Below are 129,993 nucleotides of genomic sequence, written 5' to 3'. Positions count from 1 at the left end.
CCAACCTCGCTGGCCGCCCCAGGGCCTGGCATTTGCCCCTGCGCTTGCTGCAGCAGCAGCCGCCCTGACTCTGTGGCAACGGAGGGCTCGGGACCTGCCTTGGACCCTCGGCTGCTGAGGGGCTGCCTCACAGTGGGTGGTGGGGGGCTGAGGCCAACCCCGCCCATATTCCAGGTGCACGTGGCTTATGTCTCAGTGGCCAATGTGACCTGTGGGGCCAAGGGTACAAAGGCAACTCTGGGTTCAGGCCACCTGACAACGGGAGGAGAAGGAAGAGGAGGATAGAGCTGCCCAGGGAGAGCCTCACAGTTTCAGGCTCTCAGCCTGTGCTGCAACCTCACCCACGTCACACCTCTCAGAATCAGCAAAGGAGCATCTCAAGGTGACTGTGGTGTTCCTTGACTGGACAAGAGAAGGGGGAGAGGGGAAAAGCCTCTCTCCTATTTCAGAGCCAGCAGAGAAGAGTCTGGAGCAGACCTCAGTGTTCCAGTGTCAGGGTCTGACCGCTGAGACGCACCATGTCAGACAGGACAGAGGAAGCCCCCGGAGTGAGTGACCCAGATGAGACCAAAGTGCCCTTCCCACAGCCGGGCAGAGGGGCTGTCAAGGATGGCCAGTGCAGGGCTGGAAGTGGTGGCAGGGGAGGCAGGAGCCATCCAGCCATCTGGGTGCTGGGGCCCTCCTTTGCTCAGCAAGCCGGGCCCAGCTGGGACAGGAGGCACCTGCTGGGACACCTGTGCCCACAATGGCCCATCCTCTCCAAGGCCTCCAGCCCTGTCCTTCATCCAGGCAGGCACAGAGCAGCCCTTGGGGTCAGTCCCACAGGGATGCTGTCCCCAGCCCTGCAGAGGTGCCATTCCTGGTGCCATTGACTCTCTCCCTTCCAGCATGCCTGCTGTGTAAACGATCAGAGGCTGATCCGGACATCTGTGGGGAAAAACTTGAGAGATGTGGGCTCTGTGCCCACATGTTCTGCCTGGTGAGTTGCTCTCTGGGTTCCCTCCAGCTTTCCAACACGCAGTCCCTGCCACTCTGTCCTTACGAGCGCATCGTCTTTCCTGCAGTTTTTTGCCACTCTCCTTCATCAGCAAGGGAATGAGCGGGTAGGATTCCTGGGCTTTCTCCCAAAGGATATCCTACTGGCTGTCCACCGGCTGGCACAGAAGGTGAGAGCCTGACATGAGCGGGGAGATTTGTACCAGGCGAGGTTTGCTGGAGCTTAGCCCAGACCCCAAGAAAGGAAGACCTGCCCTTGCCAACAGCTCTGGGACCAGGAGGAGACCCCAGGGCTGCTGCTGATGGGGCTGCTGTGCTCTTTCCAGCGCTGCTTCATCTGTGGCCAGAGCGGGGCCACCATCACCTGCTGTGAAATGGAGTGTGACCTGAGCTTCCACCTGCCCTGTGCCAAGGAGGCTGGCTGTGTCACCCAGTACATTGCACCGTACAGGTACCTCCTTTCCCCTCCTCTCCACCACCAGGGAGGAGCCCAGCACTTCTCACCCCACCCATCTCTTGTGTCCCCAGCTCCTACTGCCCTGCACACAGACCACAGCAGGCAGTGGAGGCGACTCCTGAGCCAGGCACCCTGATAAGTGAAAATGCTGGAAAAAGTGACTGCTAAGAGAAAGTTTTGTATTCTAATAGCAGCAAAGTATTTATTGATAATGTTGGAGGCAAAGCCAGTTCGTACTGGGCAAAAACTTGTTCAAGTAAAATAAGCCTAAGTTCATGGTTAACACCTTGTAATTTCCATATTAATGACTGGGCAAAAACGTGGGCAGAGCTTTCCTTTTGGCTTGGAATTTGGGTAGTGGTCTCCTGACTTCATCCCTCGGGTGGTCTCAAAGCGTCTTCTTCACCGTTGGATTTCTGCCTTTTCTTTGTTCAGTGACATGACCTGTCAACCTTGTAAAACCTTGGCTTCAACTCTCCAAAATCTTGATTTTTACCATTTCATCCTATTGAAGTGTCTAGCTTAGTTTAATTTATGACTTCTAACCCATAGTACACTAGTTCCTATAACCACTGGACAATTTGTACCAGAACAAAGTGACTCTAGCACTTTATGCTGTTCAGAGACTTTGCTGTGCAAACAACATTTTGAAAAGCAGAATTAGAAATTTCACAAAACTAGGGATTTTCAGTCCCAGCTGTGTTTCAAAGTATATGAAGTCTTTCATTCAGTTTTAATCCTATTGGGGTTTGATACACATGTACCATTGCTAATATCACTGCTGTTGTTCTGGCTTTAGTGCTTAATTTGTATTATAGCTACACATTGTGCAGTGCCAGAAAGATTATTGCTGCCGCTATGATTGAGTGTACCAGGGAGTTTAAAGACTTGTGAGACGGTGGGCAAATAACTTATAAAAATGTCTCACCAGTGGTAGGTCTTTACTTGTTTAACTTTGGTTAAGACAGTTTTAATACTTTTAATATCATGTTTAATTTGCCATAGCATGTGCTGAGTCATTTTGTTTAGGTGTCTTAGCATTTCTTTAAACAGGTTAAAATTTATGCTAGTTTTGCAATTCAGGTACATTGTAATATGTTGGAAGAAATTTGAACTTGAAAGTTTTTGTGCACAGCCCAGGCCATGGAGAGGGAAACGGGGCCTCTGTATCCTTGAGCCTGCTTCAAGAAGAGCAGTAAACAATAGAAAGAATGCGGCAGCTGCCAGGAGAAGCAGGTAAACACATTGATACAGAAAGGCATAGTTTTGAGAAAAGCACCAATCCAGCTGGTAGCACGCCCTAGCCATAGGCCAATGATACTCCTGTACTATTCGTAGACTGAGAGAATATGCGATATGTGCGTGTGTAATGTAAAGAATAAATCAGAACACTGATCATACTCCCGTGGAGGTTACATCGTGATTCTCACGCCGGAACCCGGGGAGCTCGAAACCGACATTTCTTACTTTAGTAATACAACATATAATTAAACCAAATTCTAACATGTACACAGCTACTGCTTACATAAAATATTTACACTGCTATTTCACACTACTAAAATACTTAATAAAGGTTTAAGACTGCGGCTATTTTAAAATAAAAGCTTGTGTTAATGTCATTATACTTATGAAAAGTTCAACAACTTGTGTCAAGTGAATTTGAGGATAGTGGGTTTCACAGGTTCTGAAGTCTATTTTTTTCTCTCAGGAGCTTTCTAGGTAGGCTTTTCTTTTACCCAGACTGCTGGGAGGGGGGTTAGCAACACTTTAAACAGTCCATTTCATATTTCTTGAAGAGGGTCTCCTGAGAAATTCTTAACATACACAATCACTAAAGGTACATAAATATAGTTTGCAATCAGGTAATATTTTATTTAACAGAATTTTAATAATTTCTCTTGATTTGTTAGTTTTGCACAGGAATGTTTCTGGTCACTCAGGAAAGGTATCTGTGAAAACTGAAAGATAACAGAAACTGCCCCTCCTCCTCCCCCCTTTCTTAAGAGCTTAAAAGTCAATTTGCTAAATTTCACTTAAAAGGTGTTTTTTGTTTATTGCTCTTTGTTGTATTTCGGTTCTAGTATTTGGGTTTCTCAGACATGTTTTACATTGAAATGTAACTTGTTTTATTGTTGTGAAGAGATTTGGCTTTGCTACTCAGGTTTTTAAATATTGGCATGATAAATCTAATTTTTAGTGTGTTATGCTCAGCTTTCACAAAATGCTAAACTAATTTTTTTAGGTAGCACTGACTTATTCATTATTATTATTATTATTATTATTATTTCATATATTTTTTGTAATCTGATTTTGATGCACTATTTGACTGTTAGATTTTATTTCTTCTGGTACTAGGGCTGCTATTTGTTCTTGACAGTTTCAGCACCTTGTTTTGCCTTAGCATCAGTTTTTATGTTACTTACTTTTTGAACACTGTTACCTCTTTGGTGTTTTTTTACAGTACATAATGGCCACTTCTGATGGGAGTTGTAGTGCTTCTAGCAATTGCAGAATTTTTTCAACATATTTCCTTTGTGCAGTTAAAAGTCCTCTTTCTAAAATGCTCTATGAGCATGGACGATGCCAAAGACAGATTTAAAGTCAGTCCAGATGTTGATTTTGCCAGTTCTAGAGCTCAGGTGAGTGCTATCAGTCTTTCTGGGCTGAAGTTCCTGTAGGCAGAGGATTTCATTTGCTTACCTTTTTTCACAAAGCTGCTACTGGCAGAAACCAATTTTCTGCTTCCAGGAGTGGTTCTTCTTTAAGGTCTGGATGGCTGGAATAAACTGCTTTAGTGGTCTCCAGGCAGTCAGGTACAACAGGTTCAGCTGTGCATGCACTTTCTAGGAACGCAGCTGGTTGACAATGTTAGTCATTTGAATATTTATGAAATTTCCTGGCTTCTTCTATGTTTATGATCACTGCTGCTCTTTGCTTTCAGGCAGCTGGGCCAGCTTTTGCTCACTTCATCTAATTGCTTAGAGAAGTGGCTGCTGGCTTTTTGTCTGGCCCCAGCTGCTCTGTCAGGACCCCCAGGACTTTCTTTGCTGCTCGTGCAAAAACAGCCAGAAGGGCTTCCTCACATCAGGTAATCCCAACGCCGGAACCCTCAGGAGTTCTTGCTTTAGCTGCTCAAAGGCCTTATTTGCTGCAGGGGTCCAGGCTATGTTGTCTTTAGCAGCTTTTAACAGGTTATAGAATAGTTTTGCAGTTAGTCTATCAGCCAGGATAGCTTGGCATTTCAGGAACTGAGAGAGTGGCAGTCAATGGTTACCTTTCTGCTCCAGCACTGCTGACACACCAACCTGTCATGTCCAGAAACGCTCAAAGATCTCTCACTGTCTGTGCTTCAGGTGTTTGGCAGTTGCTTCTTTTCTTGCTGTTCTTGGGGAGCATTATCTTCTAGAAACTGCTTATCTCAGGGGTAACTATTGCTTCTGTATCAGTTGCTTTTTCCTGTTGAGAGACTCAGTACTCATTTAGCAAATTTGGAGTCTACAGAAGAAAATCTTGGTTTTCAGTGGTTATTAATAAGTTACTTATAAATTGCAGAAACATACTTTCTCCCAGTGGCAACTGCTATTGTTTCAGATGTTAAAATCTTTGAGGTAACATTGTCCAAGGTAGCTGTTGTGAGTGGTGTGGTTTTTGGTTGTTTTTTTTTTTTTCTTTTTAGCAAATATATTAAAGCTTTCCTACTTAAATGCAAATATTTTCTGACTTTTTGCTAAGGAAAGACAGAAAAGAACATTTTTAAAATCTAATACTTGCTTTTTGTTCTCAGTTATTGGTTTTGCTTCTGGTTGTACTTCTACTTAGATGGGGCTTGCCCATTTTGACTTACTTGGTGTGTTAGTAGCTCAGACTCAGGATACACTTAATCTAAATTTGATTAATATTTTGATTATTCTGTTTTGGTTTCACACAGTTCATAGCTAAACTCAAAGCTGTTATCAATTGTTTTTCTTTTTTCTTGAATTCAATTTTACAGCTTCCAGATTTTCTAACAAATTTTTGCCCATAAGGGTTTGTACAAATTTGGTAAACATAAAAACTGATGTACTTCATTTGTTTTCTCATTTTAAACTTAAGGGGTTTCAAAAGAAAGCTTTCTCTGTTTGACCAGTTGCACACCTGTGACTTGAACAAATTTATGACTTTTAAGTATCAATTTTTGATTTAAAACAAAAGCTGTAGTTCCAGTGTCAAGCAGCAACAGTTTTTTTCTAATGTTTATATTTTTATATTGGAGCTGCTACTACAATTTTAAGTACCACCACATCTATTGTATAAAATACTTACATGTAATAAACAATTGCAAAACAAACAAATCCTAATTTTAGGTCTTGTCCAGTGTGGCATGCTTACAGTTAATTTTTCAACACTGCCACATTTTGGCAGGGTAATACTTTCAACAATATGATCTTAGATGTTTTAGGTATTGAGTAACTTTTCTGAAAACAAATAAAACAACTCAGAAAACAGTAACTTCACACAAAACTCTTAACTCTTTTTTTTTTTACAATAAGGCATACACACAAAACTCTCAACTTGTCTAAAAACAAGACAACCACACAGAAGACAGTAACCACACACACAAATCTTAATTTTAGGCTTTATCCAGTGGGCTATTTTTATAGGCAATCTATCAGAGGTACCACTCATTTACAACACAATAGCCCACATTGTCAGTGGGATTATAAACAAAAACTTATTTCAAACATATAGTAATTTCTCTAAATCCAAAATCACACACACAACTCTTAAAATGCACAACACTGCTTAATTCTAAAACAAACATAAAGTACATACACAGACTTCACACTCAGCTCGTGGCTGATCATATCTTATTCATTCACTAATCACATGTATACTACAAATTAACACCTCAACTTACTTTTTCACAGTATACAAGACAGCTCAGACACCCAATAACTTTTACCTGTGTCTCATTTACTAATCACACATAAATTATTCAAAACTAAAATGCACACGAGAACTGGTACACACAAAGGCTTGGCTCAGACACACTTAAAACCTGGGCAAACAGCTCAGACACAGACAAAAACTTAGATAATAGCAAACAATTTGCACAGAGAAAAGCAATGCTGTAAGAGCCCACAGAAAAAAAACAAACACTGCGAGCTGCGTCTGTAGGATTTTAACACTTAAAGCACAGAGTAGTTTCTCTAATACAGAAAACACAGAGAAACACAGGATTCTGGAATTACAGGTACAGATAGAGGTACAGAGAGTTAGCTCCGTGCAGGGAAGAATTCCCTTTTTAAAGGGGACATTGCCTACTGCTTCTGGAGGAATTTAATACCAGGACACAGATACAGGTACAAGCAGGAAGATGAACTCTGGGGAGGATATCTCACAACCCCCATTCACTTCTGCAACAAGATGTCTCTTGTTATCCTTTAGGTTACAGGACAGGAAAACAGAAATACCTTTTGGCAAAATGCAGCGAGTTCTTTTCCACCCCTGTAAAAGGCACTGAAGAAGGGGGAGCCCCTCTAGGTAAAACTCACCTAGGGGTGCCCAGGGGGTCCCCAATCACCTACGGATTATGCAGCCAGATGGAAATGTCCCGCTGGGGTGCCAAATCTGATAAGCGAAAACGCTGCAAAAAGTGACTGCTAAGAGAAAGTTTTGTATTCTAATAGCAGCAAGGTACTTATTGATAATGTTGGAGGCAAAGCCAGTTCGTGCTGGGCAAAAACTTGCCTAACTTGTTCAAGTAAAATAAGCCATTTATAGTCTTAAGTTCATGGTTAACACCTTGTAATTTCCATATTAATGACTAGGCAAAACCGTGGGCAGAGCTTTCCTTTTGGCTTGGAATTTGGGTAGTGGTCTCCTGACTTCATCCCTCGGGTGGTCTCAAAGCGTCTTCTTCACCGTTGGATTTCTGCCTTTTCTTTGTTCAGTGACATGACCTGTCAACCTTGTAAAACCTTGGCTTCAACTCTCCAAAATCTTGATTTTTACCATTTCATCCTATTGAAGTGTCTAGCTTAGTTTAATTTATGACTTCTAACCCATAGTACACTAGTTCCTATAACTACTGGACAATTTGTACCAGAACAAAGTGACTCTAGCACTTTATGCTGTTCAGAGACTTTGCTATGCAAACAACATTTTGAAAAGCAGAATTAGAAATTTCACAAAATTAGGTTTTTTTGGTCTCTTTTTCCTCCACACCCAATGCCTCATCTGCATGGAGCCTGTGGAGGACAGAAAGACTTTCAAGACCATGGTGTGCCCAGAGTGCAAAAGCATCTGGTTCCACAGGGACTGCATCCAAGTAGGAGCAGTTTCCTCACCCCCAGGGGCACAGCAGGGGCTCAGCAGCACCAGGGCCTCACTCAGTGCTGCTTGTTTCTCCTGCAGGGACAGGCTCTGTCTGCAGGTATTTTAGCCTTCCAGTGCCCCCTCTGCAGAGGCCATCGGGAATTTCTCGTGGATATGTTCACTGTGGGGATCTGAATCCCCTTGACGTTGGTGTCCTTCTGCTGGGCTCACAACACAGGAGGGTGCAAGTGCTGTGCCTTGCCAGGGCATGCCCCAGCACTCTTGGCCCTACACTGCTTTGGGAGGGCCACGTTCAGCTTCTCACAGGAGTTGGAAATGGCACAGTGGAAAGGGCAGGGACTCACCTGCCAGATGCCAGGGCAGGCAGAGCTCATCAGTTTTCCTTTTCCCTGTCAGAGAGCCATTATGGGAGGAAGACGATGCATTCAGGGACCTGGGAGTGAGGCACCACCAGTGCAATGCCAGAGAGTGTCTTTATCCAGGAGGCAGAGAGGAGGCAGAGGAAGAGGGGTAAGTTGCCAGAGGGGGGCCGTGGGGGGCTCTGCAGAGGATCTGTGCCTTGGCAAGGGCTGAAAGCAGAAGGAGCCTGAAGGAGAGCTTGGCCAGATATCCCATGCTTTTGACACTTTGTCCTCACGGCCATCAACCTTTTTGCTTCCCCAGGCCCTGGGAAATGCTCCTGTGCAGCTCCTGTGCTGCCGAGGGTACCCACAAACGCTGCTCCAGCCTGACAGCGCAACCAGCTGGGAATGTGGCAGTTGTGCTCCTCTGGACACAGGTAAGAGACAAAGCACACAGGTGCCCCTGGGCTGGGGCCATGCAGGGCCTGGCATCAGGTGGCCAGGATGGCTTGGCAGAGCCTGTCTGCTCCAGGAGGGCTGGGGGCACTGCTCTGGCCCAGCCTGCCTTGGGCCTGGGGAGCCCTTGACCTTCCCACTTCCCCTTACAACCCCCGGGAATGAGTCAGAGCTGGACATCCCTGACCTGGGCACACAGGACAGCAGCTCCTCCACCAGTCCTGGGCCTGACCTCACACAAAATGGCTCCTGCCAGCAAGGTCAGGCCCCAGATCCACAGGGCCAGCGCAGAACTCTGCGTGACAGAACCCATGTGCCAACACCAAGTGCTGGGCAGCGCCAGCCCAGGCAGAGACAATCGGGGACATCCCGCAGGCAAAACTGCTCCCGCCTGCAACGTCAGACCCCAGATCCACCTATCGGGTCCACAAGTCCCCATGACAGGAGCTGCGTGAGACCATCAGGTATTGCGAGTCGCACATCAGGGACATCGCGCAGGCAAAACTGCTCTCGCCAACGTCAAAACTCAAATTCATCCAGCCTGTCCAGAAGGCCCCACGACAGGAGCTGCCCGCCTGCACCGAGTGCTGGGAGGCGAAACCGAAGGGAGAACGCATCGGGAACATCCCGCAAGGGAAACCACTCCTGCCTGCAATGGCACAACCCAGATCCACCTGGCAGGTCCACAAGTCCCCATGACAGGAGCCATGTGAGACCATCAAAAAAATTGTTTACTCCAAAACAGGTAACAATCTCAGGGGAAAAAAGATTTGTTTTCTTGCACTGGTTCCTTAAGAGTTAATTAAATTAAATCCAATTAAAGTAAAAATAATTTTAAGACACAGATCACTGCACAGCCTCCAAAGACAGAAGTTAAATCAGGAATCTAATGAGGGCAAAGGCTTTAAAGACCTTCTAAGGATCCTGATTGCATTAGAAGCAGATCCAGCTGTTTTAAATTTGCTGTAAGAGAACAACAAACTGCTCTACAGGTGAAAACCATTCCTAATCAGATATAAAAATGGAATCCAGCTCTGACCAATTAACCTAACGACTCCCCTGGTTAATGAGGCACAGCTGTCCCAACACAGCAGCAAAATCTGCCTTCTGGTTAAACACCAGGAGAGAGGCACAAACTGCAACCGTGTTTCACAAACAGTTCAAAACACCTCAAATTCCAGGGAAAACGGTAATCTGACATTCAGCCTAGGCCTGACACATTCAAGGGACTGTGCAGGAGATGATGCAGCTCAACACTGATGTATTAATATTTTCAACCAGGAAAAAACATAAGTTGATTTTATGTGTTTTAAACCATCCCTACTCTACCTGCAAGATCCACACTAACATTGTTCAATAGAAAGGGATGAGGAGGGAATAGGATTTTGTTGGTTTATTTCATAGGAAACGGCATCGGAATAAGAGGCACAAGAAAGCAACATTTGAAAATATGGTTTGCATTAAAGACTTATTTAGTGAATAAAGTACATGGAATTAAAGAATCCCCATGGCTGTGCAATTCATGAAGTGAATGACAACAAGCAACAACTAGAAGTTCTCCAACTTTTAAAGCATCCTATTAGTTTGGAGGTGGGAATTTAACTGGATACAGGGGAGAAAGTTATGGTCATTACAAAGAGTATGGTGGGAAAAAGAAAAACACTACAGCAGCAGAACTTCATCCCACCTTAGCCAATCCCTCTTTTAAACAACAATAACAGGACACACAAACTGCTTACAGCTACTTGAACCCAAGGCTTTCACTAGACTGCAGAAGACTCAAAGACTATTTGTGACTTCAGAGAGCTTTAACTCCAGAAAAAAAACCCCACCTCGTACATATTTTTAATTATAAAGCAACAAGTAAACTCTTCTCACTCTAAACATACATACCTAAGCACATCACACATGTGTATTTATGCGTGTATTTATATACTTTTGTGCATCAACAGCGCTCATTCCACACTTCTACGCACCTGCCCGTCCACACCCCCGAGCCGCGGATTTTACGCCGCCACAAGCGGAGCCGGGAAGCGCCTCGGAGGGTCTGGGAGCAACGAGCGGGGGTTCGGCCCCGCAGGGACCGCGCCCGCCGGAGCCGGTGCCGCCCGCCGAGACTCGGGCTGGGAGCACAGACGTGCCCCGGGGGCGCGGCCGGGAACGGGGAGCCGCGGGCAGCGGGACCGGGGGACGGCACCGGGGAGCCGCGAGCGGCGGCACCGGGGGTTGGAGCGGAGCTGCCGGGAACGGGGAGCCGCGGGCGGCGGGACCGGGGGACGAGATGAGCTGTAAGAGTGTGAAAGATTTTCAAAGAGAGAAAGGAGGGCTATTTTAGGAACAAATATAATGAGAGGTGGCACGTATTCTCTGCATAACAAGAAACCCCTGATATGGACAAAAAGTAAGAAATTGTGAGTAAGTCTCAAAGTTATTCAGAGTCACAAAAATGCACAGGTAAAAGTTCAGTTAAGTGTTCAGTGGAGTTGTACACCTTCACTTTCTTCTCAGAATGCTTATTCTTCCCCAAGTTTCTGGTTTCGAAAAGAAATTAAAAAAATTCCTAGCCCATCCTGAAGAATGTAGATAGAAAATTGACAAAGCCTGTATTGTAATTCCCTTTCCCAGATTAATTTCATAGGCCTTGCAAAAAATGAGTAAGCATTTTCAGTTGGATCGGAACATTTACTTTGCCCAAATTCCATCCCTCTGAGCAGCCTTTGTTGCAGATTCTGGTTTCACAAGTTCTCTCTTTTATAGAGAAAGGAAAGGAAAAGTTCATAGGGAAGGCAGGAAAGCTGTGTAATCCTACAATATTACATGTTTTTATCATTGCACTCTTTGCTAGAATTTTGACATATAGAAACTGCTTTTTAAAGAAGAGAGAATGGAGTTCTACAGAACCGAACAGTATATTGCAAAATGTCGTATATTTGCATCTCATGAGGGGTTGGTACAGGTGGAATAAATGTTGGAAGTGAGTCATCTTACTGCTTAGTCTTCTTTATTGTTCTTTACTGTTCCTTATTGTTAATTCATGTTCAGTATTTGTGTTTGAATAAAGTGCTTTTTCACAATCCAGAATTTCTAGTGCTTTGCTCCTGTTTCTATTAGTACTTAAATTTATGTCCAAAATTCCATCTATTATTTTGTACTGCAGATGTGAGCTACACTCACAACAGGCCATCTCCATTAAAGCATCCCTGAGTTGTATAACACTTTTAATAAAATTGCTCTTACTTTCAATAAAGAAATAATCAGTTGTTCAACCAAATTCCATGGGAAGACAGCTGCTTTCTCATTGAATGGTCTCCAGCAGTAACACAGGAACTGAAGGGCTGGCTTGGTGTTGGATGGAATGCAGTAGCAGCTGTGAGGTGAAAGAAGAATGACCCATAGGTAATGCAGCTTTCTCTGAAGAATCAAAGGAGCACAGAAAATTCTTTCCATGCTCCATCCTTCTCCCTATTCAAGTGCATGGTGCAGATTCTCTCACGAATGGGCATCTGCAAAAGGCGCTGTCAAGGGACATGGTTATTGCCGGCAAGAAACCTGCATAATGAGCATCTTCCTGCACATGGATTAGTACAGCATTAGAACCTTTGTGTTCAATGACCAAAAAGATAAGCAACCAGATGAAAAGTCTGCTCTAGTCAATGCAAATCTGAAAAATTTCAGTATATATCAAAGGAACTATTTCATTTATTTCTGTTTTATTCAAATATTGAAAACTCTGCAACACAGTGTTCTGTACTAAGGCTTTGTAAATTAGTGTTTATTAATAAAAATTGAGTGTATGTCTTAGTCATCCAAAATAGAACAATGCAGAAATCTGGGTTTTATGTTAGATACCTTTCCATTATTAGTTTTTCCAGATGTATAAAGGAACCTCCCAAATCAAGGGTAAGTAGAAATTCAAAATCCTCATTTTTTTATCAAAAGGGTAATCTGAAAATGGCATTTGTGCAAAATGTTTTCTCTCCCCAAAACCATAGCAATGCATAGCTCTTGACTACATTTTTAATCCAGTGCAATGAAAGCAATCGTGGCCAGCCAGAGCAGCAAAGCTATAAAGTCACAGATGAGTATTTACAAAAGGGCATCTTCAATCCATGTGACACTGTAACTGCCATCATCAGTGATGAGCAACAGCAAAATCTTGTACTTACATTAAAAACATCTAGTATTTGTAGAATAAAGTTTAAATGTTCACATAAATTTTTAAAAAAAAATGTACTGTTTACATTGTTGCTTGAAATTAACCGTTGTTTCTGATAAAACTGTAATTAAAAGTTGTGCTCGCAGAAAACAGCAAACGTAGTAGGCATTTTTAATAATTTGTGATAAATGTTAGGAAAATAATTACTGTTGTTTGAAAGTAAACCAAAACCACATACATTTCTTTGGCCTTTGTAAGAAACAGTGGGAGAAGGGAAGTAGCATTGCTTTATTCTGTAATGCCTCAACACCAAGCACACAACCCTGAGCAGTCCTGAAATACCTTCTGCACTAGCTATAAGAAATTTATTCCTCCTGTGTGCTAATCTCGCTTTGTTCATGTGCCTGCGTTAGGGACGTCTCTTGTGCATGCAGAGAGGGATGCACAAGCAAAACCTGAAGGCTGAACTTACAGGTTTCAGTAGCAATGAAAAAATCTGGATATAATGTCCCAGTATCTTTGCCAGCCTGCCTTACCAACCTCCTTAAAACCAATGCTTTATTTAGTATGAAGTTACATAAGAGAATGTCATGTTGGTAAAATTACAAAGGAAAGTCAGAGTTTGCTTGCTGGCTCACCTAGAGCACTGTTCTGCCTTTGACATTTTGACCATTACTAGTATCTTTAGAAGCAGGTGAAAAGTACGTGAAGCAAATGAAAAAAATACTGCAAATTATTTCCAGTCACTACAGACCGGAATTATTTTTAAAGTGGTGATTGACTGATGGAAGTTTCTGTACTCTCCTGAGTGATCCAGAAATAAATCCACTGAACAACCCCATTTTGTCTCTTTCTTCCTTTTTTTTTTTTTTTTTTTATTCTAGGCCACGATATCAAAAGGTGCATTTCGGTACAATGGAGGCATTGGAGACATTGGTGTTCAGATACTGATCATTCAGTAGTTTGTTTCAGTTCATAGAAGTGTGAGTTATAGGGAGTTTCCTCAGCAGATTTCCCCCCCCCATATATCCTCTGACCAAGCCTGAATGTTTTCCAGAATGGCAATATGAATTTTGGGGTTCTCAGCTTTCACAAATTTCACAAAACCTGTGACAAACTGCCTTTGGTCTGTCCCATTTAAAGTCTCCCTCTAAGGCTTGCTGACATTTATGTGGAGGTTGGCAGCTTGGAAGTGGTGTGCCTGGAGGAGCAGCATCCCTGTAACATGAGTGGTCAATTCAGTCAAGGCAAGAGTCCAGCCTGACTTCCAAAGGTTGCTCTGTGATCTGAAGGCTGATTTGGGTGGGATTCAAAGCAGGATACAGACAGCTACTCTTATCCAGGCAGTTCCCTGTGGGGAAGTGGCAATTCAGGTGGGCATCCAGCCAGTTCCCCCACAACTATCAAGACACTCTTCCAAGGAACATGCTGGTTCTGCCTCCCAGGTGTGCACACTCAGAAGGGACTTTGTCCAGATGGCCAAGGAAGGGGTTTCCCCCAAGCTGTTGCAGTGGCCCCATAGCACAGTGCCCCTGTTTATTTGAACAAAGGTGCAGATGTTGTTGTGGCAGCCTCCTGCCTCACCAGCCTGTCATCCTGGATCAAGGCAGACACATCCTGGACAAGGAGGCTGAGCTCCCCAGGAGGGCACTGGTTGTCTGCAAACGAGAAACAGCTCCTTGGTGGGTACAGCTCCTGCCTGGAGCACATCCCAGGGCTGTGGACCATCTAAAGTGTGGGAGATGGCAGGCGAGGGCAGGGCATGTGAGCCACTTTGTGCCGGAAGGAAAAGGCACAAGAGAGTGGTGGGGGTGGAGGAACAGTTGTTGGAAGGGAACTTTGCTGGGTCCCTCAGTTTGTGACATCACCAGAGTGGCAACCAGGACAATACCAAGCAAACATTCTGTGCAGTTCCAAATGAGGTTCTGACAACACCACCACACTGAAGGGACTGCAGAAGGAGATGCACAGCCACCATGGATGAAGACAGATATCCTTTTCCTGCCCTACCTCCTCTCCCCCTTCCCTGCCCTGTAACAGCTACTGTTGGGATCCCTCTCATACCTGTCTCCCCCGAGGCCTGGATCAAGCCTGGGCACACATGGGACCCCGAGGTTTAACAAAACTAAACTTCTTCCCTCTTTCCCCAGTTAAAAGGCAATGTCATGGGCCAGAAGTTTCCTTAACCTCATCTTTCATACATGGTTTTGGTCTGTCATCCAGGATGATTTTAAGAATGGCAAGGTTGATTTGGAAGGTTGCATTAAGGTTCTTCGAAAAATGCAAGTATATTTTGATCAGACTCATTTAAAACATCTTGTCAAGGTACGTATATGTAGATTAAACATTAAATACATTCAGAAGTTCAGTTACGTGTTGTACATTTGCTGACGTTTTAAAATTAATTTTTTGAGAAGTGGATTTCTTACTAATACGGTGTGCAAAATCAGCACATAATTTTTGTTTCTGTGTAAAATAGATAGCAAATGTCTTGCTTTAGGATTCAAATAATTTAGGTTGGAAAATATAACAAATGTCTTGCTTTAGAATTCAAATAATTTAGTTTGGAAAATACCTTTCAGATCACTGAACCCAGCCATTAATCCAACACTGCAAAGTCCACCACTGAACCATGTCACTAAACACATCTACATGTCTTTTAAATACCTTCAAGGAATGCTGACTCAGACACTTCCCTGGACAGCCTTTTCCAATTCTTGAAAACCCTTTTGGTGTAGAAACTTTTCCTAATATCTAATCTAAACCATTCCTGGCACAGCTTGAGGCCATTACCTTTGTCATATTGCTTGTTTCTTTGGAGAAAAGACCACCACCCACGTAACACCACCTCTTCAATACAACATAATGGTGTAAAATGGATAATATATAAGTTTTAAACCCCCTTTTTTTGTAACATGTCCGCATTTGAGAAAATGTAAAACATTCTGGTTCCATCTGATCCTGCTTCTTCTGTGATCAAGCTAAGGAGCCCAGACATGCTTGTCTGATTCTAGACTGTGCCATTAGAGCAACTTCCTAAAAATCCTTTTGCCAGGAGGACAGCATTGACTTTTCTGAGTTGCTCAGGCTTCAGACCAACATAGATCCAGGGCACATTTGTTCAATACTTCACTATACCTCTTCTCTACTATTTAAAAGGTGTGCCTGAATGGATAGGAATGACACTTCCAATGCCCAGGGAAAGGATTGGGCCTTGAGATATAGCAGAGTTTAAGAGATTTCTATAAAGTAGGTACAGCTAGAAATTGAACTTACAAATAAGTTAATTTAGGGTAGGTAAGCAAACTACGAACAAGTGGCTGTTGTCCCAGTGAGCAAATACTACAAAGTTGAGTGCTTTGGATCAATTTGGGTTTACATGTTCTTCAGGTCTCTTCTAGTGATGACTCAAAAGTTGTACGATTTTTCGTTTTACCTCAATTTTTCCCCCCAAAATAGCTGTCTGTTAAAGTTATTTTTCTAAGGGAATTAAACCAAGTGGCTATATATATATATATATATATATATATATATATATATGTGTGTGTGTGTGTGTGTGTGTGTGAGTGTGTGTCCCTGTGAGTGTGTGATTCTTTAGAGAATCTTGTAACCAGCTGGCTGATTCCGTCCCAGTTTGGCAGAAGAGTATTAATGATGGCAAGTCAGAAACCTTTAGGTCACATCATGCCAACAGGCAGACAGGCAGAGGGAAGGCATTAAGATCTCCTCACTCTGTCGTGTTCCTCTCTCATTGTTCTCTGCCTTGTCAAGCCAAGGTAAAAACGGCAGCATGAGCTCAGCACTTGCTAAAGAGGCCTCCTGTGGTTTTGGAACTTGCACTGCATTGAGAGAATTGCCAACCTTGAGAATCTCATGAGATCTTAAAAGTATTTCCCAGTTTCCTCTATTTCCACCCACTTTGCTTTCTGACAGAAAGTTGAGAGAGATGGTCTGTTGTGGGTAGAAAAGAGAGTAATTATTCGAGGATGTCACCTGCAAAGAACAAGTCTGATCTAGCTGTATTTAACATATTATTCTCAATAGCATGATCCAGTTATTTGTAGCAGTACTGTTAGGTATTCCATGCTATTTAAGAGAGATTTAAGTGTATTCAGGGTTTGGGGGTTCAAATATTTGATCAGTATAATAACATGTAAAAATGCAAAGAAATCTGGAAGGGAATCTTACTGACATCATTGTCAGTAACTGCACATCAACAGTTAATCAAATACACATAAATACATTTTATAGAAAACATAGTTTATAAAGAATAATCTGCTTTTTTCCTTGTCTGTTCTTTTTGAGTTTATTTTACAGTAATGCTCCTTTGAGCAATATCAGAATTATGAACATTAAGATTTTTAAGGAATAATACATTTTCATATAATTACTCTCTAGACTCTTTGTCTAGATACTTCTTTTTCTGAATAGCTATAATTTGATGTGCATTAATAAAAAGAAGAATAATAAAAATCTACCAAGAAGAAATTTATAACTCTCTTTTTATAGCAACATGATTTTTACCACTTTACTTTGCAAAACTCTCCAGTGGAGTATTATAACCTGTCTTTCATCAAGAGGTAACTGAGATAGAAGCTTTAATTATTTGCCCAGCTTCTCTTAAAGGCAATGCCTAAGTGAACATCTCTCAAGTCCTGATAGACTGTGCATTTCCAAAAGAAGTTGGTTTTCTTTTCCTATTCAAGGATTATGAGAAAATTTGCTGTTTTCTTAAAGATGGTAAAATTAGATTGAGGATATCAGTCCTAGATGGGGGAATTTATCAGCAATAGTGAAATTGTGTGTAATTAGCATTTGTGTTGGAATACTTTCCTCCTAGTGATTTCTGTTAATAATAATAATTATAGTTCTCTTTCATAAACTCCAAGCAAATGCTGCAGCACTGGTTTATAAGATTTCTCTCTAGAACTCATGAAATTTACTTTTGTACTTGTTTCAGTCATTTAATATATCCTTACTCTATTGTACTTATCCAGAAGTACAGTAGGATCTGTACTGCATAGGAAGGAGCTGGTAATATATCTTTGAACTTTTAGATTTTATGGTATGGCTTCAGAATTAATCTAACTTAGCAATAATCAAAAGTCTTGACTAAAGTCTTGATCAAAGCCAGAGCTCAAGTAAGTAATTTCCTACTTATGGACATTTTTGGGAAAGTAAGTACTGTGTTTTAGATGCTGAAATTTACCCTTTTTGGTAGTCTCAGTTTAAGGAGTCAGCAATTTGGAATTTTGATCTTACAGTGATAATCATTGAGGCAATAAATTGCCATTTATTTGTGATTTTTTCTCAGCAATTTTGTCAGAAAATTTCTCATAATTAGGCAACTTGTAAGAAAAATGCAATCTAAAATGTTAGAAACATTTATATTTTGTATGCACAGATACTTATTTTGAGTAGAAGATTTTAAAGGAAAAATAGAATTGTTAAATCTGAGAAAAGTATTTAAGGCAGAAATGGTAAAAACGTATTCTACTCAAATTCTTTTGCCCTTTTAATTTTTCTAGTGGCTTTTATACTGAAACACTGAAATTAATTACTATACTAACATTTTGTAAGCTCTGTAAAAATAAGCTTACAATTTAAGAATTCTGCAAGTGTGAATAATTAATCTAAGTTAAACAGTCTGGCTTGTCAAGGATAGAACATGATGTCATAGGTTATTATAAAATAGCTTGTCTTCAAACTTCAATAGCATTTCTTATTTGATGTGTTGAAAGACTTGGATTTCATGATAATTTGGTCATCTTTATTTCATTTTTAAGATTACTTATGAAAATTTAATGGACAGTATTTCCAATATGGTCTAAATTGATGTTGGAGAGGTATTATGGTAAATACATTTTCCACTTGATAATTTTGGTGTTGCAAATTTATTTTAATGCACAGTGTTTTAGAGATTTTGCATGTGTTTTAATATTGCCTATTCGTTAAATATAAATTTCTTGTAATTATTTAGATGCCATCATACGATCCATTTTAATTTATATATTTTTAGCCCATGAAGTCAAATGTAAAATTTGAAGAATATGATCTGATAACACACCGTTGCCCATGGGTTCCTCTTTGGTTCTCGCTCTTATGATCATTTATAACAGAGTAGTTTGTGTCTCTTTGTATCATCGCATAACTTTGTATTCATTGCTTTTTGTGCGGATTTTTTGGTTGCTTTTTTTTCAGGAAAGACTTCACAGACAAGTGGGACTGTTTATTAATGTGGACGACTTCAAGGCAATTTACAGAGCTCTTGTGCACAGAACTGAGTTTCATGATATCTTCCTGTCATACTCAACAGACGGCAAAGTCATACCAGACACCCAGCTCGCTAAATTTCTTATAAAAGAGCAGTTTCTTAGAAATTCTAATGAAACAACGGCCTTTGAAATTATTGCAAAGTATGAGCCAATCAATGAAGGTATGCATGGTTCAAGCATTTGGTATCTCTTATTTAGAGTGCTTCTGTCAGTGACTGGGGTTTGCAAGAACCTCATAAGTTTATTATTTTAAAAGCAAAGTATTTTTGTGCATTTATTTTTTCTTTCTGTGTTTTAATTTATTTTCATGTCCTTTTTCTACTCTCTCCTTTTCTTTTTCTTTCTGTCATTTATTTATTTTTTTTCATTGTCATTCCATGTATTCTGTGCTTCAGCTCACTGATGGTCATTACAAACCATTCTTAATTTGTTTTTCTTAGGATTCTTATCTTCCATTGTGTTTGTCTGCCCTTTATTCTGTCTTGCCTCCCTTCAGTCATTTAGTGACAATGCACAGCTGCAGACAGGGCTTGTCCCCTTAACTTACCTACAGAATAAGCCCTATGTAAGATCTTCGTGGGTGCCCGATCACCCTTTCTGGATCATGGGAACTCTGAGAGGAGGAGAGGTCTATGAATCTGTAACATGTGCATTCTTCAGCTATTGAAAGCTGCCTCAAATTGTGGTGTAACATTTCTGCCGTGTTTCACTGAACTTAACTTGAGGCAAAATTTGCAACTAAGCTATGAAAAGTACCTAATTTAACTGCATTTTAGTGCAAACTGTTACTTTATTCAGTGGAATATGAATCTCAGATGTTTCTTTGGTTCCCAGTCTCTGAAAATAGGTGGATTTGATAACTGGTTAAGTAAAATAAACCCAAGGAGAAAGTATTTATTTTGGGATAATAACCCTGAAATAGCTGTGCTGATCCTGTGGTGGAAGAAGAAAATGGATCACTCTTTCAATAAGAAACAGAAGACATTTGGTGTTTCATTAAGAGACACTTACTGTCCAGTAACACTTACAAAACATGTGACCCCTTATGCCTTTACTCTCTAAGGTTGCCTTTCAAATTAGACTCTATTTTGTTGAATACATTCTCCTCTTTCTGAAGACTGCTACATTTACTAATTAATTATATAAGTTACCAGGTTAAAATGTTCCTTTTGTCGTGTGTGTTTTCTCTTTTGATTGGAAAAAGCTATAACGCAGTGAAACAATGAAAAATCTTTAGTACGTTAGAAAATAGATTATTAAATATCAACTGAAGTTTCTGTAGTTTAATTTAATGTCTGGTTTAAGTTTCAGATTCTCGGCCAAATTCTTGCTTGTTTCTTCATCTGTGACATAATTGTTTTATAATTGGAAATAATCTTGCTGAACAAAATAATAGCTGTATTGTTCATGCTCCTTTGAGTGAACTAAAACTCCCACTCAAACATATATATTGGAAAGTTCCAGTTATGATTGACATGATAGATGATTCATATAGTGTTGATAGACCATTTTGTGTAGCTGTTGTTCTGAATTTGGTATAGAATATTCCCCATCAGGATGATCTGTTGGACTTATCTGCCAACCTTGTCCTGTGTATTGCAGAAAGGCAAAAGGTCAGATTTTGACACTTGATTGACTAGTCTGCTAATGGTAATAACCATTATCTGATGAACATGATAGCACCAGTATGTCAAGATTAAGATGAAAACAGTGACTAGATTTTATATGCAACTTTGATAAGTTCATCTATAACATTTAGTGGATTGCCAGCATTTGTGCAGAGAGAGAAGACTTTTCAATGCTATTGAGCCAAGTAACTCTGGATTAAGTTTCTGACGATATTGTAGCTGGTTCAGGAACAGTATGGAATATATTACTCTTCCTTTTTTATTGTACAATTTACATGTACAAATGCTGCATTAACAGACTTGGGTTTTTTGGTTGGTTGGTTGTGGGGTTTTTTTGACTAAAAGCTTGCATTTTGGCAGAAAGAACCATTTTTAAGAAATTGATCACAAAATATGAAGATGTGATTCACACTTGACAATTGTGTCTTATTAATATCCAAATGTCAGTTTTATTCTGCACAAACATTCCATCATCTCTCCATTTTATTATTGATTTTGAATAGAAGTCCTGAGTCATTAAATGAGATTAAAGAAAACATGCCAGCTAAATGCACCTTTTTTTAAAGCTTGGTATGCATTTCTTTTACAAAAAATTATTGCTCATTATTCAGTATTTACATGGATAGGATTAGAGGATAAGAAGGTGCATCCCACTATTATTTCCAGTGTAGTGCCATTCAAAGACTCTGCTTCTGTCTCTCTATTTTCCTGTTAGGCAATACAAAATGAGGGCAAACCACAATCCTGTCTTGGAAAACTTGCTTACTTTGTAAATAACAATAAAAGCCCGGTGCATTTGTCAGATAAAGAGATTAAGTAACCCAGAACGTATTTGTGAATAATAATAAAAAAATCAGTTTATTCCTAGGATATACAGTCTTTTAAACTTTGTTGGGTTTGTTTGAGGGGTTTTTGTGTGTGTGTGTGTGAGAGACAGAGCAAGGTGGAGAACATTAATTTGCAGGAGAGAACATTTGATCTCATTGGCCAATGTAAACCAAATTTAACAAAGTAGAGATCTCAGCCAAATTCCTACAGATTTCACAAAAAAATTTATGGAATAAGAAAGATGATGGCTGGCTCTGGGTTTATGAGACACAAGAATTCAGATGTGTGAAAGGGTGTGTAAATGTTCAGCCTCTGGAAAAGTTTTCAACAGAAGAAGATGATTATGAGATATAAGTCCTTAGAAAACTAAACTGCAGCTCAGATACTTTATTCCAGTATGCACCAGTTGTGAGTCAGCAGGAAAATAGTCTCCCTAGAATATAAACTCAGAGTAAGAAAGAAATAACTGTAGTCTTACTTTAGTCAAGGAAACATTTCTCTCTTTGCTGTTCACTTAGATTGTTTTAGTCTGCCCTTAAGTAGTAAAATTTTGTAGTATAGAATTCCATCTGATATTTCTCTCTGACTTTTAACAATTACTGAAAGCTTCCTTCTTCCAATATAGCAGAGTAACAGCCCTGTCTCTGATTGCAAGTGTTTGTCATGAGTTCACCCCTAAAAATTCCCAGCAGACGTGTTTGTATATATTTCAATATCTCTGGTGGCCAGCTAATATATAAATTTAATTACTAATTTAGCTATTGGGAAACAAAGAACATACACATCCATTAAAAACATGGCAAAGACACTTCTTCCCATTTCCTAGTCTCAAATTCAGTTCAGGCTCTTCTCACCCTCTTTTCCTAGTCTCTACTTTGGTCCAGACACCTCTGCTTCCAGCTGCTCATGGCTGCAGGTTGTACTCAGTCCCTTCAGTGAGGACAAGGCATTGCAGGAGGCTTTGGGCAACACGTAGTGACTTCTTACTTGTTTTGTCTGCTTCAGTGTGGATCCTCAAAAGGCCTCAGTCTCTTCAAGGCAACAAACATCTTCTAAAAGTTTTCATTTTTTTCTTTCCATAAAGAAAGCAAAATACTTTCGAAGAAGTTCTGAGATAGATAAGAAAGCAGAGTGTAGTAAACCCTAAAATTAATGTATAATGTAATCCAAGTCTTTCAAGTACTCAGGTTATGTATGACATGTATATAGCACGACTGATATGACACTATTTGTATATAGGGCAGAGCTGGAGTTTACCTTAACAGGAGGAATGGCTAAAACCATAAAAAAAATAGATTTGGAAAAAAATTATTAATAAAATATATTTCAGACTATTCAAAAGAGGAAGACAAGAAAAAAAACATTGAACTTTGTAAGCAGAAAGAGGTGACAAGAAGACAGAAATATTTTCTAGCCTTCTCTTTTTCTTTCTGCACCAAATGGATATGTGTGGACACTAACTATTGCTAAAGGATCCTAATGGATACTGATGTTCCTCTCGGGACAAAATGTGAGGCCTTGATGAAAGTATCTTTTCACTGCAGAATAGTTATGGAAATTTCCATTTTCTTTAATGTAGAAGGAGAAAATGTCTGTAAATGGTCAGAAAATAGTATGACTGTGCTATCCTCAGAACTTAAAAGCTCACCCTTCCATTTCTAACTAGTTTTGGTATCTTTGTCAGACAAAGATAAAACGTTGCTCTGAAGAAATGCAGTAGTTTTTTTCCCTTGGTATGAGAGGGGTGAATGAATAGCATACCTCAGTTCACAGGACTGCCCATGCTTAAAATTTTGGAAAAACTTTGGAAAGTTAATATTTTTCATTAATTAAAAAGATAATTTCAGGAAAAAAGAATTGTTAGTAAATAACCCCTCCCCTGTTGCCCAAGTTACCAGCTTGATGTTTAATTACACAGATAAATACACAGAGCATGAAAAATAAATTATTCAGAAATAAATACTAGATCTAATTGATGAAAAGCCTTCACTTCAAAAGAATTAAGTCTACAATTAATGTAATTCATTATAGACAAAGCATCGAGGATGAATGTATTCTGTTATGAGCAACATGTAAAAAAAATAAAACTGTGTTTTAAAGATCCAGAAAGCAGAAACTTACTCCAGTTGCTACAAGTATTGAACAGCATAGTGTGCACTTGTGGATAAGTCAAAGTCAAGATATCAAATAAGATACAATTATCAAGAGTCATCAGGGTAGCAATGTCTGTCTGCAAATATGTTAGTTAAAAGAAGACCAAAAAATTCTTGATGCACTACCTAAGTATAAGCTGATGCCTAATATTATTAATTAGACCAGAGTAAGACCTCAGTCAAAAATATAGATGAAACAGGGTAGGACATGCTTAAATGACTTACTCAGATCAGAGAAGAAAGGCTGACAAATCGGAGTTCTTAGCAAATGGACTGTAACGAGTTTGACTAATACAGGTTACCTTTGAAGATAAGTGGAAAATGGATGATGAATTGAAAGACTGGGAAAGATCAAATGCAATATCTGCTTTAGAGAGGGACCATCCAGGGAAGTAGACACAGTTGGTTATAAGTAAAAAAATGGAACAAATAATAAATATGTATGACCAGTAAGATGGTAAGGAAGAGGAGCAGTTTGTCAGGACATCCCATGAAGAAGTAGCATCCAGTTTTCTTCTATGAGAGAGTAACATATAATAAAAGTTAATATTATCAGAAGTGTAAGAAAACCTGACCTAAACAGTAAGATACCCTGAACTGGATTTGTTTCTACTGGAAAAGAGGGGAAGTGCAATAGCAGTCTTTGTATGTCAGAGTGAAGAAAGAGGAGGGGAATAGCAGGAAACAGAACAAATATTTTGGACAGCAAAGAATTTTCAGGGTAAACTTCTCTTATGGAAAACTTTCTAACAATAGGGTTACTTCAGGGTTGAAATGGGTTTACTGGGTTGTCTTTAGATTCTTCACCAATGGGTGTCTGTGAGAATAGCTTCAAACAGACTTATGGGAGGAATAACATTTGCTTGGTTTAAAAGAAAGCTGAAGGTCGGTATAATGTCTGCAGAAGCTTCATCTTTATTTTCTAATTCTATTTTTCATTTTAAAACATTGCAAGTTTTCTAGTTCAAAAACCTGTGTAACTTAGAAATTTTCTATGGATTCTCATTCATGTGTAAAACTTTCAGTTTGTGCACATACTGAATATCAATAACTGCAATTCTAACTTGGAAATTCTGATTCTTATAGCTGTATTAAGAATTACACAGGTCAGAAAAGGGGGTTTTGTGCAGGTTTTTTTGGGGTATTTTTTTGCATTCCCAACCTCTCCCCAGGTTTGTTTTTGTTAGCATAAAGTAATCTTGGATTACTTATTGCTTTTATATCACTAGCCTACTATGATGACAAAAAGGTTATTTTTCAGTCAGAACTGGGCAAAATCCCTCACTAATTCAAACTATGTTTTGAATCAAAGCTGACTTTTGAGATTATATCATTTACAAAATGATTGCATTCAAAACATGGCATTGTGAGCAGCAGTTGGCAGTGTAATGGCTCTACTTGTCATTAAATCAGTTCAAAATAAAACAAATGGGATGACTATGACTGGTATGGAGGCAATTAGCTCACTTTGTTATAAATGCAGTAATGTAATAAGCTTGATTTGCAATGCTGTCTGGGCAGTCATTTCTTTTGTTAAGATGCTATTTTTATTTCAAATATTTCTAAACATTGTCAATATTTATTTGGAATTTCCCACCACTGAGAAGGATGTTTGGTAGGAATCATAGTTTCTGCAAGATTATATTGACAGTTTCTGGCTGACATTTTGGTGAAGAATCCCTGTTGTTTTAAAAGAGAAAAAGAAGGTTCCCTTAGTGTATTGACTGGCATGTTACATTCCAAAACTAAACAGCAAATATTTTCGTTTATATTTAATTAGGACTACTGCAAACTCTTCTAACTGGTATCTACAGAAGAATAAAAATATCATATCACATTTATTTCCTCCCAAAGGGTGAATCATATCCATTCATCTCCAGAATCGTGCATATAATGTTTGTTAGGAATTTTCCAATTGCAGGACAGTGTTATGTTCTATACTCTTTAGCAGTCCTCAGAACTGACTATTAAAAATTATGAAAGTACATAGATAGAAAGTCTCAGTTTACCTTCACATCAGAGATTTTTTTTGCCTTTGTTTTTGCTCAGTGAGGAAGAAAAAGCAGATGTCATTTGAAGGATTTATACGGTACATGAACTCAGAAGAATGTTCAATATTTAAAAGCGAGCACAAGACCGTCTATCAAGATATGGACCAGCCATTATGCGACTATTTTATTTCATCTTCTCACAACACCTACTTGGTGTCTGACCAGCTCATGGGACCCAGTGATTTGTGGGGATATATCAGGTATTTAGATACTGATTTTTAATACTTTAAACATTCTTTAGCTGTTTTTTAATGAATGCTAAGTCACATATAATCCTCCTTGGCAATAAGGAACAAAGCCATCACAGATACAAGCTGAAAATGTGAAAGTGGTATTTTATTTTGTGTATAGACTTTTCAATATCTTTGCCAAACCATCTGTTCATAGTCTGGAAACAATCTATTTTTTCACTTACATCTCAAAAATTCAACCTTGCAGCAAGTGAAATCTATAGTATGGTGCACAATATATGATTAAAAACGTTTTTAATCTCAATATGCCATGGAATATTAGATAACTCCCTGATACAAATATACAATTCCCGGGCAAACTCTATTCTGATCAATATATAGGATGTAAGGGTGCAATAAGTTGGGGTGTGTCAGGGATATCCGTGATCAGTGCATGTTGCAAGTTTAGAAACAACAACAGCAAACTGTGAGCACTCTGATAGCCAGGAAGAAGAAGAAATTTTGCAGTGTATGACTCCAAGATGATGATGACAAGGATGCCCTAATGCCAAGACAGGGAAGAAAAAAAGGGATGATGTAATAAAGGCAGCACAGAGAGGGTGGAAACTATTAAGAATTTGGAAGAGAATTGTCCAGCTTTCCTATTATTTGTACTACGTTAGTGACATGAAAGTAGTTGGAACTGTTATCTATCTGAACGGGCTTTGTTTTGGTTGCTCTTTGAATATTCTGTAGTCACTTGCAACCATCAAAAACTCTACTGAATTTCTAATAGGTTTTGAAATTCTATGATGTTAGCACTGCATTGCTGAAAGTAATTACAAAGAAGGTGAAAAGCCCCATTTCTTCAGCTTTCTCTGCTATTAGTGTGAGTAAAATGCTAAAATCAGCTAGAGGCATCTTTGAGATATTGTAAACATGCAGGGCAGCATGTAAAAGATTGGTAATTAAGTAAAATAGTCTGCAAGAAATGTTTCAATTAACTTCAAGGCAAATATTGGAAGCTTAAGACCTTTAAGGGATGTCATTAGCATAGTAAATATTAAAACATTAAATTTAAGGCACCTGAGAAACTTTAGCACTCTCTCTTAGAAATAAGGCAGAGGTAGAAACAACTCAATTACATAAACACCAAGCACAACTGGATTCTCTAAGTGCAATGCTGTTATTTTTAAGTATAGTGATCCTCAAACTTGCAGACAAATTCTGGAATAGTAATGGAAAAAACCATTTCAAACATTTATTCTTCTCTTTTAAGTGACAGCTTGAAATTATACAAAAATTCCTTTATTGAAATCTTTGAGCCTCACTTTTAGTCTCTTAATGAAGGTTATTTAGGTGATTCCCTGTTCTTTCATGCTCTTATATAATTTATTACCTAACTTGCCCAAGATAACAAAAAGTATTGCTCTGTCTCATATCTGTATAATTCTATAGGATTTCTTTTTGTTTATGATGAAAATATATGGGGTTTTTTTTGTAATTAATCAATGTGCTTGTAATCAGGAATACAGCAACTCAAATAAAAAAGTGTGGTATCTTTCTTTTGACTGTAAAATTGTTTCTCTTGTTCTTTTGAAGTGCTCTCTTAAAAGAATGTCGCTGCCTGGAACTTGATTGCTGGGATGGTCCCAGAAATGAACCTGTCGTATATCATGGTGACACTTTAACGAGTAAAATTCAATTTCGTTCTGTAATAAGCGTGATCGAGAAGTACGCATTTTTGGTATGTATATACCTGAGCATGTGCATATGAGTTGGTTACAACGGGATGCTGGGGGCCGTGGTTGTTGTCAGAGATTCTCCAGGGGAAAACAGTCTGAAACACAGTGCTTGAGGCAGTGGGTGTTGTTGAAATTATTACAGGAAAATTGTGCTATCTGTCTTGATTTTTTTTTTAAGGAATAGTAAACATATTTTACTGAGTGATTATAAACCCAACTTGTTATAAAGAATTCAGGTGATCTTGCTCAGCTTGTGGAGTGGAATGCTAACCTGAGATCATTTGAGCAAGGACTGAATATAAAGCAATCAACCACCTCAGAATCAGTCTGGTGTTTTTCATATATTAAATGAATCGGGTCGGTCCCGTGGTGTAATGGAGAGCACTCTGGACTCTGAATCCCAAGGTCATGAGTTCGAGTCTCAGTGGAGACTGTCCCCTGGCAGTTCAATGCCTCCCTGCCATCTGATCCAGTCAGATCTTGGATGCTCAGCAGGGTCGGCCCCAGTTAGTATCGGGTGCTGTGACAGTCCCAAGGACTTCACTGTCACTGTCCAAGCTCGCTTGGCTGTGGCAGATGGACCTTAGGACTTAAACAGTGGGGCCAGTTCTGCACATGCTGTGCCTCACCTAAAACATCCACTGGGCAGGCTGGAAGGGCTCAGCCACATGGGGAGAGCCCTGTCCAAATCTTTGTTTGCAAAGTTTGGCCATACATACATCTTAAATGAATATACTTTGCTTATTCTTCTGTTACTATCAGCTTGTCTTACATCCTTATGAAATAGACAAGAATGTGAGATTGTAGCTGAATTTGAGACTTAGTCCGTTTTCGATTTCCTCTTTTTTTATTTTGAATGTTGAACCTGATAAATGTTACCAGCTACTGATGTCTTTTTGTCAGGTGACTCATTAGGGCAGTGTCCCTTCTGCCCATCTCTGGCAAGGCAGCAAAAGGTGGAGAGTTTTTGGCACTGTCTCAGGACTTTGTAGAGTTTTCTGGCAAAACTCCTGCTCAGATGAAGTTCTGAATGACTGTTAAGATAACTCTTGAATTCTGGCCAGCATTATGTCTGTGAATATATACATCTGTGATCGTACATTTACATGGATTTTTATACATAGATGTTTATAGCCTTCTCAGTGTTTTTTTTCTATTTTGATTTCTATATTCAATTTAGATAGTCTCTGATTTTGAAAGTGAAATAAACCCCAAGCTTTTATTTCACTGTTCTTCAAAACCCATTAGATAGAACTCTCCTGCTGTCACTAATGCACAACATTATTGTGCTTAACTATAATGCCTACTCCATCTCACAATAGGTAATGGTTCATACCAGCTGTGCTGCTATTAATGGGCAATAGCAAATATTTCAGGGACAAGTGTGAAGACAGGGTCAAAAAAACAGCCCTTCCCTTAGAAAGTGACAACTTAGGTCCTGCTCAAGCAAAGATTTTATTCAAAGTATTTGTTTTCAGTAGCCACCAGTGTTACTGGCAAGTTATGAGATTTACTTATGCAGCCTAAATGAACATGTTCCATTCGAGCTATTCTCTGATTTTTACTCAATTTCCCTTGTTTCACCTGTCTTACTGTGATGGGCAAAGTGTGGAGTCCCCGGAAAAGTTTCTGATATTGGTAAAAAAAATAGATTGTGTAAAGGCAAAGATTTCTGAACAAGCCTTATGGATACTATCTGCTTGATATGTAGTCAATTAAAATCTGTCATAAACGAAAGAAAACGACATTTACTCCTGCTATACTTGGTCAATTTTGTTTTAGAATCCAATTTTACCTTGTAAAAACAAAACAGTTCTTTTTACATCTCTGTAGATGTCTAGCCCTGTTTTAACCCTTCCTTAATGTCCTGAAGATATATTTTTCTCTTCTTCATTTGAGCTTTCTCTTTCCCATAAATATTGTGAGCCTTTTTATTTTGTTACTAACCTGGAACAACTGACCTATATGCTGAATGTTTTGAAAATAAAAGAGGGAACTTTTCTAAGATATTTTGGAAAAGAAAGTGTTCTGTTTATTTATAAATAATAAAATCTTTAAATTCTCTTTTCAGTCATCTGCCTATCCAGTTGTACTGTCTTTGGAGAACCACTGCAGCACTCAACAACAGAAAGTAATGGCACAATATTTAAAAGACATTCTAGGTGACAAACTCCTTTTCTCACCGCTTGGTGGTGAAACAGAGATGACTCAACTGCCTTCTCCCGAGGTAATAAGCTTGCATTTTTCTCTATGAAACACATAGAAAAATGTGTTGGGATTTGTTTGTTTGTTTGTTTGTTTTGTATTTTCATTCTCTGAATTTATGGAACAATTCTGGTGTCTGAAATAAACTTCAGGTAGTACAAAAAATATATTTAAAGAGCACAAAAAAGCCCCACATGAAAAGATAAATGTTGGTATATCTGTTTTCTGCTCATTTATTTTTTGTTGCTTAAATTGAAGGAAATTCCTGAAATTTCAACATGTTGTTGAAATGGAATCCTGAATGTTCAGGTTTTGGTAGTAACAATGATGATGAAACTTCCTTACTGAATTTTGCTACTGCAAAGACCTTCTCTCTTTCTGTATGTTTCTCCCTAAGACAGTGTTTCTCAGCTGGTAGCTTGAGACCCCTGAGATATGAAGTCAGAAAGGGCAATTAGAGGGGTGTTGAAAATTTTATTGCAAAATAAAACAAATAAATTTCCATTGTTCCTGTCTTTGCACACAATTTTCTTTCAAGGATAAAGTTTTTTTAAATCTCTGGTAGCACAATGAGTACACCCAAAATACTTATTTAGGCTTGTCACTCTTGCCAGTGGTAGACATATTTTATACCCTTTTTTTTTTTTTACAATAACTGAAAAAGAATGCAAATGAAATATGGTGAGGAAACACTGTCACAAGGAAAAACAACACATGAAGGGATATAATTTTTTTAGGGATTTATCAAAGAAAAGTATTTTTGAAGTGATGTATTCAAAAGATAGGCTGAAATGCTACCATCCTGTTATATTTCCATAACAATGTTGTATATGTATTTACTATCTAAATTTCTCACTCAACATATTTTTTATTGTAGCACTAAAATTTTTAAACACAGCATTTTATTTTTATATATATTTTTATCACAGTGTCCAGTATCACTTTGAAATCATGAAAATTTTTTTGCTACATGCAAAAATCTATAACCTATATTGAAAACAAGGTTTTGTTTTGAAGCTTCTCAAAGCATGACTGGATTCCGTGCATTACATGTCTGAGGATCTTATGTCCTCTGTAGAAGAACAAAATCACTGTATGCATCTGAATCGTAGAGTCACTGAACCACATACTTAAAGATCTTACTTGCTATGAGATAAGTCCTTTACCATATGGTTGCTGTGATGTAGAGAATTCATGCTTCGTATTTCCATAGCTTAGAGTTTCCGTATGGCAGCTGTGTAGATTTTTTCCCCAAAAATGCATTGTTGAGTCTGTAAGTATGGAAATGCTGTTCAGGTGACATTTATTCTCCTGAACTTTTAATACATTAAAGTTATGTGAGATGTGTTCCACATGTCTATAAAATGTAAGACTTATCTAAATAATACCACTCTCCTCAGCTGCTTACAAAAGTCTAAATTTAATAAACTGTTCTCTTGAGAATTAACAAAAATTAGGGTCATCTCCATTTCTCCTATCAGCTCTGGTCAAGCATATAAAAAATCAGTAGGATTTTATTAGCAATGGAAATATGCAGCTATGACTGAACTTGCAAATTGAGGAGTAAGCTTGACTTTTGGTGAGATCTTTTTGAAGACCTACTTTTGGTCCGTATTCTAAAGGAGTTTTGTGGCATTCTATCTTTAAAGCTTGGGACCTTGTGCATAGCCAAGGCCTGGGTAAAATCATTTTCATTTGAGGGAGTCAAATGCTGAACTTAATCTTCAACACATTTTACTTAAGCTGTGCAAAAGAGATGTTACACAACAATAGATGTAGAATTAAAATTCTGTTTGTGAGAAGGATTCACAGTTAATGTAAAAGTTGTCACCTATGTAGTTTACTGTTCCACATTTTTCAAGATGCAGCACTAGCAAGAATAGGGAAAAAACATCTCAGTGTTCCTCAACTGGTTCTCTAGTCAGTGCATGAAATGGGATACCACAAAGTTTCTCCAAATACTTCTTAGAAACATTTGTCAATTACAGGTTCTTTTTATATCTTGGAGTTTTGGAGACTTCCATGGAAATTCTTTTCTCCTCTGTCTTCTGGTCAATCTTCTAATCCCTTTTCTAAGTAGGTTTTTAGCTTTTTCAGCTGACATGAATGTGTATGACAGGAAGAAGCATTAAATGCAGAGCAAACCCATTCTCGGTTACTTCCTTGGACCACAGTTCATGCAGTGATGTCTCCTACCATTGCAAGGCTAAGTGAAAGGTGCAGGACGACCCTTTGAAAACCTGGTCTAAGGAGGTCCAGAAAAGAAATCTGGATGATCACTGAACGCTATTGTTCTCTGCTTTTTCTTGACACTTGTCATGAAAAACAAACTCTGGAAAATTTCAGGAAAAGAGGTTTTTTTTAATTCTTTTACCTCACACATATATTCATCCTTCCAGCTGCTATACTAGTACTGTTAATTCCCCAGAATATTATTGTGTTCTGTAGCATCTCAACATACACTTCTTCCTCTTCATGTGGAGTAAAAGAAAGGGAAGACTTTTGCTCTCTTTCTTTCTTTCACACACACCTTATTTCATGAGAAACTGAGGTTACCCTTAGGCTTCACCAATCTCTTCTCCCTCCTTCCCAAGCAGACATTTTTCCACTCAAAGCAACAGACCCACTACCATTCCCTCCTCACATCTTGGCCACTGTGGTGCTTGTAAAGGGACTTCATGAACTTCCTTTAATATTCACTGGAATATCAGGTCCTTTGAGTCAGTTCACACATTAAACTGTATTTGACATCACTGACTGGTGCCAGAGATCCCTGCCAGTTGCACCAGCACTCCTGGTGAGTTGCTGATATAAAGTGACAGAATGTAGTGTCATATGCAGCAGTTTGTAGATAAACTTAGACAATATTGGAGTCCTAGAACAGATAAGCTTTTACTTACCCAGCTGTGTTCTTCCTCTGTAAGAAGTTTGACAGCTACTGAAAGAAACAAGTAAGCCTCCAATATAACACATAGAAAAGAATGTAAACACATTGATGCTTTTGATGAAATTTTGTTCCTGAATTATTTTTGTAGTACATCACACTGCCTTATACTGCTGGCAGGATATGCACATGAACTACTTAGGAATTTTTCATTATTTGCAGGTTTCCTGTCACAAAATTGGAATGAAATATTGATGTGTTGTTAACTGAAATTGAAGTGGCAACAACTGTTATTTTACAAGTTGTCTTTAACATTTACCACACAGCTGCATGATCAATTACTATATTGTGGTGGTTCAAAAGCATATCTGGCCATGATTGTTAAGCTTTCCCCATAGTTATGAAAGTCAGGATGTCTAAATAAAAGGACCTTTGCAATGATCTCATTGAGAAGATTCATAGTGGACCTCCAATACAACTTTATGGGCTGTGGACATTTAAAATCCTACTGTTAGGGGGAAAGCCAACTAACCCTGTAACCGGGACTCCTCCTTCACCCTTTTCTTCATCTACTCTGTATACAAAGGAGCTTTTGCCACACCATCACTGTTTTTCCAGAACAGTCGCTGTTTACCTGGAATGCACCAGTCTCAGTGCACCAAGTATTGCAATCTTTGACATCTAGATATGATATTGGAGTGTATGTCTTAGTGATTCATATTGCTAATGCATTTTCTTCCTTTCTACCTGTTGCACTGAGAAACTTTCAAAACTCAGTTGTACCTGCTGTCTATAATCTGTGTCAAATAAATTCTTACTAACAGTAACATCTGCCACAATGGTAATGGTCTGATTAACCTGTGCCTATATGAACCAATTTTCAGTCTAACCATCTCCATATTTACCTCTTCCATATAACTTTATACAGTTTTGTAGTCTTATTTCCTTGTTATTGAAGACCTGAGACATGAAGAAGTTCAAGATCAAGGCAGCGTTAGAATATCTAATTCTTTTCCTTCAGTGATGAGATTAATTCCTATTTTTTGACCTACAAAACATGAATGCAAATGTCTTGACCAAGTCTTTGCATCAGGAATATGTTTGCTTCTTAGTAAGTCAATACATTTCTAGTCCACTCTTTTGCCTTTCAATCTGTCTATGGCATCTATTCCTTACAAAAATGAGAAAAAAGATGTTGAAAAGGTAGCATGCCTTGGTGATGACCTCAGAAATAAGAAAATCAATATTGTTTAACATAAAATTTCTGGATTCTCTAGGTTCTAGTTAGAACTTATAGAAGACTCATCTGATTCCTAAACTATTTATGGTCATTGCTCTCTACAGTCTTTTTCAGGGATCGTGGTTTCCCCACAAACGTGTTAAACATGCAAAACCTGTTAATAACCTTTGTTAGTAACTTCCCTGTATTATAAAGCAATTTCCTAAGATAATTAAAACCAAAAAAATGCCATATTTTATATCATCACTCAGGCAGGTTTTAGGCTGATGGTTTTTGGTGTAAAAAAAAATCAGATCCTCCTTTTCTCAAGGCATCCTCTTGGAATGTTGAACTGTGGTGAGGCATTTGTGCATGAAGGCCCTAAGCACGCTGTACTAATTAGCCCAGCTAACTTGTAACCATCTTCCTCTGGAATCATCCTTTGGATTTCCTTCCAATCCATCCACCAGAGATTTAGTTGCCTAAGTAGGATGTCATCTTTGATACAGCACAGCTGTTTAACCTTGGACCAGACTTACATGAAATGTGCTACAAAACACAATACGGAACTGTATTTTTCAGTGTAGGGGGATTCTCGCTGGGTAAATGTGTTGTATGAAAACTTATTATGAGATAGCTAAAGTGGTACTCCTGATATAATTAATACCTGCTTAACTAGAGCTCACACACTGCTGGTAGTATTCATTTAAAGCATCTCAATAACTGTGATTTATAAGGCTGCCACAAAGACATCCATTCACACTTTTACTAAGTGTGATTCTCTTCTTGAATCAGTGAACAATGTTAGTGTTGGTTTGTTTTTTTTAACAGCTGTACTAAACTAATTTTGTCATTGTCTTAAAGGTTTTCTCCATGTTAGACTTCACAGGAGATGTTGCATCTTTACCCTATATCGGTATTTAAGACAGCAACATAGGTCTTGAAATAGAAAACTATGTAAAACTTAAACTGATTTTAACTTTGTTACTTAGCAAGATTTTCAGAATTAGATATTCCTCTAACTAAGCACCTATTGCTGGCCATGACAGAAGAAAGAACAACATACTAAATTTCAATAGGGGAAGCTGTTCTTCTCTTTTTAATATTCGTGACTCAAATACAACGATTTGTTCTCTGCATTTCTGAGAAATTTATTTTGTCCTTCTTTACATTATTGCAGTGGTCAGTTAAGTGCGTTTGCCTGATCCAAAGTGCTCATGATTTTGTCTTTGAGTCTTGGCATTGTTTCAGCTGTTCTGTTTTGTGTTGTACATCACATTAACCAGAATGTACTAGAAATAAGTTTTGTTCATTTAATTATGTAAATATTTGTTCCACTTGATTGTACTTGGAGGCTTTTGCTTATGCCAGCCTTGATGTCCCATTATGTTCTAGGGAAGATCTATTGTGTTTTACAACTTTAAATTTTTTAATGTGCTTACGGTTTATATAGAACTACGTGGCAAACGTATTTTTAACATATTTTGCCTTTCATATTAAGACTAGAAAGGAGAAGTTATAACGAATGTTCAGACTTTCAGCTCATTAAAAGACTTTTCTTCTCTTTTAAAAGACTTGAATGTTTAGAGAAAAAGGTGCTCCATGTTTAGCAATGCTGATTACCAACTAAAGAACTCCAGTTTCACACAGTCAGTGGTTTTGTAACCATACATTTGTTATATGGTGGGGTTTTTTAAGAGGCATTGGAAGTTCAGACGTAAAACCTTTGATGTGTCACTATTTCAGTTCATACTTCACTTTCTCTGATTTGGGGTAACTATGACAGGAATTTGCTTCTGGCCAAAAAATAGAAAAATTTCATTTTGCTAGAGTATTTTCTGTAACTGTTTTTGAAGACAGCCATGATTTTAAAATATTATCTTTGCAGAAAACAAAATAAAACCCCTACAAACTTGTCCTACCTCAGGATATTTACATTTTTGCTAATAATTCATAAACAGAATTTTAGGAACTGATGTAAAACATCAGGGCCCATTTTTATAGGATCACACACTATGGTCTTTTTTTCACTTAGAGCAAATTTGCATATAGGAGACAGTAATGTAGTCATGGAAAGGTTTTCTTCCCTTGTATACCAAGACTTTTATTCTTTTTTCAATATGTAGGATTAAATCTTACCTATGAATAACAAAATGCAAGACCAAAAGTGGATAGATTTGCTTTTAAACATTTGAAAAATTTGAACATGTGAAGGAAAATTCAGAACTCTTAAAAAATATGAGTAGCATTAATCATATTAAAACTCATCTAAAAATATCACAGGCAAAAAAATGGAGTGCATCAATAAGAAATGAAGGAAATGTTAAAGGGCATCCTTATTCTGAGTCACCAGTGCAGAGAGACTAATCAAATCTTCCAATAGCATGGCATTGATAGATATTAAGCCCAGGATATCTCATTCCACTGGCAAACTACTAATACAAGATCTGAAGTGATAAGGGAATTATGAGCAATAGAGATTCCAATGTAAATAAAGGAACTGCCTATTTCTTTGCCTGTGGCTCTAGTTTCCATTATAAAACTTTGGCTTTATATGTTTCTATCATCTGTACTTTTCATAAGTACTTATTGGATACCTTAACATACAGTATTTCAGTTTCCTTTCATTTATTGTGAAATGATTTTTTCCCTGTTTCTCTGACCTTCCCAGCATTGGAGCTTTCCTTTCCACTACTGCTTACAAAACTCAGTGAATATTTTTGTGGATCACTTTATTCTAGAATGATCATAAGGCCTGTTAGTCACTGATAGTTCTTCTGTGCAACTGTAGGCATGAATGTCTGCCACTTATAGCTGGCGTACAATGAATATTATTTCATAAATCTAAGAGAAATATGTGCTCATAAAATTCAGGTGCATAGACAAAAGCCATGTTGTAAGAACTGATATAATTTAATGATTTTTTCCGTAACATCCTATATTATGGAAGTGGAAACATGCCCATTTAAAAATAGAGAAATTGCTTAAGCAAAATCACCAAACTCTGCTATTTCCCTGACCAGGTAACATCAGCATGAGGATCCACAGTAAAATATCAAAAAATATTTCATTTGGTACAGTAGACATATAGGCACAAAGTCACTAATCAAATAGGGTAACAGGTTTCCCACAGCTGCTATAATAGCTAGAACAACTTCCAAATTAATCTCAGACACATGTCTGTAATATATATATATAAATTATTTTATGCATAGTGAAAAAATGATACCTTCTATGTTTTGCCTGGCCATCAACTCTGACACTTGCTTCCTACTTTTAACTTTACATGGTTTCAGCATCTGTGTATCTATGATGGACAGCCTTTTCTCCTGTCATGGGTTTTGATAGTTGCATTCTGTTGTGTGCTTTGATCCCCAAATTCTGTTTGGTTTACTTATTTTTGTATTCTGCCTCACTGATACCTATCTTTACTTCCCTTTGTTAACTCACTTCATTATACTTAACAAACAACTTTGAGCATGGATTAAATACCAAGAGATGAAGACCTACAATTAATGTATATTAATTCTAGTTACGACTGTTTAACCTCCTTTCTACAGGCATTAAAATTCAAAGTTCTGGTAAAAAATAAAAAAGTTGGAACTATTGAGGAAGGTATGCTCAGGACAGATGATGATACTGCTGCTGAGACTGAGGATGTGTCTGAATCTGGAATGTCTGATGAAGACGAAGAGTCAGATGAAACAATCCCTATTTACAGAGGAAGGAGTCACTCCAAAAGAAGAGGAGATCAGAGAACTGCAACCCCACCACCTCCAAAAAAGTCAAGGGTAATGTTTGTCTCAATTGAATATAGAGAACCTATAGATGTATGTCAGGGTTTTTTTTAAAAAAAAAAAAAAAGAACAAAGGAATATATTATCTTAAAATAGAGACATGTTTTAAAAGCAAGATTTTAAAATTATTTAAAACAATGCATTTTGAAATTATATGTTTTAGCTCAAGGCTTCAGAGTTTTCCACTTCTTATAAGAAACTCCAAACTGGACCACATTTTAATATCCAACTAGAAAGCAACCGTTTCCTGTGCTCCCATCTTGATCTTCAACTACACTTTTCTCTTTGAAGTCTTGTGCTTGTCCCAGGTGTTCAGTACCATGATAGACCTAAGAAAAAGTTGCCCAAGAGTTTTGTTGGTCTCAAGGTCCTCCTGGAGCTATAACTGCTCCTTGTAACAGTTCCTGATGATGACAGATGGAGTTAACTATTTATTCCTGATGTCCACCAGTCTATATTTGAGATTTTGTGGAGTTTCCACTCCTATATTTTTTTCTGGATTTATGCATGAAATTAGGTGCACAGTTGTTGTTGTGCTAAAACATTTTTCAGATCTTAGAAAAGGTGTTTTTACATTTAACATATAAGTAGAGACTTAACATTATTTCCTCAAGAGAGTGTAAACATTGGATGTAATCTCTTTGAAAGTCAAATTGAACTTACTCATTTTTTAACCAAGTATAATTCTCTACCATGGAAATCTGTCGCTTCATCAAGATTCAAACTGCTTTGTTCATGTTTTTTAAGACATCAAGCCTCACTCTGTTTCCAGACACTGTTACACATCACGGTCTAATTACCTGACTGTGGGTAAACTGGCAATTCTCCTCAGAGTCCAGTGTTCCTGCTGAGAGGCAGTGTCTGGCTCTTATTCTGTGTCCCTTTCCTTTAAATGATTTGATGGTCTTTGCTTCTTCTATTTCTGTCTGATAAAGTGGAAAAGGAAAAATTCTGAGGGAGGGAGGATGGAGTCCTCTTTGAACAGGAGAGGCCAGCTTTCCAGATAATAGAGACAAATGTATTTGTAACATCATGTTAGAGACCAGAATATATACACCATACTCTTGATCAAGAGTAGCAACCACAGGTATCTGGTCATGTTTCACAGGCAGAAGAGAAAATGGCTTCCAGGGTCCCACACTGTTGGAGTATTTCTCCTGAGGTTCCATTATATTGCTCTGGGGGAGGGTGAGAGATATCCCAGTGATGCTGTTGGCTTTGCCTGCCACATCCAGAGTTGTGCTCTTCAGGACTTCTATGACAGTAAATGCTCCCCATGGGACATAGCCCCAGAATAATTAATGCACTTGAACTTTGCATACTTTAAGAGCCATGAGCAGGCAATCTCTATTGTTTTGTAAGATGAGATTTTGCCTTCAAAAGCTATAATGGAATGTAAACATTATGAGCATCACCAGCTCTTTGCTGGGTACTGCTCCTGCTTACCTCACAAGTGATGCTGAGGGAAATGAAATGGTCACATAGTACTTGACAGTGAGAGAAAAGACCCTGGTAAAATCTCAGTCCCTTTGCTTTTGTTTGCTTGATAATTGAGCAAGACTAAACAAAGATTTTGGTGAAAGAAGTTTCCACCTTAATTAGGAACAAAAGAGTTTTCTTAACTTCAGAGCAGTGCTTGGAGGAATATGCCTATGACTAATTTGCTTGATATAATAAAATATCCTCCAGTTATTCTACACTTATTGGTTGAGTTTATGCTATTTATCTTTTTCTAGTACTTTCTGTATTTAGGAATATAAAGTTTGATGTATATTTTAAATGAGTAATGTTTAAAGCCATGAAAAATTACGTTAATTTACATACCAATCTCAGAAGGAGGAAAATTATAAAGCTACCCAAAACCCCACTGTGATAGGAAGACTGGCAGCATCTCTCCATTCACCCTATAATTGTTATGATAAAGATGGACACAATAACCTTAACTGTCTCTGACTGTATCAATTCTCACTATTAAAAGTCATAAATTCATTAACTGTGACACATTTTCTCACACTTTATGCATACAAAATGATCATTTCTCTGAATTAGTAACAACAATAATAATAATAATGTGTCATTGTGACTTTTTTATTCTTTCATTATTCATATGATGGTTATTAGGTGAAGAATGGACAAATTGACATTGAGTTGTCAGATCTTGAGATTTATACCAAATCTTCAAAGTTTGTGAGCTTTGATCATTCCCTAGAGAATCAGAAGTTCTACGAAAATAATTCAATCGAAGAGTCTAAAGCACGGATACTTGAAAAATGCTCAGGTAATTTAGTTTGATATAATCAGCTAAAAGTTACCTTGTTGCTATGGCTCATTGCCTAAACATGGGAAGGGTTAAAATTTTATGAAACACATGCATCTGATTTTACTTGGTTGTTTTTTGTAGTACTGTTTTAGAAATGTCCTTTGTACTGCAATTTTTTGTGTTTCAGTTGGTTTTGTGTGGAAAATTTAAATTCAACTTTCTTTTAATTTAATGTGGTTTCATAAGAACATATATTAACACAATCGATGAAATTAATTATTGCCTCTTGAGTAATTGTTTTCTGCATCAAATAGTTTAGCAGTTACAGCCAATACCTGAAAATGTTTGGAGATTTACATTCCCTCCCATGTGTGGCCTCAGCTTTCACTGGAGTTGAGCATGGAGTCCCCCTGGCTTTGGGAGATCTGCAGATAAGGCTGAAACAATGGATAAACCTCAAAGCAGGCTGTTTGCTCCATTGCGCCAGACCTTTCATGCCAGCCAAGCTGGATTATTTAAAACTCGTTCTGTGTTGGAGCATCTCCATTTGGTGCAGCCAGTACAGTGCAGCCCCTGCTGTTTGAACTCCAGCTGCCTGCCAAGAGCCTGGAGGGAGTGTTAAGGCCAGAGATCACTGACCATGACAATGAATCTGCCACATGCCCATTCACTCAGGGCCAGTCCAGCTGCCATCCACCACTTTGTGGAGGTGATTCAGTGGTTGGTTGGGTGAATGGTGCTGGATGGCACCAAACAAGTAGGATTTTGCCAACAGACAGTTCTCTCTGGTTCCTCTGGCAAGCAAACCAACACAAAAGGAGTTCCACTGAAAACAAACAAGCAAACAAAAAAACAAACAAACAAAACCCCTGCCAAACCCCCACCCAAATAAGCAACAAACAAAACCAAAACTAAAAAAACCCCGCCAAAATTAGGGTGAAAGGAGGATGGAAAGGATCAGAGTGATGATCCTAGAAATGTAAAGCTTTTTATTTAATTACTAAAAAGGAATCATGCAGATAAAAGTCCCATGCCTGTATTGTTTATGCTTTCCTTCCCCATAGGGACAGAACACAGCTAGTAGGAAGAAAACCAACCCACTTGGATAGTTATAATCTTCTGAAGCTTATAAAGTAACCAATTAAATGTCGTTTAAAAATGTGTTATTCATTTATCTTGATGTTATTCAGTCATTTTATTTAATCCCCAAAACAGCAAATAAGTGAAGATCATCTTGGGATGATTTTTTTTCTATTGAGCTACTAAAGAATCAGGGGTTTTTTTGAGCCGTTTCCTGTTGTTATGTCTTAGTTTTCCATGAGAACACATTGGGCTTTAGAGTAAAAATCATATATTTACCTAGAAAAGAGGTGAAGAAACAGAATATTTAAGTGAAGGAATGATCCTTGGTTACTGATTTAAAAAAAAAACAAAGAAAACACAATACACAGAAAAACAATTTAAATATACATAAAATATCAAGGTTTTAAAATGGGATTTTAGGTGTATGTCAGAGTGGTCAATTTATCAATGTTAAAATAGAATATGTTGGTATGATATTGAGTAAAAATATTACTGGATCAGATTTATTGTATTTTTATTATTATTTATTTGAATAGACTCTTTTTAATAACAAAGTTTTTCTTACCAAGCTTTTATCATTCTGTTTTTAAGCTAAACAGTTCATTTCACATACCACAAGATTTATTACAAGAATTTACCCAACTGGAAGAAGAATGGCCTCTTCAAATTATAGTCCTCTAGAGTTCTGGAATGTGGGATGTCAGATGGGTATGTTTGTTTGCAGAAACTGTTGCATTAATAGCTTTACAGTGACAAGAGGCTTTTTGCTTCCAATAGCATCAACTTCATTTTGTGTTATGTAAAGTTTGCCTTCAGCCTACATATCCTAGCAATTTTTAATCCCTAGTTAAATAGCTGTATCTTATCCCAAATATGACATTTATGATATTTTATTAATTTATTTAGTTATTATTAGTTTATTTAAACAATACAACATTTTAAAGCCTCCGTTACACAGCAATGAAAGTATCTTCTGAAAGAGATGTGAGTTTTCAATGGCTTTCTGTGACTTGAGTTGCACAGATGCAGGAGACGTGGGCACAATTAATAGTGGTGACAGGAATTCCCAGAACAGGATATACTGCTGAAAGGGTGCAACATAAATTTAGCATCTTAACTTCCAGTCCAAAGTTCCCTGAACAATGAAATAAAAATAACTCCTGCTTCTCTTAATCAAAATTATTAATTTGAGACTGTTAAAAATAAGCATGACTTCTGCACTCAGCAGGTTTGAATAACCTTTCACCTGTAATCATTTCTCCCTTTTTAATGGCTTTAGAGATAGTCTTGCCTTCATCTCTTTGTTCTTTGGTTTAAAGGATTTGCAATTACAGAATATTTTGCTGTCTGTTACATCTTCTTCAGCCTTAGGTAGAGAACAATATTTTTTGCATCCACATATATATTCTATCTTTCATTCTGAGTCTATGCCAAGGACACCTGAGGGAGACTGTGGGGTGAGCAGGGCATTTTGCCTTAGGCTCCCAGTTTTGAGAGGTGAAAGGTAGGGTCTCACCTTGTTATGTTAAAATCCACACTCATCCAAGGACAGGCATAGATTTCACTTTGCCTGTAGGGCCCTAGAACTTATGTCACCCTTGCTCCGGCTTTCCATTTTCTTGTTTCCTTTCTCAGCTTCCAAAATTTCTTCTGTAGCTAATTAGCTTCTCCAAAACATTGTTAGCAGTATGGAAGTTCCACACAATCAGGACTGTACGTATTATCATATTTAAACCCCTAATGAATCCCCAGCTACTCTCCTCCAGTTATAAAACTTAGAATGAGCATCATGCATCAGCTTTCACCGAGATTGCTGTTCCCACATCTGTGGCCCTGGCCACAAGCAATGGGGGACATCCTCAAACCTCAATTTCTTACCCTTTGCTGTCCCCACCCTGAGCTGTGCCATGCTGTTCACACTGTCAGTGCCATGTGTAGAGGTAACATGGGAAATAGAGACCAGAGAGATTGTGTGAATTTGGCCACTCAGTGCTGACTGTTCCATGAAGAACTGCAATTTCCTCAGAACCACCGTAACTCTCTCATTGTCACAAATTCTCATCCTGGCTTTTATGCTGAAGTACAGTTTTACAACTACAGTAGGAGTAAAAAAATTACTAGCTAGTATAGATTTTGTTTATGTCTGTGTCATTAAGAATGTTTTTTTATAGCACAGATTTGGACTTGGGCTGGAAGTATCTTGCCATTATCATACCATGTGAAATTGGTTAGATTATATTCTGTCCTTGTGGCTGATCCTCACTTACTGTGATGTCATGCTGTTGCTGGGTTATTTACCTGGGGTGTTGCACTCTATAGCCTATCCACATTGCTATTAAACACTAGTAAGTTTGTTTCATGCTTAGAGGAAGCACTAGCCAGAGGTCCTTTATTTAAAATTGAATTAATCTCCAGGTTTATCATGCTGCAGTTTACTAGTTTTCTTTCTAGCCTGTAAATCTCCACGATTATCTCTGCGAAAAATATCCATTTGTTGGATCTCAGACAGGACTGAAGTCTTTCAATATGATTACATTGACTGTTTTATTTAGAGTATACTTTAATGAAAAGTCATTCTAAACATTAGTATGAAAAACAAATGAATTTTTGTGTAACTGGGGGTTTGGGCCCTTTCCTGGAAGAATTGAAAATATGCAGGAAGTGCTTAGATTTGTGCTCTTGGTCACTTCATTTGCATCTTCATTTAAAAAAAAAGCAAACAACAAACAAATTTCATGAGAATAGGCTGATTAAAACAATTCTCAACATATATCATTTCCAAGGCATGTTAGATCTATTCTTAAGTCCATACTCTGTTTTAGATAACTGGTAGAAATTTAACTGCTCTTCACAATGCAACTCCCAGAGCGAATATCAGGGAATATTCTGCTGATGTCCTTCTACTGACTTTACACAGATTTTTTTATTTTTATGTCTGTCCTGTGTCTGCATACTCCACATACCCTTCCCATCTCCCTGCCATTGTACTTTACATCACATGCACAGAAGTCATCCCTCCAGATCCCTTCTACGACTTCCCTAAAACTGTTCACAGGACTCTCAGATGCCTCCTATGTTACCTAGTCCCCTTCCTCAGCTCCTTGCACCCGGCTAGCTGAAGTTCCTTTAACCTCCATAACTGTTCTGGCTTGGCAAAGAAAATAAATTAGGTTTTGTTCAAACCTACATATAACACTACCTGTCAGGCCTCTGCATCATGTAATGCTGAAAGTTGAGCTATTCCTTTACTTAGTGATCGACCCAAAACAGTGCCCTTTTCTGTACCTTACCAGCAATTTTCCCTAAATTGCTTGGAACATTTTAACTCGGAGCAGCCTGGCATTCAGCTAAAGCAGGATGAAACAGTCCAATAAGCTCAAGATTTGTTGGGGCTGAGGATGAGATGTGTAATTGTGTAAACCTAATTTCCAGAGGAAGGCAAGTTAAAACCCTCAGCTAAAAGTATAGAGTTTCCATGAAATCGCTCTTGGATATCACTGTGCACTCCATGTCCATTCTCTGAAAATTGAGACTCATAAGAGCAGGATAGGTTTTGTGAACAAAAAGGTCTTATGGAGAAAAACCTCTTTTTATAGTCTGTGAAAATTAGTATGCCTCCTGCATACAACTGCAGTGTGGCACTGGAAAAAACTGGTTTGGTGTATCCATAGCTCCTTTTTTATTTAGTAAATAAGATAGAATGTAAAGATTAATGCAGGGAAAGAAAATTCAGGACAGTTATTTAAATAAACATATATCAGTTGAATTATATTGACCGAAAAAAGCAGAGCAAAAAATCCAAACCAAAAGAAACCTTCAGTAAAAACAAAAGCAGAAAGACTTAAATATCCTTTTGGATATGGCCTTTGCATGCAGTAGGAAACATTATCCATGTATCAAAACACTCTACAGGAATCACCAAAAGATGTCATAAGTTATATGCGAAAGCCATGGCATGGCAGATACAGAATTTTGTTTCAGAAGAGAAACAGAGCATCTGCTTTCTGGAGCACTCATAAAAATTTATAGGCTACTGTGAAAGTTTCACTGCTTCTTTGATGGATTTTTTTCTTACTCTAGGTTTTGGTTTGGCCTGTGACATTGAAATGCAGCTTGGCAATTTTGTCACATCTGTTTCATGGCTCAATCTTGTGTGCAATACTATGACAAAATATGGTAAAAAAGAACACGTAAAGAGAGGAGGGATAAGGAGTTCTCTATTTCTGCTTTTAACTTCTGAAGCTACTTAGGGAAAAACCCCACACTTATTTAGATCCTGGTGTGCCTTACCTGTGCAACTTAAAATGACTCATGTCTGACCTTGCTTGGGTTCTTTGTCAATACCTGTATTATTGCTGTTTTCCTAATATGGTTTTAACAGTCCAAAAATTCTTCTTTAAGAAGTCAAAACTACATTTATTACAACCTGGCTAATGAACTCAGCTGATAAAGTCTCCCTGTTTTATTTCCTCCTTGACTGAGTCTTCTTAAAGGTGTTTTAACACCTGCTTGACAGGGGAGCATGCACACAACCTTGGAGGGCCAGGCACTGTCTTTGATCGACTTCATATGACTCCCTCTCTAACATTCTTTCCCCTTCCATGTTTTCCATATCCTCCAACTGCTGCAGAAATGTCTCTGCATAACCTAACATAGATCTTACTAAATAGTGACGAATAATAGGCTGTGAAAAGATAATATTAAGATGCCAAATAAAGAAGTGTGTTTATTATCAGCAAATTCGTGCAGCTGGAAAATATTCCACAGCTGTAATAGGCCACACAGCCATCCTGGTTTATGGACCTCCCCCAAAAGGTTGCTTTGCCTCTTACTGTCCATAAGTCCTTGGCCCAGTGGGACAGCAATTAGACTTGTAGGCTCCAGGGATATGATTAATCTAATACTCCCAGTAAGGACTCGTTTTTTTTAAATGTTGTCTGTTAAACTTCACTGATTTGATCTTCACAGGCTGTAGTGGGGCAGCTAACTCAGGTGCAGACACCTACACGTTAGGTGGGATGTTATCATTCAGTATATGAAGCTCCCTAAATGCACTCAGCTTTCCTTTGGAATGGCTCCAAGGGCTGGGAGTTGTTTTGAATGATGGTTTCACGTTTCTCCTGCAGAAATGTGTCTACTGCCAGGTTTATGAAAAAGCTCTTTACTCTGTAGCTTGCTTCTTTTTAGGCAGTTTTTGGTGTAATAGATACTGGAATTTCACTTAAAAGCAAGAAACATTGAAATTTAATTTTATCAGTTTTTCCAGCTACCTTCACTTCAGGCAACCAGTAGAATAGTAAATAATTTAGCTGAAATCCAGTAAGCTTTAAAGAAAGACAGAAAAAATTTTCAGGGCCACAAATGTCTCTGAAATCCTTGCTGATCTTATTCTAAACTATGTCAGTGACTCAGACTAAAACAGGAAAGGGAAGCTGGTAAAGTATACGGTTCTGCTGAGAATCACAAGTCAAACAAATTTTAAAAATTATTTTGGAATAGTATCTCTTTAATGATGAATGAAATCAGTTAAATGACAAGCAAAAGAAGCTCAGACTTGAACTGCAGTGTAACTTTCAGACTGACACATTAATTAGATAGCAAAAATCAATTTAGATTTTAGATCTGATAATGCTTTTGGTACTTTTCCCATGAGAACCTCACAAGAGAGGATCCCTAATTGAAACCACTCGCAGATATACTTGGACAATGGATGACTTTTAATCACCCAACATGTTTTTTTCCAGTAGAACTACTTGTAATTATGTAGGAACGATGTCATCAATTATGAACTGTATGGCTGAATTCTTAAAATTTCTAAGGACAGTATCTTTAGTGAAGCAGTATTGAATTGGTCCAAAGACAATAAAAAAAAGACTGACTGCCCATCCTAAGCATGTTATGTCAGACAGTTATGCATTTTATCAGTTCTCAGAAGACTAGTCCCTCTTACAATGGCAGAATCCCTCATGTTGTAAGTCATAAATCTGTAGAATAAGAGCGAGCATTTCAAGATATGTCAATGACAAAGCCAGAAATTATAGTTAAGCTTAATAAAATTTGGACTCTGAATAGCAAAACCTGATTTTATGCTATAAGTAAAAGCAAAAAATACATACATCTTGACCAACATTTTTGGTCAGAAAATGAGATGAGCATTTGTGTGCCAAAATTTATACTATCCACTTAAGTCTGCTCTGTGTTGTAAGGGAACCAATCACTTTATCCTTTTTTTTTTTTTTTGGGTGTGTAGACCAACGTCCTTGTTTGTAAAGTTTGGGTGGGATCTCACTAAAGACGCCTGAAGACATAAAAAAGAAAGGCTCAAGGCTAAAGGGATGCTGAGGGCACTTAAAAGACTGACTTTGGACAGTATGTCCTCAAGCCTGAATTAACAATCCCCAGAGATGGCAGTGGGGATCAGAGTGACATCTCAAGACAACACCAAAATGGCAAGCACTGCTCAGAGCCGTCTAAGGAGGATGCTGTAATTTGGCAGAGAGCCCTAATTATGCTGGAAGCCTTTCCAATTTCTCTGATAGATACAGATAAAACCAGTGCTTGAGAAACACCATTTTTCCAGGTTCCACGTTCTGACCACTTGGTGATGGAGCACATTTTTCCTTGCATCTGCTATTAGTGAGAAGGGTTTAAAGGATATTACAAATGCATTGCATTTCTCCTGTGCAGACTCCATCAGACAACATATTAGATTTACTATATTGAAATTATTATTCCAAGGGAAATATTAGTTGTACTAGAGCACATTGTGATAGTTAATGCTTGCACAAGGCTTAGAAATCAGTTTTGTACTTATCATTCAGATGATGATGGTATTACCATATTTTAGTTTGATAGAATTTGTTTGCTACTGATAAGAGATCCTCTTGCTATGTAGGCTGCTTCCATTAAATGAATGCTTGCTGCCTGGTATATGGAAGAGGTGACAGTTTGTCATCATGATACAGTTTGTCCTTTCTTCACGTCTTCATTTGGTTTTAATGTAATCTGATGACTGAATATCCTCCCTTTGCATCCAGACTTTCAGTCAGCTCATACACAGTCTGCATTCCCTCTATTCAGACTGTGAAGGAATTTTTTTTTAAAAGCCACTTTCATCCTTTGGAAAAATAGTCATGTGGAATACCCAGATATGTGAGAACTTAGAATCACAGAACGGTTTGGCTCAGAAGGGACATTAAAGATCACCCAGCTCCAACCTCCCTGCATGGACAGGGGCACCTTCCACTAGATTAGGTTGCTCAGGGCCCCATCCAACCTGGCCTTGAACACTTCCAGGGATGGAGCATCCACAGCTTCTCTGGGCAGCCTGGGGAGCCACATTTACACTCTGTATTCTGGGCAGCCTGTTCCAGTGCCTCACTACCCTCAGAGTAAAGAATTTTTTCCTAACATCTCATTTAAACCTACTCTCTTTCAGTTTGAAGCTGTTCCCACTTGTCCTGTCACTACATGCCCTTGTAAATAGTCTCTCTCCATCTTTCTTGGACTTCTGAAATATTTCTGTAAATTTGGGCAGTGATGGATTGGGTGCAGCTGTGAGCTGCATATGAGAAGAAAGGATAGACTGTCAGTGCCCAGCTGGGAGGGCTAACATGGAATGGAAGCAGTGTCTTCAAATCCAGTCACATAGATCATTTCATAACCAGTGGCCACACACCAGATCATTAGGATATGGTCCTGTTTTCAATAGTATTTCTCTGTCTGTGTGGAATTCAGTTCGAATTTTAAATATTTAAAAGGCACAGAATCGTATTGCATTAATTGTGAGTGGCCCATTTAAAGAACATAACTGGAAAGAGCTCAGGGGATGGCAAAAATGCTGATAAAAGGGTTGGAAGTTTGATGTATTTTATCACTTTAGGCTTAAATGAGTGAGGTAAATCATGGAGATAGGAACATCAGCAATGAATGCTTTTTACATATGATATTTTTTGAAATGGCATGAATTCCGAGATGCATTTTAAATGACATAAAATGCAATTGAATAGCTCATATCAAGAAAAATGGGTGACAAATGTGTCCTTAGCCATTTTAAAATCTTCCCTTTTAAAAGGAGAAAATACACTAAATTTTATAGAAATAATATAGCTAGTAAAACTGAGAAAGAAAAAAACCAAAAAATATAAAATGACTATTTAAAAGTCCCAACAGGACTATTCATTGAGAGGCTGGACCACAGAGAAAAGATGAGCAGCTTTCCTCAGCTGCCTTCGAATCATAGTTACAGTGCTTTTTTTTTTTTTACAAAGCTCTTGCTTTTAGTCTATAAATCAATTATGTCTTGAAGGGTAGTGCTTATGGAAGGCACTGTATTTGAATATTTGAATGTTAGGTCTGCAATTAGTTGTGGGGCTGACTTTAGCTGACTACTTGTGATACAGAGGACTGAGGTCAAATATGCTCTTTGTGTTCCTCTGTACAGCGTGGATTGGTTCATCTTTTTGGAACCAGGCAATTTCCTAACTTCCATGTGCTACATGAAGTTTTGTACACCCAGGGCCTGCTGGGACAGCTATGGCAGCTTTGGTACCTTACAAGATGACTTGAGCATTAAAAACTCTGAGCTGAAGCTGTTTTGGCCTCATGGTCCCAGGAAGACTTAGATCCATTTCAGATGCAGGAATCACACTGAATAATTCCTTTGCTCAGGGGTTCCTCTAAGCCCATGTTTTGCCTTGCTATTTTGATGTCAATATTAAAAGGCTTTCAGAGCTTCATGAAAGGACTGAGGAGAAAGTTTAATGTACACAGTGCTAAACTTCAGGTGCCTGTCCTTTCCCATGAAAACCATATATTAAGATTATGTACTGCTCAGACGGTTTCATTATAAGCACATTTGGGCTTCTTTCTAAAAGAAATCATCAGTTTAAAGCTCTCTTCATATATTCATTAAATTTCTACTGTTTCATAAAACAACAGTACAAAGGAAGTTATTGGCAGTACTGCTCTTGAATTCAGCAATACTAAAATGAAACACTGGGTAGAAATTTGGTCTTCCCTGAAGAAAAATCTTGCTAAGCCCACACTGCTAGGCATAGGCTTTAGCTTATGATCCTTGTCATTTCTTGAGAAGTGTAACGATTATAACTGCATCTGATTAAAAAAGAAAAACTGCGCATCAACAATACACCATAAAGCATGTCCTGGGAGGCTCCAGGCAGCTGCAAACCTTGCAAATAGTTGTAGTAGAGGTTTGCATCTCAAAGAAGAGGATCTAAATTTCACATTTGCTTAATCAGCTTAGAACTTGCAATACCGAGAAACCAGTAGGTATATTAATACTACTCTTCTGTGTGTGTTTAACTTATTTTAAAGTAAAATTAAATTAAGTGAAAACATAGTGTTGATGTCTGAAGATATGAACCCATAATAACATTGCCCTTCACTTGTGTTGCAAAAGTAATTTTCCTAATATGATGAAATGCAAAGTATTTTCCTTTGCTTGTTTCCGTTGTTACATCAGATTTTCCTGCTTAGTAGCCTATAAAGCTTGGCAAATTTAGCAGTAGTCTCATTATGTGCAATCATGTAATTTGTTTCATCATGTGGAAGCTGCTATTTGAAGCTATGACTGTTCAATTTGCCTAATTTCAGTTACACTTTTAAAACAACATATTCTGAGTATGGCCTAGGAATCATCTCTGGGCTGAGAGATCTTGGGTTGGGTTATCTGTAGATCACAGCAGGGCCCTCAGGGTTGCAGATCTGTAGCATCCATTGCACAGCTTGAATCAATATATTATAATATGACAAGCATCATATTGCACCACATTTGGGTCTGTTTCTGGATGATGTGTTGAGTCATAAAAAACAAATTGTGAACCACTGCCAAAACCTTACCAGGAGAATACTTACCCTGTTTAGAAAAAGGCAGTGGTGTGCAATGGGCAATATGAATACTCTGATTTCTGTTGTCAATGGTAAAAGAATTCCTTTGCATATTGATGCAACATCTATCTCTGCATCTATATTAACATTTAGTTCAAAGCAAGAGTGCATGTTGTGTTTTGTTGTTTGGGATTTTTTTGTTTGGGGTTTTGTTAGACAAGATTTCCAATTATTCTTACTTGCTGCATGTTTGTTCATGATGCAAAGCAATCTCTTGGTTCCTTTCAGTGAAATAGATGATGCACTCTGGGAGCAATTGATGTGTTCCAGCCATTTACTGGTTTTGAGGCCATGGAACCATCCCAGAGCTCTTCTGAAGTAAACCCATGTAAACATGTGTAGTGCAAACATCAGGCCTACAGCACCAGCTGCCTCATTCCTATTTGCGTCACTTACTACAGAACATTTTAAAAAGACCATCAAAGCAGTGAAGAAACAAATAATTTTGGCAGAGAAAAAAATTTGTGCATTTTCCACATGAGATAAGGATTTTTGAATTGAGTGAAATCTTCATTCTATACATTTATATTAATTCATAGGAACACGAATTCTTTCTGAATTACTTTGAGGAGTCACTTCAACTGCTTAAAATCTTTCTTTTTTTTCTTACCAAGCCATCAAGTAAATGACTTTTTATCCTTCTCTATTTAACACATGTCATGTTATCACTTCACTGATTTGACCTCTGCATTTTCTATTTTGAATGTGGTAGGAAGCTCTGAAGTACTGGAATAGGGGAAAATTTCATTAAACAGGTCTATTTCAGTGTTGAATTTATGTCATGAATTACAATAGCCTGTTGACGAGGAGTGTGTTATTTTATTATTGCTGCTGCAGCAAACCAAAAATGTTTTGAACTGCCAAGGAAAGGAAAATCTGTCAGGTGTATTCTTACAATAATCACCAGTAGTGCAGGATTAAGCTCAAAAGAGTATGCTCACATAAATTAAGAACCCTTCTAAAATTGTTTCTATAAACTTATATGTATTTGCACTGAATATTCTAACTAAGTTGAAGCTCCATGATCCTGTGGGTGATATTGTTTTGTGATGAATTCTGCACCATAGCTAAGGTTAGGTGCAATCCTATAGTTTTGCCTTCTGCACCAGAACTTTGTTAGCAGGGTTGGGGAGCAGGGTCTTGCTGCTGTAAAGAAACTGGTATGTGAATTTAGAGGGGAAAAAGATGTCTCCTTTCATATTCTCCAAGGTCTAATTTAGAAAGAAAAGGGAAAACATATGACATGCTGCAATGTAAAAAAGATCTATAGGGTAATTCTTAAAACATGGTGCAGTTCTAAATAGTGTACTGCTTTCGTGCATGAACAATTCATTAACGTATGCCACTAAATTTAAGAGAAATAACGGTGTCTTACAGATGAATTGAAAGATAAACCTATTTTAATCTCATTTGCATTTTTTTTACTATTTGTTTTATATAATTGTCTCAAATCTAATTCACTAAAATCAATACTTATATAATTTTACAGTGGCCTTAAACTTCCAGACACAGGGAATACCAATGGAACTGCAACATGGAAAATTCCTGGACAATGGAGGCTGTGGCTATGTGCTGAAACCCGAGTTCCTGCGGGACCCCAACACAACATTTACACCACAAAACGTGGGAGGACACAGTAAACCAATGTCTCTGTCCATAAGGGTAAGATTACTTAATTGTTGGTTTGTTTCATAAAAGTGGGAAAAGAAAGGTTGTGTCATTCAGATGTATTTGTTATCTATTTCTGCTTTCTCATTTTATCCCCGTTCCTGGTTGTCGGGAAGATTTTTTTTTTTTAAGATGATGATAAAACTCTCATATAATATCTACTGCTGCTTGGGTTACTTATGTTTTCTAAAAATATGTAGGTGTTCAGAACTTATAGGAGTTTGTAAAAATACATGATTTTTCATGGTCTTGTTTACAGAAATATAAATAGTGTAGATGTCAAAGGGACTGGTCAGTTGTGGTTGCGGAGGCTGAACTCTGAAAACTCAGAAACCAAAAGTGCCCTTTTGGTGTTTTTTTCTTAAAATATTAATAATACCACATGAACTGTTATTATGTTAACTGACAAAGGGAAATGTTCAAAGTTACGATAGGAATCTTTATGCCTCTTTTAAGTTTCGTTATCTTCCTATGCATACATGAAAGACTATTTATCATCCTAGAATGGTATAAATAAGTGTGAAAAGAGGGATGACTTAATAAGCCTTTGAATTATTTCTGCTTCTCACAAATTAAAATGGGATTTACTTCCTAAAAATATTAGAAATACATGTAATTTACAAATAATGGGTTGGAAAACTCCTTTTTTTTTGAGGTCAAGTGGATGTTTTATAATTGTTCACTAGTTAGAAAACCACCTTTTCACAATGAAAATTTGATATTTCTGATTGCACAGTACACTACTTGCATAAATGCCATTTAATTAGCATAAAATTAGTGTATAATTGCTATTTTGTTTCTTTCTGAGACATAGAGGGTGGAGATAAAACATTAGTTAATAACAACTATAAAATAGTTACATAATGCATGTATCTAATCATGAACATTTTAGTGTCCTGACAGTGAGCATACAAATTGTGAATAGACATTGTTGGATGATTTCAAGCAGCCAGGCAAACACAACAATTATTTTAGCCGTTATTTGTATAAAGCTGGAATTAATTAAGATGAGCAGAACCCCTTAGTTGTCTTCAATGCAGGAGACAGACAAAATCACTGACAGTGGGAAGTAAATGTCTGAGTGTGGAAGAAGCTGGAAAAGAGAAAGGCAGATTTCCAGACTGAGGACACAGAGTGGGATTACAGGCTGGATAGTGCAGGGTACAGAGAAGCAATGGGATCCCATCAGCTCAGGGACTGTGGAGCACAGGGAGCCCCATTCAGAGTCAGCAGCAAAACCCAGGAAATGGTGGTTGAAGACGAAACAAAATCAGGAAAAGCAGTTTCTGCTGAAAAGTAGCTACTAACTTGATGACTAAGAAATTACTTAACAGAAGGCAAAGATATAAAATATCTAGAAGCCAAATCTCTCCAAATGACTGAGAGTGAATCAAGCAATGAAGAAAAGGAAACTGATAAGTCGCACAGGCCTGATTTCACTGAATTCAATATCCTCCTTAAGCTGATCTGCCACAATTCCCAACAACAAGGACCCTTCTTAGCTCAACATTTTTTACTACTCTGTATTTCTGCTTCACCTTGGGTCTCCCAAAAATTTATTGGATGTATGGATTTAGATTTTTTTCCCACCCCATGTGAGACTTAGACTGGGCCTAGCAGTGGGCTAGGGGTGTGATGCAGGCCCTGGCCAGTGGGGCTGCATTTTCTTCATGGCATTCAGGATATGGCAAAGAACCTCCCCAGGTTCTAAGTGGGCAGCCCATGAGTGATTGCAAAGCTTTCTAGTGAAGGAGGTAGTTATTTTTTGGGAGGAAAGGGGACAGCATCAGTGCTTGCTGAGCCACTGCTCTTCAACAGTTCAATCTAGAACTTTTCTTGGAGCAAGGTGTTCAAGAAAATACTTAAGCAAACGGTGGAATTTGTGGGGGTTGATGTTTTGGTGGTTGACAGGGGAATAAGAGTCTCTATCATGAGTTTTGCTGCTTAGTCCTGAGACAAGGAGCAGGAGTCTTATATTTCACCTAGGCTTGCGAGGTTGTATCTCTCTCGTGATACATTCCATACACTGATTTCTAAAAGGTAGATTACGAACAGATGGTTATTCTGTCCTAGGTGTCCTGAAATATAGGCAGAAAGCCGACAAAATTGTAACTTTCATAAATCCTTTCTTAGGCTGGGTGTCAGGTTACAGGGCAGTCTGAGGCAAAATTTCTAGGTAGCTAACTAAATTAAGTAGAAAAGCATCAGGGAGCTAGCTTACTAAAATACAGAGTTTCATGTGTTACTGTGCAAGAGAAGGAACACAGGTGAGGCAGTCTGCTACATACCCTGTAACACAACGCTGATGTCACAGGCATGTTAATGCTGGTCCACTAGATACAACTAAAATTGGAAATCATGAGCTTGATATGAGAAAATGCAAAAAAAAAATCATGAAGCTGATTCCTCCAACATTGTGATTTTGCATGCTAACAGAGTATATTTTTTACGTCTAGCTATTGAATAAAAATTTGAATGTGAAAATTATTATTTAAAGCATGATATCAGATTTTATTTTTTTTTTCACAAAGAGAATGGTGACGCTGGAAAAGGTTGTCCAGAAAAGCAGTAGGTGCCCTGTCCCTGCAAACATTCAAGGTCAGGTTGGACAGGACCTTGAGTAAACTGCTGTAGTTGAAAATGTCCTTGCTTATTGCAAGGGGGTTGGACTAAATGACCTTTGAGGGTCCTTTCCAACCCAAACCATTATGACTCTATGAAATTATCCAAAAATTAAATGGGAAGCACCATATTCTTTTTTTCCTAGGTTTAATATGTATTTTTAGAAGAGTTTATGACTGATATATACCGCTTATAGTAGTTTCTTAGGAAACAATTATTTCTATTATGGCTACTATATATAGTCAATTCTTACAGTTATTTCAATACATTACAACTTTAATTTTCCAGCTCATCAGTGGTCATCAACTGCCACCCAGCACCAAGTCGAAGACTAACAAAGCTGACCCTTTCGTACAGATAGAAATTCATGGTGTGCCAGAAGACCAAGGAAGGAGGAAATCTAGTGTTGTCAAAAGCAATGGTGAGCATCAGTCTGATTCTCTTGATTGTGAACAAAGTATCATAATATTTTACAAGGAATTACCAGTTTTGCATCCCAAGAGGTTGTTATAAACTTACAGAAACTTCAATTATTTCTCTCTAGACAAGGATCTTCCGGCACAAAATTTGTAGCAGTTTGTGCTATGTGCCATTTTTGTCAATTGGTAGGTTAAAAAAGCACAAATTCCTAGTTAGAAGCACTTTCCTAAGGGAAGATGGAATTTTTTTTACACGCTGCTGTCACTCTGGACAGCTGCTGAGCCCCACAGAGCTGATTGCCTGCTCTCCCCAGTTTGGATGGGGAGAGGGGTGGAAGAGCAAAAATGAGAAACTCTTTAGTTGAGATAGACACAGTTTAATAGGTACAGTAAAAGCTGCACACACAGGCAGAGCAAAATGAAGAGTTCATTCCCGCTTCCCGTGAGTGGGCAGGCACAGAGCCATTTCCAGGAAAACAAGGTTTCTTTATGCATTGTGGTTAACTCAGGAAGACAGACTGAATACCTGTGTTTCCTCCTTTCCCCCAACTTTCTTATGCCAAGCATGATACCGTATGATATGGAATATCACTTTGGTCAGTTGGGGTCAGCTGTCCCAGTCCTGTCTCCTCTCAAATTCCTGTGCATCCCAGCCTGCTCACTCGGATGGGGAGGGTGTGTTGCAGCATGACAAAGACAGAAGTCCTTGATACTGTATAAGTCCTGCTCAGCAACAGCACTTTGGTCAAAAATTCAAAACATAGCACCACAGAGGTTGACATGAAGCAAATTAACCCTATCCCAGCCTAAACCAGTACACTAATTGGGAAATTTAATTTTTTTTTTTTTCTGAAGAAAGTTTTTTAGCTTCATCACTTACCTTATATGAAATTTCTGGTAGGAGTAGTCCCTTAGTTGCTTGACAGGTGAAGAATGTACTCTTTGTATCTGTCTTCAAGCACTCTCTTATCTTTTTCATATAGATCTTGATGTCTCAGACTACAAGTTTCCTACGATTTCTCTTCTTCTGCACCTCTGTCTTCTATTTTGCTTTTCTCTTTTTTTTTTTTTTCCCCAGAGATGGCTGCTATTTTAAATCAGCCCCTGAATTTCTTGTCTCTGTATGAACATTGCTCAAGACAAAGCAACCCTCTCCTGTTCCATATCCTCTTTTTGCATTGCTAGTCAAGTCAACATTTTACTACCTGAATTTATTTAGCTCCCACCTTATTTACAACACTGTAAAAGGAGAAACTTTGGCACAAACATGAAGCTATATGTCTATATAGACATATATAGGAATTCTCTGTCTATAGGAAAATCTAAGTTGAGCAGAGGTTCTTAATCTGGCTATCCTTGCTCTATTTTGCTCTTCTAAGAGATGACACTGACTTTCTTAGGCTTCTGTTTTACAGTATGATAATCCTTGACAAATCCTTAGGAAGGGGCTGGCCTGTATACTATAAACAAGTCCCAGGCTGTCTATGTTTGTTTCATTCTCAGAGTTTCCCACTGACAGTTTTAACTCCATAATCTACACGAAAGATGTGATCCATGTAACCCTGCAGCCAGTGGGAGTCTCGTCATCTATTTAAATGAGCACATAAATCTAGGGAAGAAGAGTGAATCTTTACAATTCAGACTAGTGATAGCAGATACAAGAATTCAGTTATTAAGTTAAAAAAATAAAATTGTATTTTAATCCTATTTTCTTTTTTCATTAGCTTTAAACCCTAAATGGAATGAAACCTTCTCTTTTAACATCCAAGTTCCAGAACTAGCAATGATACGCTTCTGTGTGGAGGACGAGCTCTCTGTGCTTAACCATGAATTCCTTGGTCAATACACTTTACCTGTGCTGAGCCTGAATACCGGTAATATATTTATGTGATCTCAAAAAAATCTGCAGAATTCCAGGCTTTTGTCATTACTGTAGCATTGTGAGAATGCAGCATTGTGTCTATTTTCTAGAGGATTGTATAACTATATGTAAAAATGGCATTCCTTGGTTTTGGAATTATGCAAATCTCTGAATGCAAATCCAGGATGTTGAAATCAAAATAATATTAATGACAGCTAATTAGTCTTACTGCAGTATTTCATTCTAGATAGAAACTGCTCAGATGGTATTTTAATTCATTACAAGAAGTGAGATTAGTCAAAACTGCTGTGAAGTTCTGTGCACTTTCTACTCAGTTAGGCTCAAACAAACAAAATTAAAACAAAACAAACCACCAAAAAATCCTCAGATAACCTATCTGCAACTTTTCAGAGTGAAGAACAAAGACTATAAATTAGGCAAAATATTTAAGATATTTTCCTTGCCAGAGTTTGTATTGTTATACCAACACAGATCCTGGAACCTTTTGTAATGAATAGGCTGCACACAAAGAGCACACACAGAAGTCAGTACGCCAAGGAGAAAGGCTTAAGTAAAATGGCTGTTTACTACATTGGGTTTCTAAAGCTATTTCTGACAAAACAAACAGCTTTTATTAGTGAATAAAGATGTGAAGGCACAACATTTGAGCTGGCAACGGGCACTGTGCCTTTTTTATTAAACTTAATGGGATTTTAAATGGCTTTTTTTCCCTGTGCTCTAAAGTCATAAAGCTCCTTGTGATTCTTAGTTGAGGTTGAGGAGTTATGGAAGAACAAAGACATTACTCTTAGAGCACAGTTGTTTTTCTACAACATAAATTTTTACACTGATAACCTTTTACTTTCCTTATATTTGTATATTTCCAGATAATGGAAAAACCCAACTCACAATGTCTGAGACATTTAAATATCAGGCACTGATGTTCACATATGCCTCTAAAATCACTGATTTGGGCTTTTTTCATACATACAATTTTTCCATGTGGCTCCAATGTACCTGTATGATTAATTGTAGTAAAAAATGAGGGATTCATGTTTTGGAAAAGTAAGAGTATGCAGATTCTACAGCAAATATTTTGAGTGGAGTAACACAAAATGCTAGGAAATGAATGTAGGTACAAAAACTGTAAATGCTGACAAAAAAATTGCCCCAATCACCACCTAACACAATATAAAAAAATGTAATTTGTTATAAGGATGCACAAAGGCATAAATGAAATGCTTCTAAGAGGTGAGGTGATACACAATTTCAAAATTTATTGCAGTGCTTAGCACTGAGACCTCTAAAATGAGGTCTGGAACAATGGTTTGGCTATAGGTACCCAAGCTCTCTAAACGGTGAAATGGGAAAATAATGTTCTTGCAGTGGGAGTCACAGCAGTCTGTACTTCTTAGGGAAGAACTGCCTAAAATGCTGACGAGTGAGCTAAGATTTGTCTTATTCTTCAGAGTTCCCATTGCTTTCATCTGTACTACAGGACTGTCCCTCTTTCCTTGGGATTCATATCCTGAGGTGGCCCTGAGGGCAAGTTGCTTCCAGAGGCTGAACAGCGCTTACATCTTATTTTGCCTTTGACAGGCAGTGGGACAAAGTTGTGCCATTGCCATCCTCCCCCAGAGTTTCTTTTGAGAGGATTTAAACCTGTATCCTCACTGCCTTCCTTTCCCCAGCAGCAGGCACCCACCTCAGCAGACTACGCCGGGGAGGAATGCTTGTGGGCCAGCTGAAGCAGGATTTGATTTTTCATGCAATGATTATTTGGTTTCACAACAGAGGGCTCAAATTGAGAATAATTCTCTGTCTCAGTGGTTAAAGGCAAGTGGAGAGGGATTGTGTGCTACAGTCCCTGTCCCAGTGAATCTGCTGTGTATAATACTAAAACAGGACAGGAATCCAGTTATTGCCATTACTATCATGGGATCCAAGAATAGTTAATTATTTAATGCAAACTGGAGCAATTTTGATAAGAAAGGGAAGCTTTACTTCTCTCAGGACACTTTGTGGAGCATTTTGTAGGTAGAGGCTTGAACAGTCTTCAGAAATTAGTCTTAGTCCCTGAAGTGTATCTTCGGATAGGAAATAAACTGAGTCTTCAATATATTGTGTGCATGCCCTAAAAACTGATCTCAAATGTAAATTGCCTGGAACCAGTTTTGCTGTCTGCTGCCCAGAAGCTGAATCTTAGATACCAGGGGAACTTTAGGTTGGACATCAGGGAGAATTTCTTCACTGAAAAAGTGGTCAAGCATTAGAATTGGCTGCCCAGAAAGGTGGTGGAGTCTCCTTCTCTCGAGGTGTTTAAAGACAGAATGGACGTGGCACTTAGGTCTAGTTGACAAGGTGGTGATTGGTCTTAGGTTGGACTTGATGATCTTAGAGGTCTTTTCCAAGCTAAATGATTCTGTATAAAAGAACCAAGAAATTCCAAACTCAAGTAAATGAGGGTCCCAAAGACTACATAAACATCCAGACAAATCTAAAGAAGGATTTTGAAAACTGCAGTTCGGAACATAGATATTTATTCAAAACAGAGACTGCAGCTATTTATACATAGATAAAACACAGAACATCTTTTTAATCAAAAGTGACATTGTTTATTATTATGAAATAATAGGCATTTAGTAATATAAAGCAATACAGGAAGGGGTTTTGAAGAGATTGTTTTGCAATTTACCAAGCAGGTAAGTTAATTATGTTTGAAGTTGAAAACTACAGCTTCTCCAAATGCTTCAACAACCAGATAAGCACACAGTTTCTGAGGTACACCTTGTGTCTGATAACAGGAATTACTTATATGCAAAAGAATCTTAAAACACTTAAGATGTCATGGTAGATCTTACACTTCTTTTTTCTGCCTCAGCTGGACAGTGCGTTGCTGCTGCAACACTGTTCTTCTCTAAGGCACTATTACTGCTGATTCACAAGTTACTTTGCTATCAGAACAATGTGTGCAGCAAGTAATAACTCTGAATGTTAAAATGTATGCTTTCCCCATGTTTAAATATCACTAGGCTGAAAGTCTTCAGTTTAAAAACACACATCCCGGAAAACACTATTTTTTCACTCTGTGACCAAAAGTGCCAGAACTGAAATACTGTATATGCAGAGGAGAAAAGCAATAGAAATAGTATTGGGGTTCTGTATTATTTCAATGTATTTTAAAGAGTTATTTAGAGAATCATAAGTTATGCCTTATTTGCATAGTAGAACATCATAATATTTGTGCTTGTGATTAACACACTAATACAGTGTGATTGTATTTACAGGTTACCGTAATGTCCCATTGCTGGGAAAAGATGGAGCCAGGCTGGAATCTGCTTCACTATTTGTCCACGTCTGGTACTACTGAGGGTGTTCTGCAATGTCAGCCATTTGGGGCATTGAACCCCACATGAATAAAGTAACATCACTGGATTTGCAACAGCTCAGTGCTGTGATTCCCAGAGTGGTACGTTCTCAATGATTTCATTAAGCTAATGGGATTTCTTGTGTAAGTGGATAAGTGATGATTACTGACATTGGCCCTACCGCAATTACTGAAGTGCCTGCTGTAGGAGAAGAATGAGAACATCTAAGACATGCGAAGGTGCACAAGTCCATGAGACTTGACAAGTGACATCCACATGTCCTGAGGGAACTGGCCAAGCAAGTGGCTAAGCCATTATCCATCATATTTGAGAAGTCATGGCAGGCCAGTGAAATTCCACTGACTGAAAAAGGGGAAACATAATCCATCTTTTTTAAAAAGGGAAATTAGGAAGACCCAGGGAACTACAGGCTGGTCAGTCTCAGAAAGACTTGGGGATGTCCTTGAGGGTGTTGGTTGACAAGAATATCAGCATGATGTGGCATCCCAGAAGGCCAAAAGCATCCTGGCTGTATCCAAAGCAGAGTGACCAGCAGGTTGAGGGAGGTGATTTTCTCCATCTGCTCTGCTCTCCTGAGGCCCCACCTGCAGTGCCACATCCAGCTCTGTGGCCCCAAACACAAGAAAGACGTGGATCTGTTGGAGTGAATCCAGAGGAGGCCATGAAGATGATCAGAGCAATGGGGCATCTCTGCTGTGCAGACAGTCTAAGAGAGTTGGGGTTGTAGTGACAGGACAAGGTGGGAATGGCTATAAACTGAAAGAAGTCAGGGTTAGATTAGATATTTGGAAGAAATCCTTTGCTGTGAGGGTGATGAGGCACTGGCACAGGTTTCCAGAGAAGCTGTGGATTCCCCAATCCCTGGAAGTGGTCAAGGTCAGGTTGGATGGGGCTTTGAGCAACCTGCACAAGTGAAAGGTGTCCCTGCCCATGGCAGGGTTGTTGGAATGAGATGGTCTTTAAGGTGTCTTCCAAACCAAACCATTCTGTAGTTCTTTGTTTCTTTAGAAACAATTTATAAATACTGAACATTTTTTTACATTTTCAACATTCAGGTAATAATGTAATTTTCAGCTAATTTCAAATTTATGATTGATTACTGAGTGAGAATATTAGTCTAATATATATGATCTGAGAGATCATGACAATTTTTATGATATAAGCAAGTTACACTGACATTTTTATTATTGAACAAAATTTCTTACCATTTTATCTTTCCAAGGGAACAGGAAAAATTAGACATACAGTGTAACCCTTAAATTTATAATAACAACAGCTTCTGATTGGGCTATTCCTCTTTAATGTCCACTGTTATTTTGATGCCAGAAAAAACAGTTTTCAGGAAAAAAAAAGTAGCTCTTAAAACAATAAAAAAAATCATATGCTAATATTGGCACCTTTTCTTAGCTTAGTCTTGAATATCCTGCTGCTAAAGAAAGACAAAAAAAATCATGGACTGATTTGTAAAGGGCCATGGTCCTCACAGCAGCAGGGAGCTCAGGATACATCTTACTGTGAACTCAGGAAATAGGAAGCACAGCGCTTTGAGGTGAACTAGAAGAATTTTAGAAAAAGCAAGGCTTGATTGTGTGATTTAAGATCTACTTCTTGCCTAATCAAGCTATCAGTGTAGATCTTCCCCATAAGACAAAATTTTCCCAATCTCCTTACAGAACTGAACTATTGTTGACCTTCAACGGGACTGTAGCCACCCAGTTAATGGCAGATTTGTTACTCAAATATTTTTTTAAAGAGTATGTTAGGTTTACAGGTCTCTTTCTTCAATACCACACAATATTCGTTATGTTTGCAGACAGTTATGATAGTATTATATTGTAATGCTCTTTTTATTTATTCTTATTTTAATGCCATTTTATTTAATGTTTCTCGAAGATGGAAAATCAGGGCATGTGGTAAATAACCATTAGAAAATGTCACAGGAAATAACACTATTAGAAAGTTGCATTAGAATTATAATAAGGAAGCTAAGACAGTAGACTAAGAAGACTCTATAATCAATATTGAACTATAAGGGCAGGTAATTTGATAACCCTATAAGCTGGCCTTAGTGTGTTTTCTGTGCTTGAATGACAAGGCACTTGATTCCTCACCCAGGTGAGCCTATAATCTAAAATGTTAGGCATACTGATCTTTGTAGTGATGATATCTGTATGCCAGCCAATATCCCTTTTATGTGGTAAATATTTTATAGCTTCTTAGGGCTCTGAATATACTCAGACTATTAATATTCAAGCAGAGTTCCCTCCACCTCCTTTCATTGAGGAGGAGCTTAATACAGCAGATTGCCTGGGGAAACTATTCTCAGACAAAAACTGGCCAACTGACAGAGTCAATTGGTTTGATGCTGGGAAAAAATCCAGCCTATATTGTTTCCTAAATAACTAGTCTCACTTCAGGAGCTTTATACAACTTCACCTTCTGAAGGCTGATTTCTGAGTGTCCTTTGGGTGAAGAAGGCAATTATCTTAATTTCTGGCATTATTATCCCTCTGTTGACCACTTTTCCTCCTGGCAGCACAAATGTCAGACCTACCTAGTATATGGTAACTTGTAACTTAAAATTTACAGCAGAGCAGATCAGAAATCAACCTGTCTCCTGTGCCTTAGAAATGTGCCCTTGGTCCTGAAAAGGTCCATACACATGGTCAGCTAGAGTGTGTGCAAGAGTCTGGCAATAATGGACAGTTTATGATGGCTGCTTACATGCCAAATGTTTAAAGATGTGCTTAAGTGCTTCTTCCACTTATGTAAAAATTCCTTGAATAACAGAGCCCGTAATTAGCCTCAGTGAACTTAAAGGAACTACTCATGTTCATTATTCAATATGTAAAGACATATTTTATAGCCCTGAGGTCAGTTCAATGCATGTATTGACCTGAATCCCTTAAGCAGCATAAGAGGTAAGCATCTGTGGTAAGACTGGTGAACAAATATCTGTGATACCACGATCTTAAATAAATACCTCACTGAAAGCTCCCATTCAATGTGTTCTATTTATTTATGAACATTAGCTTCTTCCTCCTCCTTTCTTCTCACAAATGACCAGTTATATCTGCTTCTTGGATGTCAGAATAAAAGGAAAAATGACACATCTTACTGACAAATGAACATCCTGGATTGAATGTTACATGATATCAAAAGCTTTTAAGTTCTTTAAAAGAACTAATTACTAATCGCATAAGATTTAATTTGAAATTTGTTGGACATCTGAAATGTGTTGGCACCCGAGAACTATCCCATGGTTTTCTGGTGAAATCATCAGATGCAGTGGGGTCACAGCAGTTGCTGATAAATTACACGATTATCAGCATTGTTTCAACACAGTCAGTGGAATTAATGTGCAAAGAATGAGGTCCCACGCTTTGATGTGTCCAGAATTCAGTATTTTTAGAGTCCAATTTGAGATGAAATAACCAAAAATTTTTATTGTTGTAAGAACTTCCTGCATGCTGCTACCAGTCCTTAGCATGTGATTTTTTTAAACTCACACCACCAGGAATCTGTTGCAGGAAGATGGTAGCAATTTTAAGACTTATGATTAGAGATGTTAAAAAATGTGATCAGCAGATGACTGCACATTCTCAAGGGCAACCGAGACAAAATGTACCGTGGGAAATGGGATAAAAAAACATTAGCAGATAAATAACTGAATTATCTTAGGGAACATTTAAATTATACTATTTTCCAATGGGTACCACTTTTCTTCATTTAACTGGACACTGCTCAGTTGAATGTTAACAGCTCCCACAAATGTTCCTTTGCTTTTCACAACAAGCCTCAGTACATGGTCTCTGAGCTCCGTGACTTTGTCATACACAACCTGAAATCATATATAGTGAAACAGAAAGAAAAACACAAATTTGTTAATCTATTTGAAAGTCAAAGCATTTACTTCAATACAGCACTCAGGATGATTATTACAACTTTGGGATAATTACTTTAAACTTCCATCCAGAATTGTAAACGCTTAACCATGAGCCAAATGCAGTTAGTGAATTTACCTCAGAAATATATTTGATCTTATCTAGTTTATATAAAAGTGATTCTGCCAGCTTAGGCTCATGAAATCTGATTACCATTTGTAATAAACTTGAAAACTCTGTTGTGCAATGCTTGAGCAAATAAACTCCAGTATACATAATTTTTCATGTGAAAACTGAAACTCTGACTTATGCAGAGCTTTGAACTCAAGTGTGTAGAAATATCACAACCTCTATGAAGTTCCACAGGAATCATAACATGCCTGATTTTGTGAAGCAGAAATTCAGATAGAGGGCACTCATCATGGACAGTGGCATGAAAACATAAGATAGGTAAATGTGTAAAAGTGTCAGTTATTATAATTATTCAATATCTTCCTATAGCAGATGCTTTGATAAATGGTATTGCTCTTCTGCAAAAATAAGAAAAAACAAAACAGTTTTGATGGCAATTTTTTTAACCTATGTATATTTCATTTGTTTTGTATTCCTTAATAGCAGCTTAAAGCAACTTTACATTGCATTAACCTGTGTTACAAAAGTGTGCCGCATCAAGGCACAGTACCTCAGAATGTTTTCCCAGTTATTTGTGATTAAATCTCGTGCTACGTACCAGAATTTAAAAAAAGACCAAGCCAAAGTAAAATGAAAATTCCTTCTATCCAAGACTTCCATAAAATTTTGTAACTGTTCTAGATCCAACAGAACCACAACATAGAAGAAATAAGAATTTTGTGTGAAAACTGCCTATAAACTTTACTAATTCAATAGTAAAAATATTTCAGACATTGAGGTGCTGGAGTAAGTTCAGAGAAGGGCAATGGAACTGGGGAAGGGTCTGGAGCACAAGTCCTGTGAGGAGCAGCTGAGGGAGGTGGGGTTGTCCAGCCTGGAGAAAAGGAGGCTCGGGGGGGGTCTCTCTACAACCTCCTGAAAGGAGGATGTAGCCAGGTGGGGGTCAGTCTCTTTGCCCAGGTAACAAGTGACATGACCAGAGGAGATGGCTTCAAGTTGTTCCAAGAATGGTTTAGTCTGGGTATCAGGGAAAATTTATTCATGGCAATGGTTGTAAAGTATTATAACAGTCACCATCCCTGCAAGTGTTCAAAAAAAGTGTGGATGTGGCACTTGAGGGCGTGTCTTAATGGTGAACTTGATAGCGGTGCTGAGGTGACAGTTGGACCTGATGATCTTAAAGGTAATTTTCAACCTTAATGGTTCTATGATTCTTATGCCAGCAACTTCATGAATGATTCTGGGTTCTAACTACACCCAATCATACCTATTATAAAAATGCTGGAATTTTTTAATAGCATCATCAAATATTAAACATGACAGAATGCTCGACCCACTCAGCAGAAGTTGTAGATGTGGAACACCTCTGAGATTGGACCCAGTTTAGCAAGTGGAACTTACTAAACTTTGATGTTTCCATTACTCCAGAAGTGCTGTTCAAACTTCTCAAAATAAATGAGACAGTTATTCAGTACTTTAGAAAAGTACTAAGGCCTATAGTTTTTAAAATATTTTTTTAAATTACCTTAATACTGTGAGAATGCACTGAGGTTAAGTACGAAATGTTAATGACTTATTTTCTAAATTCAAAGAAATACCCATGGAGTGATAGGCTCACAAAAATGAGCTGCACTCAGAATGGATTCCTATGCTTTAGTCTCTGCATTAATCAAAAACTGCTGAGTGAACTGCATGTGGGCTGATACAATGTGAAAGAATGCTCTCAGCTAGTTCAGGCCTGAAAGGTAAGCTTTGTTAAGAGAAGCACATTCAATCTAAAATTTGTATGGCTGGAAATGTTTTTGGCATTCTAGTTGGAATGGAAGAGCACTTTAAATTTTAATTTCTCTGTGTGGTTTAAAAAGCAAATGCAGTGACATTCTGTCACTTCTGGAGAATGGGAAACTGACACTGCCTAAAAGGTGTTTGCCACACAACCTGCTTGGATTTTCTGTGCAATCCGAGCACAGGCTGTACCTGTGACACTGCTGAGGAAAAGTCAGCCCAAGCCCCCTCCAACTTGGATCTCTGTGGGCTGGACCTTCTCGACAACTCCACTTGTAAGGAGCAGAAATGGTCTTGGGAGGCATCCTTCAGGCAGGAACAGAGCTTACAGAGGCACATCCCCAGCAATGTTCCTCATGCTGAGTGGTAACAGAAAGGAGGTTCTGAAGATCACAGGGGCACCCTGGAGGCACAAAACTGTTGGTTCTCCCACCCAACCCAAGTTGACTTCGTCTGCCTGTGGGATCACAGTGGGATTCTGTCTGCTCTGCAGTCTGGAGGGATTTCACTAGGAGCATGGAACAGACAGGATGTCAGGCAGGAAACACTGACCCACAGGACACTGAGCTTTCTGGTTTAGGGGATAATTGGTGCTATGGGGATGAACATACACTGCCAGAGGTTGGGGGTGGGGGAAGAAAAACTGTCCCACTCACTCTTTTTAAATGGCTCTTACTAGAAAGATCTTACCAGGGGTCAACAATTCCTTTTCTATTTAGATGCCTCTGGAAATCATGGTTTGGAATGGCTATCAGGGAAGTAGTGCTTGGCACTTTTTTGGGTTTGATGTTTCCTCTGCCCATTTTGCCAAATTGTATGTGAATTAAAAATTCCAGCTTCTCTGTCCCTCAGCTGCCTTTCCCCACCAAAAAAAGTGAAATGATGAAGAAAATCTGAAAAGCAAGTGGAGATACAGTAAGCAATAATATAATTTAGAATAAGTCTATGATCTGACACTGGACCATTGCTAATGTTACCAAAGAAAGCTGCCTTGTTTCTTTGCCAATATATTAAAGATGCAGCTGCTGCTTTAAATCAACAAAAAATATACATGTAAGCTGTAAAAACTTAGAAATCTTCAGTATGGTGCATAATAGGCATGAACTGAGGTAATGAACAACTTTCAATCTCTGGCCAAAAAGAGACTTTACGGTTGGAGCAATGACAGACCTTTAGAGTGTAGGGTGGGTGGTTTTAAAATTATCCCAGTAAACTCTTTCTAAATTGGTATTGCAAATTCAGCTGGAGCAAGGTATATATCATCAGGATGTAGGGACAGAAGAAAGGTCTAGAGATAGCTGAATGTGGGTAAAACAAATGCCACCTGCCAGACTTTCGTAACGCAACAGTTGAATCCTGAAATGACTGTGCAGTAGAATACTTGGCTGCTGTTTATACAGCTGGATCAGACTAAGGTGAGTTATACATGTCCATGCACCAAATCAGTGGGACAGTTAGGGCTGGAATTCAAGTATTCCTGGCTCCAAAAAGAGAAGTACTGTTGACCTACAGGAGTCTAATGACATTTTACTCACAAATGTGGGACAGTTGCTTCTCCTTAGGTAGCCATGGCACAGTTCCTAGATTCGGGTAATTAATCCAAATTAGCTGCATGTGTGGTGCTGGAGTGAGCGGCTGTGGCTCCTGATGCAGTTCCCCTCCTCCCTCTCCACCAGACTTGCTGGGGCTGTTCAGGCTGCTCCAAGCCAGCCCCTCCCTCATCTCCAACAGGTCTATGATATGGCCCAGGTCTATGTGCTCACATCTGGCTGTACCCAAAGAGCAGGACAGACAGTGCCCTCTCCTTGCAGGAATGCACACTCTGCTTTGCCTTGGAGTTTTGCTCACTCTGTGTCTGTGCTTACAGGCAGGCACTCAAGAGAGGACAATGGAGACCTTGAAGCATTTCTTAAGGCACATTTTACACACAGGAGCAAGACCTCACTGCAGGCGGATCTGGTCATCATGGCTTTTCTCAGCAAATATTTAAAATTAAGTAATTCAGGTTTATTTTAATTTTTTTTTTTGCTTATTTTTCACTGAACTACTCTGAAACCTCTCGAGTAACTTATTTATTCCTAACAGTGGCTTATAACAGGTAGGCTATTCATTTTCTCAACCACCATTTTTTAATAAAATGTTATACCGGTGTGAATGCCACAAATTCCAAAATTCAAAAAAGGGAACAAAATAAAAAAAGGAGTGCTTGTTAAAAGCAACTCCAAAACATTTGGCATAGCTCATTTTACTGTCAGCCCTCCTGGACTTTCACATCTTTACTCTCACACACATGAGTAAAAATGAAATGTAAAAAGCACTTTTGCAAGGTTGATAATTTGCTGTAGGCAGTCACAAGCAATAGAAGTACAAAACTAAAATCAAAAATACCCAACAGTAGCACATTTCAGATTTTTCTCAGCCTCAATGAAAGAAAGAAATTAATATACACCTTCCTTCCAGCCACTTGGCTTTAATAAAAACTTATGAACTCATAAAAAAGACTAGTACATTTCTGTACACAGTGTTTTGGACAGTAACTAACTTAAAAGACAGCTGACTTGTATTTTTAGTAGTTTTTCTTCCCTGGGGCAGCTTCTGCCTCAGTCTACCAGCCTTGAACAGAAAATGCATACAAGCAGTCCACAAGCCAGCAGTGTTGTGCCCTTGTGGCCAAGAAATCCAATGATGTCTTGGGGTGCATTAGGAAAAGCACTGCCAGCAGGTCAAGGGAGTTGATCCTGCCTCTCTACTCAGCACATCTGGTAAGGCACATCTGGAGTGCTGCTCCCCCGCTCAAGAAAACAAGGAACCACTGGACTGAGTCCAGCGGAGGCCTGTGGAGAGGATGAAGGGCTTGGAGCATCCCTCTTATGAGGAAAGGTTGAGGAGATGGGCCTGTTCAGCCTTGAGAAGAGACAAATGAGAGGGGATCTCATCACTGTCCATCAGCGTCTGAAGAAAAAGGGTCAGAGGATGGACCAGGCTCTGCTCAGTGGTGCTGAGCCATAGGACAGCATCAATGGGCAGGGACTGATGCACAGAAAATTCCACCTAAGCATGAGGAACAACTTATTTACTGTGATGGTGACCGTGCAAGTTTCCCTCACTGGACATATTAATGAACTATCTGCACACAATCCTGTGCCATGTGCTCTGGGATGATCCTCTCTGAGAGAGGGACATTGGAGCAGAAGACCCACTATGTTCCCTTCCAACCTGACCCAGTCTGTGATTCTGTGAAATAAGAAATGGTGGAAGAATTGAACAGTACTCACAATTTCATTGTAAGTAGGGTCAGAGCTTTTTGGAGCTGTTCTTGTTTTTCTTTGACTGACCTCATAAGGATCTGTCAGGAGAGAAAATTCAGCATGTGCACTTGGGGCAGAGCCATCTGGGAGTTGCTGAAAAACAAAAAGGTCATAAATATGAATGCTGATGTTCTAGCAAAGAAAACAAATAAAAAGTACCAAATGAAATCTGAAGTTTGGGCAGACACAGAAACAGGTTACATTCTGTGTTCTCTTGGCTAAATTGGAGAGCTAGTGCATTAAATAACAGGAATTATTAGAATTCATCTTAAAATTGAATCAATAATAGAAATTAAATAATACAAGGTAGAATTGCCTATCTTTAATATTTTACATGCTGATGGGAAAACACTTAAGCCTCAATCTACTTTAACAGCTTAATCTGATACGAAGTCTAGTTCTTCCACTTTCCAGAGCAATGCATTGCCAGAGAAACTGGATTTTACCCAGTAAGCCTCTGCTGATTTTAACCCCTAAGTGTCAGTGCTGATGCTGAAAAGAACTGATTGTTTCTAAGGATGTTCAGTAGAACATATTACTATAGAAGAACCGGGAGCAGTTCCTACAGCAGTATGGGCAGAACAGGAATCTTATAATAACAGTCTTTCCAATCTCACCCATCACACAGCTGCAATCTCTCTTTAATTTTCCAGTCCAGGTTACTGAATGATATTCCAGATATTCCATTTTATGGTAGCTACTTGAGATCAGAGCCAATCTATTAACCAGGCTCAGTCATAAGCCAGTGCTGGTGGGTGGAGAGTTTTTTGATAACTTCTGGAAAGCTGTCAGGTTATTCCTAAAGCAATATTAGAATTACTCAGAAAACACATTGGTGTTACTTGAGGCTTCAAAAGAACATGCAAGAAACATAATAACGGAAAACTACGGAGCAGGTATAATTAACCACAAACCCTTGTGTTGGTTACACAGTATATAATCAGAAATCTCAAAATGGGGCATATCAAAATATCAGTAATTTGAATTGTATAATCAGCATTTTAAGCAGCAAGTTTACCCTCAGCTCATAGGCAATCCAGTGACAGGATGCAAATAAGAATACAGGCCAAAAAAAAAGAGATCTTAACACATTTACAACAAATAACGCAGAGTATTATACAGGCACTTGCATTTATATGTCCCATTGTAATTTTATACCTGTCTCAGAATGAAGTAATTTCTCAGATTTTGACTATTCACAGTATGTGTCTGGAAATGGGGGGCTTTCTACAGGCATTATCAACAACATATCCCTGTGATAGGAGAAACCACTGTCTTCTAGCAATAAATAACTTCTCTATTGGGAAGTAAAACTGTGCTTGTGTGTGAGAGCAACCAGTGCTTGCACAACAAAACTCTGGGTTTTGTTACCTGAAATGATTCTTCAAGGCAAATGATGTGGTCAACTGCAAAGTTTATTATTGCTATCATTAACCCTATACAGCATCAAAGGATGCACTAGTCAAATCATTACATATTGTCAGCACCACGTGAATGATTAATATTATTATTGCTAAGCCGCTCCAAGTGCATCTGCTTTAAAATACACAGGGGATTTAGATAGATGGGGTTCAATGGCCAACATAAGAAAGCCATCAAAGGGCAATGAAAGTAACGGGTATTTTCTTAGGACTGAGTACCTCATTGCTAATGCAGGATTTATAACTTACACTGTCCATTTGGAAACCCATCTCTGTTGATCTAGGACTGTACTAAAACTTCAGTCGAGGATTACAAGTACCAGTAAATTGAACACGTCTTAAAAATCAGGAAGGAGAAAAAACTGTAGCCTTAAATATCAGTCCAAGCAACCAGGATTGTAACTATAATCAAGCTCTTCTCAATGAACATCACAATAACTTGAAGGTCAACTGTTTTTACTTATTTCAGACAAATAAGGGAATTTTGCTAAATAAAAAATAAAAAAAAAGTTATTCTTGACTAAGACCTTATCAGCACAACTGCTGAGGGCCAGCACAATGATCTTCACTATCTCCAGCATGGAAATACAGCACAAGGAGATCCCGTAAATCATCCCAGCAGTGAGGTGAATAACCAGGGGGCATGTCAGGATTGATTCTGAAAGCTGAGGTGAGCAGCAGCTGCAAAGGGCACCAAGCTGAGGAGCCCAGGTGGAACGTAATAGGCTACAAACGTAACATGGCTTCATCCATCCTATCCTGGTACCTTTGAACTGCAAACAGGCTCAGCCTGGCATTCACCTGCCAAGCTGATTGTCATGACATTGTTCAACAGGACCTGGGTATCCAGAAGCAGGTGCAATGAAAAGAAATCAGATAAAATTGTCACTATGGATTTGAGTTGCTCTTTGGCATATTCCCTACCCTTCTGTAGCTTACTTTTCCCCAAATCTAAAGAGGGCACTTTATAGCAGTGCTTTGGCCATATGAAACATGGACTGAAAACTGCTTCCTCACTTTTCCTCTGAATGTAGCTAAATGCATGATGAAAGAGGCGAGTGGGAGGGGAGGGTCAATAGAGAAAATCAAACGAGAATATTTTAGCAATTCAGAGGGGAAAACTCAAGGTAGAGTAGTTGCTCTGGGGTATTTCAGAACTAAAGTAAAGCCACTTTTCATCAATAGTAGCAATCAGCAACCAGACTGCTAGAGGTAATTTGAATTGCAGCCACCTGAATTCCAACTAGAGATCTTAGTTCTGGTTGGTGGGTGTTAGTATTTTCTACCTCCCCTGATTTACAGGTGACACTTTCCCATTTCATCTTCCCTTCCTAAGAAGAGGCCAAAAGGCCCCTCCAAATTTCACAATGGTCCCAATCCTCCATTTGCAGTGGCACTGTTATGCCATCAAACAACTGAAAAGCTTCAGCTGAGCACCCTTCCAGCTGGATCTTCCACTTCTCAGCTGCCCTCCCCTGATATGACACCACAAATCTAATTAGGGACTCCAACTCTTTAAAAGGTTCTGTCTCACTACAGACTAGTAATTTAAATCTACGGATTAAAGGCAGTTATAATCCAGACATGGCCTTACAAGAGCTCATAGGGTGAGTTTATGCTGGTTTCTCTTTAGATTGGCAAAAGAGTTGATTTTTTTTCTTGTGAAGAAACTGCTTCACCATAGCATTTCTTGAGGCAAGACTTGCAATGGAAGGAGCTGTACTTTGCTAGACATGCCCTAGCAGGGACAAGGAGTGGTCTTCACAGTCTGACAGTCATAGGGTAAAAACAAGAGCGGGATTAACATGGCAGAAAAATCTTTATAAATATTAAGTAGGTAGAATTTGAAGTTTTATTAAGACATCTGACATAGCAGTCAAAAAACCCCAAGGTTTTGGGCAAGCTAGTTCTTTCCCAGGTTTCATATATGTGTTGAGCATTGAATTAAAAAAGAATGAAAAATAAAAGAAAAACACAACAAAAATCAGAAATATTTCTCTTACTAAAGATTATGTCTTCAATCACATTTAGTGAGCAAACTCATTGGATTGTCCTTTCACTTCCAATTCAGACTGCATTGGCATGTTTATAAATTTAGATAAACCTGACCTAAAACACAGAATCACAGAATGGGCCAGGGTGGAAGGGACCACAGTGGGTCATCTGGTCCAACCTCCCTGCTCAAGCTGGGTCATCCCAGAGCACATGGCACAGGATTCTGGAATACCTCCAGTGAGGGAGACCACACCTTCTCTGGGTGATCTATCCCAGTATGCAGTCATTGCACAGTAAAGAAGTTCTTCCTCCTGTTCAGGTGGAACCTCTGCCTTTGCACCAAAGACAATCTGTTGTGGTGAGTCCATTATAAACACAGAGAAAGATTGCTAGCAAGCTTATGAGTGATTCTAAAATCCAGCAAAACCCCATAGTTTGAGTTGGGCCAGAAATAAAATCAAATGATACCTTGGGAATGGCATTTTGCACTTTAGAAAACCTTTATATCTTGAATGCACTTGTGATCAAAGAAATAGAAAAAATCCCAAGGTGTTAGATTGAATTTTATTTATGTTTAATTCGGTAGTCATTTCATTCGCTCAAAATAAAGGGATTTTTACTTCCTTCAGAAGAAGCTAATCCCAATTTAAATTACTATCTTAAATCTTGCATTGTGTAAGCTTGCAAATAAATCCAAGCTATAAAATCTGTAAGGCTGAAAAGGTAAAAAACCAAGCTCCCAACAGAAAGGCCACAGGTCTCCTTGATACGTCTCTGGACAAAATAACCACAAAAAACCCCACTGTTTTGATCTGCCAATAAAAAAGAAAAGATTTGAATTTAGAAGCTGACTCGAATTTAGAAGCTGACTTCCTGTGCTCTCTTCAAATACAGCCAAGTGATGGAATGATTTTCTCAGAGAATGATCATCCTACCTGTCCTTGATAACGATGGATGTTTTTAAGGAACTCAGTTACAACTGCCTGTATATAGGTTTAATAAAGCAGTTTATTTTATTTTTTCTTCTAAAGTCAGGCAGAAGGTGATAGAAATATTTAAAAATGAGTGGGAGTGAGGGAGAGGAAATAATACTCTGGATTTACTTCTTTCCACATCTCTAGTTCCATACTGAAAACGTAATACAGACCTGTATCTGTTATGACTATGTTCCATTTATCACTCTAAATTTATTTTGCAAAACCCCAAAAGTTGATACTTACTTACAGAAACCAACACAGATAGGTTATGTACTGTATAATTTAATTTTAAATGTAATAGCTGTAGCTGGGAAATAATAGATTAAATTCAATTAATTTTTCCACAAGAATTATATTATCCTAATGACCTTTCTCCCTTGATCATTACTAATCAACCTCAACTCTCCTAAAAGAAGAACTCTTTGTTAGCATTATGATAGGCCTAACTACTTCAAAATTTGCCATACATTAAACTATTTAGTATTTAGCAGCAATATGAATTTTGGGCCATACTCCTATGAATTTTAAGGAAAGTTTTATGATTTATAAAATATGTATTTAATGACAATTTATTGTAAAACATTTTCAACTCGTGTCTTTGTGACATAAAATTTTCTTTTCAGTTGACTTTTGCCTCACATTTAAATCATGCCATCAGTTTCTGTTAGTGTTAGACATGCAGATCACCTTTTGTGTTAGAGTGAAACAGATTGATGGCTCCTGAACATTTGATAGCTCCAGCTGCTGTTCTCTTTTTCCCATCTTTCATTTTCAACCATCTTGACAGTAAAAAATAATGATCAAAGGTAACTTGTATTAACTAATGCCACCTTTCCTCCTCTATAAATAACTTCCTTTCTTCCCAAGAATTAATTTCCTGGACATTTTCAAATCTCAGTTGCTTTCTTTATTTTCTTCAATGAAAAAGAATCCCAGATAGCCAGGCTTTAGAAAGGCTCCATTTTCAGCATCTGCCCCCAAATAAAAATAACTCACTTTTTCCAGTAGTTCTCTCACTTTTCCTATTCTTTACCTTCATCTTCTGTTCTTACATACACTGCTATAAGAATTTATTTACATAGTGAAGGAAGGACTCCAAAATATTCCTAAATGTTTAATATCGAGATACCTTTCATTCTTAAAAATCATATCACTAGAGTAAGTGGTTAGAAAAAACCCTCATGGCTACAAAGCAAAATATCTATATATGAAGTGGAGACATTAGGTGGATTTATTATCCGATAAAGGAGGATTAGAAAAAAATCCACAGAAGAAATCAGCCTTGCACCACAGTAACTTTTATAAATTAGTAGCTGCTTCTAGACTAAATTAAAATTAGTAAGAAAAGCCATCACTGCTGCTACACTGTCTTTCATTTTCTTGGAGTCCCCATGTAATATAGTAGAGAAAGGCTAAGTCCCGTCTTTCAAAATTGCAGCCTAATTAGCAAATACAGCCTTCGACTTAGGAAAAGAGAACATCCTCTGGGCTACTTCTAAACTTAGAGAGCTGAGAAATTTGTAATACAAAGAGGTTCCTTCAAAAACAGATTAATAAGATATATAAACCTTCAGGACAAACAGGATTATTGTGTGAACAGGTGGTTATGTTGTTATTCATAAATCCTAACATGGTACCAAAGATCCTTCCTTGTTTCTCCTTTGAACTCTGCATATCTCAAAGCACTGAACACCTCTATTCCACTCTGCTACTAAGCTTTTCATTTTCCTCTCACAGAATATCTTCAAATTGCTTCAAAGAAAATTTAAAATAAAATCACATTTGCAGTAATTAAATAATAATTAGAGAAGAAGATAATCCACTATATCACTGTAATGTACCCTGCACTCTCTGCTATTTGCAAGACAAACCAGAAAAGCAATTGGCCAAAAGTGATTGCACAAATAAGGTGTCTTTTTTACCCAAGTGCTTTTTGCACTTAAAATTTGAAAATACTTAACTGTTTCTCGGCAAGATCAGAGCCATTGTATTACGTTTTTTGATCAAACTTTTCCCCCTCTCTTCTCTGTGAGCAGCCTCATTCCTATTCCTAAGTTCTTTCCTTTCTCATGCATGCATCTGAGTATGCACATGAAGAGAGAAGACATGCCTTGACAGAGGCCACTGACACAGAGGCCAATGGCAAGGCAACCAAAGAAGAAATTAGGTTTACCTCAATTCAATGCAGGGAAATAAAAAGATTAGTTGGTTTCAGAACAATATATATTTTGTTGTCAGGAAAGCTCTGTAAAGCATTTTTTGAGCAGGCATTTTCTACGTTTCAGAAACCTGCCAGTGTCAGTAGAGTGAGCCTCCAGATGGTTTTGTCAATAACTATGATAAAAATGCAGAGATGCTCTATCTATAGTATTGATTTGAATATCCAGATATAGCCTGTGTCCAGTACCTTCAGCATCCTCCTCAATTCACCTGTAGTAGAGCAGCCAGGACTTATGCAGCCTGGCTGTGAGGAACAGCTGGTTACGCTGCATTCCTGACAGGAAGAACTGTGCTGGCAAAAATAGGGTCTGGAGCTGTCCTGAGCCACAAAATCTCTGAAGAGTAACCCAACAACCAACGCTCTCAAAGGTCACTGAGAGGTAGGGAAAGCATCTCAGTTAACACTCTGCAATGAATACACCAGTCCTGGGCAAAATGTCTTGGTGCTCACCTGTCCTGGTGTGTACGTGAGGAAGGTATATAAGTGTTCTGAAAAGTTTGAGCTGATCTCTGTAATGCTGTTGAGGAAGGAGGCCAGAAAAAGATTCAACCTTTCATACTGTGGATATCTCCTGGCTTGGCTTGGTTACATTGCCCCCATGTTGGTGCCTGGCCCCATTTGAGACACATAAGACGATTGAGATATCTGCAGAAACTGCCAGACATGACACAGGACTTACCTGGGCCCTCCTCTCCTACAGTGGCAGCTGCTGGCCAGAGGGGACATGTTTGGTCATCTCCTGTATACTCAGGAAAATGAACTGGGGTTTAAGTCTCCACTGATCAAATGAGAGCTTAGTCATCTAGGCGAGGATCCAGTTTCTAAAATACTGCTGCCTCATGTCACCACAGACGACAGAAGGTGCGTGTGGAGCTGTAAATATGACATAGGCTTTATGGGAGAATGGACCATTCTGCAGTGGTCACTGGAGGTCTAGCAAAATAATTCATGGTATTTGAAACAACCATGGTCAGGCAGCTGATCCATGACAACGTGATGGAAATGTGATTCCATCACATCATGTGTCTAAGCACCTTAGTTTCAAACTGATTCCCACTCCAAGTAGACCAAGGACCACAGACAGTGGGATTTTCAAAGTGAACAAGAATTACTTTTTAATATTTAACAAAACCAGGTTTTGTTTGATTGTTGGTTTTTTAAGGAGAAAGACAGTGATGGGAAACTGGCTGGATCCTGAAAGATTCAGGGCTTTCTAAGAACTACATAAAAAGTTTCTGATCTGCTTCAGTCATTTGAGAGGAAAGCCCATCTAACTCTGCTTAAATGAAGTAAATAAAATAAAAGCTGGCTGTGATACCAAGGTCACAAGAGTTTCTCTCCCAAGCCTTTATAGAGCTCTGAAACCAGAAAGGAGAAGAAATGCACTGAGGTGTACCACTGATGCCATGTTTAAAAGGAAGAATTTATTGTCTCGATGATCCAGAAAAGTTGTATATCAGGGCAGACAGTTCCAAACGGAATGGGCAAGAGTTCGTAAAACCACAGGACTATGACTGCCATGTAAAACAGGCTCTTGCCTTTTACAGGCCAGCAGCAGCAGCAGGCAAGAAGGGATGGAATTTAGCTCCAGCAAGTAATGACACAGCTTTGTCTGTGTTTATTACTGTTTCTGAACAAACAACATAGGAAAAGAATGGCTTGTGTCCCTACCCAGCCCACTCAGAGCTAATTCTATCTCTGAACTCTGACAAACCTCTGGCCCTTCACCAATGCTCAGGACTATATTACTGGGTGCTCTATATAGCTCCATGTGGGCACAAACAAAAGTCACTAAGGCTGCAAAAATAATGTAAAACAGGTGATTATATAACCATAGTGCAAATCTATTAAGTAAATGTACAACTCCCAGTAAAAGATTTGAGCAAGAATCACATAGTTGGTTTGGGGTTTTTTGCTGTAAGTGAAAGAGGTAACAAGACATTCTAGGTTCTAGATCTTTAAGTAATTTAAGTCCGCTTTTTTTGTGTACATAGATGAAAGAAGTCAAGGTTCAGTCATGCTTTAAAATATTATTATTATGTGGATAAGCAATGTTGGAGCAGGATGTATAATGCAGACAGCGGATTTCATGAACCAGTCTCTGGTGGTCTTATTTCAGAATTACCACCAAACCCATAAAGAAACTAAATTCCATTGCTTTCAACCCTATATTATTGTTGTGCTTAAAACACTTAATTTTCAAATGACTATTTAATCTTAGAGTCTAAGACACTGGCTAAGACTGATTGAGTTTGACCCTTAGAAACATAGATCCCAGAATTTCTTTCTTTTGAATAAAGTACAGAGAACAAGCACATAAGACAAAACCCCATTTCACTTTCCCTTTGAAAACACTCAGGATTAAGAGCATTGCTGACTGTTAAAGGGCATGAAAGAAAATTAGCTTTAGAGAAAAGAAACATAAGCAAATGCTGTTCTGTTTTTATCTTTTTGTCACATACATATTATTTTCTCTCCTTGCCTAGGCCCAGATAGTAAGCAAATATAAAAATGCACAAAGAACAGCGAGACTGTTATCTGTGTCTTTATCCTGCTCTATTTTTCTTCTCAATTTCTTAATTAATTACAAAAGTCAGTATATACCTGATCCAGACTATTTTTAATTTCTCAAACTGTGAAGAGCTCCATTCACTTTTCTTTTGATTATTCTAGAACTTGCCATATCCCTTTGCAAGAAAGCATTTCATTATAGGAGGCATGCGACTTCTGCTCCTTAATTAGTTCTCATTACTTCTACTTACGCTTTTGCTCAATGTTGTAAGTAATTCTTCTTGAACCTTGCCACCTTCTCCCTTAAATATTGGCACAATTGACTTGTGTCCGTGTTAGTCTGTTTTAACTAAGTTAAATTTTAGTAACCATAAATCACTCCTGAAGAAACAATCACTCCCAAGTAACCCTACTGAGAATAGTTCTTTGAACTTGTATTCTAGTTAAAAAAAAACATCCTGAGAGAAATATGTTGCTATCAAAGCCTTAAAAAGATGAACTACTTTCTTTCTGCACTATGACACCAGGATCTGGCCTTTCTCATTGGCATCTCAGAGCAACCTCATGTCTCACCATTTGCTTGTTTTATCTTCACATTACTGTGGGGTATAGATCTCTACCTCCCTGAGGAAATACTTTTCATTTGTCCAAGATGGTTGTAGGGCTATGGAAATTACTTTCATTCTCTTGATCTTGCTCTGTCTCCACTATTATTTTTAATGTCTTCTTCATTTGCAACCAGTGGCAAATTTAATTTATGTTCGCTTTCATCTCCCAGATCACTCATATTATTAAACAGAGCTCACTGTTTGTTGGTTTTTTTTTTTTTGCTTATTCAACACATATCATCTATGTAAGGAGTTACTTATTTAAAAATGAGCAGTTATAATTTAGAGCTGAGGCAGTACTGTGACTGTGACAGATTAAGGGGTTTAACGAGAAACAATAACACAACTTTCTGTACAACATATTTGTCAAACACCTTTCATAACAAATATGTATGAATCCAACAGTAATCCCTGTGCCACAAGAACAGACCTCATCTCTTTCCAATATAAACTGCTGCTGAGTAGTAGCAAACTTTGTTTAGAGGTGTTCAGCTAATTTTCAGTCTAAAAGAGAACATAGTCTATCTAAGCTAATTTTCTTTCATTTAAAAACTAAAAGCATTTTCTATGACTATAAAATTGAATCCAAATTCTTTAAAAACTAGAGTTAGTACAAGAGCTCTTTTCCCATGACTTTTTATTTTGTTTTCCTGCACCAGTCTAGGGAGAACTTCATCTGAATGTGTTACCTCCCTCTATCAGCCAAGCTGTTGATTTCATTCTGTCACTGATACTCTCTGGATAAGTGTTGTTCAGCTCAAGGAGATTTTTTTTTCCACTTGTTTTCCATCCTTGGATGACCAGGCTTGCCTCCCTATGCAACTTCATTCCAATCACTGCTGACTGATCCATGGGCTGCAGCAAGGAAAGCCATATACATTCATAAATATTCTGAAAGGATAATGTAGCTTTTTATTTAGCTGGCAGGCATTGCGTTCTTGGCAGGTAGTGTATATTTTTCATTGAAATTTATATAATGATAGTCATAAAGTGTAAAAGTTGGTAAGCTCATGAGAGGAACCATGGGAACCAACCAAGACTGAAGAAAAATCCCCAAGCCTTACCCAATCAAGCTGCAGACAAAACCCAGCAAAGGTAGCAGAGCATCTACCTGTACTGTATCTGGGAACTCCCCTACAGCCCTGTACCTGCAGGCTTAAATTTCACCCCTTTGGTTTTGGGAAAGCTTGGCTCTCACCTTTCTTCCCAACACATTTAAGCCATCACATCTCACAAACATTTTTGGAAGCAATTTGTACTTGGATTGCATAGGATATGGAATGGAAAGAGGCTGGATGTCTGTGTAAGCCTAAAGCTGATTACTAAATTCGTCACCCACATATCAGCTATCCCAGAATCATTAATCACCAAGAGTGGTACATGACAGCTTCAGAGCTTTTATAAAAGGAAAGCTGGAAGTAGTTTTGCAAAGATCTGTAGGAGTTTATTTTTCTTCCAGCAAATTTTCCCCCTGTAAAACTGGTTCTGAATTCATCACCCATGCACGCTTTCCTGAATTCTAGTAACATTTTACATTTATTGGCATGAGGTTGAGGATACGTTGGCTTTGTTTCTCCTCCCCTCTAGCCCTGAGGAGTTATTCTGTCCACAAGAAGTAATGGGCAAAAATGTTTAGCAGTGAGGATTGAAAGTTTAGCTGCTTCTCTGGGAAAACAGGGCATGCCTGAAGTCATGGTAATGAAATGAGCAGGAAAAGCAGACTTCCTCCTGAGCCAATGCTGAACAGCTGTGAAACAGGCAAGGAAATATGTTAGCCAAACTTATGAACTTCCAAAGTGGCTTCTTCTGTTTCCTCTGGTGGTTTTTTTGAGGAGTGGGCAAGCCCAGCAGCACCAGCAGCCTGCCTGTATTTGGCTGTGTGGAACTAATCTAGCTCACAGTCTGCCCCGTTTGAGACCTGGTAGGGTCTTGATATTCCCCATTCTCTGTGTTGGTTAATACAGATGAATGGAATTGAACCTGAACATTTCAAGTTCAAAACTTATGTGTATATCAATTTTCATAAATCCATCTCCACACCTTCTGTGCTGATCTACAAGCCACATTATTAAGGTAGATGAGCGCTCCCTGTGCTCCTGTTCCTGCCTACTGCTGGTTTTCTGAGTATTGTTGCTGCCACAATTGGACTGGTTTTGTTCTTAGCTAACAAATCCTTTCAGATGCCAAATCAAACCTCCCCTGGGCTCCTGTATTTTCCTCCTAAGACCACTTATAGCGCTTTGCCACGTACTGTGCTATTGTGTGTGAAGAATAAGCCTGCCCTGTCTCATCCCCTCCAGCTGCCACATCCTCCATGACTTCAGAGGCCAAACACTACAGGGCTCTATGGTTTTCATCCCTATACAAATGTTTCCTTCTATCCCAGCCTCACTTTATTAAGGTAGTTGGATTTAAACTTTTTTTCCCTCAGCAGTCATGGTGATGCCATTCAAATCATAAGAAGAAGCAGAAAGCCATCTGACTTACAGAATCTCAGAATTCAAATGAAACCATGAATTGCTAAAGGGAATCTTGAGACTGAAACATTTTTAGTATCTTATAAATATCTGTTTAAAGGAACTTGTCTTCATTGTGCACCCACAGTCTTAAACTGTAGGCAAACATTAACAACCAGTCTTAACATCTCTGTGTTCAAACAGTTTCCTTGGCTGCAAGCATTTTCTCAGTGAAAAAATACAGCTTTCTCTTTACAGAAGGTTTGATTAGGTTAATGGTCCTTTCCAGTCCCAAAATCTCTAAGGCTGTTCTTCTCCAATATTTGTCTTTGAAGAATTTTTGATAAAGTTTTCTTCAAGCAGGACAGGCTTTCCTAATGCATGCCTGAAATGTCACGGTGGTAAGGGAGAGGATGTTGTGAAGCTGATCTAGGGATAACTGACTTGTGGTCTGCAGCAAATCTGGCACATGTGGGTGCATCAGATCAGAAGTGCCTGCACTGGGGAGTCCATGCTGCACCTATAGCTCTCCACTGCTATAGCATTTTTCCTCTATGACATTCCAGATGAGAGGGGAAATTTCCTTCAGGAAAAGTGCCTGCAAAGCTAGACTATTGCAGTCTCTTGGCTTCCTCCTGTAAAGAAGGTGTGACACTTGACAATGGCTATAAACACCAGCTCCTTAGGAAGCCCCTTGTGAATTGTGCATCAATAAAGGATTTTCACAACACAATCTAGAAGTCCTATTAAAACCCCTAGAAGTAAACCCACACAAATACTAAATAAAATTTATTTACATGGATCGAATGTCTCTATCACAGTTTCTGTCAGTTCTGTGAAGCTCTGTTTGGGATTAATTTGGCCTACTACAATTATTTTCACATCTGAACACATCATAAAATCTCTTTGCAGACATAAATTAAATAGAGAAGAGCAGCACAAAAATTATTTACTATAATTTATGAAATAAGATAGCAAAGTAATCTCTGCACAGATGAACAACTAAAATATAATTAGGGAGATTCTGCAAAAGACTGAATATACCTGAAATAGCTTTAACATGCCTTGAATAATCTATGATCTTGGCATACTTTTAAAAACCCTGTTCAGCTCAACCAAAAGAAAGCAAGGCAACGCAAGGCAAGGCAAGGAAAAAGAAAAGAGAGCACTTCAGAAAGATGGATCTATATGACTGAAAAGATGACAAGTTTACTAATTGGATTAAGAACCTTCCTATTACAGGTTGCCAGTCTGAAGTCAGTCCAGTATCACGGTATCCCGAAGCACTACTATTTCATATTTAAGATCAGATGATGAAGGATGGATGGCCAGATGGAAGGAAGGAATTGGATGCCCAAGATTTAAAAACATGATTGCCTAGGGTAGGCTGCCAAAACAATGACCTTATTTTCAAGTCATGAATCATTGCCAGTCTTACAGAGTGGGACTCCTACCACTTCTCTGCAAACTCACTAAAATGGATTCTAGTTGCCTACTTACAAAAGCAGACTAAAACTTAAAGTTATATTGTCCCTTTCCAAAAAATGAAGAGAACTGAACTCTGGATTTCACGTTTACACTACACTGCTATCTGTGCTGTAATTTATTTTAACCTAATTAAATGGCTGAAACTTCTGCAGAACACAGTTACGAGCCTATACACTTCAAATGATAGAAATAAGTAGAAAGACTAACTCCAACACCCATTAACTCTGTTTCTGTGCATCTCCACATCACCTGCTTGAACTCTCAATGGCATCATCAGCAAGGCAACCACTTAAATATACCCCTCCTACACACTAGAACTTACCAAAAGTTTATCGAAGTCACTTACATTTAAAAAGCACCACAGAAAAAATAAAGAGGGTCTTATGATACATCCTGAAGGTAAAGTTTTCTAAATTGAACCTGTCAGTGAAGGCTGATCTCACCTGTCAAAGTGGCACACAGGAAACAGAAAACAAGTCTCAGGACAGAGATGTCTTAGATGTTACAGACCAAAATGAACATGCTTGAATTGCAAATCAGAAGCCAGAGTGGCCAAGAGAGAACAGTCAGAGCTACATAAACCTCATGTGTCTCATACAACTACTTAAGCATTTGGCCTTATTTTATTACTGGTTAGTGCTCACATAAACTCCTTACTTTGGCCCCATTTATGGAAACCTGTTGCAATCCACTTTGGGATGGAGGTGGTATCAGTGTATGCAAAGAGAACCCACACCAGTTAATAAATGCTTTAATCCCTAGCTAAACAAAGATGGGATCTCTTGGCACAACCATTACTTGAGATGTGAGCCACTGAGAATTCAAGAGCACACCTGGGTGCTGAACTCATTACAGAACAACTGACATGCTCCCTCAGCTGAGAGATCACACGTGATCCAGGGAGGTCTCTCAAGACACTTTATCAGCCAATTCCACCTGCCTTCTGCTGCAGGAGCACTGCCAGCTTCCCCCTGCCATAGCCAGGCTCCAGGAACACACAGCACTTACCTCTCAGCCTCCTGACAGAGGCTGTGTTATGAAGCTGAGCATCACCCCACCAAATGACATTGCTGGTTAAAATACACCACTGCTCTCTCTGCTGAGCTCTGCCCTGTTCATAGACAGTCATGCTGGACTAGAAGGAAATGTATGGATAATCAATCCATGATTCCAGACTGACATGCTACAAAAAGTCATGCTGCTGCTCAGTGCCTCATATCTGACCGGTATCAAAATGTGTCAGCTGAGAGGGCCAAAACAGTATCAAAATTGGTTTTCCTGGAAAAGACCATTACCAGCCACTCAGGAAACCCAGTTTCTGTACCTGTCCCACACCATACTGAGTGAGCTCAAATGAAAAAAAAATTGTTAAATGATGACAGAGCAGTACTGTCATTACTTTGAGCTAAAATTACTTATCCTAGAAAGGGGAAGATTAATGTTTTCACAGTACTCTGCAAATACAAGGACTTATGAACTATACATCACAATGAAAGTACTCACAATGTTCCTCATGTGTTTCAACATTATTGTCAGGCGTGTGTTCTCGTAGGATATGACTAATTCTACTCCAGTCTTATGACCAGTTGACTGAGGACCTAAAAAATGCCAAATAGTTGGATTTTTTAGTTAACACCACAGAGGAAGTAGATCTGTAAAATATTTAAGTGTACATAAACTAATATATAAAAAGAATCTACTACATGTTTAAATCAGGGATGAAATTAGGACACAGATAAGGGGTGTGATGGAAGAAAGTGGTCTGACATGCAGTGCTCATTTTCTTTCCTGCTTATGAACTGACAGTGAGATTTTTTGTTTTCTAATTGCCATCAATCTGAAATTCAGTGGGAAATTTATGCTTGAGTGACAAATAATTGGGTGGGTTTTTGGCAGTCATTGATGACATTATTCACTATTGATGCAGAGCTCTTGTCTGGTTAAAAACACTTGTTTGTTTGTTTTTTCAGTTCCCAACAGAAAAAAACAAAAAAAGAAAAAGAAAGGAAAGAAAACAGAGCAAGTTTCCCAACTACTTCCAAAACAAATTAGAGAAACAACATCTACATCTGTCATACATAAATTCTCCCTTTCTCATTCTGTACTTTTACTGTTCCAGGGTGGTTTCCATGCAACCTATTGCTTTCATAGATTTTTCTACTACGACAAACTTTAACTCCACTCCCACTGAAAAAAAAAACATTTTTCATTTTCCAAGCAAGAAGGATCAGTCCCCTAATGCAGAAGAAATGACTAAGCATGTCTCATTCCATCTCTCTGCTGAGGCACTGAGCCAGCTGTCCTCACTGCCCCAAAGGTGTGTCCTTGAAGCTGGGTAGGTAAGGTGGTTTACTTGTCCCACAGAGACAGCAAAGAAACTACAGCTGCCTTTTAGCACAGTAAACCAGGTAACGGTGAACACAAGCCCTCCTTGATGTCTATCTGACCTTCTTATCTGGCAGTGTTTCACCTGAGCAGGGTGGTCATGAGCCGTTTTGCACCACCTAGTCTGAGACCTGGGGTCCTCCCCACGTGGTCACAGTCACAGACAGTCCAGACATTGCCTGTGTGAAGTAACCTGGTTTTACTTACGCAAACAGAGCTTCACTTAGTTAGAACAAAGCTGTATTACAACCAGTATTACGTATTTACTGTGCTTGAAAAAATAAGAACTGTCGTGCTAACTTTAAGGACAAAACAGCGATGCCTCGTGAGCTGGGGGTCTGTTCTCCTGCCTCCCCATTCAAGAATTAGCTGAGCTTGAGACCTCAGACAGAGAAGTCCTTCCCCCCTGCATGCACCTCGGGATCTGTCACTGACACACCAGCCTTAAACCCACTGCAGGGTGAGATAATGACATGAGACAAGAGAACATAGCAGCAATTAATTCTTTAAAAAAAAACATATCTTCTAAGAAGCAGAAGGAATGAGAAATGATGATGAGAATGAAAGAACAGCTATCATGCATAAGGGTTAGGCACTGTCAACAAGAGGCTTTTCAGAGAGCATCAGGACTGCTGACCCTCGGCAGCAGGCAGGGCTCCCACCTCTCCCTTCCAGCCCCAGCAGACACCTGTGCACTCTGTCACACTCATGCTCTCTCCTTCCCACACGTGCAGCCGAGCTCTTACAGTCAGTGTTGTGAGAGCAAGAAATCAAACTCCCTCTCCTCAGCCTTTCCCCTGTTGTTCAGCAGAGTAGGCAGCAGAGGAGAAGTTATAATGAATACACAACACTGGCTGTGTTTTTTTCTGAAGGAACCAAACGTGTAACCTCTGCAGTGAACAGAGACTAAAATAACTGCAAAGCAGACAGAATGATGGTGGTGTCATGTACTATTGGCAGCCAGAGAGCCAGTGAAATTGCCATTTATCCTAAGGAAAGGAATTAAAATGAATTTAAAGGAACACAATGTGTACATGCAACTGCCATAATATAATTTTTCCAGGCAGCCTGGATAACAACACTTCTGAGTTTCTGATGTTTGGAATTTTAGAATATGAATCCATCTCCAATTTCGTCCCTTTCGAGATACAAAAATACATTTTTAATCACATCCTAATTAGAGAAGGGCCTGAAAAACTCTTTAATTGAATTGAAATCTTGAGCAGAAATCACTAAGCTGAGAGTTAGAAGACTGAGTTGCAGCTCTTCATTTGTTATTCTCCCTTATGAACTTTGACAAATCACTTGGCAAGACTGTACCTTATTTAATTTCTTGTGGTATGCAAATAAGAGCAGGGGGGAGAGGAGATGAAAACTCCATGAACCAGACAATGCCGAAGTTTTTTCCAGGGTAATAAGAAGTCCATAAAAATTAGTTCCTCCTCTCTTCATGCAAAGCAACTTTACCTTTTTTTTTTTTTTTTAAAGTTGTGAGTCCTCTTGCCTCTAAGTTGCAACAGACGTGTCGAATTCTAGACCATTATTCCCCATCAGATCTCCGAAGCTAAGCAGGGTCAGCCCTGGTTAGTACTTGGATGGGAGACCTCCCGGGAATACCGGGGGGTGTAGGTTCTAGTCCTGAGGACTTCACTGTCACCGTCCAAACTCGCTCGACTGTGGCAGATGAACCTTAAGAGTTAAAGGTTGGGGCCAGTTCTGTGCACACTATGGCTCACCTAAAAAATCCACTGCACAGGCTCAAAGGACACACCCATGTGAGCAGAGCCTTTCCCAAATCTTCATTCTCGAAGCCTAGCCGTGATGATGATGTTTACACACAGCATAACACAAAGGAAGTTGTGTTTTAGTGTAAAGGCATAATTCACTTGTGGGGCTCTGTTAATTTTGTGAATTGCAGTGAGTCACCCTGAGTGGTTAATCAAGAATCAAGAGCAGTTAAGCATTTCAGAGGCTAAATTACATCATCACAACCCAGCTGATCCCTGTGCCTTCCCTCTCCTACCAGCATTACCAGTGCCTTTTTTTGCATTACTTAACTTTTACAGTGTGGTCATATATCCAGTCAAGGAACTTCTCTGTGGGATTTGGCCATGTTTAAATTTTTAAAAAAAATTTACTTTTAAATAATAAATGTAAATAAGTTTCTAACAATATGGAAAAGGAAGTCTGAAACAGACTCTATGTGCATGACTATTACTAAAATATTTGCTCTTACTATGTGATAAACTGGGTATTAATGGAAAAAATAAAAGGAAGGGAAAGAAAAAATAATAGGGCATGAGAAATGTGATAAAATGGAAGAAATGTCTATAACTTATATTTCATAATACAGTGAGTTACTCTTAGCTGGTATATTTTAGGTTTTCCCACACTCAGTGCTAAATCACAGCCCCTTTGAAGTTAACGTGATTTTAGCTTCAAATGATAATAGGATACACATACAATAATTACTTCCAATCCATCCAGCTTGGGCAGATGGACTTGAACTCAGGCCCTGCATTTTCAGGCAGGGCATGCTCTACTTGCACTCCATTATAGACAAAGACCAAATACTGGTCTGTTGTAGATATAGGACAAAGCTGCACTGACTAGGACTGATGAAAGATTTTCCTCCCAGGGGTAGATTCTTCACTCACTGGTGTCAACACAGAAGCTGTCAGATAGCAAATGAGAACTCAGACAAACTCAAACACCGTGCCAGTTTATAATCTCTTATCAAGGAACATAAACATGAGAAAACTGTGGGTCCTTTCATCTTTTCAAATGACAAAATGAAGGCAATTAGTGTTGAGATTTCTACTGAAGGTGAAATAATCTTCACAGTAGTCAAGTATGCAGCTTTTTTCTTTATCTAGATGGTCTTTTCTTGCATGCTGGAGAACTATATTCTATCATTTGTGCAATGTTTTCATTAGCAGCATTTTCAAATAAGCTCTGCAATACACTTTGCACAACGCAAGAGGAATATAAACAGTGAGGAAGTTGATACCGAGAAAATCAATAGGGAAACTATAATTTAATAATACATTGCATTTCACACGTGAACTGCAAAGCAATCTGAATAAATTAATTAGCTAAGTGTCAACACACTGCCATTAGGGAGTTCAGTATTATTCTGTATTCTACACCCTCAGATTTATCTTAGACCTTCTTTCTTCGTGACAGCCTGTTTTGACATCTGGCATCAAAGAGTACTGGAACCTGTTTGGTTTTCCAGGGCTGGGGTTGAACACCCTGAGCCAACCATCTGCCTGCTTTAGCTACAGCTTGGGTTTATGAGCCTCCAATGTACCTGATTTCATATAGTCAGCTGTAAACACATTGACTATCTCAGTGGTTTTGTCCTCCAAGCCAGCCAGAGGTGCTTACGGCCAGCAAAAGAATCTATATGTGACTAGACCATGAACACAACTTGTGGAAAAGCTTTACATCAAGAATGAGCAACTTCAGAAGACCAAAACCCTATGTAACCTGAGCAAACCAGCCTGTTCTCCTCAGGTCTACTCATGAGGACTGTGATCGTGCATGGGGAGGAATACTGTGCAACAGTTATCTTGAAAAGTTTGGATCTTCCTTTAGAAGGACACAGAGCCAGTTCCTCTACTGCACTAAAAGGACAGAAGCCATAGAAACACATGGAGCACTAATTAAACATGCCAGAACTGGGCCATGGCTGTACAAAGTCATAACTCATAGCAAACCCAAACCAGTCTGAATTATTAATATTTTCAGGAGATATAAACTCAAGAGAAGAAAAATAAACAAGATTGATATAAAATGTTTTTGATAGATTTTCTTTCTCTTTTTTATTTAAGGGCTGGCTGTGAGATAATTCCTGATATCTGCTCTATCTGCTCTCACTGCCTTGTAGTGGGATGGGTATAATGAAATGTTGACAATATTCAGTGTAATTCAGAATTCACCCCACTGGGAGTACTGATGCAGTATTTGTGTCAAAGTAAATTTAGCACTGATTTCTAATCTCTTCATTGCTAGGAGCACAGTACAAATTCATAAATTTTAATTTTTATTTTACTTTAGTAAGTGTAATTACCTACAACATTTATAAATTAAAGCAGTGTAAGAGAAAGATGCTTGTTTGATCAGAATTCATAACCTGATCCTATTGGGCATTAATTTTATTTTATATTGATCCTAACCAAGAGACAGATGATTTGCTTGCATAAATGCTAAGAAAGAAATCATCACATCCATGCAAAGGTACAGCCCATATTAAACCTGAGGTTTTTTTCAAACCCGACAAATATTAAGACCCTTGTAACCTCAGAAAGCAATGAAATTTGTGGGTGAAGAATATATTTTTTTCAAGGTAATTACCTCTCTCCTGCAGGCTCTGTAAACTTAATTCCTCCCCAGACTGACTCTGGCTTTACTACAGAGTTTACTTTCAAATCAAGTGTGTTTCTGGGCACCCTCAGTAAGCAAGAACCTCCAGGGCCACTGTGCTCTTCCCACCAACTCCTTGTTTTCTATCTAGCAGCTTGACCTCTTGCCTTAGCTGGACTTGTGTCTCCTCTAGATGAAAGCTGTGTGCAAATGCCCTGCAGCAAAGATTTCAGTGAACTCACCAGGCTATGGTAGCAGCCCAACTCCAACAACCAGGTGAAGAATAGATGAACATATATGAAAATAATTTTTCAAGTGTGTAATTAGCACATGCATGGCTTTGATATCTGAGGTAACTCATTTACAGCTAAGCTCACCTTCTTCCACAATTCACCACAACTGACTGTCAATCCTTGTTGCTGACCACAAGTGGTGCAGTAACCAGAGCAACTAAGCCCACAATTCTTGTTTTTACAAGGTCTAAGCTCATTGGGTCCTGATTTGGACCTTCTATGCTACTGGTATTCAATAAATGATAGCTATCAGTTTTCTGGACTAAAGGAAGGTGTGGTTTTTGTGTTTTGGGTTTCCCTTGTTATTTTCTCCTGTATTAAACAAAGGTTTTGCCCTGAGTGTTGGAATAAAATGCCCAAACTTTACAAGGTAGAGTTCTTGAAGAGGAAGAAAACAATCCCCCTGTAACCACATTGCTCAAGGCGAGACACACATTAATCTTCCCTGGCCAGGTTGTGACCCTCACCTCCACTAACTGTATAGTGAAGGAACAGATTGGGTTACCTGTGACACAGCTTTCATCAACCACCCCACCCACTAAACACATTTTTGCCTCTGTTTCTTTATTCTCTGCCTTGATTTTGCTGTCACTGACAACAAAAATAGATGGCTTATCCTTTAGACCATATCAGCTCAGGACACCATGGTAGGAATTATGAGGCTGCAAGTTATTTCTCAACTTCACTGCACACTCAGTTCATGCCTTTGCATAAGACTTTTACATCCGGATTCTCTGTAACAATTAGGCACCTAAATATTAGTGAAATGTCAAAATTCTTCCAAAGACTTAGGACTTTAACTCCCTTGTGCCTCCTCTCCCTCTCACATCTGTATGTCTTTGGTTAAAGATTTCTACAGAGAGATGCAGCTCATGGACACAGACTACATGTTCCAGTTGAATTCTGGTTTGGATTTTCTGTGACAAGATTTAGCCTTGTATGTTCCTAACACCTAGGACATCTTTGCATTTTCTCCTTGGGCCTTTGTGAAAGTTAGAGCAACCATTAGTAATTTTCAATAGTCATAACGGGTTTAATAGGGTAATGAATGGCATGACCTAATCAAATAAACTCTACACAGGGGGAATCTTCCAAAGGCCGAGAAGCTAGAATGGGATTTATTTTGTTCTGATGGATTAAAAAAAAATGGTCCCAGCAAAAGAGATGATGAAACCTCTGTCTGCAGAGGGATTAAATTAACTTAATGGACATGCAAACTGAATATGTAGAGATACTTGCACTCCTTTCTGAAATGTGGAAAACTGATGATCTTGGAAATGATCCTATCATTTGGAGCATATAACAACCAGCTGAATTGTTTTGGTGCAGAGTACAGCTGCAGACTTCTTTATGAGATTTATTTTGCCTAAAATCTGACTATGGAAGATTATTTTCAGTGCAAAACTAAGGCAGTGGAGTACAATAAACATTCACAATTTACTTTTTACAGTTTATGCTTTGGCTCTTAATATTGTAATGTCTGAAATGAGATTAAATTAGGTGCTGGACAGAAGAGAAAAATGGGTTAAGTGTTTAGATAGGCTAAGGGAACAGTGCAGCATCTCATTTAGCAAGAAGGGAATTATTACTGTCATTAATAATGTATACCTAAGCATTAGCATAATGTTCTGTTATTTACCTGCTCCACTCATTGTGAAAATTACTTTAGAAGTCACCCTTGATTTTCTTTGCTTGTGCAAGCACATTGTGCCTTGTCATGACTCACATCCTTTCCTCCAAATTCTTCTCTGAATATTTTGTTTTGTAGAACGAAACCTGCTACAGTTCATGTAAATAAACCTTTGCTTTGCACATAAGCATGTTTATTCAAAAAGAAACAAAGCAAGGCTGAAGGGAATATGTCTAAGACAAAGAAAGCTACAGGTGACATTAGCAACACATTTTCAGAGACCTTGAGAAATCAGGAATTATTTGTTGGTATCTTTATGTCTTAAAAGCAAACAACCTACCTAAACACTTTAGACTCACCTTTGCATTATTATAGTTAACATTATTAAAGAAGTCCTCCTTAGAAAAAAAAAATAAGATGGTAACCCACATACCTAAGGCCAAAGATGATGAATCTTCTGCCGAGGTACTTTTGGACCAGTTCAGGAAGAAGCTGAGTACAAGCTCATTCTGAAAGAGAATAAAAATTCTGCGGGTAGTACCATATGTTGTGCTTTGTTCCTTAAATTATTCTCCTCCAAGAAAATTGCTGGCAATTTTCCAATGTATATACTAGAGTTAGCAATAAAAGGGAGCCTTTCCCCTATGGTTATGGGCAAGGAACTCAGGGAATGATTTCTGCTCAGGCCTTGGGGAGATGACGGTGCCCCTTTCCACTGTCTCAAGGATGCTGCATTGGTGTCTACCTGGGCCCTTTCTGTCAACATGCTCCAGACAGCAGTGTGCTGTGTGGGCCACAGAGTTTCACTCTTGTTTAATGTATGGAGCTGGAGATTTGCATTTGCAGCTGCAGCTACTTTTACAGAGCAGTCCATTTGTGAAACAAATGCAGGAGACCATTTTATGCTGTGTAGTCAGCACAAAACTTGCCCTTGGCACGGGACTGACCCCAAGCCTCCGACCTCGTGTGTGCCTCCCTGAGGCTCAGCAATTGTGTAAACCCCCCTCACATGGCAGCTTAATGGACACTTACACTGAAAAGCTCCATACAGAGTTAAATCCTACCAGAAACCCATGGAGAGTGAAAAGTATGACCATATTTCACCATCCTGTTTAAAAGAGTAATCCACCTAATGTACTGCACTGTAACTTTTATTTTTATGTACTGACCTGTGCTGCTCTAGTGAACATAGACAACAGGTAGTTGCATTCAGCTGTAGGGAATTAAAACAATAAACCAAATCCCCAGATTTGAGTATTGTGCAAGGCAATAAAAACGTGAATTCTGAAATGGACTCTTGTGACTTTGAATCAAAGGTGGACAGTAATTGCATTTTATTAGCTTTTCCATAAAGCCATGTATCAGAATGGCCACTCTTCAGGATGGTTAGAACTGCTATTCATGCTGATGTTACTTGGACTGACACTGTAATGAATGGGTAGAACAAGAGACTTTTCATATTCTAGTATTAAAATGTCACTATTGTTTTTTTCCAGTCTGTGGAAAATAATGTGCCTCTTATCGGCAAGATGTACTTCATGTAGCATTTGTGCTGTTTCTATTCTACAAGACGTGGTGTAATTTGTGCAAAGAAAAAAAAAGAAAAGGAAGAGGGTAGTGACAAATGCAGCTAGTGAGGAGTTAACATGTGGTTACAGCAGACAGAGGAACAAGATGTGTATGTACATTGCAGAGATTAGATTTAGCAATCTGAATTTATTTTAACAGTTGCCTTTTATTTTTCATTCTACTGTTTGGAGTTTTTCCTCCCACACTGATAATTCTTTAAAACAAAAATCAGGAGCAAAAAAGGAGAAACAAACAGAATTGTTTTTCTTGAATTGAATGACAAATCTTTAAGCTATTAGCAGTGGACTGCCAATACACCTGCCTGTACGAGCATGACTAATTATTCTCTCATCTGAAGACAGCTTACAGGGGAAAGCCCATACACCTGCTTCAGTTTCCAGTAGCTTTAAATGGGCAAGTTATTCCCTGTGGGACCTTCATTCACTCTTTCAGCACAAGTCCCATGTGTAGGAAATCTCCAGGGCTGAGTATATTTTTGGCAGCTCAGCCTTTATTTGACAGCATGAAAATTAGCAGAGACTCAAGTAGCCCTTCAAGTTCAAAAATCTTCAGAGAAGTGAGCAGGAGTTGGAAAGAAAGATACACAAACTGACTTGAAAGAGAATTAAAAAAAATCCACGCTGAGCAACATGGTGCTCTTTCTGCTTTTTCTACACCTACTCTTTCTGCAATAAATGGAAATACATGAACTGAGTGGTTTGTAGATAGGAGATGAAAAGATTGTTTCAGACAATAGTGACAAAATCTCATTCTAAAGGAGACAATACTCTGAAAATAAATGATATTTGGTTTAAGTACAGAAGTGGAGTTCAGGGATATCTTACAACAGGCATGAACAAGACAGGCATGCGCACTGCTGGTGCTACAGCACTGACTGCAAAGTCTTTCCAACTTGTGTATCCATCACACTCAACAGGTACTGAAGTCTGGGGGGCAGCAGCAAGGCTAATGCTCGCAAAAGGAATGCAAAATCCAAATGGAACCGGTCCCGTGGCAGGGGTAGATGAACCATGCTGTGCGGGGCTAAGTGGTTCAAAAGCAATGAGGGAGATGTCTCCTATGTGTTTGGGGAGAGAAGCATTTTACACACTATTATTCGTAAGACAGCAACTTCCCCCTGAACTGTGCTATCTGCCTGCTGCAGGACTCCACCATTTAGATTTCCATCTGCAAAGCGTAGACCACCAAAGCACACACTGAACTTTTAGGTGATTCCTAAATCTGTGGACCTTGATCAGTTGGGCCCCAGGTAATGGGACCATACATGCTTACAATTAAACATGCATCGAATTACAGTGTTAAAAAGAAACAGGTATCTCAGAGCTTTGAACACATGTATGACCAAAAGCACACTGCAACCAGAGGATAGAGTCCATGTCTAAACAAGCAATTGTTTCCAGAAAGATGTGACCCTTGGTGGGAATCTTACAGACCCTGTGATGGTCTTGGCAGATAGACAGATGCTGAGGATGACCACAAGCATGCAATTACCCTTTCAGCCCCTGGAATTCTTACCTTTAAATCAGCAAATGGAAATTTCCTACAATTCCGCACACTTATGGATTCTTAGAAAAGACTCCTATCATTTGTCTAACCATTCTTACCTAAGAAGACAGTCTTTAATAGGTAATGTTGATATTTTGCAGGTCACTCAATAGCATTAAACCTAGAGGGGAGCAGCCAGGTACATATGGCCAGCCTGGCTAAAACTCAGCACATCACCTTTTTTCAGTCACTAAACTCAAAAGGGACAAATTCTACCTCTACTTACAGAAGGATACAACTGAAATAAAAACTTTGAGTGGCAATGGGGGCGCTGGCACAGCCCTGCACCACTGTAGCACAGCAGAATTTGCCTACTGCTCTCCATCAGAGACTAACTAGAAAAGCACTCCTCTGGTAGTGAAACACAGCGAGATTTCAAACCAGATTTAATTTTGATAGAAAGAAAAGCAGCCTCCCGTCTGATTTCAGCTTTCTTTTCAGCTGTGCTAGAGTAGATCTGGGGTCAGAGAACACCCATGTGCATGTTATACTTTAACAGGATGGAGAATCAGCAGGAAAGAAATAAACCAGAAAAAGCTGACCTTGGTGCAGCTCTTAAAACTTCAGGAAAGGACAGAGGAAAAGAAAGGCCTTTGAACCCTCCCCATTTTGGATCTGCTGGATGCCTTGCTGCAGCAGTACAGGGGTGGTGCAAGTTCAAGGGACCTGTATACCTTGGGGGCACTTTGTACCACCACATTCTGTTTCCCCACATGGGCAGTGTGGGAGTTATTTTCTCATCTCCGCAAATCCTAAGTACCGCCAGTGAATAAAACAGAAATGAAAAATGGGAAGCTCTTATCAAACTTGATTACTTTTACAGTGTAAAACATTACTCACTCTACAACAATGCTGTGGTCCTCGTTTTTACTGTATGCTTGAAAATAAGTGAACATAATTTACAATCATTTCCATTTGCACCCTCATTAAAGCCCTTTTATACAGCCTATAAGTCACCATAAAACTCTTTATAGAACCTATCCATACCTGAAACACTGTCACTATTTGCTTATCTGCTTGCATTAGATTTGTCTTTGCCCCCAAAGTTCTTAATTTGGATAGTTAGAAAATCTTTATAGACTCAAAATCCAAAAGACCTAGTTTTTAATTTAATGATTAGCCTACTTGGGCACCTGCACTGACTCTTAGTTTGCCAAATATTTCCACCATGATAAACAAACCCCCTCAAATAGCCAAACCCACTGAACTTGCACACAAAACCAATCTATGTGAAAGATATGGGACAAATACCATCAGTTTATTTAAGACTATGTAGTTTTGCAAGTCTGTATGCACATCTAGTGTCTGAGCTGTGTTATCAGTAACTATGAAATACCCAGTTATTATAGTTATTATATCAACAACTATATAATATCCACAAATTAAATGCCACGTCTCTTAAATTATGAGAGATGGGAAGATTATCCATACAATGTTACCAGCTGGCTGAGGGCACCACATGCACACAGTTGTGATATAAAACATTGCCTTGCAATGCTCAAGCCACATGTAAGTTGTCTTTCCAAGATAAGCATGAAGACATTCAGCTTTGTGAATGCTGTAGTTTAGCACCAGGGCATAAAGCAGACTAAATTAATGGAGGCTTACCTTGCTTATGAGTCCCCAGGCAGTACATAACCCTCCTACAATACAGCCATAGAATGACAAGCCACTAGGGCAGCCCCAATTTATATTATGAGATTTGGGCTGCAATCTCCACCCAGCCTATCACTCAGCTGGAGCTGAGCGAAATAGAAGAATGCAACAGTACTCAGCAGTAGCTGCCTTTGGTCACAGATTTGATTTATGCTTTGAGAATGTCATCTTCTGTGGTACCAACCTTCAGTTCATTGTTTCTTGATGCTTCACCTCTTATTAGTGGCATCACTTAGTTGTTTTGCCATTTCATGAAGTAAAACTCCAGGAGTCTAAAGACCATCGAGGATGTTGCCTTGCAGATCTAGAAAACTCAGGTATTTCAGTGTATGCAGGCAATGAGTAAGTCAGCAATGGTGCAACTGGCCCAAACCTAAATATTTTTACACTGTGATCCTAAATATTGTCACTGGTTTGGGAGGAATAGAATGAAATTTTAAAAAGGTGCCGAAACCTGGTTTTGATCCTGTCCTAATTGATTCAGTACCAGCTTCTGCATTTTAGTGATTGATGTAATGAATACAGCTTGTTGTTCATGTATACAGTCTGGTGATGGAGTTATTTATAACAGAGTGCTAACCTGAATTTAAGAAAATCATTCCTATTCTAGGCAATTCTTCAATGAATATCTAAGAGGAAGTCAGTGTGTGAGGCTTACGCTCAAAGTGAACGAACGACAGACTTAAAAAATGCCTTGATTAGGGATGGGTATGAGCATATTTAAACATTTAAACTGGTGCAAAAACAAATACCTCCATCAACTGATGTGTCTGCATTTATTGGATATGATATTAAAGTTCAGAGATGGAGAAAAGTTTCTTTGTTAAAGAAGGGTTTAAAGAAAGATTTAATTCCATTCGAGCTCAGTGCAAATGAGAAGGCAGCTGTATCCCACCTCTCCTCCTTCATACCAACCATTTAGCAGAAAAGGTCAGTGACATTCTGACATACTCTTAATTATAACACAATTTTCATAATCAGAACTTTGTCTGGACTAAAAAGTATGCACTTAAGGCTTGACTGAGGGAGGAATTTGAATATAATCTGATCCTTTCTTCATTTCTAGGACTTATGGTTACTTAATTGGTAGAACCAAGCATGTAGTCAGTCCTGTGTGGACTGGACTAAATTTTTCAGAGCTGAAAATGGTGTGTAATCAATCAGGATAATGTGTTTACAGTGATAACAAGGGTATTTTATAATGAAATATAAGCTCTTCTCTCCATCTCAGACAATACTCCAGCGTTCTGTATTGCTACAATACAGCTACAGTACAGTACAGGTACATTTCAGCATAAAGAAATGACTGTCGCAAGAAAGTGAAAGGAGCCTTGTTCCACAGGCATCTGTTCTTACTAGATTTCTTCACAAATTTATCAATTAATTATTTCTCCCTACACAGTTTTACTATATCATAGGAATGAAAGTTTGGTAATGCTTGAGAACAGACAACTTACTAAATGGTTTCAGCCAGATCCAGCAATGTGAGAAAAACAACAAATTTGACTGCAAAGTTGTCAGAGGCACAAAAAAAGACAAAATAATTGTATTTCTTTTTACCAAGAAGGCCTTCTAGCTTGCCTTTCTACTCAGGCTAAGCCAAGAAGACACCATGACACTTTTAAAAGAGCCGTGCCAAAGTTAAAAGTAAAAAAGAAGGGAATACAAAGGAAATTACCCACCGACTGGTCTCCTTGTTCTAAGTGGGTCAGAACACGTCAGTATTTTCTAAATTTCTCACATCTCCAGCAGGAGAAGCATATTGAAGTAAAAATAATGATTCAATGTTTATGGAGTATCAATAACTTTAAAGGTTATCATCATAGAATTGCAGGTTAGCTGCATGGTGGCAAAGCAAGATGATTTCCCACATGCAGTAGCACTTTACAGATGGGAACAATCTGCTCATTGCTCCATTTGTTATTTTGCCCTCCAAGTCCAGCACACCAGTAGCAGTGCAGCCCTTTTAGGCACACAATTGCTTTCTTCTCCTCATGGTTCAGCACTGCAGGCTGTACTAGCCTGGAAATAGCTCCTCTGGTCTTTTTCAGAGCCACAACAATGTATGTTCCCAAGCAGGTCCATCCACAGGTACCTTCGAATCCCCTAGTTGTGGCCATGCCTCAGCAGCAATGTGCTGGGAGCATGTCCCCAGCTCCAAGGGTGTTGCAGGCCCATAAAGGAAGCATGGAGAGCATTAGGAAGCCCACTGCAAGGCAGCTGCTCTGGCTGATCACTAACCCATGCACAGACCAGGGAGTGGGAGGGAGAGCAGAGCTTCTGTGCATGACCGGGAAGCATTTTTATTACTATGCCAGAGCTTTAAGCAGTCTAATTTTTCAGCTGTAGATTAGGCTTCTACACAGCAGTGCTTGGCCCAAATTGAAAATCCTTGTACCTTCCAGCAGCCCAGAGCACAGCAGAAGATACCCAGCTTTACATTTCTAGGTCACTGGCTTGTATCAGCTTTCCCTCAGCTGTGACCAAAAGGCGCTAATGTAAAATAAACCACGACCCTAGTGTGAGTGACATAAAGGAATCACAGAAATGTCAGGACTGGAAGGGACCTCTGGAGATTATCTAGGCCAACTCCCCCTGCCAAGGCAGGGTCACCTAGAACAGGTGACACAGGAATGTGTCCAGGCGGGTTTGGGATGTCTCCAGGGAGGGAGACTACACGATCTCCCTGGGCAACCTGTTCCAGTGCTCTGCCACCCTCAGTGTAAAGACATTCTTCCTCATGTTGAGGTGAAATTTCTTGTATTTTAATTGCACACCAATCAAACCAAACTTTGGCAAGTTCAGTCAAGGGAGCCAAGCCCACAGCTCAGCTGTTCATACCAAATTAGGTGTAACTCTATGAGACAAATAGTTTATATCCTCTTTGGAAATCTTCTCAGTTTCAACTCAGGGCTCAGAATTTATATTCATATTAATAAGAAAACTTCTGTTTATTTTGCATATGGACAATTTCCTCTTCAGTCTCCATTACACAGTCACAGCTGTATAGTTAGGCAGCAAACATTTTTCTCTTCCTGCAAGATGTTTGAAATTTTGGAGAACAATCATGCTGTCATATACTCTTTTGGTATCCTAGACTGTCTATGCTATTAAACCAAAGCAGCCCCAGTTTGAGCTATGGCCCTAACACCACAGGCCATGACCTGGCTTACCCGGCAGAGGCCCAAGCTCTGCTAGAGGATGTGCCGAAAGCAAAACGTAGGGTGAACGCATGAGCTCGTGCCCTCTTGCTTGAATTTACTGGCCCCTATAGAAGCCTGGGATCTAATGTAAACCACCATTTTCCTGCCTGACAGCTTTCTTGACAACAGCTGATCACTGGAGGATGCTCCTTTCTCCCAGTCCCTGATGTCACTGACAGTAATTGTCCATTCAACTTCTGAAGTGATGCAACACCAGGACTTAACAGCTTCCCAGGGTGCTGCTCTCAGCCCTGGCTTTTACGATGCTGAGGTGCCTATGGCTTTGTCCTGGCCCAGACAGTGAAAAGGCAATGTTTGTTACCATTTCAATTTTCCATTTTTAAACAGGAGAAGAACGTCAAATCTCAGAAAGCAGTAATGAATGAAAAATGAGAAAACATCAATTTTAATAGACATGATGTATCTGATAATATTGAAACATTCTGGATTTGGTCTTATGTTTGCAAAACAGTTTCTTCTACATGCTAACTACATTTTGAAATGTAGCATTTTTCCCGATGAAATAATTAATTAAAACCCAATTAAATAAATAAAATGTAAAAGCAGCTACTGTCATTTTATAATCTAAATAATTGGCCCTTTATGAAAATAGGAAAGCACTGCTCTCCCCATTTTTTGCACAACAGATCTCTGATCTCAGCCCAGGGCTCATGTTACACACATCCTTACAACAGAATATTGAGTACCAAAAAGACTTACAGAAACAATGTGACATTTGATGAATATATCATTGCTTGCATTTTTACCTCAGCTATTTAGAGGGTAGATAAGTTTTTCAGAGGAGGTCCCTGATCCCAAATGTAATTTCAGGTACCAGCATAATAAAAGCAATATATGAAAACAAACGATCATCATACTAAAAAATCAATCCCAACAAAAGCGATAACAATAATAAAAGTAATGGTCTTGCTGAATTTTTATTAAGATTAATTTAATTTCAGTTTAGTAAATAAATCACATATGCATAGAATGGCCTTATGTCAATTTTCAAATGCTTTGGTGGTTATAAATGTCAAAGCCTCATATTTTTTTACTTGAATCATCTTTGCATTTTAGAGACAATGCACAATAGATCAGTCAAAAGGTTAGATTTTTAACAATACACATAATCAATTTATGTTAACCTTGCCCTCACAAAGGGTATTTATCTCTCAGGTTGAAGGAGCATTAGAAAAGCTATCTGTGCTAATTGCACATAGTGAGCTTTGTGGTATGGATTGCTAATAGTAGGATTCATAATTAAAATTATGCTTTATGTCCTCTAATGTATGTGGTAAAGTTAGAAGTTTTGATCTGGTTATATTTCATGTTCCACTACTCCCACTGGAAATTGTCAACTGTGTCTTGTTTAAAAACCTCTCTTTTTTATGCTACAACCTTGTTTATCCACTAGACCTCAAAAGGCATCTGAAGGTTTCAGACAAATGACTAAGGAGCTGTCTAGCATGTGATACATTGGAAAGGGACACTTGAGCAGCCTTTTGAAAGGAAAAACTCAACGCTGGTATAACTTAGTTTGCAATTAAAAGAGCGAGGGACTAGGATGACAGCAGTGTACTGGCTGTCTGTATGACCTTTTGATTACGTCTTCCCATGGCACTGAAAGACCAGGGCTCAGTGAGGGGCTGCACAGATGAATAGCAGGAGGCTACTCTTGCCTAGCAGAATTGCAGGGTGTGACGTTCAGATCTGCTTAAGTTTTTATGCAGATTGAACTACAAGTTTGAATCATTCTCTTGAGCAAAATTAAAACTCAAACAAGTTATCTGTAAATACCAAAAACTGATTTTTATTAATTGATTGCGAGAGAGATGCGAAAGGAAAAGAGGAAATATAAGAAAAGTTAGGAAAAATGCTTAAGATTATTTATAGAAGCAGAGAAAAGATACCACCATGAAAAACTACTTGAGTGCCTTATCCATGTAACTGAGAGGAAGGGGGGGGATGCAGATGCTCTCTCTGTTTCTGCCACGATGTTATCTCATGGCTGCAAGAGGATGGTGAGTCTTTGAAATGCAAAAATGCAGTTATTTCCCCTCACGACCAGACCGGCTGGCTTCTGGAGTAGCTGCAAAAGAGGGTGCTTTATTTTAGCCTGTAAGAGAAAAATGCAGAGAAAGGATATACCTCCACAGACAGTCACAGACTATTCAAGCTGGCAAGCAGTCTCTCTCTCTAGGCCGATGCCCTCTCTCCAGGCTGACAAGCAGTCTCTCCTTCGAGGCAGATGACAGCTGGTGGTGTTGGAAGAAAGGTAAGACGAGCTGAGAGGAGAGATCCGAAGAAGACTAGGCGAGGCTTCCTAGTTTCTCCTTGTCTCTTGTTCCTCCAACTTCTGAATTCATCTTCAGGTTTTTATAATGCTTTCTTAATCTCTACACATGTTTTTTGGCACGTAGTCAGGTCCAGATGTGGGAAACTGATCACAAAAGCAGGATTTTCTGGCAGGAAGTATTTCCTTGAGAAAGCTTTTCCACTAAAGCTGACATGGCAATGTTAGCAGAATGTATTGAGAGGCAGAAAACAATGGAGAAATGTTGGAATTTTATGTAGTATTTCACCTAGAAAGCAAGCCATATGCTAAACTGCCTATGTAAATAAGTGCTGTAGCCTTAAGAACTAATTAATGAGATCAGAAATGGCTGCTGCCGACTTTCTCAGCAGATGTGCATGGTCAGCCAATTATGAGAAGCTTTGTAATATAAACAACATTGTTAGCCAATAATCAGTGCCAAAGTGTCAAGCACCTGCGGAAGGTTACAGTCTTAAAGATGTATATTAGTGTGTGTGCGTAGGAATAAAGGAGCCTGTTACTGCTAACTTCTGTGAAGTCGTCTCTCAGGTTCACAAACCCGCCTCCCATCGGTTTCAACTGGCGCCCGAAACAGGTAGCTAGCATTTCGCAAAATCTGGCTGGACCAGACGTGCGAATTTAGTCCGCAAAATCTGAAGACTTCAGACGTGCAGGACGCTGACCCACAGAATCCAGCCCCGGCTGGACGTGTGAGTGCCCTTGGAAACGAGGAAGAAGTTGGGAGGAAAGGTCGTTCGCCGTCAAAGGTCGTGGCCGGCACCCCGGACGTGCGGTAAGCTGCAAACTCGCATAATGGAGAACGGAGCAGCTCGAAAGTAAGTTTTAGAATTCCTCGCTATGCGAGAGCTGCCGAGTCCACCGAAAGGCTGGTGTATGGCTTAAGTGGACTAAAAAAGCAGAATTGCCTCGTTGCTCTTAGAAGTGGCAAAAAAGGCAGAAAGTAAGCAATAAACTTGAAAAAAGAACAAGAAAACAAACTGTTAATGAAAGCCAAGAGGCAAAGGACTTAAAGCCAATCTAGCAAAAAGTCATAAACTGCCTTAAGCAGTATAAAGTGGCGAAGATGGTAACAGTCGCGGCTTGGCAGCTGTTACATAGATGCAAAAAGCCGCAACAGCTTTTCAGCCATCGCCTCTGGCTTGGGGGAGGAAAGAAACTTGGTAGTCGTCTGAAAACTCTGACAGCGAGCCCATTCCCAGCCCCCCAGCCCTGGCCGCCGCCGCGCGAGTCCAGCTCCTGCCGCTTTCGGGATTCGCTGCACCCCCTCACCGCTCCCGCTCGCCCCTGCTGCCCTGCCAAGGGTCCCAGCATCGGCGCAAAAAGGAAAAACAGCACAGAACGAGAAGTAAAAAGAAAAGCTCTGTATTAGTAAAATAGTATAGTCCCATCGCACCACGTGGGCTTTGTTTGTACCATCTTTGAGCTCTGCGTGTTCCTTTTCAGCTTGCAAAGTGCTGTAAAGTTGCCGAAAACTGTTGTCTAACTCTGTTTTGCTTCGTTTCCATCTCTAACGCTGCAAAAGTGTTTTTTCCAGCCGCAGTCCAGCTTGCGTTGTAGGAGAATTTAGTGCTACGCAATTCGAACATGGCGCTTCTTCTCCAGCGGGGAGGAAAAGTTCCCCCCCCCACCCCCCCCGGCTCTAAAGAAAGGGGGGAGAGCTTCTCGCATTGGATCATCAGCTCTTTCTGTCATGCGCAAGTCTCGGAAGACATTCTGGGAGTTGTAGTTTGGACAGGTAAAGCTTTGCATTACGTCATCGGTTCCTTGCAAGGTCTTATGGGAAATGTAGTAGTCTCGCAAAGAGCCCTGGGAATTGTAGTTCTAGCATACACCCCCGACGAACTGCAAGCCTGTCAGTGTTGCAAACAGCAGGTAGCCTCAACGAACAGACCTTAACACACATCAGCCAGTTTGCCTTTGAGACAACGGAACACAGACACCTGATGCCCTGCGATCACAGTCCTGCAGTACAGCATGCAAGACAGAATGCAGTGTCTTTCTCCAGCAATTCAGAGAGCAACAAAGAAGTCTAGAAGAAATTTGTTGAACTAATTCTCTGTTAATTTAGCTTTTGTTAAATGGTTGTAAAGTGTTGTAAGCATTTAATAATCTGGGAAAAAGGTTCTATTTTTCTCTCCACAGGTTGAAGTCAGCAATGGATAAGAACAACCAATTTCCTCTGACTGAATCAAGATCAGTTACCAGAACATTTGAGCAACTACTTGAAGCTTTTGATTTGGTCCCTCAAATTCAAAATTCAGAACACCTGATGGTGACTGATGTGTTTCCATTTGTTAGTGTTAAGCATTTTCCAAAAGCTCTTTTAAAACTACCAAAGTGAATTGAAGCACATGATGATATTAGTTATACAGCATTAGATTAGTTAAGATATGCTCTTTTCGATTAAAAAATGTAGTTTATAGAAATACTGTTGTGTAGTATTGTTATATTTCTGTTAAAGTTTTATGTTTCTTTTGGTGCACCAATGACAATGCCTGCAGGAATGTTTTTTCATTTGTTAAGAAAATTAAGTTGTTAAGCTAACAAAGTAACATTTTTAATTTGTTAAGCAAATAAGGATTTTAAGTAAAGTTAAATAGTGTTTTAATTTGTTAAAAAGTTAAAATATCAAGCAAAATAAGTTAAAGTATTAATGAAGTTATCTAAGTAATGTTCATTTAGTCCAAGTTTAAGTCATTAAAATTAAGTTACATTTGTAGCTTGTTGTCAACTGTCATTAAGCTTGCTACATTACATAACAGCAGCATTTAAGTTACTAGTGCTTATAATCAAAAAAAAAAAAAGGAGGAAAACTAAGTAAATGATTAAATAAATCTTAATGAAAAAATTTAGGTCACATAACTTGTCATCTGCAAAAGCAATGGAACTGTAAATGCTGTTTGTGGTTCTGCTGTTATGAATGAAGTTAGCTTTAATCTATTGCCAATTCAAGACATTTAGTTTACCTTTGTCAATGCAACCAGATAGCAAGAGCTTTGTGTTAGCTGATCTCAAGTAAGGAACCCATTTAAAACATGCTTAAGTAGCATTCTAAGTTCAATAGCTAATCAGTGCCTTATAGCATTAATAATGCCAGTATTTTATCTGCTTTAGCAACTGGTGTGGATAATGGTTCTCTTTCAAATTCTTAGTTCAATTCCTTAGAATTAATAAGTAGTTTCGTAATTTAATTAAGCAAGTCTTATTAGTATTATTGCTGTGTGTATTAATATTATGCTATTAGGATGTTTAAGTGTATTAGACAAGCCATTCTGTAAGCAGTGACCGGACATAGGCAGTTCAAAAAAAAAGGAGGGCATATGTTGGAATTTTATGTAGTATTTCACCTAAAAAGCAAGCCATATGCTGAACTGCCTATGTAAATAAGTGCTGTAGCCTTAAGAACTAATTAATGAAATCAGAAATGGCTGCTGCCGACTTTCTCAGCAGATGTGCATGGTCAGCCAATTATGAGAAGCTTTGTAATATAAACAACATTGTTAGCCAATAATCAGTGCCAAAGTGTCAGCACCTGTGGAAGGTTACAGTCTTAAAGATGTATATTAGTGTGTGTGTGCGTAGGAATAAAGGAGCCTGTTGCTGCTAACTTCTGTGAAGTCGTCTCTCAGGTTCACAAACCCGCCTCCCATCGGTTTCAGAGAAACATATTTTTGACTTGTTTACCCGCTACACAGGGGCAGGACACATAAAAAGAGAGGGAAGTGATATGACCTAAGATCATGACATACATGAACTGTGCAGATAAAAATAGAGCCCAGGTCATCTGACACACACAGATAGCCTGTGAATGTTCTGGGTTCCTTTGGGGCAGAATGGGCTTCTTTCAAGGGATGGTAGGGAGGAGCTGTTTGGAAGTGTCTTAAAATGAATTGGACGATGTAGCACAAAGAGAGGGCTCTGCCTGTAAAATGCAGGCCCTCAGAAGATGCACCCTAAGCACAGTGGCCAGAGGACAGAGTGCTGATTGATAGCACCAATAACTGCTAGGGTGAAGGACAATATGAACCTTTTGGTGGCACTGAGCCCTTCTCTAGAAGGCCTTCACACTTTCGGTGAATTGCATCTGTGGCTAAAACTGGCTTTGCCCTTGTGAGTGCGCTTGTGTTAGAAGAGGTGAACTTCCCAACCTGATACTCAGCTTTGCATCCACCTTAAATGGATCAGAAAAACATCTACTGTGTGCACATGACCTGCACTACTGATTCCATCACCTACTTGCTGGCTTGAATATTGCTCTGTGTACAAATTGTGTCACTTAAATGCTTCCTTGGGTGAAAAGATTTTTGGCCTTGTACAAAACAATAATTAAACACAATTAATACTTCCTCTGAAACCAAATAAGAAGGAAGGTGCTAGAATTCAAGGACTTGGTTGGGGCAGCTGTGCTTTGACTTGTAAATATGGGGCAAACGTTCAAATGTCAATAGCAAAATTTCAGATTCTGAGAACTCTGAGCTTTTGCCATTAGTTTCTTGCAGCATAGTTGGTATTCAGCACTTGTATGAGGCACTCTCATATTGCATTGTTTACTCCTAATGAGACATGAAAGCATAAAATTTCATAGAAATAATACAAAGCAGAAGCCAAGTCCTTCCTGATAGCAGTTCCAAAGCCAGTTCGTGCTGGGCGAAAACTTGCCTAACTTGTTCAAGTAAAATAAGCCATTTATAGTCTTAAGTTCATGGTTAACACCTTGTAATTTCCATATTAATGACTAGGCAAAACCGTGGGCAGAGCTTTCCTTTTGGCTTGGAATTTGGGTAGTGGTCTCCTGACTTCATCCCTCGGGTGGTCTCAAAGCGTCTTCTTCACCGTTGGATTTCTGCCTTTTCTTTGTTCAGTGACATGACCTGTCAACCTTGTAAAACCTTGGCTTCAACTCTCCAAAATCTTGATTTTTACCATTTCATCCTATTGAAGTGTCTAGCTTAGTTTAATTTATGACTTCTAACCCATAGTACACTAGTTCCTATAACTACTGGACAATTTGTACCAGAACAAAGTGACTCTAGCACTTTATGCTGTTCAGAGACTTTGCTGTGCAAACAACATTTTGAAAAGCAGAATTAGAAATTTCACAAAATTAGGTTTTTTTGGTCTCTTTTTCCTCCACACCCAATGCCTCATCTGCATGGAGCCTGTGGAGGACAGAAAGACTTTCAAGACCATGGTGTGCCCAGAGTGCAAAAGCATCTGGTTCCACAGGGACTGCATCCAAGTAGGAGCAGTTTCCTCACCCCCAGGGGCACAGCAGGGGCTCAGCAGCACCAGGGCCTCACTCAGTGCTGCTTGTTTCTCCTGCAGGGACAGGCTCTGTCTGCAGGTATTTTAGCCTTCCAGTGCCCCCTCTGCAGAGGCCATCGGGAATTTCTCGTGGATATGTTCACTGTGGGGATCTGAATCCCCTTGACGTTGGTGTCCTTCTGCTGGGCTCACAACACAGGAGGGTGCAAGTGCTGTGCCTTGCCAGGGCATGCCCCAGCACTCTTGGCCCTACACTGCTTTGGGAGGGCCACGTTCAGCTTCTCACAGGAGTTGGAAATGGCACAGTGGAAAGGGCAGGGACTCACCTGCCAGATGCCAGGGCAGGCGGAGCTCATCAGTTTTCCTTTTCCCTGTCAGAGAGCCATTATGGGAGGAAGACGATGCATTCAGGGACCTGGGAGTGAGGCACCACCAGTGCAATGCCAGAGAGTGTCTTTATCCAGGAGGCAGAGAGGAGGCAGAGGAAGAGGGGTAAGTTGCCAGAGGGGGGCCGTGGGGGGCTCTGCAGAGGATCTGTGCCTTGGCAAGGGCTGAAAGCAGAAGGAGCCTGAAGGAGAGCTTGGCCAGATATCCCATGCTTTTGACACTTTGTCCTCACGGCCATCAACCTTTTTGCTTCCCCAGGCCCTGGGAAATGCTCCTGTGCAGCTCCTGTGCTGCCGAGGGTACCCACAAACGCTGCTCCAGCCTGACAGACAGCGCAACCAGCTGGGAATGTGGCAGTTGTGCTCCTCTGGACACAGGTAAGAGACAAAGCACACAGGTGCCCCTGGGCTGGGGCCATGCAGGGCCTGGCATCAGGTGGCCAGGATGGCTTGGCAGAGCCTGTCTGCTCCAGGAGGGCTGGGGGCACTGCTCTGGCCCAGCCTGCCTTGGGCCTGGGGAGCCCTTGACCTTCCCGCTTCCCCTTACAGCCCCCGGGAATGAGTCAGAGCTGGACATCCCTGACCTGGGCACACAGGACAGCAGCTCCTCCACCAGTCCTGGGCCTGACCTCACACAAAATGGCTCCTGCCAGCAAGGTCAGGCCCCAGATCCACAGGGCCAGCGCAGAACTCTGCGTGACAGAACCCATGTGCCAACACCAAGTGCTGGGCAGCGCCAGCCCAGGCAGAGACAATCGGGGACATCCCGCAGGCAAAACTGCTCCCGCCTGCAACGTCAGACCCCAGATCCACCTATCGGGTCCACAAGTCCCCATGACAGGAGCTGCGTGAGACCATCAGGTATTGCGAGTCGCACATCAGGGACATCGCGCAGGCAAAACTGCTCTCGCCAACGTCAAAACTCAAATTCATCCAGCCTGTCCAGAAGGCCCCACGACAGGAGCTGCCCGCCTGCACCGAGTGCTGGGAGGCGAAACCGAAGGGAGAACGCATCGGGAACATCCCGCAAGGGAAACCACTCCTGCCTGCAATGGCACAACCCAGATCCACCTGGCAGGTCCACAAGTCCCCATGATAGGAGCCATGTGAGACCATCAAAAAAATTGTTTACTCCAAAACAGGTAACAATCTCAGGGGAAAAAAGATTTGTTTTCTTGCACTGGTTCCTTAAGAGTTAATTAAATTAAATCCAATTAAAGTAAAAATAATTTTAAGACACAGATCACTGCACAGCCTCCAAAGACAGAAGTTAAATCAGGAATCTAATGAGGGCAAAGGCTTTAAAGACCTTCTAAGGATCCTGATTGCATTAGAAGCAGATCCAGCTGTTTTAAATTTGCTGTAAGAGAACAACAAACTGCTCTACAGGTGAAAACCATTCCTAATCAGATATAAAAATGGAATCCAGCTCTGACCAATTAACCTAACGACTCCCCTGGTTAATGAGGCACAGCTGTCCCAACACAGCAGCAAAATCTGCCTTCTGGTTAAACACCAGGAGAGAGGCACAAACTGCAACCGTGTTTCACAAACAGTTCAAAACACCTCAAATTCCAGGGAAAACGGTAATCTGACATTCAGCCTAGGCCTGACACATTCAAGGGACTGTGCAGGAGATGATGCAGCTCAACACTGATGTATTAATATTTTCAACCAGGAAAAAACATAAGTTGATTTTATGTGTTTTAAACCATCCCTACTCTACCTGCAAGATCCACACTAACATTGTTCAATAGAAAGGGATGAGGAGGGAATAGGATTTTGTTGGTTTATTTCATAGGAAACGGCATCGGAATAAGAGGCACAAGAAAGCAACATTTGAAAATATGGTTTGCATTAAAGACTTATTTAGTGAATAAAGTACATGGAATTAAAGAATCCCCATGGCTGTGCAATTCATGAAGTGAATGACAACAAGCAACAACTAGAAGTTCTCCAACTTTTAAAGCATCCTATTAGTTTGGAGGTGGGAATTTAACTGGATACAGGGGAGAAAGTTATGGTCATTACAAAGAGTATGGTGGGAAAAAGAAAAACACTACAGCAGCAGAACTTCATCCCACCTTAGCCAATCCCTCTTTTAAACAACAATAACAGGACACACAAACTGCTTACAGCTACTTGAACCCAAGGCTTTCACTAGACTGCAGAAGACTCAAAGACTATTTGTGACTTCAGAGAGCTTTAACTCCAGAAAAAAAACCCCACCTCGTACATATTTTTAATTATAAAGCAACAAGTAAACTCTTCTCACTCTAAACATACATACCTAAGCACATCACACATGTGTATTTATGCGTGTATTTATATACTTTTGTGCATCAACAGCGCTCATTCCACACTTCTACGCACCTGCCCGTCCACACCCCCGAGCCGCGGATTTTACGCCGCCACAAGCGGAGCCGGGAAGCGCCTCGGAGGGTCTGGGAGCAACGAGCGGGGGTTCGGCCCCGCAGGGACCGCGCCCGCCGGAGCCGGTGCCGCCCGCCGAGACTCGGGCTGGGAGCACAGACGTGCCCCGGGGGCGCGGCCGGGAACGGGGAGCCGCGGGCAGCGGGACCGGGGGACGGCACCGGGGAGCCGCGAGCGGCGGCACCGGGGGTTGGAGCGGAGCTGCCGGGAACGGGGAGCCGCGGGCGGCGGGACCGGGGGACGAGATGAGCGGCCGGAAACGGGGAGCTGCGGGCAGTGGAACCGAGCGGATCGGCCGGGAACGGGGAGCCGCGGGCGGCGGGACCGAGGGACGGAAGGGATGAGCGGCCGGGAACGGGGAGCCGCGGGCGGCGGGACCGAGGGACGGAAGGGATGAGCGGCCGGGAACGGGGAGCCGCGGGCGGCGGGACCGAGGGACGGAAGGGATGAGCGGCCGGGAACGGGGAGCCGCGGGCGGCGGGACCGAGGGACGGAAGGGATGAGCGGCCGGGAACGGGGAGCCGCGGGCGGCGGGACCCAGGGGCGGGTCAGCTGTTCCCGCGCCCGGCGCGCGCCCCCCGCGCCTTTCGAAACGCGCGCCAAGCCCGCGCGCTGCGCGCGTCTGGACGCTAGCACTGCTGCTTCCCGAGCGGGGGGCGGCCGGTCGCGCCTTCTTTCCCCTCCTTCTGAAAGAACGGCGCCGCTGAAGGGACAGTAGCAAAGCTCCTCGTTAGACACGAATGGGAAAAGCGTTGCTTTGGCGGTTGTTCCTGTGTTTTTGTTAATTTCTGCTCATGTATTGCAGAAAACGCCCCTGCTTTTCTTCGTGATTGGTTACGCCCAAGGCGCCCTTCGTCACAAGACCCAGCCCATGTGTTCCCACCACACTTGACCGGCGGGAAACATGAAGCCTGCAGAGAACCCGGCTGCCTAACGAGGCGGAACCCTTTCCGCGTGAGAGCTGGGAAGAGGTGCTGGGGGGAAGGTAAATCGAGTGTCGCCGCGGGGAGGGCACATGGCGGCGGTGAGGGAGGGGGGCGGCGGTGAGGGAGGGGGGCGGCGGGTCTGGGGGCGAGGGGCTGTTCCTCGGGCCCCCTTTGCCGGGTGGGGGTCTCTCGGGCCGGGCCCGGGCCCCTCTGCCGGGCGTCCCTCGGCAGCTCCTGACGCGGTCGGGTCTGTGCGGGTCTCCCATGCTTCCGAAAGAGCACCCCGGGTTATGCGGTAACGAGCCGCTGCCATTCACGATCGCGCAGCCGGTGATGCGATTCGAGGTTTAAGGCAGCCCCCGGTGCGGAGCAGCAGCGCGGGGTTTGCGGGCGCTGGACAGAGCAGGGAGCGCTGTTGGGGGAGCGATTTGCCCGTAATTTGACATTCCAGGCGCACTGGCCCCTGCGGCGCCAGTGTCGGTGAGCTGTTGTTGTCTCCCCGCAGGAAAGCGGAGTGTGTGTTCCTGGTGTGATGCTTTGACTTCAGGCATGGAGAAGGAACAGGTTTCCAAGCGTTTGTATGTTGGAGGGCTTGGCCATACGGTGTCTAAGGCCGAACTGGAGGAAAGATTTGAGAAGTTTGGGCATGTTTTGGATGCAGAAATTATTACCAGAAAAGATGATCAGGGTATGTTTTGTTTTATCTTTTCAAGGTTCATTGCTTTTCAGTTTGAAGCGTGAAATGGAATTTCTGCTTCAGAGTCACTTTATTTTCACAAAATAGCTTAATTTTCAGTTTTAAAGGAAACACTGATATTACACAGAAGTTAACTGGATGTTTGCCATTGATCAGGGAACCCTGTGAAAACTTTTGCCTACGTCAGTGTCAGCATTTCTGATGCCGAGCTTAGAAAGTGTAAGTACATCTTTCTGGTTTTTACTTGTTGATGTTTTTGAGCCAGGTTGTTTTACTGATAACACATCTGATGTCACAACAGGATGTGGTCAAGGTAGAGCTTGTTTTATTCTGTTGCCTTCTTTAAGCTTCAATTTTATGGGTACCTTTCAGGTACAAACTTAAACCAAGTGAGCAGTGAGGTGTAATATCACGCTAAAGAAACGTCAGCCTGTCATAGAAGGAGGTGTAGTGAAGTCTGGGCTGTGCTTCTTTAACGTAAAAAATACTTATTTTCCCATCTCGTTGTTTTGCAGGCATGTCAATTTTAAATAAAACAAAATGGAAAGGAGGGACACTGCAAATTGAGTTGGCCAAAGAAAGCTTTTTGCAGAGGTAAAAATCAGTTTTTAAAAATGCTTGTTGCTGCTCAAGTTACCCTTCTTCTGTTTATCTGATAATATTATGGCTGTGCTTTCATCTTCTACACTCTTTCAGTTTTCATAGAGAGTGGTGGAGTGTTGATGCATGTGTGATACTGCAACGTGATTTATGTCGTTATTCCCTTAAAGGGAACGTCAAGGTGTTGATTCCTTGAGCAGTGGGTGGCTGCTGTTCTGTGGGAGGGGGTCCCTGCCAGCTCGAATCCAGCACATGGGCTTTATTTAGTAGAGTACTTTTCCCATGTCTGATGTACTTCTTGGTACAGGCTTGCCACAGAGAGGGAGGAAGCAAAGCTGCAGAAAGAAAAGCCACAGAGAAATAACCAAGCATGTCTGTTGGAATCACTGAAAAAGGCTGGAGTTGTGGACTTCCACATGAAAGCAGTCCCAGGTACAGAGGTGCCAGAACACAAGGTATGCTGGGGGAGATGTGTAAGAGAAGTAAACCAAGAAAAAGCAAGCTCATTATATCTAAATTTATGCTAAATCTCTGTGCCTTATGTAAAGACATGTAATTATTGGGGGTGACAGTCCAAGTTGTGAAAAGTGGGCTGAAGAAATACCTCCTGTAGAGACAAGGAGAAGGCTCCTGTTATTCAGAGAGAGTGCTCAGGCATTGGAATGGGCTGCCCAGAGAGGGGGTGGATTCCCCATCCCTGGAGGTTTTTCAACTGAGCTTGGCCGTGGCACTGAGTGCCATGATCTGGTAAAGGGACTGGAGTTGGCCCAAGGGTTGGACTTGATGATCTCAGAGGTCTTTTCCAACCCAATCCATTCTATGATTCTGTGATTCTTTGCAGTGACTGGAAATAATTGTGATCTGCTTGTCCCCTCTCGTGGTGTTAAATCAGGAAATGCTTTGTTCCTTGTGTATGTTGGGAATTTGCATAAGCCTGTAGCATAATGTACATTCATGTCACCCTTAAAAGCTTGTAAAGAGACTGTGTGACTCACTTTTATACAGCACATAATTTTTGGTGGCTGGGCTGTCAGGAACTGCTCTCTGTGCTTCACATTCAGGATTAGGGTCTGCACGTGCTTACAAGAGGAAGATTAAAATCACTGAACATGCAAATTAAGACAGGAAAAATTATATTAATTGGAAAGTTTTGAAAATTATTTGCAAAGCACAGAATGGTGTTAGAGGGATTTTTGTGTGTGTGTGGCAAAGGGGAAGAGAGCAAAATAATAGTGATTCTGTCTGTGCAGTGGCTGCTGTTAACTCATAAACCAGAAGCCATATATTAGACATAGTACTTGCAAAGTAAAGAAATTTACTACTTTGTTATCATTCTTTATTTGCAGGTCGTAGAAGTTTGGGGGTTTGGTTGGCTTTGGGTTTTGTTGTTTTTGAGAAGGAAGCTGGCTAAGTTGCACAGTACGATTATATCTCACTAAAGAGCATAAACAAAAATGAATTAGTCACAGATGGTTCTTTTATTAGTAGTTCTGTTATCCAAGAACAAACATCTTTCTCTGTTCCAGGGTTACTTCCACTCTCTTTTTGTTTAACACCGTTTACTTTTCTTTTCCTATAGAAGTGGGTTGTTGGTAAATTTGGCAGAGTCTTGCCTGTCCTCCACCTCAGGAATCCGCAAAAGAATAAAATATCCTTTTCCTACTGTTTGGGCATAGGCACAGTTCCCTTCCTTCTTCTGTCATATGGAGAAACAGTTGCTGAACAGTCTTAATTTTGATTGCTATGTCAGACTCAATTTACTGAATCCCTCAAGTGTGTCTTGCAGTAAATTTGTGTGATTTGGAGCAGTTTCTTAGACTGCACAAGTCAGTTGCTTAAAGACATGAGATGAAAAAGGGCTCCTTGTTGTCCTTTCGTGTAGAATTCAGCCTGTTCAGAAAGACTCGAGTCTGTTTGCTGGAGGAATCTTGTTTTAATTCCTTAACTCAGACCAACATTGTGAAATATGACCCCTCAAAGTACTGCCATAACCTGAGGAAGCTGGAGCCAGACCGGGCACAAGCAGCTCCTGTGCCTGAGCTCACCCAGCACTTGGAAGGGAGAGATGTCAGTGCAAACAGGAAACGACAAGGAGAGTTCTCTGGGATGAAGAAACCACCTAAAAAACCGAGGCCACTGTGCAGTGAGGCCCTGAATGGAGCAGCAGCTCTGTCCTCTGGGTGCCAGCCCCGTCCAAAACACACCAGCTCACCACAGCTGAGCCAGAGATCAAACCCCAAACCCAATGACGAGTTGAAATTGCCTCCATCGAGGAGTCTGGATCGTAAAACGCCAGGCAAAGGTTTATCATCAGATCAGAGGAATGTTAGTGGAGTTACAGCTCGAAATAACACGAGTGTTTCTGACAGTGATGTTGATTCTGAAGAGGAGATCAGAGCCATGGTAAAGAAAGAGACAGAAAAATGGAAAGCTGGAAATGCTGAGACTGAAAGTGACCCCTTGGAAATCACTGGGGATGATTTTGGATTAAAATACAGTAGTCACTGGTCCTTAAGCAAGCCAGATGCCATGAAGAAAACCACTAAAGGAAGTTACAAAGAGACTGTGGAATATGGTAATGGTTATGATTCAGCAGATACAGATGAAATTATTGCTGAAGGTAAAACTCCAGATCCAAATAGCAGCAAAACTGCAATTTTAGAAGATTCTGAACAGATGAAGGTGGAAAGTAAAAAAATCCTAGCTAACAAAAAAAGTGGTTTGTTAAATGACTCATCACTGAAAACTCAAAATGTAGAAGGAGAACACATTGAAAAAAAGTGGAAAATTAAAAAATCCAAAATTGGTGCATTGCAAACTTCAGCAGTTACCAGTACAGCAGAGACAAGTGATAGTGAGAGCTCTCACTCGGAGTCTGAGCAAGGGGAGTCTGAAATCAGTTCTGACTATGAGTCCATGATGCAAAACTGTTACCGCTTAGACCTTTCCTTACATGACTTAAAAGCATTGGCTGCCAAAAACACTGGGACACCTGCAGAGGAATCTGATGGTGCACAGAGTTCTGCTCAGTCCCCTGCTGAAGAAAATCCTAAGGGTAATGCAAATAAACCAAAACTTCCTAAATGTCACCCTGCAGATAAAAAAAAAAGCATCTCTCCTGACGATGTGCTGGCTGATATTTTAGCAGGGGAGAATAAGGAAAGCTCCAAGGGACAAAATAATTCACGTTTGAAATATCAGCCCTTCAGGGGAATGGGGTCCCTTTGTGTGAAAGAGTCAACTAAGGACAGTACTGGGTTAAAGAAGGGGTCTGTAGGTTTAGGACTTGGAGCTTGTGTATTTTCTTCTGGGGAGGAGTCATCTAAAAGACAGCCCAAGAACCATCCATTGTGTGCACTTCAAGTCAGCAGTAAAAAGAGACAAAATGTGCCCAGTGAGCAGCATGAGGCACCGTCACCTGGTGCCTCCTCAGCAGATGAGAGACATCAGCCTGTTTCCAGGCCATGTTTACAGGGGAAGAAAAAAGACAGGAGTTCTCCACAAGACCACAGTTCAGAGCATGGAGCTGCCTCTCCCAGCCCTGATCAGAGTGACAGTGAGAGCAGTGACAGGGACAGCAACGCTGCAGGGGCTCTGAAACACGTTAAACGGCAACGGGAGAGCCCAAAACTGCTTTCCAAAAAAATGAAGATGAATGTAAGCAATAAAAAGCCAGAATGCGAAGCTAATACATGTGAGAACAGGAAGACAAGCCTTCTAGAAGATAAGGAGCTTTGTCTTCATGCTACTGCTTCAAAGGAATCTGCAAGAGACAAACAGGAGCAGGACAACCAGAGGAGGCTGGCGGCTCTGGAGGAGAGACACAGGGAGAGAGAACTCCAAAAGAAACTCATTCAAGGAGCACTTTCGAATCTGGTAATTACACTCACAACTTTTATCTGAATAGTCCAGAGTACAAGGAAAAGGGTAATTAATGTATGTGAATTAAGATTCCTAAAAATCATAGTCTGGATTTTCTGATACATTGCCAGTTTTGAGTATATACAAAATCCTGCATACCTCGTCCCTGGAATGCCTCTGGAGTTGCAGGAGGAATAGCAGAGGTCATGGAAATGCCTTTTAGATACTTCTGTATTAGTGCAGCAAGTACTTGCTGTGTTTGACCTGACATTTCCCCCTTTCCTAGGACAGCCAGCCAGCAGGGAAGCACAAACACATCCTATTCGATTCAGACACGGAAAATGAGACATTGAAAAAAGACGCAAGTTTGGGAAATATGCCTGGAGAAGTAAGTGTTATTAGGCAAAAGCCCTGTGTGACCATGCCTTTTGTTCTGAAGATTAGATTTCCTAGTGAAGTGCCAGAGAAATGTAGGTAAGTTTTGAATTAACATCAGACAGGTTTGACAGTACTTAACCATTCATCTGAGAAAGCTTGAGAGCTTGGAGAATTTGGAAGGAGTTTGAGATTGGTACAGAAGGTATTCTAACTTAGAAGAGAAAGAACTTCTGTATAATTAGTGTTGAAATTCCTCTGCTTTTAGGCAAAGGCAGGGGAGGAGATTGGGCTTGAGCAGTACAGAAGTACTCTGCTCTTTCTGAGACTGGATGAACTGCTAAGGCAGTATCTTGTTTTTGTTGAGCTCCAAAGAACTGTGTAAGGTTTCGTCTTTACTATCATTAGCAGACTCCTCATGATTTTACTGCCATGGTTTAGTACAATTAAATACTTATTTTTTTCTCAAATAGAACTTCTTATCTATGACATTTTTTAATTGCATCTCTGCTAAAACTTTAAAGCATTGGGTTTGCTTTTGTTGGGATTTTGCCTTATAAATGTATTGAGATTAGGACCATTATCGTTATTTAGCCATTGACATTTTTACCTTCCTTGATGTAATCAGAAATTTGCAATTTTTTAACTGTTGTAAAATCTGAGTTGCCCATTTGTAATGGTTCTACCCATGGCTTCCTCAGTAACCACTGTATCTAAGGAAGTTACAAGTATTCCACATGTGTCTTCCACATAGTAGGGGAGGAGGGGTTTTTGGTTTTGGTTGTCCCTTTTTCCTTGGCCGGGGTTGCTGGTGGGAGAGGCTGGAGTCTGATCCCTTCGGTTGCTGGTGGTTCTCCTGTCCTGGGTGAGATTGTTTCATGCTTGTTCCCCTTCCTTGAAGTTTTTAATTGTGTTTGTCTGTTTCATTTGGGTTTTTTTTGGTTTGGTTTTGTTTCTTCCCAATTTTCTTGTTGATCAGTCCCCTTTTCCCTTTCCCCTGGGGGTGGGATCCTACGTACTGTGTACACAGTGTGATTGTGAATGTTAGAAAATATAATTTCTTCTTTTTATTCATTTCAGTTTCTTTTGAGTTAATTTCTTTTCAGTGTTTCTTCCGTTTGCTGGGGAGGCTTTTGAGAGGGGGGAAGGGGGGCCAGTCGAAAGTTGGTAAAAAGCTAGGCTAAACCTGGACACCATTACGTGGATATTTTGCCCATGATGAAATGGAATAATCATAATTTTAATTTTATAATTATAAACCAGAGTTGCACGAGGTGTGTATACAAGATAAGATTGGCAGCATGTTGATCAGTGCTGGAAATGCACAGGGTTGTGCAGGAAATCCACTTTTTCAGGAAAACTGGAAAGGACATGAACAAAGTTGGTACTGATTTATATTCTCAGATGTAAATAACCTCCTTCTTTTGTTTTTCCTTTTTGTTTAACAAAGGATACATCTGCTCCCAAGCCTTCAGGCAAACTGTTTGACAGCAGTGAGGACGAGGAAGACAACACGGACAATGAACGATTCATAATTAAGCCACAGTTTGAAGGCAAAGCTGGGGAAAAAGTGAGTGAACCCATCACTGGAATTTAATTTTCCTCTGAGAGTCTATAGGGCCACTTCAGAGGAACAGAACTGGTAGGCTTGTATTATTACTGAGTATGGTTTATATCAATTTAAAATAGAATTCCCTTCAACAGAGGAAAGAGTGGCCATGGAGGAAATAATGTGTGGTGTTATCTTTGTATCCAAAGAAATTCCTGGAAAAGGCCTCAAGAGCTAAAGATTATTAGTATGTTGCCATGAAGTATGAAAAGAAAGGGATTGAACGTTGCTGATTTCCTCCTCCAGTGCTTAAGAGCACTTGTTTCATTTGTTTAGCTCCTGAGGCTGCAGTCCCGATTTGGCACCGATGAAAGATTCCGCATGGACGCCCGATTCCTGGAGAGTGACAGTGAGGAGGAAGGTAAAGCTGCCCATACTTCCTGGTTACTGGTAGTAATGGAGCCATATCATGGAGCTTTAGCTTTTGAAGCACCTTATGGCCTCCTTTGGCTTCTTTGGTGATCCCTTAAAAGAAAACCACCCACCTCTGCTGTGGCTCTGCATGAGAAACACCAGGGGTGGCTGTGCTTTCTTAAAGGTGTATGCTGCAAAAGTATTTGGAACAGCTGAGTGAGGCACATGTGCCTAATAAAACAACATTTGAGACTATTTTTAATACAGCATGATATCAGAATGTGTTTATCCACATTGAAAAACTGGGTAAGCGGTGACTTAGAAAAACCCCCTTTTGGATCATTATATTCATTTAAACTGTTTGTTTTGTAGCCATCCTGCAGCCTGTGGCTGATTTGGCAGTCTTAAGTAGGGTCATTTTTTTTCTTTAGCAGCAGAAGGCAGAAAAGCTGAAAATAGAAAAAGTTTGAATATCCACCCCCAAGAAAAAGAAATTAACCCAGTTTTCAGGATTCAATTTCTTTCTGAAACTTAAATTTTTGCCTCACTCTGCTATTCCCTTCATTGCTTTCATGTGATCTTCTGTAGAGCATCAGCAGTGGCAGAGGGGTTGCAGTTACATGACAGCAGCAGGAAACATGTTAAATACCTGATCTGGCCTTCACATGAAATAGATGCCCAGAACTGTTCTAACCCAAGATTTTCTACAGTGCAAGGGACAAAGTCTCTGAGTAGCTTTTAGATAAAGGAAGCGATGTGTTGATAGACGTGAGCTCTGCTAGTACTGTAGTGATACTATGCATCAAATATCACAGGCTCAGCAGGGAAAATATAATGTATTTCTTGTTATCTTAGCAGAGACAAAGAGCTTGAAGGCAGATGAGGAAGGCGAACTTGCTGCAGAGAAAAAGAAAACTCTGCAGATACTGGGAAGCCTCTTGAACATCAACCTGGAACAGCCTAAGCCAAGTAAAACAGCAACAAGTGCCAAGAAATTCAAGTATGAATCATCTGCCATCAGTGAAGGAGTTCTAGGGAGGCTTAAGTTTTGCCGGTGTTTCCTAACCAAAATTTCTGCCTAGATGGCTGAGGAAAGTACTTCCTTTCTTGTGTGTATTTGAAGTCAGTATTTAATGGAATTCCCAGGCACTGACTAGCAGGGACTTTCTAAATGTCAATTACATTTTGGAGTGATTTTGGTGAAGAAGCCAATTTGAATTTGTATCCTACTGTAAAGGTTTGGGGTAGCTTTCATTTGAGCCTTTAGAGTGTCTCATGGTTTCTCTTTGCCTTTCTGTTTTCTTAGAGACATTAATGCCCTCCGTTACGATCCCACCAGACAGGACCACGCAGTTTTTGAAAGGAAACCAAGTACTACAGAAAAGGAGAGGTAATATTACAGCTTGGTAACTATAGTTGTGATGTTTCTCCCCTTAGAGAGAAGCCTATGGCAGCAGACTGAGTTTGAAACTACGCAGACTGCTATTTTCTCTTTAGTCCTCCCTGTGATTGCAGAAATCAATATACAATAGGAATTGTGAGCACTAAAACCAGCATGCAGTGTCATCTTTTCTTTGTAGTCCATCTACTCTCTGCATGCCATTTTCTGTCCTCACTGAAGGTGAGAAAGGTCAAGTCATGGACTTGAAGATTTGAGAAGTTTTCAAGAGACATGTGTATTAGCTCTTATCCTGTGAAAAAGCATATTAGCTCTTAACATTTCTTTTGCCAGAAGAGAAATCTGTCCTAAGTATCTTCATTTATGAACTACCACATGTTAAGTGAAAAGTCCCTTAATGATGTGGGTAATAAAAAGGAGGCTTGTTCCTGCCTTTAGAATCAAAGCTCAGATGTTTCCCCTGCACTGCTCTCTCCCTTAAAAGTGAACTCCTCATCAATGGGCATGGCTGAGTTTAGGAAAACATCAAGAGCCAGGTGGCTCTTTCTTTTAAAAACAGCTCTGTTGTGTTACTGTCCTCCAACAATCCCATTTCAGTAAAGCTAAAAGGAAGAAGAAGAAGAAAGAAGAGAGTGAGAAACTGCCTCAAGTGTCTGAAGAAGTCTATTATGATATTGCTGCTGATTTAAAAGACTTATTTGGATCTTCAAAGAGCCAATCAGAGAAACGTGAGGGAATACCCTGGGACAAAGATGATGCAGAAGACTCTGCCCCACCTGACTATTTGGAACCTGTCTCTGGGAATAACACAGCTCAGGAGCCGAGTGGTTTCAAGTTTTCCTTCTTTGGAGACACAGAGAAGTCAGGTGTAAAAGAAGGTAAGAGCAGGACAGTGCAATTTCTAGTGAATGGCTCACGTCGGGCACTGTGCAGGACTACGGTGCTTAGAAATTCAGAATCCAGGGCATTTTCAGAGGCAAAAGTGAGTAATGAGGCAGAATCATTATGATCTTCAGTTACACTTGCCAGGATTGTGGTAGCTCAGCTTGCGCCCCAGGAATCTTGAAAGGGATGTTTTGAGAAAGAACGATTATTTATTTGTTTTTTTTAAACAGTGATGGACGTTGTTGTCATCCCCTACATTTCTCAGACAGGGAAAAAGGTGATATGCCAAGTCAAAGTTTCACATAACCCAACAAGATTTGAAATCAAAGGTGTGTTAATGGAGTAATGTGAGCAAAAGCAAATCTGGAGTTGACGCCAAGAACATTCAAGATTGCTTTATTATTTACTTAATTTTCTTATTGTACCTTTAGAAAATTGAAACTGAATGACCCATGACTATAGGGGATATAAGTGTTACACACTCAAGATTAAAACATACTGAATTAAGTCAGTCAGTAGGGTAGGAAACAAAACAAACCATGTGAAGTTAAATGAAAGATTTAAAAGAAACAAAGCCCCCCACATTTTTGTTGACTTCAGAAAGGATTCACTGTTCTGAATGCACTAATAAAGGTTTCAGGATATGAAAGAGACCCCCAGAACAAAGTGAAAAATACCTGAGCAGAGATGTAGTTCAGAAAGCCCGAGAGGGGGAGGTTTCCATCCTTCTTAAATCTGCTTTTCCAATGTAAGTTCTTCACTGGGAAGTAGGGTTTTTTGCTGGCAAGTAGAGGAATAATCTGATTTTTTATTTCAATTGTGATAATCTTGCAGAGCCCTACATCCTTGAAACAATAAAACCTGGAAAAGTCACATGGCAAGAAGATCCACGTTTCCAGGACAGCAGTTCTGAGGATGATGATGAGCCAGAGGCATCAGAAATTGAAAAGGATCAAGAAATGCAAGTTGTATTTGTTTTCTATTTGGTTGTAGTAATTTGCTGCTGTGAGAATATTAATAGCAGCACTCAGGTCCTGGGAAACTGCTGTCTTCATTCCACATCTCTGAGCAACAGAAGTTATCCTGGAAAACCATTCCTTGCTGCACAGAGTGTAACAGTGAAACATCCCAACAGCCCATTTGCTTTGACCTTGAGTATAAAAATATGAAAGCTGAGTTTGTGGTTGAACACTGGAGAAATTAAGTGGGTAATTTTGGTTCAACCCAAACCAGTTTTGGTTTGGCCAAAAGTCAGAGACGTAGTAAATTTTCTTTTATAAAAGGGTCTTTTTTATAGGAGACCGTATTTGGTTACTGTGGAGGAATGTTCTTCCATGCATTCTGTTTCTCTGAAGCACTACAGCTTTAACTTGCATTAATGGAATTTGACAGTAACTTTCTTGATGTTAAAGTTTCCTTGTGTTTGTCCAGGTTTCTTTGCTTGCCACAAAGAGAAAGTACAAGATTTTTCTTCTTCTCCAAAGATGATGAACGACTGAGAGGTACAGCAGAACTTACTCACTGTCACTTCTTTTTTGGTTTCTTTCAAAAGTCTTACTGAAAGTCAGGGAAGAAGTCCTGTCTAGTTATTTGTTCTGTAACACAGGTGAGAGGTTTAAGGAAAAAAATAAATTGCAAGTTTTCATTCGTATTTGTGGTCTAAATTGAGGTAGAATCCCATGACAAACTGCTGGTAACAAAAACACTGAACATCTGTCTTGCTTCCATTTTTTTCAGAGAATTGCCTAATATGTACCTGGCCTTTTAGGGCTTACCAAAAAAAAATCACAAATGCCTTTCAGGCATATATATCATCATTAATTTTTTCCTCTCCTTCTGGTGTTACTATTCATAGTGTTGAACATTCTTATTAGCCACTTATGTCCACATCGTTCTTGATTCTAATTAATGTGGATTTTTTTTTCTTCTGAATATAGTGAATTTTGTATTTAAAAACAAACAAAACAGGAGCAAACATTCACAGCCTCGAACGGTTCCACAGACCACAACAAGAATTGCTTGTGGTATCTTATGCAGTAACTTATCAAGACAGTCTTAAATAATGTTTTTTTCTTGAGACATATGAGGTAACGGTCATGAACTGTCTTGCTGTGTTCATACAATTAGTGCACTGAAATCTTCCAGCCTGTCTGATTTACAGGCCCTGTTGAAAGTGAGACCTCAGTCCTCAGCAGGCATGAATTTTCTTGGGAGATGTGGGGTAATGGTGCTGTGCTCTTAATGAAACAGGTGCAATTTCACTGCAGTTCCTATCTTGGCATATTAACTGCTGATGCCTTTTGTTTTTCTTAGTACACAGGGCAGTAGTTCAGAGCATTTCTGTTGGAGCCAATCATGTTGTGGGGGATAAGAGATTATGAATGATAGGAAGAATATGAAGAATAGACCTTCTGACTTGATTGCTGTCTTGCTCATGAGTTTTACAAACAGCAGCATTTTCAGAAGTGTTTAAGGAAATCAATTTGTTCTTTTTTGGGCAGAGGGCCCAAAGTTATTTTGTAGATCAGTTGATCTCAGTGAAGAACAAGATGGTTGGGAAGATAGACGAAGATTATTGATTGAGGTGAGTATTTAACATCTCTTCCTTGGTAACTGTGGGCATGAGGAGGGAACACGGCTGCTTATTTGCATGAAGAATTAGTTCAGGACCTCTAGAAAGGCTGGCAATTTTGTAATTGCTGAGGAACTAAACTTCTGTAGTATACAAGTGTGCATAACATCATGTTATGATGTCCCGTCAGGTAAATTAGTGAATCTCTGTAATGTACAGGACCAGTTACTTAAGTGTATGTAAAGATACAGGTGAATCTAGAAACTTGTATTAATCATTATTATTTTTTTCATAATTTTATGTTGTATTTTAAATATTTCCAGGAATGCAGGAAGAAGCATAAGGATGCAAAAAGGAAAGTGAAAGCAAAACAATAAATATTTCTTACATTACTGATCAGAAATGTTTCATATTTCTTCTTTGAAGAAGCTGCCAAACAATGTTACTTTCAAAACCCTTTCAAAAATCTAACAGGAAAGAATATTGGCAAAAACTGCTAAGACTTTGTTTCTAAATAGGGACATGTTTATTTTCAGTTTGATGTTTGTTCCATGTTTTGGGGTTTTGTATGTATGTATATACATATAGAAATACATATATACATATGGTTTGAATGTGACGTGCTGCTTTGTTCGATTTCTGGTAATTATATCATATAATGAAGATCTTCTGCTGTGTCCTCTGGCTCCACTGCTGAAGGCTGAGAAAGAACAGATACCTCTTTCTCTGTAAGATTATATAACTTGTATTCTGCCTAACATAATAGAGAGCATATTTTAGATTGATTTACAAATATTTGGACTGTGTTATTTCTAGGGTGAAAGTTTCCCAGAAGTTAATGAAAATACATACATAATAGACATATATATATACCCATCTATATATGCGTATGTGCATAAATATGTATGTATATTTACATGCATATATAACAGGTTTATGTAATGAATAATTTGTATTTGTTCACAGAGCTGAATTTTTACTTTTTTACTGAGTTTTTATATTTATAAATACAGGGGACAGATGTTGCTGGTGTTGTATGCTTGGTATGAAATGAATATCTATTCCTGTATGTTATGTCCACTTAGACCTGTGCTGCAGAGGCTCTGCCAAGGCCATCCTGGGCACCTGCTGCCAGGCCCTGCCTGGCCCCAGCCCAGGGACACCCGAGTGCTTTGCCTTTTGCCTGTGTCCAGAGCAGCAGAACTGTCACATTCCCAGCTGTCTCTCAGGCTGGACCAAGCACTGGACTAAGGTAGTGCAAGTAAGATTCAGCCTCTATTGCAAATAAATCAAGGTAAAGTGACTCATTTGAAACAGCAGGAAAGTAACTGTTGATACATCTGTCAAATCAGTAACTTCTATATCAAATTTTCACCTCAAACAAGGAATTTTAAGAGATTATAATGTGTTTAAATTTGTACGTGTGGCTGGGCTTCACCAATGAAGATTTGGGAAGGGCTCTCCTCATGTGGGTGTGCCCTTCCAGCCTGCACAGTGGATTTTTTGGGGGAGGCACAGGGTGCGCAGAACTGGCCCCACCGTTTAAGTCCTAAGGATCATCTGCCATGGCCGAGCAAGCTTGGACTGTGACAGTGAAGTCCTCAGGACTACAACCTACAGCCCCTGATGTTCCCAGGAGGTCTCCCATCCAAGTACTAACCAGGACTGACCCTGCTGAGCTTCCGAGATCTGATGGGATTGGATGTTAGGGTGGAATTTAACTGCCCGCCTGTTTAAACATAGTATTAATAACTGTCCTCACAGCTTTGAATTTAAGGTGGGGGCAAATTATGCTTTCTATTATTGTTGACATAAGACCTGCCTCGGAACCTCGGCTGCCGAGGGGAGGTGTCACAGTGGGTGGTGGGGGCTGAGGCCAATCCCGCCCATATTCCAGGTGCACGCTGCTGATGTCACAGTGGCCACTGTGACCTATGGGGCCAAGGGTACAAAAGGGAACCCTGGGCTCAGGCCCTGTGTCAGTGTTACCTGACAACGCGAGGAGAAGGAAGAGGAGGATAGAGCTGCCCAGGGAGAGCCTCACAGTTTCAGGCTCTCAGCCTGTGCTGCAACGTCGTCCACCTCACACTTCTCACAATCAGCAAAGGAGCATCTCAAGGTGACTGTGGTGTTCCTTGACTGGACAAGAGAAGGGGGAGAGGGGCAGAAGCCTCTCTCCTATTTCAGAGCCAGCGGAGAAGAGTCTGGAGCAGACCTCAGTGTTCCAGTGTCAGGGTCTGACCGCTGAGACGCACCATGTCAGACAGGACAGAGGAAGCCCCTGGAGTGAGTGACCCAGGTGAGACCAAAGTGCCCCTCCCACAGCCGGGCAGAGGGGCTGTCAAGGATGGCCAGTGCAGGGCTGGAAGTGGTGGCAGGGGAGGCAGGAGCCATCCAGCCATCTCGGGGCTGGGGCCCTCCTTTGCTCAGCAAGCCGGGCCCAGCTGGGGCAGGAGGCACCTGCTGGGACACCTGTGCCCACAATGGCCCATCCTCTCCAAGGCCTCCAGCCCTGTCCTTCATCCAGGCAGTCACAGAGCAGTCACAGAGCAGCCCTTGGGGTCAATCCCACAGGGATGCTGTCCCCAGCCCCGCAGAGGTGCCATTCCTGGTGCCATTGACTCTCTCCCTTTCAGCATGCCTGCTGTGTAAACGATCAGAGGCTGACCCGGACATCTGTGGGGAAAAACTTGAGAGATGTGGGCTCTGTGCCCACATGTTCTGCCTGGTGAGTTGCTCTCTGGGTTCCCTCCAGCTTTCCAACACACAGTCCCTGCCACTCTGTCCTTACGAGCGCATCGTCTTTCCTGCAGTTTTTTGCCACTCTCCTTCATCAGCAAGGGAATAAGTGGGTAGGATTCCTGGGCTTTCTCCCAAAGGATATCCTACTGGCTGTCCACCGGCTGGCACAGAAGGTGAGAGCCTGACATGAGCGGGGAGATTTGTACCAGGCGAGGTTTGCTGGAGCTTAGCCCAGACTCCAAGAAAGGAAGACCAGCCCTTGCCAACAGCTCTGGGACCAGGAGGAGACCCCAGGGCTGCTGCTGATGGGGCTGTTGTGCTCTTTCCAGCGCTGCTTCATCTGTGGCCAGAGCGGGGCCACCATCACCTGCTGTGAAATGGAGTGTGACCTGAGCTTCCACCTGCCCTGTGCCAAGGAGGCTGGCTGTGTCACCCAGTACATTGCACCGTACAGGTACCTCCTTCCCCCTCCTCTCCACCACCAGGGAGGAGCCCAGCACTTCTCACCCCACCCATCTCTTGTGTCCCCAGCTCCTACTGCCCTGCACACAGACCACAGCAGGCAGTGGAGGCGACTCCCGAGCCAGGCACCCAATGCGTCACCTGCATGGAGCCTGTGGAGGACAGAAAGACTTTCAAGACCATGGTGTGCCCAGAGTGCAAAAGCATCTGGTTCCACAGGGACTGCATCCAAGTAGGAGTAGTTTCCTCACACCCAGGGAAACAGCAGGGGCTCAGCAGCACCAGGGCCTCACTCAGCGCTGCTTGTTTCTCCTGCAGGGACAGGCTCTGTCTGCAGGTATTTTAGCCTTCCAGTGCCCCCTCTGCAGAGGCCATCGGGAATTTCTCATGGATATGTTCAATGTGGGGATCCGAATCCCGTTCAGGTTGGTGTCCTTCTGCCTGGCTCACAACACAGGAGGCTGCAAGTATTGGCCCTGCACTGCTTTGGGAGGGCCACGTTCAGCTTCTCACAGGAGTTGGAAATGGCACAGTGGAAAGGGCAGGGACTCACCTGCCAGATGCCAGGGCAGGCAGAGCTCATCAGTTTTCCTTTTCCCTGTCAGAAAGCCATTATGGGAGGAAGGCGATGCATTCAGGGACCTGGGAGTGAGGCACCACCAGTGCAATGCCAGAGAGTGTCTTTATCCAGGAGGCAGAGAGGAGGCAGAGGAAGAGGGGTAAGTTGCCAGAGGGGGGCCGTGGGGGGCTCTGCAGAGGATCTGTGCCTTGGCAAGGGCTGAAAGCAGAAGGAGCCTGAAGGAGAGCTTGGCCAGATATCCCATGCTTTTGACACTTTGTCCTCACGGCCATCAACCTTTTTGCTTCCCCAGGCCCTGGGAAATGCTCCTGTGCAGCTCCTGTGCTGCCGAGGGTACCCACAAACGCTGCTCCAGCCTGACAGACAGCGCAACCAGCTGGGAATGTGGCAGTTGTGCTCCTCTGGACACAGGTAAGAGACAAAGCACACAGGTGCCCCTGGGCTGGGGCCATGCAGGGCCTGGCATCAGGTGGCCAGGATGGCTTGGCAGAGCCTTTCTGCTCCAGGAGGGCTGGGGGCACTGCTCTGGCCCAGCCTGCCTTGGGCCTGGGGAGCCCTTGACCTTCCCGCTTCCCCTTACAGCCCCCGGGAATGAGTCAGAGCTGGACATCCCTGACCTGGGCACACAGGACAGCAGCTCCTCCACCAGTCCTGGGCCTGACCTCACACAAAATGGCTCCTGCCAGCAAGGTCAGGCCCCAGATCCACAGGGCCAGCGCAGAACTCTGCGTGACAGAACCCATGTGCCAACACCAAGTGCTGGGCAGCGCCAGGCCAGGCAGAGACAATCGGGGACATCCTGCAGGCAAAACTGCTCCCGCCTGCAACGTCAGACCCCAGATCCACCTATCGGGTCCACAAGTCCCCATGACAGGAGCCGCGTGAGACCATCAGGTATTGCGAGTCGCACCCGTAGCCAGGAAGAAACAGGGACATCGCGCAGGCAAAACCGCTCCCGCCTCCAACGGCAGACGCCAGATCGACCTGGTGGGTCCAGAGGTCGTTGTGACAGAAGATGTGTGAGACCACTAAGTTCTGGGAGTAGCAGCTCCAGTCAGGAAGAAACAGAGGCATCCCACAGGGGAAAACGTCCCCACCTGCAATGGCAGACCCCGGATCCATCTGGCAGTTCCTCAAGTTGTTGTGACAGAAGCCGCGTGAGACCACCAAGTGCCGGGAGCTGCAGCTCCAATCAGGAAGCATCAGGGACATCCCGTAGGCAAAACCGCTCCCGCCTGCAACGGCAGACCCCAGATCGATCTCGCAGGTCCAGAAGTCGACGTGACAGAAGGCGTGCGAGATCACCAAGTGCTGGGAGTCGCGGCTCCAGTGAGGAAGTGACAGAGACATCCCGCAGGGGAAAACGTCCCGGCCAGCAACGGCAGACCCCAGATCGATCTCGCAGGTCCAGAAGTCGACGTGAAAGAAGGCGTGCGAGATCACCAAGTGCTGGGAGTCGCGGCTCCAGTGAGGAAGTGACAGAGACATCCCGCAGGGGAAAACGTCCCCGCCAGCAACGGCAGACCCCAGATCGATCTCGCAGGTCCAGAAGTCGACGTGAAAGAAGGCGTGCGAGATCACCAAGTGCTGGGAGTCGCGGCTCCAGTGAGGAAGTGACAGAGACATCCCGCAGGGGAAAACGTCCCCGCCAGCAACGGCAGACCCCAGATCGATCTCGCAGGTCCAGAAGTCGACGTGACAGAAGGCGTGCGAGATCACCAAGTGCTGGGAGTCGCGGCTCCAGTGAGGAAGTGACAGAGACATCCCGCAGGGGAAAACGTCCCCGCCAGCAACGGCAGACCCCAGATCGATCTCGCAGGTCCAGAAGTCGACGTGACAGAAAGCGTGCGAGATCACCAAGTGCTGGGAGTCGCGGCTCCAGTGAGGAAGTGACAGAGACATCCCGCAGGGGAAAACGTCCCCGCCAGCAACGGCAGACCCCAGATCGATCTCGCAGGTCCAGAAGTCGACGTGACAGAAGGCGTGCGAGATCACCAAGTGCTGGGAGTCGCGGCTCCAGTGAGGAAGTGACAGAGACATCCCGCAGGGGAAAACGTCCCGGCCAGCAACGGCAGACCCCAGATCGATCTCGCAGGTCCAGAAGTCGACGTGACAGAAGGCGTGCGAGATCACCAAGTGCTGGGAGTCGCGGCTCCAGTGAGGAAG

At 40.3% G+C, this 129,993-nt stretch overlaps 4 protein-coding genes and 1 long non-coding RNA gene across 10 annotated transcripts; 3 read left to right on the top strand and 2 right to left on the bottom strand.

The window, feature by feature from the left end:
- Positions 1 to 13,617: 13,617 nt before the first annotated feature.
- Positions 13,618 to 14,452, bottom strand: LOC139669531 (F-actin-capping protein subunit alpha-3-like). Its single transcript, XM_071550033.1, is given in 4 exon segments — positions 13,618 to 13,743; positions 13,746 to 14,008; positions 14,011 to 14,053; positions 14,279 to 14,452. Coding segments are annotated over 4 exon segments (606 nt in total).
- A 248-nt stretch (positions 14,453 to 14,700) lies between these two features.
- LOC139669926 (1-phosphatidylinositol 4,5-bisphosphate phosphodiesterase zeta-1-like) lies at positions 14,701 to 60,886 on the top strand. Its single transcript, XM_071550889.1, has 13 exons — positions 14,701 to 14,714; positions 14,926 to 15,049; positions 18,926 to 19,160; positions 25,658 to 25,859; positions 27,432 to 27,576; positions 29,646 to 29,801; positions 37,443 to 37,673; positions 39,801 to 39,957; positions 41,614 to 41,730; positions 52,421 to 52,593; positions 55,510 to 55,642; positions 57,365 to 57,514; positions 60,789 to 60,886. Exons 1-13 carry the CDS (start codon positions 14,701 to 14,703, stop codon positions 60,869 to 60,871), a joined length of 1,920 nt encoding a protein of 639 aa, XP_071406990.1. The 3' UTR covers positions 60,872 to 60,886.
- On the bottom strand, positions 60,208 to 92,863 carry LOC139669928 (uncharacterized). Of its 2 annotated transcripts, XR_011697342.1 has the most exons (4): positions 92,786 to 92,863; positions 85,180 to 85,274; positions 69,967 to 70,092; positions 60,208 to 64,731 (listed from the first exon to the last, which is right to left on the bottom strand). It is a non-coding gene; the product is annotated as an uncharacterized lncRNA (long non-coding RNA). The 2 variants fall into 2 exon arrangements; XR_011697343.1 differs by lacking the exon at positions 85,180 to 85,274 and having other exon boundaries at positions 92,786 to 92,855.
- A 9,942-nt stretch (positions 92,864 to 102,805) lies between these two features.
- Positions 102,806 to 111,098, top strand: LOC139669927 (uncharacterized). Of its 5 annotated transcripts, none has more exons than XM_071550893.1 (5): positions 102,806 to 103,453; positions 104,216 to 104,416; positions 108,325 to 108,438; positions 108,592 to 108,710; positions 108,882 to 111,098. In XM_071550893.1, the coding sequence occupies exons 4-5, from the start codon at positions 108,602 to 108,604 to the stop codon at positions 109,529 to 109,531; spliced, it is 759 nt and encodes a 252-aa protein (XP_071406994.1). In that variant the 5' UTR covers positions 102,806 to 103,453; positions 104,216 to 104,416; positions 108,325 to 108,438; positions 108,592 to 108,601; the 3' UTR covers positions 109,532 to 111,098. The 5 variants fall into 5 exon arrangements, with proteins under 5 accessions (XP_071406994.1, XP_071406995.1, XP_071406993.1 ...); XM_071550892.1 differs by having other exon boundaries at positions 102,811 to 103,496; XM_071550894.1 differs by lacking the exon at positions 104,216 to 104,416.
- A 731-nt stretch (positions 111,099 to 111,829) lies between these two features.
- Positions 111,830 to 124,828, top strand: LOC139669925 (nucleolar protein 8-like). The gene is made up of 16 exons (XM_071550888.1): positions 111,830 to 112,379; positions 112,545 to 112,607; positions 112,904 to 112,982; positions 113,296 to 113,443; positions 114,568 to 114,636; positions 114,945 to 116,864; positions 117,136 to 117,237; positions 118,675 to 118,794; positions 119,110 to 119,194; positions 120,043 to 120,187; positions 120,494 to 120,577; positions 121,184 to 121,464; positions 122,306 to 122,432; positions 122,903 to 122,973; positions 123,973 to 124,055; positions 124,367 to 124,828. The coding sequence occupies exons 1-16, from the start codon at positions 112,241 to 112,243 to the stop codon at positions 124,418 to 124,420; spliced, it is 3,570 nt and encodes a 1,189-aa protein (XP_071406989.1). The 5' UTR covers positions 111,830 to 112,240; the 3' UTR covers positions 124,421 to 124,828.
- Positions 124,829 to 129,993: the final 5,165 nt, after the last annotated feature.

The sequence above is a fragment of the Pithys albifrons genome, chromosome 3 (genome assembly GCF_047495875.1).
Source record: "Pithys albifrons albifrons isolate INPA30051 chromosome 3, PitAlb_v1, whole genome shotgun sequence".
Taxonomy (NCBI): Eukaryota; Metazoa; Chordata; class Aves; order Passeriformes; family Thamnophilidae; genus Pithys; species Pithys albifrons.
The sequence above is the reverse complement of the archived record's forward strand: the minus strand, read 5'-3'. Positions and strand labels throughout refer to the sequence as shown.

Bases quoted from the DNA above. Each gene is read 5' to 3' on its own strand.
- LOC139669926 (XM_071550889.1), top strand. The intron at 19,161-25,657 runs GTATGCATGGTT...GTTTTTGCTCAG, and splicing joins GTATGAGCCAATCAATGAAG to TGAGGAAGAAAAAGCAGATG. The intron at 27,577-29,645 runs GTATGTATATAC...TTCTCTTTTCAG, and splicing joins TCGAGAAGTACGCATTTTTG to TCATCTGCCTATCCAGTTGT.
- LOC139669925 (XM_071550888.1), top strand. From the start codon at position 112,241: ATGGAGAAGGAACAGGTTTCCAAGCGTTTGTATGTTGGAGGGCTTGGC. The intron at 113,444-114,567 runs GTATGCTGGGGG...CTTTTCCTATAG, and splicing joins CAGAGGTGCCAGAACACAAG to AAGTGGGTTGTTGGTAAATT. The intron at 124,056-124,366 runs GTGAGTATTTAA...AAATATTTCCAG, and splicing joins GACGAAGATTATTGATTGAG to GAATGCAGGAAGAAGCATAA.
- LOC139669927 (XM_071550890.1), top strand. From the start codon at position 103,474: ATGGAGAACGGAGCAGCTCGAAA. The intron at 108,439-108,591 runs GTAAGTTGCCAG...TTGCTTCCCCAG, and splicing joins GAGGAGGCAGAGGAAGAGGG to GCCCTGGGAAATGCTCCTGT. The intron at 108,711-108,881 runs GTAAGAGACAAA...TTCCCCTTACAG, and splicing joins TTGTGCTCCTCTGGACACAG to CCCCCGGGAATGAGTCAGAG.